This window comes from Neopelma chrysocephalum, unplaced genomic scaffold (assembly GCF_003984885.1).
Source record: "Neopelma chrysocephalum unplaced genomic scaffold, ASM398488v2 Primary Assembly neopelma1_59, whole genome shotgun sequence".
NCBI lineage: Eukaryota > Metazoa > Chordata > Aves > Passeriformes > Pipridae > Neopelma > Neopelma chrysocephalum.
The window spans coordinates 14,503,496-14,647,674 of NW_020897714.1; the positions used below are offsets into that span (position 1 = coordinate 14,503,496).

A 144,179-nucleotide genomic window follows, 5' to 3' on the forward strand; every position below is an offset into this window, starting at 1 on the left:
GGAGGTATGGGTTTTGAACATCACTTTCCAGCCTGAGCTCTAGTCTTCCAAAGTGAATTCCTTGCACCGGACTTTGCACCATTTTCAGTTCAGAGCTGGGTTCTTACATGGTTTCAGGTGTTCAGCTGCCGTAAGAATATTCAGGAAACTCTCTCAAATGCTAGCAAATTAATGTTTGTTTAAATGGAAGACAATTTGATTATATATTATTTTTTTATATGTATATATCCCTAAAACCATACATACCTCTGACGTCTGGCAGTTGACCTGCTAGGGTTCATTTTCTGTGTGCCTTGTGGAAATTGGAGACACATTTTTAATGCATTGTGTGGGGCCTTTCCACAGTGGTGACCTGGCTGCTTGGACTGTCTGCAGGCCCCAATGAGCCAGGGTAAACCAGAGCCAGGGGTCTGGAGTGAGAAATCAGGAGGATTTACTTCCTTTTGTTCAGTTTGGAGATAGCCAGATTCAAGCTTGAGCAGTGTGAGGAGGAGGCAGAGGAGAAATAGGAGTTGCAGCTGCTCCCGGGGCAGCAGGACATGCTGCAGGGAGAGTCATTGGGCACTCCTTGAGTTGGCAGTGAGAGCAGTTGCTGTTCCACCCAACTAGATAGAAATACACCCAGAGAAGCCCTGCTACAGGCATGTGGGTAGGTAATGCTGGGAGCTGGTGGTCCCATGTTCCTACTGCTCACTATGGGAGGACTGCCTGCAAGGACAGAGGCTGGAGTTTTCTGGCGCTTCTCTACATCATATGAATTATTCAAAGAGAAGAAAGAAACCGTAACCAGTTCTGCAACAGCAGAGCCAGTTTTGCTCCAGCTAAGCAAAACTTTCTCTGCTCCTAAGTATGTTCTCTCTCCTCTCTCTCTCTCTCTCTCCTCTCTCTCTCCTCTCTTCTTTCCCTCTCTTCTCTGCTCCTGATTTGTAGGAGTAAAGGATTTCAGTGAAAGCTACCTGCCTGCCTCACATAACCATGAGGAAGTGTATTTTCCAACATCCCCTTCCTCAAAGTGGAGCTGGGACAATCCAGATATTTGGTATTTGTATTGTGGAGACATCTAAAACCCAGAGACTGAGGGCCTGTGCAAGGAGCCAGGAGAGGAATGGATGGGTAGATGTATAGTCCTTGCACGGCTTTGGCTCATATTTACATCCCATTCAATCCTACTCGCTCAGTTCAAACATCCAAATGAGGAGTTTGTAAGTGAAAACAACTCAGATATGGTTTATTTCTCTGGAGGAATCACTTTCTTGCTTTCTTTTTTTCTTTTCTCTATCTGTAGAGTTTGGATAGACCAAGCTCTGAACAGAAGTTATGGGGAAAGTGAGGCACTGTGCCTGGAAGGATAATGACAGTGTAGGTCAGGAGGAGGATTACCAGAACCATGGCAGCTTGCTTAGGGACACCAGGTGGCTAGAGGCAGAACAGGAGCTGGAGTTTGTGGTTGGGCAGCAGCCTGCCCATCTGCCCTCCACATGGCAACTCTCAGCTGGGGACTTCCAGGGGAAACCAATTCTTATCCTGCTGGTGGCCTGATGAGGCACTGGTGAGTTCTTATTTTAACTTTGCTCGGGAGAGTAAGGTAATATGCCAAACACAAAGCTCTCCCTTTTTCTAACAACCTGTGAGGTTTCTGCCTTCCCTGTCACCCAAAGAACAGGGAAGGGCTGACAGGGAAGGGAGTATATGAAATAGTTTGGTGGTTTGGTTTTGGGGATTTGAGGTTTTTTTTGTCGGTTGGTGGTGTTTCGGATTTTTTTGTTTGTTTGTTTTTTGGTGTTTTTTGGGTTGGTTGGTTGGTTTGGTTTGGTTTTGGTTGATTGTTTTGTTTTTTGGGGTTTTTTTATTCTTTACTTGTTGTCTATAACCCACATCCAATAACTGAAGCCTTACCAAAAGCAGAAATTCTTCATTTGACTCCAGCCAATGTGCAGGCACGATGAGCATACTGGTGGGCTGCATTTCCACGCAAGTTTTCATTAAGTACTTTCTACCATGCTAGGAGAAGCATTGCCATCATGAAGTCACATGGAGTTGGACTGGTTCACCTCTTTGAGCCACGCTGTGTTTCAAAAATGTAATGGATTTAATTTATAGCCAGAATTCCATTGCTTATTCAAACAGATTTGCACCAATGCACCTCTGCATCTATCTGCCCAAGGGCCCAGCAACATCAATAATAAATGACCAGGCTGGGGAAGGCAAGTTTGGGTTCAAACCAGCAGGTGCATTGGGATAAGGGGGCTCCCCAGGGTGGGGAGTACACCATGAATGGGAACTGTAGCTTGCAATAATTCCCTCCCTGCAGAAAGGACTCATAAATGTTTAATAACCTTCTGGCCCTTGCCATAGATGAGGTCTTATTAATGAACTGGAGTGGCTTGAGGACAGGTATTGTGTCCGTTACTATAGCACCACCTTGCACAGGATCTCAGCATGAAAGAGGCAGGGGAGGGAGGGAAGGAGAGAGGGAGGGATGCACCGAGGATGAGCCCCAGCCAGCCAGCCTGAAGTTCGCCTGTGGAGCAGGCAGCTCATCCTGCCCAGGGACACTGGCCCTCAGCAGCACCTCCAGCTCCCCAGCTGCAGCCCCCGGACGAACTGACCCCGTACAGGTACCGAGTGTGCACAGATGCACAGCCGAGCTGCTGCAAGTGCAACGCCGAGTCCCTGAGTGCTTCTGAGGGGGCTTCGCTCCAGAGCTTTGCCCTTCTGGATTTGGAAGATCTGGTTTGATTTTTTTTTTTTTTTCTTCCATGCTCCTTTCTTGAGCAACTGGTTAGTATTGCAGAGGTCACCAAGGGGACCTGTGGAGGCTCCTGACTCTGGCATCAGGAAATATGACAGCAGAAGTGAATGCTTGTTGACATAAGGGATTTACTGAAGAAGAAAGACAAAATGCCTTTCAAAGGGCTCGGTTCACTGAAAGAAAGATTTTTTAACCCAGGAAAGGAAGAGGTGAAGAACACCATTAGTGACTCGCTGGGGAATCTGAGAAGGTAAAATCCAACAGAAAATTCCCAGATGGGTCCATTGCTTCAATCTATTAAGCAAAATGCAGTATAGAAAAACGTATAAACATGAAACAGAATTTAGAGTTGTAAAATTAATATCTGAGTTTAGAGGGTGAGACACCTTACTGTAAGACAGAAGATGTAGAAGGAGCACTGTTACAACAGCATATGACTATAGATCATAGAATATTTATATTAAACAAAAAAAAGGTGAAAATAAGTTATGAAATAGTGTTGTAATATTACAATGAGCTTGAAAAACTGTTTAATTAAAAACTTTTAAATAATTGCATATGAATAATTCTGTGGTTTAGCATGCATGAGAAAAAGTAATGATTTAATGGGAATTAACACTCCCAAATAATGCCACTCCTGAATGGCATCTTGACTTAATGTTCCTAAATTACAGGGTTTGGGGTTTTTTAAATCTTGTTCTGAGTCAGTGAGAGAAAATAGATTAAATAGAGATGTGTATGTGTGTGTTTACTGAGACTAGCAAAAGAGAAAAAGGAGAAGCAGCTGTTTGCTAGTAAAAAGATAGAAAAGATTAAAGATTTTCATCTTAATCTGACAGTTTTATGAAACAAGAAATGGAGGATTTTTATTTTTAGATAGATGAAAATCTGAGGTAACAAATGACCAGTTTCATAAAGGGAAAGAGATTTCTCATTTAAATGGAAGATTATTTCTCTTAGTAATGGCCACTGACAACACTTATTTAATCAATAAATGTGAACCAGAGGGTTCAGTGGCGTTTCTTGCATGCTTGATGTTAAGTGTTTTAAATCTTTGTGTGAATCAGGACAACATTTTAACTGAAGGTGTTTCTAGTGACTGAATTGAATTTGCTTTCATATCCATCCCTTTATCTTCTTTTAGGAATGATGTTTTGATTCAAGATACAGTTCTTGGCACATATAAACATGCCTCTGATAACAAGAAAATGTGTAATAATTTACATATACTATGCTGCAGAACATATATGCAAGAGAATAAGAATGCACACTTTTAAGAAATGCGTAATAAGAACCGGTAGATTGCCAGTTGCTCTACTTCTGTATTATGTGAACAAAGTATTTGTGTTTTACACAGTTTCTACTTAACTTTTTTTTTTTCATTTACGGTGTTACAGATGAAGTCTGACGTTTTGCTTTTTTACCTTTACAATACTCTACAGTAATTCCAGGGAATCAGTTTTTCTTTAAGAACATTAGATTAAGTCACCTACTCAATGATAAATTTTCTTTGCTGTGGACTCTGCTGGCTAAATTTGACCAAAACCATGTAGTGTTTCTATCTAATGAGTATGTGATGTGGCAGTACACTGAGTTCACTATAAATTATCCAGGTTACTCTCCTGTTGTAACCACGTATCAAGGATATCATGCTGGTTTCCTACACAATTGATAAGTACTGGCATACAACTTCAGCAATACTGCTACTGAATCAAATTAAATAAAATACCAGTTGAGATACAAGACAGTTTGTAAACTTAATTATTTTCTGTTTTAAACATACATATCCTAGTGCCTTCCTTAGATTTATTAGCCAGTGGAGGAAATAATCCAAACTATAAAGTCTTTTTTACTATGTTTGCAGTCAGGTCTAAGTAATAATCGCTGCAACTTTAGCAGTCTTGAAGGAAATATGCAGTCATATCTGAAGGTTTCTGTAAACAAATGAAACAGGCATGATTTTAACTTGAACTCCATTCTATACAGCTTAGTCTACAAATGAGAGCATACACTTGTGTTTTTACATGGTGGTGCCTATACAAATGTATCAGCCGCAACCTTGACTTTGCTCTTTATCCAATCCAATTTGCTTTAATTTGGTGTAAATCAGCAAAGAATTTGGTTTCTCTTCTATCATTTGATAGATGATGAATTATATTAATGCGTATTCTTGATTAGGCCGTGCGGTGTGATTTCACTGGCTGCAGTGCATTGATGTGGGGTCAAAACTAGCAAAGTGGATAGAAAAATACTTTTTAGCTTTGGTAAATATGACTATTCTATGTCTTCCCACCACATTTCCTCTTTCTTGCAAACAACAGAGCAGCCTCAGAAGCTGGTACCTGGCAAGAGCGGCTGCCAGACACCGGCTGCTGCATAATGATTGTCCGCAGTCGAGCTCAAGTGCTAAAGCACAGGCAGCATAAAGTGACTCACTGGCCTCCTCACAGGTGTGTAACAACCTCAAATTATTTTGTGAGTGCTGCAAAATAAGTCTGTTCACAGGAGGTGACTTTAGGGTGTCTGGATCCTGGAAGGGAGCAGGGGGGACTGAACTGGGAGACTCAAGAGGCATTCTTTCTTTAGGCCTTTGGCAGCAGTTTCATTTTGTGAGGTCTTAGAAGATGTTCTAGAAAATGTTTTAAGTCTTTTGTATAAAATATTTTTAACGCAAAAAAATTTTTTTGTGTTGATTAAGTATACACAGTGAGGCAGCAAAAAAAAAAAAAAAAAATTAGAGGATTCAAGGCTTGGGTGGATGAATATCAGAGCTGTGGCTCTGTAAACCTTATGTTCCCCAGAAAAGAAATCCTTTCATGCAGAGCTTCTTGGCAGGCACAAACACTTTGGTCCTTCTGTGAACTTAGTGCAGTCAAAGAAAAAGTCATGAACTGAAGTAAAATCTTAGGCTCTCCCTGCTTAAGGATTTCAGGAGTCTTGGACCAGCTAAAGGCAACTGTGGGGTTACTGATGAAGCGGGAAGTGACTAAGTGGGTATACAACTAAATAATATCACTTTTGATGTGAAAAGTCATATAGGCCATGTCACACGGCTGCTGTATGAAGTCTGGGCCCTGATAGGTGTAGCTCTGGCTGCTGCAGATGTCGCTTGGTGAATTAACCTAAATTACTAAAAGCTGCAACTTGAAGGTGAATGATACACCCTTGCATCAGGCAAGGCTTCTCTGGCTGCACCGGACTCTCAAATTTTCCCTTTGCATACAAGTAGAGAGAGAGTTTAGTGCCTTCCAGACCACTGTGAGCACAATGTGGGGTGTCCAGATTTAGCTGATTTATGAGCTGTGTGAGGTTTCTTGTGCAACAGGGTTAGAGAAAGGGCACAATGCACACGTGCAGTGCTGCAGCACCCAAAGGGCATCCATCCCTTCAGCGCAGTGAGACTGCACTGAGGAGAAACTGCAAGGTTGCCCTGCAGCCTGGGAGATGCAGTCCCTCGGTGTTTGAGACATGCCATGAGTTTCATGGAAATACTAGGCAGAAACCAGCAAGAGAGGTCCCGTGGACTAAGTTAAGAGAGTTTGCCTGTCTGTACTGGGTTTTGGTACCAATTCCCAGGATTTAGTATGAAAAATTATCACCTGGGCAAATCCCTGAAGAGTAAATAAGGCCTCAGAAGTTTGTATCTGCTTTTGAATAAATGATATTTTTCAGTAATCAGTGTATAGGTTTCTGAAGTTATGCAGGGATCATCCTAATTACTGGATTTGTAGATGTGAGGTTTGAGTATTGTGTAGGATGGTGCTCCAGCTGCCTGTGAAAGACTACAATATCTGATGAAATCCATTCTCGAGTCTGTTTTAACACATGGCAAATATTAACATTTGCCTGTTTTTGTATAATTGATGAAGTTTTAATCCAATTAAATTAAATTGTATGATTCTAATCTACCTACTTTATCAATTGAATAAAGAACCAACTCCTAGGCTACAAATCCCGTAAATACAGGTTGCCAAATGTTAATGAGCTCTAGGGATTTTATTACTGATAAGAATTTTTGAAATGCCTTTAATTCTTTCAAAATTCTGTATATGCCAGAGTAGCCATTCAATAAAGAAAAGAAATGTTGCATACAGTAATTATGATATTTGGGCACACAACATGGATGCAGATATCTTCAAATGGCTTAGCTCTACTTACTTGCCAAGTATTATATGTTTGAAGAAAAAGGGAAAAACCTACATCTAAGGAGCGAACATTTCCTGTGCAGCACAGTGCTCTTCTGCAAGAGGCAGGTAATTATAGGACAGCACTGGTCCTGAAGCAGTATTCTTCTAAATCACTGGTGAAAGTTTTCAGTGACACTACCAAAATATATGGATCAATTGGAAGATATATTTTTCATCTTTTCGTGGAGTTGCCATATCTTCATTATATACCTGTTCAATACAATAAAACCAAAAGCTGGGTCAGACACTGGCTCTGTGAGTGTCTGCACTGCTCTAATGCCTGTGTTTTTGGAGTGCTATTGCAAAATAGTTTTCTCCAAAACAAACCTGCTATAGAGGGTTTAGCATTAATCTTTGGGGGTATAAAATATATTGTATAGATTTGGTATCATGGATCAGTGCTCAACTTGCTTCCATTTATTAGTCAAATACAACAGCAAAGCAGTTAGTTTTCCTGTAAAGACAATATTGGTCCATAGTGTTAGTCTTAGCTCACCACTTTTAGCAGTGAATTTGGAGCAGAAGGATGTTTTCATGCCTATCTGAATTGACAGCCAGCAGAAAATGTCCAGTTCAGAACAGATGTTTTGTCTTTGCATGATGTGTCTATTCTTTGCCAGCTGCCCAAAATAATGAACCAATTAAAATCTAACATCTCTCTTATAAGTAGAGCCCAGTAAAGATACAAATATTTAAAAATTGTGCTTTGATTTTATTCAATCAAAATCTTAGATTATTTTAGAGGAAGACAACTAATTTATTTCTTTCAGTTTGTTAATAACACTTTTGAGATGACAGCAGCTCTAAAAAATATTTATTCAATTGTCTTTTCACTTCCAGAGGTCTTTATTTTTGATATTTCATTCTGTTTACATCTACATATATTAACCCATAGAGCATGTAATATATGGTGTCTTCTTTTTTAAAGTGCCTGACTGCATTACTCTCTGTACTCTCATTTCACTAACAAATGCTGTTTCCCTGCCAGTGAATCATAAGTTCTCAATCACCCTCAATAACACCACAGCAATATCATGTTTCCTGTGTTATCTTGCATTAATGCAAAGTCTGCTCCAGCCTGACCATGAGCTAATGATTACTTTGCAGTGAGCACTGGTTTGAGAAAGGGATCAAATCAAATAATTCTGGGAGTTCCCTTTTGACCCCAAACACTGGGATTCTAGTGTTTCTTGAAAATGTGAGCTGACAGCCTGTAACATGCTTTTTTTCTTTTTGCTAAGACTAAGGCTGAAGTAATGAGTTTATGATATGTAAAAAGGAATAATGTAGCAAATGATGCACCAGTTAGCTCTAAAGCCTAAAAATTATGAGATTTTTAAGTGGAACTTTATATTGGAAAGATATATTTAGGTCCACAAGAAGCTCCCCGGGAAGCTATACTTACCACCTATATTTGCAAACCCTTTAGTACAGAGTACTAACTATTAGATTATGGGTATTTAACCAACCCAAAAAACCCAACCAGCTACTGTGTAGATAAGTCAGGTGTAACCCATCCATGTATGGTCTGTCAATATTTCTTTATAGTCTATTTTTATATAGAAAAGCAAAGTGCCTTAGATTTAAAGTGCACTCAACCGGATGTGTGAAAGAAGGAAGTAAGTTATTCCTTATCAGAAAAGAGTGAATGAAATAATTTCCTCATCTTATATGGGAAGCTGGGCTTCCTTTAGATTAACTAACTGTTCCTATTTTTACAGTACTCCAGGTAACTTCATGGCAGGCACGAAAGGAGCTGGATTCCGAGCTCACTTCTTCAAAGTGGTGCCAAAACTGAAAGGCTTTGTAAAGTAGCTACTGATCAAGGCCTCCCTTAGTAAACACTTAATATTAAGGTGGTGGATAGTGTTTAGTGGGCTAGTCATGTATTCATGGCCAGTCATGTCCTTAAGAGTTTCAGCATGTCAGAAAACCCATATCCTGCATTTAAAACAAATGCTTGGAAAGTTAATGTTAGGAAAAGAATTATCTAGCTCTGATCTGGGAGAGTGTGTTCAGTTCTTTCGGACCTCATTTTTCTACTAGAGATTTTCCCCAGTCCCTGCAGCATGATGTTAATAACCCTAATCAGACTGGGAGACCAAATTAATTTTTAGTTGCACTATCATGCAATTCCAAATTCCGTGGAAATGCCATTTTTTTTAATGTTAATCTCTCAGCTACATTGCTTGTAGGACTAGTAAAGGCTGGGTATGCAAAGCTGGAGGAGCTGCACTCCTACATTAGCAACTGGCGGGCAACCTCTCACAGGCTGATATAGCTGGGTGCCATTTGCTCCTATTCCAAGTAAATGGGGGAGCTTCCATCCCTGGCACCTTCCTTCCCAGTTCCTCCCAGCTGCAGTTGCCACACCAAATTTGATCCCAGACAAAACCGTTTCAGCCTCCACTGCTGAGAAATGGTGAATCAACAACCCAGAAAGTCCCTGTCTTCCTTCAGATCTTGTTTAACAGCGAGTGTTTTACGCAAAGGGCAATATGTTCAACAATAGGAGTTGCACTGATTCACTGTACAGTGGCCTAAGTCCTTATGGTGAGAGCGATGTTTAAGAGAAGGGGGAAAATGTGGCTTCAAATCGCTTTGGGAAGAGAAAGTCTGGGCCTGTCTCTTCTACATCTTAAGTGGAAGCTCTGATACCAGAGACTTTTTTCCTCTGCAGTACAGCCTTGATTTTTGTCTCACAGGAGAAAACAAATTCTGAGGTGTTTTGGGCTGAGCAAAACAATTATTTGTGTTGTACTTACCCTTTTCTTGAAATCTACTGGCACCTCTTATTAGTAGATCTAATTAGAAATTATGGTTAATTTTGTCATATGTATACTTGCCTAAGAACTGGTGGAATTCATCACAACAGACCTCCATTTAGTTCTCATAGTTATGCTCATGCATAGCCTGTGAACATTTTTGCAGCTAGCTGTCTGGCTAGATGGTTCAGATTTACAAATTTCAGAGGTCATTCATGGAGAAGTGCAATCTCGGGTAGCCTTTCACAGCCTGCCCAGCACTAACTCATCATACCACCAAGGGACAAGTGCCTCACGAGGAGATGAGTTAGCAGGTGACTGGAGCACGTAACTGTCAATCCACATTTTACTGAACAAATTTTACTGAGACAATAAAGCATCTTCAATTTTTCTTTCTTCATCCATTTAGGAAAATCGACGGCATCAATGTAGAGGAGGATCACATTGAGCTGACAGAAGAGGGGCGGCCCGTGCAGATAAGCACCCGCAAGCCAGCGCTGTGTGAATGCTATTGCTGTGGGCTGCCCAAGCGCTACATCATCGCCATAATGAGCGGTCTGGGCTTTTGCATCTCCTTCGGAATTAGGTGCAACTTGGGTGTTGCCATTGTGGAAATGGTGAACAACAGCACTGTTTATGTCAATGGGAAACCAGAGCTGCAGGTGAGAAAGCATCTTTCTTTCACTCTTCCAAGCAGATCTTGCTGCAAAATCATTGAAGTGCCACATAGCGAAGTAGTGTGTATATGCATATCAAAAATCTGAGGGAGGGAGACACGAGTCTCGATTTGCACAGATGTGAAAGTACTTAATTCCTATTTATGTGATGAAGTCACATTAAAAATCTGTAAAATCATAGAATCATAGAATCAACTGGGTTGGAAGGGACCTCTGAGGTCATCAAGTCCAACCCTTGATCCACTACCGCCGTGGTTACTAGACCATGGCACTAGGTGCCACATCCAGTCTCATCTTAAAAACCTCCAGGGACGGAGAATCCACCACTTCCCTGGGCAGCCCATTCCAATGCCTGAGTACCCTCTCTGTACAGAATTTCTTCCTAATATCTAACCTAAACCTCCCCTGGCACAGCTTAAGACCATGCCCTCTTGTCCTACTGATAGCTGCCTGGAAGAAGAGACCAACCCCCACCTGGCTACAACCTCCTTTCAGGGAGTTGTAGAGAGTGATGAGGTCTCCCCTGAGCCTCCTCTTCTCCAGGCTAAACAGCCCCAACTCCCTCAGCCGCTCCTCACAGGACTTGTGCTCAAGTCCCTTCACCAGCCTCGTTGCTCTTCTCTGGACCTGCTCCAGCACCTCAATATCCTTCCTGAACAGAGGTGCCCAAAACTGGACGCAGTACTTCAGGTGTGGCCTCACCAGCACTGAGTACAGGGGAAGAATCACTGCCCTGGTCCTGCTGACCACACTGTTCCTGATACAGGCCAGGATGCCATTGGCAATGAGGCATTGGATTATCAACAGTGTGGACTGCTGCCTAGAGGTGATTCAGAGCTAGGTACCAAGCTATTTTCAAATTTGCAGTAGATGGCATATGGTCCACAGCAGATGCTTACATACCTTTATCAATGCACCCAAGGAACTGCATGTTCAATCCATACCTTAGTTTTGCCTGTCCTGCCTTGGTATATGGCTGTGAAGTCATGAGTCTCCTAATGGACTTTATAAACTTGAATCTTTACATTTGCTCTACTTGCTGACTTATTTTTTGATGTCTTTTTAATATTTTTGTCCTAACAAATTCACAGGAATATTGACTCTTGAATGACATGCTGTGCAATTATTCATCAGCTTTTCTCCCAGATATTTTAACTTTTGGTAAAGAAAAGTTCAGAAGGCACCTATAGTAAATTACCTAAGTTAAAGGTACGCCATGACTCATGATGATAGGAGCTTTTGATCTGCAAAGATCAGAGATGATGCTTATGATTCTAGGACTCGGGTTTAAATGAATCTTCCTTCCCTTCCCACATTATGCCACGACCAGTGTTTTACTCTCTCCTTCCTAGCTATCAAACAGAGTATTTCTAATCAGACTCAATAAACCCCCAAAAGATTAACCAAAGTGAATGAAGAATTTCTTAGTGGGGAGCAGCTCTGCGGAAAGGGACCTAGGGGTCCTGGTAGACAACAAGACCGATGTGAGAGGACAGGGTACTGCTGTGGTAATGAAAACCAACGGAATGCTGGGTTGCATCAGCAAGATCATCACCAGCATAGATAAAGAAGCCATTATCCCACTCTACTCAGTACTTGCCAGGCCACACCTGGAATACTGTGTTCAGTTTTGGTCCTCCCTGCACAAAATAGATGTAGACAGGCTGGAGAACATCCAGAGAAGGGCCACAAAGATTAATAAAGGACTGGGAAGCCTGCCATGTGAGGAAAGGCTGAGGGGGCTGGGCTTGGTCACCTTGAGAAAAGAAGGCATAGAGGAGGCCTTATCATCACACTCCAGTATTTATTATTGTGTTTCTTTTGCCAAGAAAGAACAAAACAGACAGTCCTTGAGATCCACCTTCCAACCTGGTATTCCATGGTTCTATGATCCTAGTTCTTCCTCAGCTGCAATTTCCTCTGACCAGCTCCTGCTTAGACTTGCTGCTTGATTTGTATTTATTCTTTATAATCCCTGCTCCCTGTGATCCTGCTGGGATTTCACAGTTCTATACTTAACCCTGAGGCAAGAGAAAGGATGTGCCTGCATAGGCTGGGAGGCTCAGAAGAGGTATTTTCAGGAAATTGGGATAAATTCCTTTCACAAGTCTAAACTTATACTATTTGGGCATGAGCATCTCCTGAATCAGAAACTTTTTCAATGTCACATGGTCTTTCTGCCTTCAGAAATTAACACTACCTAGAAACTCATCTGGAAATCACCAGCAGAAAATTAGGTATTTATACAGAAGTGTAACTCAACACAGGAAAGTGGGTCTCTTGTCAAAATGCATGTTGATGAGGAGGGAAAACATTTAGCCCTCTGTAAACATGTCTGGCTAATTAACGCCATCTTTCTCTCTGCAGGTCAAACAATGAGCTGTTTTTTAGTTTGTTTGTTTGGGAGAAAAAAGCACCTTACTGGGAAAAACTGTTCTTTTTACACACAGAATGTAATACCCAAAATGAGATGTTAAGGTTTATTACTATAGTTGTCATTTCTCTGTGGTATTTTAGTGACAGTTTTAATCCTGAATCCAAAGGACATTTGTGCTGCTTCCTCAGATCATACTTAGCCACCTTTCCCTGCCATGTGATTAGCATGAAAATGATCATGAAGCAAAACACAGTTTTTTACTGCTTGAAAAGAGTTCTTCAGAACTGAGGGCTCATTGAGAAAAACTTGACACTGACCTTACAATAGTGTGTTTATACTGAGCCAGGCCCTTTCTGACCTCAGAGAATGGAGGGCAGTAAGGGCACCTTGGATCCACCTTCCTTTTCTTCACTTGCTCTATGTTTTGCCCTGGGATTTGGCTATCCCTCTTCTGAACAAGGTATGTCAAACAAGGTCATCAGAAAACAGGGAAATCCTTATTCAGGAAGAGCTTTGAGAAGACTGAAACTGCTTAGTATTCAAAGATGAGGAAAGTGCTTCTCTTGGCTGCAGGCATTTTTGTCTAGGAACCACCTATGACCAGCCTATGGGTGGCCTTTTGCATCCAAATCCAGCCCTACAACTGGCATCACTTTTAATAAAAAATAAACTAGTCAGTAGCTAGTGTTACCTAGTTTTATTTTCAGATTTCCTTGTCTTCAGGTCTTATGCCCTTCACCCCCCACCTTCTCTGCTCCCATGCCACTTAGTGCTGATTGTGGATGGTCAGAGTTTGGCCTGACAGGGAGAACCATGGATAAGTCTGACCAGGAGTTGAGTCCAAAGAACTTAAGCAACCTTGATAATCTTGGGAAAATAGATTGAAATCTAGCGATAACATCAGGCTGGAAATAAGGAAGGGTTTGTATGGATTATTGGACTACAGGTCCAGTGATGAGTCACTGACACACAGGGATAATGGTCTGACTCACATTCCCAATACAATCAGTCCACCAGAACAATTGCTCAAGATCACCAGTGTTGGATATACTCTCAATCTCCTGCTCTGATTTGCCATAGGAATATGACTGGAGTCACCAGGAAAGGCAAGTCATCCCAAGGTTGAGAGATTCTGTGACAACAAGGTGTTGGAGCACAAGGCAGGTCACTAGAGGGAAAGAAGTGAATAAGAACAAGCTGGGGAGCTTATGTGCCAGAACAGTGGAAAACATGAATTACCAGTTTGCAGCACCTGGTCATTGTTATTTTCATCTTAAAAGCAAGGATAGTGAATGGCACTATAATACCTAGTGAAGCACCATTGAAAGGCTTCACGTCCTTCTTATAACTCTGAGCAGGCTCAAAAGCAAAGGTTTCAGGATGAAGTAGCCCAGGGGGAAGCAGTGGCAAGTGGCAAAGATGAAGGTCCAATGAACCCTTTCCCCCTCTTATCCACTCAACTGAAAGCTAAGAAAAAAAGCATCAATCTCACATGGAAATCAGATATCCTTCTGCCTTAACTGGGGGTTTCAAGCTCAGCAACCCTAAGCAGCTAGTGTAAAGAGGCTGCCTTTATTTGGAGGATGGTGTGACTTCCATGTGACTTCCAAACAATAGTTATCTTTCAGTGAGTATGCTTCATTTTACAGCATTTTTCCCATTTCCTTTAAAGACAGCCCAATTCAACTGGGATCCAGAGACCGTGGGACTCATTCATGGCTCTTTTTTCTGGGGTTACATTGTGACACAAATTCCAGGAGGCTTCATTGCAAACAAACTGGCTGCTAACAGGTAAGAAAAAAATAAGCAAAAGAATTAAGCTTTAGAGCCTGATGACTGTTTTACAATTCTGTTTAAATGATGATTAGCAAAATAGTGAATTAGTGTGTTTCAGAAATGCACATTTGAAACTGAACATGCAGTATTTATGCCTATAATTAAAAATGGAACTCAATTTCCATTATAAGTCTATTGGTGATTCTTCCAATTTAACTGGTTCATCTCAAATATTTATACATTTCTTCTCTAAACAATAATGCTTTCTGGAGAGTGTTAGGAAAATCACACAATGGTTGTAGCATTAGTCTTTCAGAAATTGTCTTAGTGCCTTTTAGCTCGACTTAACACCAAACAAGAATTGTCCAACAAAATCTGACCTTTCTGCTTTAAAAATTCCATGTGGACTGAAGCTAGGCATGAAGGAATTGCAGAGCTATTTATGTTCTGAAGCCACAAATCTATCCTAGTGCACACAAACCTCCTGGATATGGCTGGATCCAGTACTGGCTGTAATTAGGATTACACAGAACTTGTAATAGAGCCTCATGATTTCTGTTTGGTGACCTTTGAGCATCTATACAGATTTCTTTTACGATCAATGTGTTTGTCAGCTGCTTTTATTTTATTTTATTTAAATTCAACTGCTTTAGAAAATGTGAGTAAGAAAAGTGGTTAATTTTGTCAACAGTAAATTTGCGTTTGGGCTTTACTTCAAAAAGTCTTAAGAACTTGGAACATGATCTCTCAGAAGAAAGAGGGAGGTTGTCTGAAGACAGCTGGTTATGAACGAGCTCATGAGATGTGCATGTTCAGGGCATTTGGGATTTTTAGATTAAAAAACCAAAATGATTAGTACTAATTTCATTCTCTGCAAACAAGATGTGATTTAGCTAAAAACACTGTCAGAATTGGAAAAGTCTTTAGCACCATTTATATATTGTTTTTCCCCAAATGAGTCCTTTGCTCTGCATTCTGCAAAGAGCTATAGGGGTTACAAAACTGTCTGGATGTTCTTCCCACCAGATATCCTTGCAGAAATTACTCCAGAATAGAGTCATCCCATAGAATTGCCCAAACTGTTCAGTCCCAAATCCCCTCTGTCCATAACCAAAAGTTACTCAGAGTTCAGTTTGCACCGTTTCTTCAACACTGTTAGCATCCTCAATTATTAATTTCTCTACCATATAACAGTGCCTAAGCAGAGTGTTTTTCCATCTGACAAATAAGACAAACAAATTAGCTAAGCTTAATAATTTCCCCAGCCTTTCTAGTCTTGCCACCAGCTTTTGCAGCAGAAGGACTTTAAAACACAGATGTGCACACTGTGGTTGAATAATTCAGCATATTATTTGTTTGGCTTTTGTTTCCTTAATTTACTTGCAAACAGTAAAATCAACCATGTTTAGACTGTAATTTAATGTATTCTGTCAGCAGACTACTTCCTTAAGTGCATGTTTCCAACTCAGTCTAATGCTCCACTACAATATTACATTATAGATTTGACTGTTAGAACTGGATTTAGGAGTAGAATTTGCTGAGGAACAAAAATAGCTCAAAAGCTGAGCTCGAAGAGAATTTCTACTTGCAGTAATAGGATTCACAGGTCTGGCTAAGTCCATGTTTTCCTTTATTCCTTGTTTACCCAACCAATTTCAGCTTAGGTAGATTCACTAGTGGTGCCAAGTTGTTGTTTCAGAGGGGTTATTTGCTAAGACACAGGATAGGAAACCAGTAGTTCTGGGGCCGGTGAACCCACCATCCCTAGAAAGACAAATGCTGTCTTTTGTCTCATCTGTACTCTGGAATTGAGACTCTATCCTACTACTGACCTTGCAGACTTAGGCAAAGGTTCTTTTGCCATCTGTTTAAACTGTGCAACCCTGAATATACATGGACGCCTCCACCCCAGGCAATTCTCTATTGCACATAATTATCTGTAATAATGTAGGATTCAAATGGATCTCAGAATATCTGAAAATATTGAGTGCTTTATGGTTTTGCAGCAAAACCATCTAACACTATATAATTTGCTCTATGCATTCATCCAAATTTATGTAAGTCAGCATTCCATCAAAAAGTTCATGAATCACTTAGTGACACCATCCCTTTGACTTGCTGCTTATCCTCAAAGATGTGACTAAATGTAATTTTATCATTGTTTGGTGTATACATGAAAGACAAGGCACCTCTTGATATTGGTGTTTAGTAAGAGCACCCTGCTGGGCAGAGGAGTCTGTTGCTGAAGAAGTCTGTTTTGATCCCAAAGAGGTCTGAGGATCATGGTAGTCAGGAGAGAAGAATATGTTAATGAAGTGAAAAGAAACTGGAATATTTTTGGTCAAGGTGGAGACCAACTTCTTTGGGACAAATGGCAGTGAACTGCTGAAAAGGTGCTGCCTCTTTGTGGAAACAATACTCAGCCTTTTATATAGTAGCAGAAGAGTGACTGGTTCTGACTCAGTATAAATGATGCATTTATAACCCAGGCATATTAACAGCTGGTGTTAAAAGAAGTAGCAGAGTTCGGAAACTCAGTCTTCAGAGCTACCTGTTTGGATAATTAAACACATTCTCTTTCTCGGAGTTTATTCTTTCACATGTGTATTAATTTACATGATTTGCTGTAGTTCCATGAGTCAACAGCATTATGATAACAGACCTGATATTTCTATTAGTGGTAAGAAAGCAAGGTGCAAAAGTCTTTTCTTCACTGATCATAATAGATAAGTAATACTTATTTCTCAGTTAAATGTTTACTTGGCTTTGAAAGCAATCTTCTCAATGTCAAGATATGACTGGCCTTTTTATTCTAGTTCATATTTTCAGATTGGTTTCTATATAGTTCCCTTGTCACTTCTCTCTGCCAGCCCACTCAGCCTCTTTGCTATCGTGCTCATCTGTTTAGTGCTTTCTTGTCACTGAGATAATGAGTTGGTTTTGTCAATAGGTGTAGAGAATTTAGATAAAACAATATTGATCTCTGACTGTAGATTCCTCACACTATAATACTACCGGTAATCCTACAGCAAATACTAAGACCAGAAAAAAAAATGAAATCACGTGTATTTCCTGTGAATAAGTTTTCAAAAAGAGACTGAAAGGCAAACAATTGAAATCCTTATTAAAAAAAAAAAGGGGGAATTGAAACAAAAAGTTTTAAAAATTTTAAATATTTTGAAGTGGAAAATGATAAAGAGTTATCCATAATAATATTTGTTTATGTCTTTGCCAGAAAAAATCAAAATGGAGAGAAATACTGCTGTTGTGCAAACCACAAGATTTCTGATCAAATATCTGTCTAATACGATTCATGTAACAGAAGGAAGCTTAACTTGTCTTCCTGAAATGCCACACACATAACAAGACAATTCAAAGCTTATTAAATGTCACTGAATTTGAGTTGTTTGAAAAACAAACATGAATTACAGTTCACAAACAGCAGCATGCTGGTAGCTAATATGAGTGTTGCTAGGAATTGAGGGCCCTGAACAAAAGAGGCTGCTTTATTCCCAGGGTGTCACCTTGAGTCTTGGAGCAAGGCAGGGCAGCTTTGGGTTGATGTCCCATGTCCTTGTGCTGTGGTCTGCAGGGCCACCAACTGCTGCAACTTTCTAGCTGCAGAATAAAAGGTCTCCCATACAAAGGCTGTCCACAGGGAGCCAGGCATGGCTGCTTGCAATTGCAGACAACACAAAGAAGACAGTAAACTACTGAAGATTGGTAGTAATCCATTCAATTTAAATGGTGCTTGGCAATTGTGGAGAACTCTGACTGCCAGTTCTGATATTTTTCAGTGCTGTAACAGGATCTCAGAGGGGATCCTCATGTATATCAACTTCCACAGATGCCGTAGTAATGAACTCCTAATGTTCAGAGCATTCATGACACAGCTATTGAATGAACCCCATTCATTGCACAGAAAGGAAACTTGAGGCTTCACTCAGCCAGATGTGAAGATATGTGAAATCTAATCAAGCAAGTACAGCTCATTCCTACTAATGGTAGTCATTTCAGTGATGGTTCCAGCTGGTTTTTCCCAGCCTCTTTCTTGGTTTCCAATGATTTTTTTCATGGTGCAGCAGTCTCATTTTTCAAATGAACTTCCCAGATGTCCTTTCTGGGCACAAGCTGAGAACCCAGGGATACTCTTCCCTTGCATTGCAGCATCAGTGCCTGGCAAACCCAGAGCCTGTGCCATACTGAAACGACTGCCTTGTAGTCCAGCTGTCTTCCATGTCTAGTGTCACTGTTGTTTATTATTGACACTGGGTACTAAGTGTGCACCACTCTTCAGTTAAATACGGGAAAGCCCATGTTCGTGTCAGGAAAAGCTCCCACAGACTGTGGTGAGTGCAGCAGACACAGCTTTGAGTGCTACCCTGGGGACCTCTGTGTAGCCTGCACTTTCAGGACTGCTGCTTGCATTCATTACCATTACACAGAGGTTTCTGCTGCCTGTTTCTCTAACAGGTGCTAACCTTTGGGAGGCTGCAAATGATTTCCCAAAGGTGCTGAGCCCCAGGTACATTTAGATCCTCAATTGACTTAATACCCAGCTGCAGCAAGTGCTCTTCCCAAGCAGGGTAACAAAATGTTTATATCAGAGTTTTCCCAGAATTTGTCTTGTAGAAATGTCCCTTCTATGTCATAGTCATAAAGAACATTTGTAGCTGTTATTTAGAGAAGTGATGTTGGAAAGGAATTGATCTTAAGCAGCCCTGTTACCCATTCTAGCAGCAGCAAGTGGAACTAACCAGCACACTCCCATGTTCACAGAGGCACTTAAACCAGGCCTTACCTAATTTAAGCTAAATCCTCTTGTTATAACAGAATTTAACTACTACCTGGGATAGCAATACTTCTCTCAAGTCAGGATTCATATAAACAGTACCTCAAGGCCTCCATTACCTACATCCATATCTAATCCTCTTGATACAAATAGAAGTCCAGCACCTTTGTTTAAGCATGTACAAAAATCTGTTCCGTTCAGAGAAGAAAATGTATAGACCACCTGAGTATTTATCCGCTTTTGACAATAAGGGGGCTTTACACGTATTTGGGTTTTGAGATGGTGGCAAGTGTAATTGTCTCTGCAACTGTAACTGAAAACAGTGTCACTTCTGAAAAATAGACAATAATTGTATTCCCTTTCATGGTACTTTTCTCCACAGGGTATTTGGAGCAGCTATCTTTCTAACATCTACACTGAACATGATCATCCCTTCTGCAGCAAGAGTGCATTATGGCTGTGTGATGTTTGTAAGGATTCTTCAAGGTCTGGTGGAGGTAGGAGCACTCACCATTTTGGTCCTTTCAAACATAGTTTGTTTTTTAAGATTTGGTTCTAAAACATTGTAAGATCTTTTTGATCAAGCTTTCTGATCAATCTACAGTTTAACTTGTTACTTATTTTTAGATGATAACTTTTTAATCATGCTGATTTATACTTTTAAGTTTACTTACAAGTAAAGAAAAAATTATGTTTCTGGTGCAGCAGTTCGAGCTATTTTAGTTTACTTGTGTCATCCACTGTGTATACTAACCAGCATTTTTACCTCAGAATGTATGTATTACAATTGAAGTAAAAAGTAATCAAGATCGGTTTGACATCTTCATACCCAAACAATTGAGCTCTTCCAAACTTAACTAACCCTTCCTACATCATTCCGTGATGACAAACAGCTAGACAGTATGGATAGTATAAGCAACTACAATACCCTCAGGCACATGGTGTAACTCTTGGGAATGGTCCTGTGCAGGACCAGGAGTTGGACTTGATGATCCTTGTGGGTCCCTTCCAACTCAGCATATTCTGTGATTCTGTAATACTTTAAGTGGAATGCAGTGAAAGCAAATCATATGATGTGTGAAATGTCTGCCAGGGCGTCACCTACCCAGCCTGCCATGGGATGTGGAGTAAGTGGGCTCCGCCACTGGAGAGGAGCAGGTTGGCTACCACATCATTCTGTGGTAAGTTGATAGTTTATGTGGTTTATGTAAGTACATATTCCTATTGGATTTATTTTATTAATTTCATTATTTGAAAGAGAAATACAAACCCTCTGCCCTTTGCTACAATTGACTTGTACTCTAAGCTCAGGAACCTGAGTCCTTTTTGTTTAATATGTCACCATTTTATCATTTGAAGCCAACACTTGTAATGGCTCTCATAGTAAACTAAAATGGGTCTAAAGGTGTCACATGAAAGAAATTACACTGTATTTTTTTATCTGCTCCATCCTTAGTGATTCCGTTTATTATACATACTGAATGGATGCTCCTAAACAAACACATACTCAGAAATTATCTTAAAGGGCTTTAGGCTGGCTTCTCAATATACTGCAGTGGAGATGATGTAACTTCTCGCCAGTAGCCGTTCTGCTTCATTCTGAGTTATGATCAAACACGTACTTTGGCCTTTTCTCTGAGTCCCTTTCCAATGCTGACAGCTGAAGATGAATGTCTGTAGGAGAAAATGTTCAATAGAAAATGTAAAAATCATAGAAAAAAGTCCATCAGCGGTGGAGTTATAAGGCTAGGGAAAATATAGCACTAAAATATGAGATAATGGATAAAAGGAGGAGTGAAGCAAGAGGAAAAATCCCATGTTTGTATATTATGGGAATTTTATTTTTATTACAGATTACTTCAGGATTTAGTGATTATTTAGGTGTTTCCATTTTCTGCGGAAGAATAGATCAAAAGAAAAGTCTCTCCACACTCAGAGCTCTCTCCTTGAAACCCTAGCACTGGATATAGAAAGATCCATCCTTCAGCTCAACACCAATTTTAGTGGCTACAGATCACTGAGTCTTGCACTTGAAAGGTGCATAGGAACAGTGGAAAAATTAGGAAACCCCATATTAACCAGGTTCCTGGTTTCTCTATCTACATTCCGGCCTGGGGCTTTTCTATTGCTGTAGGAAAAATGAATTACATGGAGATGAGGAGAAGGATCACTGTGAACCATTGCAGAGGAATATTTGTTAATGAGTAGATCATTAACAAGTGTTTATTAATGAAGTATGTAATACTCTCAAAACCACAAGTATCTCATTTCCTAGAATAATTCAAAGCAACACTCTTCACATGTGAAGCCACTGGCACTGTCTTGCACTGAAACCTGCTGTCCAGATTGCACTTAAATACTCATCTCTTTCTACAAGTCACTTGGAAATATATTTCTCTATTCTTATATATTTCCCAATCAGAAACCTTGGCACAGACCACATTTTTATCCTTTCTTTTCCCATCAATATTTGCCTATTTATTCCAACTGTTTGTTTATGCCTCTGATATGAACTAAACATGGCTACACAGACTCAGGTTTGGTTTGAACACTCTCTCCACCGCTAGCCCTCGCGTAGTCGTGGATCTAGAGCCATGACAAGAGCCTCCCTGAATATCTGCAATCATCAGGATTCCCTGGCACCAAGGAAGACTTCCAAAACTTGGGTCATTAGCTTCTCCAAAACTCACCTCATATACCATGGAGTTAGGTGAGATTTCCCACTCGAGTGCATACGTATAGCTTATGCCTCTGTGATGGTTTGTAATCAATCTTGGATTTGCAGATCCTATTTACCTACAGGGCACAACCCTTCTAACTGCAAAAGGAGACTGGTGATCTCACACCAACAAGGGTCAGTCCTTCCCACCACCCCAAGCAAATTTTGGAGCTTCCATTCAATTCTCCACATTCATAAAAAATCAGCCAAAAATGTCCCTCTGGTTCTTCCCCCATGAACACCTGTCTGGATCATCTGTTCTGAAAGCTAGGCACACCTATCATGACTGATATGTTTTACTAATCCATTTTCTCCTCAGGGTCTTATGCAGGTGCGGTGGTCGCCATGCCACTGGCAGGTGTGCTGGTACAGTATATAGGATGGTCATCTGTCTTCTACATTTATGGTGAGTTGCTTAACATGAAGAACCTCTGCCACTAGACTGGTATTGCCATCTGTTTACTTAAACCTGTCTAATAAGTATGGATCAAAGTTGTCTTGATGAATGAAGAGGTTGCAAATGGGTATTCCAATTTATTCTCTAGTTATTGCAGATTCTGAGAGCTTTCATTTTGCAATCATCTGTTACAAAAGGTTGTAAAATTGTCATGACCAGGCTACAGCCCATGGTCACCCAGTGACAGGGCTGGATGCAGTTGCAAAGGTTCCTCTGTAGCACAAACACTTGTGTGGTATCTGCCCCAGATGCACACTAACAGCGAACACCACAGCATATGCTGCTGAGGGGGAGCCCAATGCCTCTGAAAACTTCTGCCCCGAGAAATCTTCCCCATGCTGCCCATCTTCAATAAAGCAATGCCACCTCTACAAAGTTATGCCACTACACAGGTATGGCCTTGTTGCTGATCTGTGGTGCCTCATTCTTCCCCCCTCCAGTATGTGATAGAGCTGGTTCCAACCTAGCCTTGCATATAAGCAACCCAGTTAAGACAGGTTTTCTCTGTTTTCTCTGGAGATACAGGACACACCACACGATTTGCCAACACCATCTGATTGTGAAATCCCTTTATGCAGATTTTGATCATGTTATGGCCTGTCTGCTTTTTTCCTTTCCCAGGTTCTACACAGAGCTTTCCTTCTGCCTTTTCTCTGCCCTGTGCATAACATGTAATACAAGCAACAAAATGCTCAAATGCTTTGCCAGCGGGCATACAATATACACAGAGTTAGTTACAGTACTTTCTTACTTCCCTGGGCATAATTTCTGTGCGGGTTTGGTTTAACTGGCACTTAAAACAAATTTCAAGACTTGCAAATACTGAAGTGTAGCTTTATTGGCTTTTAAAATCAAGCTTTGCTATTCTGGCCTCTGCAGGAATGTTTGGGGTTGTTTGGTACATATTCTGGTTGCTTCATGCCTATGAGAGTCCTGCTGCACATCCAACAATAACCAACGAAGAAAGAATATATATAGAAACAAGTATAGGAGAAGGAGCTAGCCTGGCTAATGCAAGTGTAAGTAAAAAAAAAAGGCCTTTCTTGTTATAATTTGTGAGCACTTTGCACAAGATGAGCATAAGACTGGATGGATACTGTTAGCTGCATAAGAGTGGCAGAACTAGTTTCTGTTGATGTTTAAGGGCTTTTACTTTTATGAAAATTACAGGATCAGGTTCATGCAGCTGGAGAGGATGAGTACAGCAAGAGGAAAACACATAATGCTGTTTAAGCCCATGGCTTATAGAGCTTCCCTGACCTAGGGAGGGAAGGGATGGAGTGCGAGGGAAAACAACACATTCCGGTCTCCTGCTCTTGAGTAACTGTCATGCTTGTTCTAAAAACCATTAATGGATTTAACTAAACAAGAAACCTGGCTGCAGATGTTAATTTATCCATCTGCCTTTTGATCTCCTATTAAGAATCATTGCAAATCTGAAAGTTTAAGGACAGGTTTTCTGCCCTGCTCACTCTCACAGCAGCTCAGGTCCTTCCTTAAGGCTCCTTATCCTCTCTCTGAGAAGATCCTGGAAGATCTTGGAAACTTTGAGCTAAAATCTATTTTGCCATCAAACTTCTCTCCATTCCCTTAGGTAACTTATTTTTGCTAATAGTAAAAACCAAAGGTGTTTCTTGTTAAACTGTTCTTTCTTGGCTTTTAGTCTTGAACATTTTAGAACAAAGTAACTCCAAGCTTTTTCCTCTACATATTTTGGGTAATAACCTTGCTGAGAGTGTAAAATACCAGGCTCTGCTTTTGAGCATGCTCCTGAGATTTGGCTGAAGTCAATCAGGTCTTGGCTGGAAACACATATCCTTTTTCCAGATCATGGATTTTCCTTGCTGTATGGTGGTTTTAAAGCAAAGGACACCTTCATGTGTTCACACACAACTGCAGGCATGTGGCTGCCTGTAAAACACAGCTAACATTTTTTTTAAGAAAGGAGAATGTCAATGCATGTTGCCATAGCTACATATTTCACCTTATGATTTGAATTCTATTACAAATGAATAGGTCTCTGAAGTGTGTTTTATTCCTCTTGTATGGAGTACTGGAGCATAAATAAAAATTGAAAATGCCAAAATCAAGTTACAGAAATTAAATTCTCTACCACAAGCTTTTTTTTCTGAACTAAATTAATTAATTTGAAGCAGGTAGCTGCCTGTTGCTGTGCTACTGATGTCTCTCAGCTTGGATAATGCTCTTTTCACACTCCTTTCAGAAGAAAGTGTCAAACTGCATCATGCCAAAAGGTGGGGAATGACACAAGGTTTTCTCTAGTTTTTTTTTATTCTATTACTGATTCTGTTATCCCAATAGCAGGATTCCAGAAGACCTCATGTAATTTCGGTAAGCAGGGCAATAGTAGTGCAGTATTCGTCTTAAAAATCTTAACTATTCTAAGAAAATTTCTCTACCTGTTTTTTGCCATTAATTCAAGAGGTATATTTCACTTGCATTCTAAGTGATCTGCAATGTAAGTTGCATGCAATGTTCTGGATAGGCTTGATAATAAAAAAAACACTGGTCCTTTATTCTGCCTCTGTCTACTCAATTTTTGTGGCTTGTTTCCCTAGAAATTTAGTACTCCCTGGAAGAGATTTTTCACTTCAATGCCAGTTTACGCAATCATTGTGGCAAACTTCTGCAGAAGCTGGACCTTCTATTTGCTCCTTATAAGTCAGCCTGCTTACTTTGAAGAAGTCTTTGGATTTGCAATAAGCAAGGTAAATGTCTGGGATGAAGCGGTGACCTTCAGACCTCACCCTAGGAGATGCACCAGGGGAGGCTCAGGTTGAAAATCAGGAAGAATTCTGAACCACCTGAAAGGATGGTTAAGCATTGGAATGAGCTGCCCAGGGAGGAGGTGGAATCATCACCCTTGGAAGTGTTCAACAAATGAATGGACGTGGCACTTAAAACATAGAACTATGGTTTAGTTGGCATGGTGATGTTTGGTCAAAAGCTGGACTCGATTATCTTGGAGGTCTTTTCCAACCATAATGTTTCTATGATTCTATGCAGAGTATTTGAGGAGAAATCAGATAATTCCGGTAGATTCTTCCCAGAATTTTTTACCACCACCATTTCATTAAAATCACTATTGTTACAGTCCCTTTTCAAAACATGAATGAGGAATTCAGAATAATTGTTTCAGAAAAGTTTTCCCTTTTAAAAAAACATTCCTTTAACAAACCTACTTGCTATATGGTAATTATTTTCAAGCAACTCTATGGCTGATAATGATAACAAAGGTCATAATTATTTGTGCGTTCTGGGAGCACAGTGTGTCCAAGTTACAACATGGTAACTTGGATGACACCCTGAATGGCCAAGTACAACATACAGATGAAGGTCACAGATACAAGAAAAATTAGATTTGTTTATTCTGAACTGCTTTGCATTAATGCTGGAGTTGCACCCCCTCTGTACCTCACTAATTTAAAACCGACATAAAACTGACTGACTGTCAATGTAGTGAGGTTGTGCATTCTAGAAAGTAAACTCAAACTTATCACTAAATTACTGCTTCAAGGAAAGGCTTCTAGCAGATGTCATGCTGATCACTAAAATTCAGTAGCCTGGGGGACGTACTGGGTCTGATCCTGTTTGACATCTTCATTAATGATCTGGATGACGGGGCAGAGTGTGCCCTCAGCAAGTCTGCAGATGACATAAAACTAGGAGGAGTGTCTGATAGGTTATAAGGTTGTGCTGCCATACAGAGGAACCTTGGCAGACTGGGGAAATGGGCTGACAGGAACCTCATGAAGTATAATAAGGGAAAGTGCAAAATCCTGCACCTGGGGAGAAACAATTCCATGCTGGGATCTGCCCAGCTGAAAAGCAGCTTAGCAGAAAAGGACCTGGGAGTCCTGCTGGACACCAGGTTGGATATGAGCCAGCAGTGTCCCCTCGCAGTAAAGACTAATGCTATCCTGGCCTGCATTATGGAAAGGTCAGCAGGAAAAGGGAGGTGATCTTTACCCTCTACACAGCACTGGTGAGGCCACACCTGAAGTACTGTGTCCGGTTCTGAGCTCCCCAGTACAAGAGAGACATGGACATACTGGAGAAAATTCAATGAAGGGCCATGAAGATGATTAAAGAATGGGAACATTTCTCCTATGAAGAAAGGCTGAGAGAGCTGGGACTATTTAGCCTGGAGAAGAAAAGGCTCGGCAGGATTCTTATCATTATGTGAAAATATCTGAAGGGACAGCGTAAAGAAGATGAAACCAGGCTCTTTCAGTAGTGCCTAGTCACAGGTCAAGAGGCAATGGGCACAAACTGAAACATGGGAGTTTCCCTCAACATCAGGAAACACTTTTATACTATGAGGGTGACAACACTGGCACAGGTTACCCAGAGAAGTTGTGGAATCTCCATCCTTGGAGACATTCAGAAGCTGTCTGGACACATTCCTAGGCAACCTTCTCTAGGTGATCCTACTTAAGCAGAGGGATTGAAGATGATGACCCCCTGGGGCTTCTTCCAACCTCAACCACTCTGTGATTCTGGATGCTATGGAAATCTAAAGAAGATGAACATCAGTTTGTAGGCTGTAATCCCACAAGAATAAAAGTGCATGCATACCTTTACACATATGCTTATTTAATAATTTGTAAAATTATTAAATTATTGCCAGGTTTTATGCTGCACTGTCTTCAGTCCATATACAATGTGCAGGCGTTTCCTTCCTTTACACAGTGGCAGGTGGTGGGGATAGACTTTTTATTCAGAAAGGAGCTCCTTGAGAACCTGAATAACAAAAGTATATAAAAGCAGTTGAAAACCAGGATAGAGCACTCCAATAACAGGACACATAAGACAGGACTTTGTGATGTCTACAATAGAGTTTGATATAAATAGTCTTCTAACCAACTCTGTAGAGCAGCCATGGAAGACTAGGTATATTGATGATGTTTCTAAGGGGAGATTCTCACCTGTGCTCTGGTTTCTCCTCCTGGGCTGTAAGGAGATGTTTCTTCCATTACCCAACTTTGAGCATCAGATAAATTAGAGCAGTTTTCTTGTGCTCCTTTGTTGGTTACTGGAGAGAGGAAAAACTCCATCAGAGCATCCGCATCAGACTTTTTAGATAGAGTTCTCTTTTTAATCTTTATTATAGCTTGTGTCTCTTCCATTGCCTCTTGAATATGTATAAATATGCACAAATATGTAGCACTCTTTCTACTGTCAGGAAATAAATAGGAACAGAGGAAAACCCTACCTGCCCTTCTCTCCTTCAGGGAGGGATGGAGGGAGGAAGGCAGGAAGAGGGGAAGGAAGGAACCAGGTTAGTCCCAAAGAAAAGAAGGAAAGTGCCCAGGCTCTTTCTACTTCACTGGTGCCTTAGGCACTGGTCAACCATGCTGTGGTTCATATACTGCCCTTACTGAGAAGGTCTGGAAGGAAAACTTCTATTAACTGGACAAAAGTTTGCTGGAGTCTCTCAAGCTCCCAGAAATCCCTAAAGATGGGATAAAGTAGCTTAAGGTCACACAGGTATTAGCTGCAGTTCCTGTTGGACCTGCCTGAAAACCTCCCCCACAAGAATCTAAGATAAAAAAGTGTCCAATGGTGGTAAGGTGGAAAGAGGTGAAGGAAAGTTATGGTTCCTAATTTCTTCCCCCTAAGTCTTGAAGGAGGATGTGACCAGTAAGCAGTCATTTGTCTAATTGCAGGTTGGCCTTTTGTCAGCAGTTCCTCACATGGTCATGACAATCATCGTACCCATCGGAGGGCAGCTAGCTGACTTCCTACGGAGCAGGAAAATCTTAACCACCACCACTGTAAGGAAGGTCATGAACTGTGGAGGTACTATTGGATTCTGAAAATATGATATTTCAATTGTATGCTACAAATATAATAGTTAATTCATGTTTAATTTTAACAAAACAATTTATTCAAGATTGCATTTACAGCTGGTTAATCTGAAACATTAAATGGAGAGCTGATGTCTCATGGCATAAATCCTTATTCATATGAACATGCTTTTAAAAACGGAGGAGGCAAAAAGTCTGGTTAATAATTGAAAGGGCAATAGAGTAGTATGGTCAAATAGGCCTCATACTGCAAACTCATACAGAAAAAGTTAACCCTGTACCATGGTGCTGGAGAGACCCTTTCCCAGTGGATACAGTCTTGTAATAACTGGCGATGTTCCCATTTGATACTTCCAGCAGAACTCATCAGCAAGTTTAAGCTGGAAGATTTGGGACAAAAAAAATTTGAAGGATGGACAGGTTCATTTTTACTCAGCACAAAGTAATTTGTTTCCAGTTCAGTCACTGAACTGCAAAATCAGTGGCATCTACCTGTAAGGTTGATACTAAATTAGAGAAAAGATTTCAAGCCAGATAGCCTGTGGTGCAGTTAGTTGTCCACTGCCAATTGCTGGCTTACATTATTTATAGATGGTAGGGGCTGCTAGAAACAGAGATGCCTGCAATCAGAGATACCACGCAACTTGCCATGCATCTTCACAAAGGATGCTCAAATTCATTGTATTTCCAGGGCATAATAATAGTGTCATTAAAAAAACAAACCAGAAGGATTGTACTGTTACATATTAGAAAATGTGAATTTGCAGTAAAGACTGGAAGTGTCCTGTGATGCCCAGGGACATCCTATGGTGTTGGTAGCACACTTTTATGTAAAACACTCTTTTGTTCCTTTTACCAAGAGCATCTTGCATCACTACAACCATGAGAAATTGAAGGCAAGTGTTTTTCTCCTTTGCCTATGATGGTTTTGTGTTTGTGAATTTTCTGCCCTTTGCACAGAATCACTTTCTCATTGTTTTCCTGTACTGTTCAGCGAATTAACTTCAGCAACCGTTTGGGTCATTTACACAGCAATGAATGAGGAGTAAAAAAACCCCATATTCTCAAACAATAAATATACAAATATTCTGCAAATCCACAAAGTTCCCAAGTATGTTTAAGAATAGCTATAAGATGCAAAAGAATTCTGCGTCATTTTAAGCTTCTAATCTGGATAGTCCTTATTAGTATCTCCATGACCAATAGAAATTTAAATGTAATTCATTCTCATGTGTTTCATTTGAAGGATTTGGGATGGAAGCAACCTTGCTTTTGGTGGTTGGTTACTCTCATACAAAAGGAGTGGCCATTTCCTTTCTTGTGTTAGCAGTAGGCTTCAGTGGCTTTGCCATTTCAGGTAAGAATTACTCTTATTCTTGGTTTTACTGTTCCTGATAAAAGTGATGTTATTATCCTTGCTGTTCTTGCTGTCATAATTTCTATTATTATGTTTGCACTTAATGTGGCTACTTATGGGTTGTTCCCTATTTCTTCCCATATCAGAAGTAATTTACTTCAGAATCTATAAAACATTTTGCACACAGAACATAAAACTTTGAGAGAACCTGCTTTTTATTGATTGCAGTTTACATCAGCGTTCTGCTATTTTCTAATATAATTTTACAGAGTCAGTTGCCATTTTCTTCTTGTTTAAACTGTATCCCTAAAAGGAGAAAGAGAGAGAGAGAGAGAAGGAAAGAATTACTCTGCAATGAATAGCTGCGCAAGGGCTATCAGTTGCAATTCTGCCCCAAGCCCTAGTGGCTGGTTTCTGCTTTCTAGGTCAGCCCTCTCTCTGTTGTGTCCTACAACCAGCGCTTCTCCAGAACAGCTGTTTCTAACACTTTCATGGGTTTCACCATTCTCAGGCTGTTTTGTAGCACCATCAGTATCATCATTCCTAAAAAACCCAAAACTTTCTGTTGTGAAAATGGAAGGACAACATCTTCTAAGAAGACTGCCAGGAAGATGGATCTATTGAACCAAATTATCCAGAAAAATAACTGCTGGTCTTCAGTTATTTCAGGATTATGCAGATGGGAAGTGGTTTTATAACTCAGTTATGAGATCGTTGCATAGCAGGTCATTTCTCTTAATCAATTTTTATTGCAGGATTTACCCAGTAGTTCACTTCTTACTGTATTTAATACCATGCACTTGGAATTCATCATCATTTCTTGTGATCAACCTTAGTTCATATGACTAATTTTCATTATCTAAGGCATGACAATGCTCTGAGTATTTAATATTTGATTTTTAGTATTTGTTTTTATTTCTTAAAAAACTATGTACCCAGAAGACACACTAGTAAGGGTAATTATATTTTTCCTACTGGTTTATATTCTGCTTTTTTATCATGTTGTTAAACTGCTACTTACAATACCAAAAAGCATGTGTTAAAAACCATTACTACCTAAGTAAAAAAGATAGAAGATATTTTACTAATATGAGGTATTGATTTCTTAATTAAAAATATTTTCTGGGAGCACTGTTTCAGGACGAGAAGATGTGAGGTACAGACACTTAAAACTTTAAATTATATACAACATGATCTCCAGAGGTGGGGGAAAAAGGGAGCTTTGAAAAAGAATAGAGTTGCAATGTCTTCCATATTTATCACCAAGAAAATACTATTCTTCTTTCCAATACATATAGTAGCGGGGTTCCTGCCTTTTTCAGGCTCCTTCAGCCAGAATGGCTGTAGAAAGCCCTGTGGGCCTGGTAGAGCAACGCTGCATAGCTGACCGTTTTCTCTCATTTTTTGTAGGATTCAATGTGAATCACTTGGACATAGCACCACGTTATGCCAGCATTCTGATGGGGATCTCCAACGGCGTGGGGACACTGTCGGGAATGGTGTGCCCACTCATTGTTGGTGCAATGACAAAACATAAGGTAACATTTCTCCATGTTTTCTAGGAGAAACATTGGGTAATGCAATGAAAGTTAAGACATTTCAAAGACTGCTGGGTATTCCATTTTATCATTGGTCTCTGTAGCTATTTTCTGTTGCTGTTTGTTTTAAACATTCACTTTTGTAATACCATGGTGACCTGATTCTTAGCTATTATAAACTACTTATCTGTGTAGGGAGATACTATTTTATACCCCTGAGGCTGAGTCTCTGCAATATCTTCAGACAACTATGCAATGCTTATAGGGCTTGGGAAACTCCTCTACAATGCATCCCTGGTAGGGTTCCTAAGCAATCATTGATCTACAATAAGATTAACTTAGTTGTTAGAGAAATCCCTGTATTTCTAACACCATGAATATTTCACATGCAAGAGAGAAACTTCAACATGAGAAAAAAACCCAAAGAAATCCAAGTTTTCTTATTTTAGCTGTTGTTAAGGGAAGAAAAAAAGTTCTTCACAGTGATTATTATAAATTGTTTTATCAGCAACATCAGAAATCAAACAGTGATCACAATCTTTGTTCACTATACGCTAATTCATGGTGTAATTCAGAGAGTAATATTTCTTTTTACTGGAAACTTAATGAGACCTGCACCATTCTTTCAGACCCGTGAAGAATGGCAGAACGTCTTTCTGATCGCAGCCCTGGTGCATTACAGTGGTGTGATATTCTACGCCATCTTTGCTTCTGGGGAGAAGCAGGAATGGGCTGACCCTGAAAACCTCAATGAAGAGAAATGTGGCATAATTGATCAGGACGAGCTGGCTGAAGAAACGGAGATGAACAATGAAACTTTTGTAAGTCCAAAGAAAATGTATGGTGCTACCAGTCAAAATAGTGAAGTACAGAGAAGGGAATGGAGGAAGCAAAAGCAAGTAACTCAAGACATGGAAGAACAGACTTCTTACCATTATGAAAATGGAAATTTTCAAGATTTGTCTTAATACTTGAAACTGTAAGATTTGTATAGCATCTACTCCCATGACTCCTGCTGCCTAGCCACCCCAAATCATCAGGTATCCATGTTTATTCTCTTATTCAATTATGTAACATCTGACCACTTGGCCAGATTCAAGGGGTGATAGTTCCCTCCTAATAGTGTGGAAGAGGGCTCATGGCAATGCAACTGGGAGAAGTGATACTAAATCCTCTCCCAACCATCGTATGCCCTTGGAAGTGTTTCTGTGCCCATTAGCTGACCAGTCAGTAGGGCTCCTGCCTGATGCAAGCTGTAAGACTGACTGCAGGAGCAAGGAGTTCCCTCGTCTTCTCAACTGAACAGAGAAAGGACAATTCATATCAGATGGATCCATGGTGATCTGAGTAATCACTGGGGCTCCAGTGGTGTGACAGTCTGCTGCGAGTGACCCTGCTTTACCTTTTTAGGATTCCTCTAGATTGACATTTGAACTGCTTATTCCATGTCAAAACACTAGCTCGTGCTAAAAGATCAGAGTAGAGGGAAAAGCAGATTTATAACAGTCAGCTGTAATAAATTACTAATGGTCACTCAACAAGAGGGAGTGGAATATGTAGCATAAGTGGCATAGGGTTGCTTCAATTGTTTGTACAAATTGATTGAAAATCTTCTTTATATGCGTAGCCCACAGAGTCTGGATAAGGCAATAAAATGGATACTTGTAAAATTTCACCCCCTGCAAAGATTTTGTGCTGGCATGAAATAATTTTGAATACAAAATCAACGTTAGTGATGCAATAATATTACTCCTTATGAAAGGAAATCTTAGTCCTGTTTGGACTAGGATTCTCACTCAATTCATTATTGTGAAGTAATTTAAATATATTTTTCTAGTATTATACTGATAGAGTTCCTGGTCTCAACACCAACAGTCCTCATTTAGGTGAATGAGCTTTCTTACAGGAGTAAAGTCTTTAGTTCTGGGTCTGTAACTTTTCAATGCCTCAGTCTTGTTTTTGCTACAAATGAAGCATTGTACCATTTGAGAGTTATGAGGGTACCTATGTCCAGAAGTAATTCTCTTCTGTATATGTTTGACAGTATAAAGTGGCTTTAGCCTTTTTCTACCATTTTTAGAATCAACCAGTGGAGTATGCTGTGTCATCTCAAACAGTTAGCTGCAGCTCAGAGACTCATTGTAACATCAAAACTCTTTTCAGAATGGATAATTTCAGTAAGCTGTGTTTTAATTTGTCTCTCATCATGACTATTGCCTCATTAAACTCAAGTGAAAGCTATGATGTCTAGCCTACACTGTGCTTTGTGATGTTTCAGTATTATTGTTCTCATGTACCATATATAGCCACTGTGATGCACACCAGTTTTGAATATTTCTCATAAGCATTTTTTTATTTTTTTGAAGTGCAATTGAATACCAGGAGTGAAATTACACTTGTGCATTAATTTGAATCCACAGATGATTTATCTTCCCTACAAATGTAATTAAAAAGGGAGACTGGGAAGTTAGTTGATTCTCTCTTTGTGCCTCTTGTTTCTTTTCTACCCAGCAAAATCCAATCTACAACTGTATATAAATAAGATGGAAAGTGAGTTGAATGAATGCATGCCAAATTTGACTTCAGTGAAGACTTTTTAGTTGGTATGAGCAAATAATTTAATGATGGGGTATTGTTACGGTACAGCTCAATCCTACTTTGACAAAAATGCAGTTTATTAATAAGCCACTTCAAAAAAATCTGTTAACTTTATTCTGTTAAAACAGAAAAGAATGTTTTTTTTTTCCAAAATTCTAAACTTTAGTTTAGACTAGAGTTGCTTATTTCACTACTGATATTCAGAGCAGGTATAAGAAAATATCTTATTTCTTGCAGCTTACAGTCAACATTTGGGGGTTTAATTGGCAGGAACTTGAGTCAAATATTTTCATCAGTCTATCTCGCAAGCTGGTCCAGCTACTGTCAAAATATTTTGCAATGCCTACCACAATTTACAAAGGAAAGAGGGCCATTGCATTACATATGTACCGAGCAAACAGATTCTTTCTCCCTCTCCAATGATGTGACACGCATATAGTTACTACAGGAACTCTTAATAGGGTAAACCATATTATGAAGGGATTTAATACAATAATCTGTGTAAGTATAATCTGACAGAGAGGAAAGAGAAGACAAGACAATGTACCATTCTAGAAACAGTAACATTTTCTCAGAAGCAGTATCATTTTCCCAGTAATGATAAAGGGTAACTTTCCTGTCTTGTTAAGAGGAAAAGAAAGGGATTGAGCGTTGTTGTTATGACAAAGAACTACAAACATCCCAACATTTTGGGAAATGGCCAACTGGCCCATGAGAGCTCAGTTGCCTCTCTGGTGAATGTAGCTCCTATTTCTTAGTGTTACAGATGCATCACAGCTGTCACAAGTGACAGTGAGCAGCCCAGTTTAGCAGGATCATTTTGTATCCACAAACAGACTGCACTGATTTAGTGCGGTGGAAGTTTGACTTCAGTGGACATCTGAGCATTATTTAGTACCCTGGAAAAAATGGTTTAAAAACCTTTGGACAAGCTTTTGCATTTAAAAAAACACAACACTTTCTTTGTTTTCTAAATTTAGCTTCTTCCAGAGACCTAGTATTAACTCTGACCAGTTGAAGTTACATGCATGGCACAGTGCTTTTCCTAGCACTCACATTCAGATGTTTGGGCTGCCTTTCTCACTTTCCTTTTCATCTGTTTAAATATTTCAGGTACATTGCATGAAGCATAAACAGCAGCACTGGTTGGAAACTAGTTTTCTTTCCTGGAAATCTCTGTTACTTAATCAACTCTTTGATTTACGCAGTGGTTTCCACAATCCTGTATGACCAAGAATACAGACAACTTATTGAGAACCAACCGACTTTGTAACTCCAGTTTTGCTGGATGTCTCTATCTGCAACATGCTCCAATAGCATTTTATTGTGGAATCTAAGAAAGTGCAGTCACTGAAGGTGTTTCTCCTAAAACTGACTTCTTAAAATATGTTTCAGCTTGGCACATTTAAAGAATCAGGAAAACAGCTGGCATATTCCAGCCTTGACTCCCAAAAAAGTCATGTCTCTAATGCCAGTGGATGTGAATAACTCAAAATATATTTTCTAAGGAAAAATAGTAGCTTGATTAAACTTCACTCATCACATTTTTTGCATATTTTTTGTCCCCACATCCAAAATAAGTTCCTCATATTTTCAACTATGACAGCGCTCATGCAACTCAGAGCTGGATTTGAAAATGGCTTTTGATTGGGAAAGGGAGCAAAATTTAGTTTATACTGGAATAGAGATCTTAAGCAAGCCAGAGAAAGAGTCAGCTCTCCATAATATGAAATAGTAAGATAGACCACAGAATATGAATTCAAGTTTGAGGAGAGAAAAAGCAGGACAGAAATGTGTTGTTCGGTGTTGTTATCTTTCTTAACAAAGAAAGCTGTAGCTTTTATTTCTTTGACAGCTTGTGTTTTTTAGGCATTACTAGCAGAAGTTCAATGATAATTAATACTGCTCTTATATTTATGTAAGAATTAATCAAAATGTTCTTTGTCATGAAAAAGGAAAAATTAATGATGGAAACAATAACAATTTACCTGAGTAGGAATTTCTTCAGGGAAATAATCACGTGGTACAAAAGAATGTACAGACTTTGGGGCAAAATATATAACAAGGGCATCCAGATGTTAACAAGGAGCCAGAAGGAGTCTCATGTGTAATATAACTAATTGAAAGCAAGAAGGTAAAAATGAATGCAAGGTCATGCAAAATGTGATATGGCTTCACATGTATGATTCCAGTTGACTCCTCTTGACAGATAGTTACAGAGATCTAAAAGTTCAGTCACTATTTTAAATAAAATTTAATTAAAAACCAGATTTGTTACCTTATTTTTCTTCCTATTTTCCATTAAAGACCTTAATTTTATAGTGGTATTTAATTATTCATATTTTAAGAAAGAGGAGTAAGTATTTCTTGTGGTTTGAAGAATAAGTAAAAAGAGAGAGCAAATTACAGCTACAAGGCAATGCAGAGGGAGGGCTGAGTTTGGATTAAGAAATCAGTTTTCAAATCCTGGAAACAGAACTTGGAGTCCTCTACATTTTTGAGTTAAAACCCTACAGGATGGGCCAAGATCTGATATCCTGAACCATCCTAGGGTTCAGGGAATTCACTCAGGTCTCATGTAAAACCTTAACTCTCATGAAATCAGGAATTAACAGAGATTAAAAACTTCTCATCCTTATGTCTTCCAAATGCTTATATTGGATTAGATAACACTGCTAGCAAGGTAACACTACTAATGCTACTGCAGCTCTATATGTACATGCAGAAGACAGTCTGGCAGGATTCTTTGTAAAAATGGTTTCAATTACTTAAATACTGGTATCAGTTATTTCTTATCTCCCATTTGATAACACTGCTTAGCTGTGACAGAAGAAGTTGTCCCTTTTTTGCCTCAACCATTTTTTGTTTTGGTGTTTATACTGCTTATCATTTTTACAGTTCTTCTGCATGCAAAATTACATAAGTAAAGAAAGAAATTAGTGTAAGAAATGTGTTTAAGATTGTACTTCTTCATGTTGAACTATCTGTAACATAAGAGCCACACATTTTTTCCACAGAAGCATATCATTGGGGTATTTTAAGTCTTGACTGTAATAAAAAGTTGACCCATTTAATTTGTTGTCCCTCCTCCCATGTCATCTCATCCCAGCCCCCCTCCCCAACCCAACCCACCCTATTCAATTAGTTTATTGGATATCTGCAGCAGCAGACTACATTTGTTTATGTATAACTGTATTTATCTGCTCAATAAAGTCAGTGCTCAGACACTTGCTGTACAAACTTTTGACAACTACTTCACTGCTTGTTTTAGGCTTAGTTCTACCCGTACGAAAAACTCAGAGCTCCTCTGAGCAGTTCATGGCCATTTTGTTAAATATATATCAGAAAAACACTGGAACTCATGAGAAATACATCTCCATTTGCTCAGTTATGGTTGCCCAGAGGTCTTTCACACATCATTGGAACACCAACCAGGAAGACAACAACTTTTGTAAACTAGGAAATATTTGAGTACCCCCAATAAAGATAGCTCTGCTCTCTGGAGATGGCAATCATCACCCTGTCAGGTGCTCTCTCTCTGCTGGGCATAGCTGGAATGAAGAGTGAGGGACTTAGTTGAAGAAACTTGCTGATACAGTGATTAAGATAAGGGGAATGGCATTTTTTAGGAGGGGACTTTGATCCCATCTGCTTGTTCCCTGCTCCCTCCCCAGTGTGTAATAAAATAAAGATGTCTGCATGTCCTGAGAGACCCAACTTATCACTTGACAGTGGTCAGTTCTGTAGTTTGTGCTGGTACAAATCTGCAGGGGGCTGGAAGGGGCTTCAGGGTCCCTGCTGATCCATGGTGGACAAGGGGAAGTCATACTACTCACATGAAACTCGAATTTAGATGTGAAAGAGATTAACGTTCAGGACAAACAAGTGAAGGGCAATCTATGTGAATGGATGTAATGTTACTCTTGTGGAATAACGATGCTGTGTGTAGCATGCTGGGACAACTGGGAGTACCCCAACGGATAGGTTTTCCCTCAACATGGGACTGAGATGGAATATCCTCTCTCCTGCACTGTTAACTTCCCATTTTCCAGTGCCCCATATTGGCTGCTAGTTTGCCTGTTACAATGCTTTTGACAGAGTGCAGAAAACAGTCACACCAGACCCTTATCTTTAACCTGTATTTTCTTGTTTCCACGTGTGGCTTCTCCTGACTCTTGCTAACTAATGGAATGGTGCACAAGACACCAGGGCAACACAGAGTCAAAAATAGCAAGGGTTTACTTCTTAGCATATTCCTTATTTTATTTTTATTTTATTTTATTTTATTTTTGCTAGAAAGAGCATTTTACATTTTGTGCCAAGGTTCCTGCTGGCAGCAGCAGCTGGAGCCACCAGTCCGTGGCAGGCAGCTGAAATGTTACCCTGGCTGGCCAAAGGTCAAGGCTGTGCTGGCCTGCCCTGCTCCCTCTGCACTGCCAGAGCACGCAGGGAACTGTCAGGCTTGTATAGGGCTGGAGGGCAAAGTTGCTGATGAAGCTGGGAGGGGAACTACAGTCAGGATCTCTGTCCCTTACCCTTGTTGGTTGGCGGGTTACACGAACTCTCAGACCATGAGAAATAGCTACTGTTTCCAGGTCATTTTCTGCATTCCTCATCCATATTTTTACTATTGCCAAACAACCACCTCTATTCCAATTTCATGAAAAGCTGTGAGCAGCTCAAAATGCCCCTTGTCAACTGGCATCTTCTGCTGTTATATTTACTTATGACAAGGACCAGTTCCACAGCTAATTCCTTCTCTCTCCTAAGCTGTATCCCTACCCCAGAGTCCTTCAGTGCTCCCAGTCCACCCCTCCTTCACTGCCCCTGAGCTATACCTTTGGCCCATACACCCCTCTGCACCTTGCCCTCTCTTTATTGCCCAGAGTGGTAGATGCTCCAGCCCTGGAAACACTCAAGATCAGCTTAGACAGGGCTCTGAGCAATCTGGTCTAGTTGATGTCCCTGCTGATAGCAAGGGAATTGGACTAGATTACCTTTAAAAGGTCCTTTCCAAGCCAAACTGTTATATGAATCTATGATTCTTGGGCAATTTAACGTCTTTCAGAGAAGATATAGTACTGACTCATGCCAGTTATTGGGAAAGACTTATCCAAAGTTTAACAAAAGAATCATCTCTTCAAAAAGGCACGTAGGAGAAGTTTGTTAACAGTTTTTTCTCTGGTTTGTGTCAATGGCTGGGATTGATTTCAGAGAACACGGGCATACATTAGTTTGAAAAAAATATCACAGGGTGTTTTCTTGAGCCATCAAATTACTGCAGCAGCTGAATGTCAGCAAGCCCTCAAGCCCAACACAATGCACATGCAGATTTCCTTATCAGGAATGGTTGGTACAAATCCTTCTAGGAAGAAAAGAATTTTCTTCAGTAATATTTTCATTAGTGGTTCCCACAAGAAACTATGAAATAACTAAGGATGAGCAACTAAAATCCACTAAACTAGTGTACAGTTTTAGTTTCCACACCTGGTGTGCTCCCCAAATCGGGAGTAGGCTTAATATTTTAATTTATTTAGTGATGTTACATTTTCTTCAGAGAGACAGATTTCTGTAGCTACTGTCTTAGTGAAAGATGCACAGGTTAATTTGCTTACTTCTCAGAGCTGCTTCTTCCCAGGTGGAGGACTTGAATTTCCCTTTGTTGAAGTTCATGAGATTCCTGACAGGCCATTTCTCCAACCTGTCAAGGACCCTCTGAATGGCAGCACAAGGAGCTGTTGCATCAATACTCTTGCCAGTTTTGCGTCATCTGCAAAGCTATTGTCCCATCATACAGATTATTAATGAATGTATGTTGGTCCCAGTATTCATCACTGGGATATACCACAAATTACTGCTTCTAGCTGGGCTTCACGCTGCTGATCCCAAACATTTGAGACAGTTTTGTGTGTTTCAAATCCAACTGACTGTGTATTTGTCTAGTATGAACTTTCCGATTTTGTCTACGAAGTTTCTATAGGAGACAGTGCTGAAAGTCTTGATAAAATCAAGCTCTCCCTTCACTGAGCCTGTCTTCTTGTCATAGAATTCTATCCGGTTTTTTGCCTCCTTCTTAAAGATAGGAGTGATATTTGCTTTTTGCCCAGTCATCAGAAACCTCTCCCAGTAGTTATGACCCTTCAAAGACAATTGAAAGTGGCCTCAGAGTGGTGCCAGCAGCTCCCTCAACACTCAGTATATTCTGGCAGGGCCCATAGACCTGTGCATGTCCAATCTGTATAGATAGCCCCTAAAATGCTTCTATTCCAAAGAGGGCAAGTCTCTCTTGTTCTGGACTTTTAAATGGGTTTCAGGTACCTGAAATTCCTGGAGGTTGCTCTTACCTGTGAAGACTGAGGCAAAGTTGGCATCGAACAACTTGGCTTTCTCTATGTATTTTGTCAGCCAGTCCCCTGTCCCATTCAGCAGCAATCCCAAATTTCCCCTAGTTTTCCTTCTGCTGCTGATACACCTATAAAAGTCTTTCTTGTTGCCCTTCACACCTCTTACCACATGCAATGAGGTGGGCTTTGCCTTTGCTATCATCATCTCTGCATGCTTTGCATGCTCTGTAGTCCCGCCGAATGATGTAACACTGCTTCTACTTGTGTGCTTCTTTTCTGTTTGATTTTAGTAAGAAACTCCTTGTTCATCCATATGGGCCATGTGATAATTTTGTTTCATTTCAGGCTCTCTCTAGGGCTATATTCCATGAGGTTTTTCCAAACAAGTCTGCTCTCCTGGTGCAGGGTTATGATCCTGCTTTTTGTCTTGTTTCTGCTTCTTCAGATCTTAAACATCCCTGTACCATTGTCACTGCAGCCAAAGCCATCCATGACCTTCATCCTCCCAAGCAGTTCTTCCTTGTTTCAATGAATCAGGCCCAGCAGAGCATATTTTCTCTTCTGTCTCTCAGTCAGTTCTTATCACATATAGTTAGCTATCAGTTATCACTTCCACACTTCAGGAACTACTTGGATTTCTCGTCCTTGCTCAGATATCTGCATCCAGCAGATATTGGGGTGGTTAAACTCCCTCATGAGAACCACGAGCTGCATATATGAGACTTCTTCCAGTTGCCTGAAGAAGATCTCATATACTTCTTCCTCTTCTGGCAATCTGTGGGAGACACCACAACACTGCCCTCATTGTTCTGCCTCTAATCCTCGTCTGGCTCAGACTCCATTCTTAGCTGGCTCAGACTCCATTCCAAGGCAGAGGTCCATACATACTTGCTGCTCTCAGATACAGGGCAATTTCATCTCCTTGCTGACCTATATCCACCCAAGACAGCACTCCAGTGACATGAGCTATCCCACAATGACTTCATGATCCCAAAGAGATCAGAGCCCTGTGAGGGACACAGACCTTTAATTCCTTTTATTTCCCCCCACCCCAAGCTGCATTGGGGATCAGCTAAGTTTTCAGCAGGAAGTTATATGAATATCCACTACCTAAAGGCAAAAAAAAGGAGACACATCAAATTTTAAATTAATTTCTAAAACTCTGGACTAGGAAGCAGATTGCTAAAATGCTGTTAAATTGTGATATTAAGTGGAGGGATCAAGGCAGATACAAGAAAACAGTGCTTTTCCACACCTCAGTTATTGCCTTGAAATAATTCAAGGTCAGGTGTAAAGGCAGTCAAGGTCTCATTTCATTTTAGCACTTGCTGATTGACAGTCCTATTAGAGAAATCATCATGTCTCTGCCCACTTTTACTGGCAATCTTAAAAAGCTGTGTCTGGGGAATTATGGATCAAGCTTTTCCACTTGAAGAAATGAGGAGCAGAATATTTACAGAACAGAGATTTATTACATTCAAGAAGCCTAAAGTATCTGGTTAATTACAGTTAAATTCCTGGAATAAACTGACAGTATTCCAAATAAGACTTTATCAGCTTCTTTGCAATACACTCTGTTTTACTGGCATGCCGTTCAAAGGTTTCTATTGCAACTCATATTTAGGAGAGTTGCATAAAACTTGATGCAGGAATGAGTGACAAAGGTTTTATTTATTTCATATTATTATCTGTTGACTTTTAAAGACCTAGGTACCAAGACAAGTTAAGCAAGAAGTCAATGATTAAACTGATAAAATGAGTATCAACTCTGCTAGTTTTAAAAGATATTTAGAAAGTAAGAAGGATTTAAAAAACCCAGTTCTCTGAGTTGTAAATAAATTGAAGTACTAAAATTTATCTGTTCTGCTTATTTAAAGTCTCTGATACTTATTTATTATCTTCTTTTTCAGTAATTTTTTTTAGTATAATCTTTAATGTTTGAGGAGAGGCATATCTTTGGTAAATTTCACTTTTAGATCAACTTTACAATACAGCTTGGTTATGCTTTGTCAAATTTTCCAAAAAGATTTAAGACGATGTTTCTTCAGAGGAAATATTTTTGAATATAGAGAGTATCATGCTATAGCAATGGCATAAAGGGCTTACATAATTTAAGGTTACAGTGCATCACCCACTTGAACAGCAGTTCTCTCACTGAAAAAATAGTAGTTCCCTTGCGTTTTTGAACTTCGAGTTACCTCACTTAGACTAAATTGAAAGTGGTAACAGGTAGGTATACCCTTCCTTGGCCTTCTCTGGAATGAACTGGTTGTAGAGAAAAAAAAATGCAGTTCAGGCTTTATGTACATTTCCAGGTTGATATCATATATTCAGGAGAAAAGTATTTCTGTTCTGAAAAACTAATGTTGCCACATGCATTATTTTTCTTCTCCTCTATCAATCTTTTATTTGGCAGGATGCATTTTTAGTGACTGCACATTAGGGAGACACAATCTGACATACAGAGTCATCTGCTGGTATCTTGGTAATTTTCATGCACACAGGAAGGAATTGCTTTTGTTGTGCTTGCATGAGGATCACTTTCAGGAAGTATACATTACGTGTTGAATGTAATCAGTTTAATGATATTAGAACAGCAGCAGTTGTATCTAATAATCACAGAAAATAATCTACCGGAAAAAGAATAGGGCATGACTTTTGCCCCTCAGTTGTCAGTGCCATTAATTTTATCATGTGTAGAGATTCTGTTTCTTTTGAGTAGAAATAGCAACACTTACACACAGACACTCATGTGTTTTGGCCAAAAAAAGGTACATATGCAGTTTGCTGCAGCTAAGAGTTAGCTGTAGTCCTCATGATAACCAGAACAGCAGCACCATAGTTTTCAATCATTGGTGCTGTCTTATTTTAATTTTTTGCTCAAATTTAAGAGATCAGAAACTGGAACTTTATTCTCCATGCTATATGGCAGCTGGTTTGTGTGGACTGGGGATGTTTTTGTTAAGCAATTCTTCTGTACATCAAAGAGGTTGGTAGGAGGGATCTTGATTCCTACTGGAACCCAGTTCTTTGCTGGTTCCTGACACACAAAACAGTTAACACCAGGGCTGATTGCTCAGTCCAGTCACTGCTCTGAAGAACTTCCTAGCTGGTATTTCTGTAACTATAACACCTTCCTTTTCATTTGCCACTGTGGTAATCAGTTTCTGTGTCCAAGAAATACAAATATGGGTAAAACTGGCTGGTGAAACACAGGAACTAATACCACAGGCTCTTGAAGATTTATTACACCACCAATTAGCAGCTGAGAAAGAGCCATCTCCAGTAGGAGCATGGCAGATTCTCTGGGTAGGCAAGTCCTTTGCTCATGGGAAATACAAGTTTTGGTGGAAGGCTTGTAAATTCAGAGTTATAGGCATGGTCCCCCAATAGCACTGATGCAATTTTGAGGAAAGCTAGAGGGAAAGGACAGAAATCTCTAATTTGGCTCTATATTTGTGAGGAGACAGTGCAGAGGGAGGGACAATGGCTTATGTTGCTGAGTGGGTGAACTGCCATGCTTCAAATTGTTTTTTTCCCTTTTCTACATAAATTGTCTTATCCTACACACCTATTTAGACAAACAGTGAAAGCCTAAAATTCATGGATATATAAGACTTCCTCATTCGTGAAGGTCTGGCAGGAGGGGTCACCAAAGACAAGAAACAGAATTAGACAGATTGCCCATGCATGAAATCTACTCTACCATTATTCTCTAGATAACTTGTTTTTGTTATATATTTTCTGTTTTGGGATGGGATGGGCAGATGAAATATATCAGCCAAGTGAGATTCGACATAAATGAGGTATCTGCCAACGCAAATGATTTGTATTTTGGGATATGACCTAATTTTGGACAAAAACAGTATTCAGATTAGATATTGATAAATAAAGCTTTGTTTCAGAGTGAGCCCAAGCTAATACTGCTACGAGATAAGTGACCTCTCCATTTCCTGATATGTGTTGTTTAAATTTAATAAACTTTATACTGCATTTAATTTCTTTCTTCTAAAAAGGGAAGTAATTTGTTTTCAGAATACAATGATGTAAACTGAAGATTAGGAAAGAAAGAATAATAAACTGATTTTTCTAAAATCTATTGTTCAGTATCCCCTTCACTTTCTCTTCAAACACCACACTTTTTCTTGGCTTTCAAATACCTTTTTCTCCTCAGTACCAACTGTTAGCAGGGTGGAAACAAAGAAGAAGATCCAACAGACCTGAGCCCTAGTCCATGAAAGTACTTTTCTGAGCTTGGCAGTATCTCAGTTATATTGAGGACCCAACATTATCTAATTTCCAACCCCTTTCATCTTTCCTTAGGTGGGTGGTGTCATGAGTACTCTTCAGCTGAACTAGTGGCACTGGCTTTTTAATATCTCAGTATTTTCAGTACAAGTTGGACATTGAGGGGCTAATCCTGCTGCTACTCCTCTTGCCTGCCACAAGTGATCGTAACTGTGCTCGTTGTTTGTCTAAATTCTGTTACGGAACAAGGAGGAGTCAAAAAAACCTTTGAGAACTGCTCTATATCAGGGCCTTGAGGCATTAATAGGCTTCAATAACTCTGATCAGCCTCATCTGGGGCCTCCCACATGCCTTGACTGTGGGTTGAGGGGTTATTTAAGATGGGCTATTTATGATCAAGCCTGGCCCTCTGCTCCTGGTTTGTGATGAGCTGGAAGTGTGCTTGGTGATGCTGTCTCATATCCTGGCTCGGGAGTGTATTTTTCTCTGGGTGGACTGCAGATGTTTGTCTGTAACCTACATTATCTCCAGTCCTGCTGCTGCCCTACCTCCTGGAAGGATCTTGTACTACGCTGCAAACAGTGTGTCTCCAGGGCTGCATCTAGCCCTACTTCTTCCTGCTACTCTTGGCTGATCCCTGGATGGCCCCTCATCCTGATTCCCCATGTTGCCTTCTCTAGGTCTGTTGCTATCTGCATGTTGACCCATCAGGTACTGTGGAGCTATCCTCAGCTCTGTTTTATCCCCTCATGGAATAGACCTGCTCCTGCTCCTGCTCGATGTACAAGTGTCTCCCTTGTAGAAGGAAGACGACAGCTTCCTGCATGATTCCTTGTAGCAGAACTTGATGTTCCACTTTCTCCCGGATGTGTAGGCAGATGTAATGAGCTTTCTATCAGCTGCTGAGTGTTTGATGTTTCCACTGTTCCCTTGGTGGTCACGGACTTCTTGAGGCAGGGTGGTTCCCTTTTCTCAAGAAAAGTCCCCTAGGCTTTTCTCTGGGTACCTGTTGGGGGTCTGGTACCTGCTCTGCAGCCCTCCCTCTCAATAAACAATGAGAGCGGTCATCTACCTGCAATGCTTCAAGGTATGGTAGAGCCTCCTCTAGAACAGTAAAGTATAGAACTGAGAGTTTAAAAGGTTAAGAGCGACTCCAGCTTGCCAGATACCATTAGCAGAGGCTCCTCCTGCACCTCCAATGGCTTACACTATCCATTTATATATGTCTAGACTACATTTCCTCTCCTATCCTGAAATAAATGATTTCTTGGTAGCTACTGAACTAGTCTTTTTAGGTATATTCCTTTTCTTTGCACCGAGACAAAAGTAGATGTTTAAAAGTTTGCAGAATGAATTTACTTAATGTGATTATTTTAACAATTAAAAAAACCATCTAAAATATTCTAATATTTATTTATTAATAATACCTCGTTTGTCACCTTTGACATTCAGTTTAAGAGACCCACTTATTAATGAAAGGACAGTGCTTTCATTTGCTGGAAAACATCAACATTCCTTAATAATTTTATCTCTCCAAATATTTATATAAATGAAGACTAACCCTTATTGAACTCAATCACTACCATACTGTAAAACATCAAAATGTCAAGAGAAAAAAATTTGTTAGAATAAAGTGTATATTTAGTCCAAGGCCTCTAGTAAAACTTCTTATCAGCTAATACTGTACCAGCATGTTTAACTTTAAGCTGTGATTCCTCTAGGAACTTTCAAATTTGTAAACTCTGGTGGGAAAGAGCATGTAATATCAGCATCTTAATTAAAATTTAAAATAATGAGAGAGAACTTACACATGGAATACCAGAACTTATTCTTAAAAAAACATTCTGAATTTCAGAAGTTGAAGTTGAAGTCAGTTGAAGTCAGCTAGAGGGACATAGACCAAGTTCCCCCCTACTGAAGCTTAGTATTTGATACTGCAGCTGATTCCACATATACTCAGCTCTCGTCTCGCACCCAGGTGGCTGTAAGATGGTATCTAGTTAATAACATATATGTTCTTGCTAGAGCACGTTAGGTAAAAATTAACTGCCTTCCATTAGGGAGGAATTCCCCCTCTTAGGAGAGATTGTGCTGTGGTCATTTTACCCTTCTTGACACTCTACTAAAAATATGTGAGTGACAGACTGCTGGATTTCATGGGGGCAAAACACAGGATTGTTGAATAAATTTTACGCTTTCCAGAAACCAAATAATCAGAGAGCAATTTATAATAAAGAGGTTCTGATTAAGGAAAGACTTATTGAATAAGCTAAATTAATCTTAAAAGTTTATGAAGTGGTATTTTCTAGGTAGACAGATTTCTAGGTCTGAATGTTATCTGTATACCTGGTTTTGTTGCTGAACATGTATTTACACTGATAATGGCATATACGTACTTTAGAACACATGCTCTTTATCAGACGCCGATATGATGTTACTATTGTTTACTGGTTTTAGGATGTTAAATTTCTGAAATTTAAAAAATTATAGCATGCAAGTGAACTCAAAAAAGATATTCCATTTATAAGTGACTGTATTTGAATCTTCTCTTTTTCTCTTCCCCCCCCTAATGCTATGTAGATTGTCTTTCCTAACACTACAAAAGATATATTTGATTTGCTCTAATTCCTTTCTCTTCAATTCTCATTTGTACATGAACCACAATAAATATGAACACCTGGCTTGAACAAGCCACATGTCGTTGCTACAGGCAACATCTCTTTTGATCATGTGGATTCTTTCTTTGCTGTTCCCAATAAAGTCTTGAAAGTATTGATTAGTGGACAAAGCACTACTTTGACACTTGCCTTTTTATTATTGTAAGGAAAGGAAAAATGTTTTCATGCAACAAATTTGTTGGTGAATAGGGGTATTAAATTCCATTTTTTTTGTGTTGAGCTCTTTGCTGTCAGACAAACAGCACCCAGACAGAGAAAAATGCTTTTTGGAAAAGAACCTTTATTGAAAGTTGGTCTCTAGGGACCTTAAATAGCAATGCTCTGTGCCACCAACTATCTCAGACCAATGTTGCAGGAAGCTGAAAGCTGAAAAAGAGATTTCAGAACTGCAGAACTAGTCAAGAGGCAGAAAGCTCCCTGAGACATATGTCATTTATTGGACTTGGCTCTGCTTCTACTTTTTCATTGGATAAGGGACAAAACCCATCATTGGCTTCAGAAATTATTTTTTTGGCATGTGTTTTCTAGGTACCACTGGAGTGGACATGTGTTGGAAAGTGTTAGATGGGATTTTGGCATGTTTGGACTTCTCCTGCCTCCTATGGGTAGGGTTGTTTTGGAAGAATTCTCCTATTTCAAAGTACTTTGGCAATTTTGCTAAGCATGAATTTGTCAAACAAAAATCTCTATGTTTACAGTAGTGAGATGGCTTTCAGAGAGTCAGAAATGAGAACTGCAAGAGCCTTAGTCTTAAATGTACTTACCATACACCCAGTGCCTGCTGGAATGAACTGTAGGCAAAAATCCCTGAAAACAGCACCCCCTTGGGAGTATTAGTGTCCAGTGACAGTCTTATGGCATCATTCTCCCACTGATCTCTTCAGAAACCTGTTATACCACAAGTGTTTGGATGGCTACCAGGCGAATGTGCAAGGGACAGGACACATAAAAAGACCCTTTATTAATTATATTTTCAAAAGAAGGATAGAGAATTTCCTTGATGTAAGTTTGAGGATGAATATATCTTTTATAAGTATTATTATTTTCTCTTAAAATGAGGCAAAGTGAGGGAATTTTACTCTGGGTAATCTCAGGACCAGCATCTCTCACCTTTCTCCTAGAGAGGACTGTGCTGCCCAATGTCTCTCTTTGCTCAAGTAGGAGGCACAGCCTGTGTTTCTGCCTGTTAAGTCTTGCTCAGACAGTGCAAGTATGTAAGGAAGGATGGAGACCATATACTGTGTGGCAGTCATGAACACACCATGAGTGATCCTGTCAGCTGTCACCTCTGGCTGAAATTTTTTCTCAGCACCACTGCCAGATCAACCCATCCCCACCGGATATGTTTAGCAATGCAAAACAGGGAATTATTACCCTTCCTATGTAGGTGAGATATTGAAACAGAACAGTCTCAATTAGCTCCACTTGACTTTTAATTCCTCTACTGGGTAAGTGGGAATATAGTAGCTCAAGGTCCCCTTTCTGTCAGTGGCAAGAGATCAGCATTTTCAGATGCAGTGCAGCCCACCCAGGTTGTGGTTAACTATCTACAGGTACCATTTTCTTCCCCTTGTGCACAAACGGTGCATGAGTCTAATAGATTTAAAGTTAAGGGCCTCACTTTCACATCCAAAACTTTATAGAATGAGCCCAAATCAAAATTATGCAGTCTGTTAGAGATTGTGGCAGATCCAGGAACTAAACTTTAATGCCCCTACATCCCTGTGATGCTGTAATTTATAGCCTGTTCTGCTTCAGCCCAGTGTAATGCTGAAGTGTACACTAGAAAGTGTAAAGAGTAACAGAATGACTTAGAAATCAAGATATGGTTCCAATCTTGGAATGACACCTTGGCTCTTTAGGTAGGAAAGGTAAGGAGGCTGAAAATGTCACAAAAATGTACATGTGCAAGAAAAGTGTTATAATCAGCAGCAAGGTACTGTCACCCCGCTATTTGAGTTAGCTTCCCCCCTCCACCCAATTAAAGTATTAAGGAGCATCTCAAATCTCTGTGCTGATGGTTGAGTTGGAACTCACATTTTAATACAGCCCTTGTTTGGAGAGTTTCGCAAAGAAAGAATTGTTAATGAGTAATCCTTGTCCATTAGGGCACTGAGCCAATGAGTCCAAGCTTTGATTCACTGTGTTATCACTACAGCCTTCTGCTAAACCTAAAAAGAAAACAAAACAAAAATGTTCCTGTGTGAGAACCATTAGGATACTGAACTAAGCACAGAACTGTCTTACATCCTGCCATCCGTAGTCTTCCAGAAAAAAACAGTAAGTAATAATTCCTTAAACTGATAGCTGTTGCTGTTGTGTAGTATAAAAGCAATTTTCTCACCTGACTTACTTAGTGGATGTTAATGGATTTTTGACCAGAAAAAATCATATTTTTAAAGCTTTAGTATTTCAATGAATAATAATATAAGGAGAAGTAGTTTCATGCAAAAAACTGTCTCAACAGCAGGAATTCCCCTTGGGAAAAATGGTAAGGTCATGAAAAATAATGACAGTGTTGAAATTTGTCTTTAGAAACCTGGCTTCTGTGTGTCACTGGAAAAGAAAGTGTAACTTTAATATTGAGTCTTTCCTGCAATCTATCTATTTAATTATGTGCATTAGCTTTAAAATTATACTTGTTAATTTTTGTATCGTTTTAGGAACAGACGGTGTTTTCAATGTGATTAATGGGCAGAGGACAATCCAGAAAGTGAATAGTTTCATGTAATTTTATTGTATTCTTATATTTGTTTCATGTAATTTTTTCTTTGACAATTTTGTGTAAAAGTTCCAGGTGCATCTTCCAAAGTCCAGGACTTTAGCTCTTATTTCACGTAATAGCACAAGGAAAAGGGTGTTTCAAATTTCAAGTGATTACTATTCGAATCCACTGCTAGTTTTTAAGAACACGTCATTTTATTCTGAGTGTTCCTGCTAGTTGTTTATCTTCGGACAACTATTACCATGGTGGAACACATTTGGCTTTTGTTATTTTTATTGCTATTGCTTGTGTTACAGAGAACCTAGAGATCCCAAAATAGATTGGGATTCCACTAGGCTAAATGGGAGTCCAAAAACAGTTAGGAATGGAGGGTTTGCAGTTTTATCAGTTGAGACATGAAAAAGATGCCAGAGAAAGGAAGACACAGAGAAATGGTCACCTCAGCAACAGTCAGAAGCTGGTCTCACTCTTTGAAGTTACTTGCCTGCCTACAGAAGTGCTATTGAAACTTCTCATAGAGTTTTAAATTCTACCTGTGGCTTAGATACTTGATTTTGCTTCTTAACTAAGCTGTAAGAATGCCCTATGGTTTTTTTTCTGTGTCCCGTGTCTCTTTGCTGCTCTGATTTTAAACTCCATATTAAGAAATCTAACAGAAAATTTCAGACAAACACAGTAACACCAGTCCTGCCTCTGGTTCTCAAACTTGCTTATACTGTTGCTTGCATTTTGCATCAGTTGCTATGTAGTTGCCTGTGGTGCCATGCTTGTCAAAATGACCTAACAGCAATACGCTAGAAACAGAAAGCATGAATCTTCCTAATGCTTTCATGTCTCTTTGATACACTTTAAAACAAACAAGTAAGTAAATAAAACAGCCTCTCAAATAACTGAGACACTGCCTTAAATATTCTACAAAAAGGCTATGAGGCCACATCAAAAGCCCGTGAACTAGATGGGAATCCATCTTCCCACTGATGTTAATGGTTTGGATTGGGCCATAGGTTATGATGTTACTGAAATTTCTCTTTGAGCAATAGGCAGTCAGATGTGTAAAGAATAGGACAATATTATGGGACAGATGGAAGAAACGTACCTCACTAATATTTGTGAAAAATTTTGCAAGTGCTTTGATTTACCTTCCTTTGCTGATTAACTGAAACAGTTTCAATCATTCTTCTGAAGGCAAACCACAATTAGACTGTCATAGAGCTTTTCTGATGATCAAACATAATTTTGTTACTTGAAAGGATGAGGCCATGATGCTTTATTTTCAGTGAGCTCTGTAGATTTAACTTTGATTACGTTACTAACAGACTTGGCTTTGTTTACACAGAAGCCAGGGAAAGCTTTACTATTGACCATAGCACAGGCAGTGCGCTGATAAGAATCCACAATAAATCCGAAACCTGCATCCCAATGCACATGTGTATACATATATATTTGTATACTCCAATAAACATATATCCTTAAGAAATCTGAATAAATGTGTACATATCCATACAGCGGAAAAACAAGCCCCATATATTATAATATACATGTCAATTTTCTCAATTAAACATAGAACATGTAAACATGCATTGATTGACTGTTCTGAAGTATGTTAAAGGTTACATGTAATAAAATTTTATGTAATTTGGATCTCTTAAAATGCAATTGATGACTATAATCTCAAGCAGTCGGGCATATATTTTACTTTATAATACTGATCCCTGTTTTTCTTTGCTGTATATTTTTGGCCTATGAAAATAATCTCTAAAGGTGGTGGAGTGAATAGGTTTATTTCAAAAGTTAAATAACATAATTATTTGGAAAAATAAAATTTCTGATTTATCCCATGCCTCTTATTTTTTCTTGAGGGGGCTCCTATTTTGGAGAGCACTACTGATTTCCTATGGAACTATTACCTTTATTACAGCTTTTACCTATCTGGTGTGGGGGTTTTTTGTTACATCTTAGCATGGAGTACCAGTCAGTCAAGTTGGCTAAGGTAGTCTAGATTCATCGTGATAGTAGTAGCTCCAAAGAAGTGGCTCATATAAGAAAGCAAGCATGATGTAGAAATACTTATGAATATTTATTCATACCAAAGATGCCTACAAATATCAAGAAGCTTTCCCGTATCATAGGGTTTGGTGAATAAAGAAATCTGAATTAAGATACTGGTTATTGATCCAGTTCATGTAGATTAACTTATTCTGGAAGCTAAAATGACATAGTTAACATATGCTCCCATATGTTAACATATGTAACCATATGTTAACATAACATATGATACCAGTCAAAAGAATGCCTCAACCCCTCCAGCTGTGGAAGGAATACTTCTGCCAAGAGCTTCCATGTATAGGTGCTGCACATGGACATCCTTTCTCACCCAGCCATGCTGGCAGCAATTTGGGTGCCTCTCTATATCTCCTGGGTGTGCCTATCCCACTGGCCAGACCAATGCCTCGGCTCCATGGGAGTTGCAGCCAGTTGGGACCACAGTTGTTTAACCTCAGAAAGAGTCCAGGAGGATGAGGCTGAGAAGAGGTTAAGGACAGAGTTCACATTGTGGAACCAGCTCTTTGGAAGGGAGTCCACCCCTAGGTCTGTGGTGCTTTGCAACATGGACCTATAGTGACCTAAGCTATTTCCCAGAATTGAAAAATGTGTAGGTAAGTGTTGTTTAAATGCTCTATACTGTGTACCTAGTTTAGGTCTGAAAGCTGGAAATCAGTATCTGCTGCTTTTAAATATCAGTGAAATTAATTGTATGGATTAATCTAATACAGGTTAGACAGCTCACAGCAGGCTGGACTCAGGAGCAAATAGAAGCAAAATCAGTATTTAATGAAGAGTTTGGTGTTCAGGGAAATTTCCAATAGCAAAGATACATGCAATGGAAAATGTATTTCCAGCCTTTTTAATGGTGATCATGTCTTGTGCCTTGCAGAAATCCTAAGGAGATAGGAATAGTTTTTTCCATGAAATCCTGTAAATGGTCTGCATCAGTGGAATATATTAAAGAAAATGAAGTATTAAAAAAGGTGGGAAGTGTAAAATCATCATGAACATTTAATTTGAACTGAATCCATACATACCAAAATTAAGGGTCTGAGGAGGAAATGTGAGGAGTAGTAACAGTGATGGAACATAATCATCATGTCCGGCTGTAGGGAGAGCAATTCCTGCAAGGAACTCTAAGGGTTGCACTCCCATGGGCTGTAAGGAAAATATTGAAGGGCTTGAACATGGGGAGAAGGTGGCAATGGCCTCTCTTCTCCAGCCTTCAACAAGAAAATCTGGATAAATACTCACAAGTCCTCTGAAAATGCCTCATTTTGATGTTTCTCTTGCTGGCCATTATAAAGGTCCGAACTGTGTTGCTGTCTTCTCCCATTCCAGAACACTTGTAATGGGCTGCAAGAGGAATCCCATCCCAAGGGCTTTTCATAGGCAGTTCATGAGAAAACTGTCAGGAATTGCAGGGCCTTTGCAGCCATGTGGGCAGCCCCACCTCTTGAGTCCAGCAGATACCTTCCCTAGCAAACGTGGTAGCAAGGCTGTAAAATGATTGGAAGTAAACATGGATCTACTGGGGTAGCTGGGCTGGTGGCCAAGCTCCATCCAAGATACTTTGAGATTTTTTGCTGTTGCAAAACTGTGTTTCTGTGCTAGATTTGAGACTATGTGTTTACGTATTGTTCGCCACAAGAACCCTATCTGGTCTGTGATACAAGTAGCTTTTGACGTCTCTGAGTAAACTGTTTAAATTATCTGTGGGCAGACATTTAAAATGCATCTGTCTAATTAGAGAGCCGCTGTTTATGTCAAGAAAGAACTTAATGAATCCTTAGGGACAAATCTGAATATAATTACAGAGTGTGCTTGCCAGTCTCATAAGCTACTTCCCAGCCTGCTCAGAACTTGGGCCTCCTGCAGCATTCACATTTTTGTCAGATGACTTCATTTCTGCTTGAGGAGCATGCTGAGCTCTCACTGGGAAACAGAGTTGGGCTATAACTTTCAAATGCCTTCAGTTAGTGGAAATGCACTCCCGGGGACAGTCCCACGGGAATAAAACCAAATAAATAATTAAGACAATAAAGCAAAACAGATTCGTGTCAACTTTATGCAAAATCCTCTTGGCATCTGTATAAGCTCTTGAGACATCTCGTTGTTGGAGCTGTATGTTCTCCTGTTGCTGATGGTCCTGCCTCAAATGTAATCTGGAGTTGCCCCACTCCATTCGCATGAACCAGACCTGGGCAAGGGAGCCTCTTGTGCACCTTCCTCCTGCATGCAGTGTTGCTCTAGCTCTAGCTTCTGCTAGAGTAGGGGCAATGACAGGTCTCTTGCCTCTATTTTAATAGCCTAGCATTTGGAATGGGATAAAGATGGCCTGGGTAGGGTGCTACTGTCAGCCTTAGTGGAAGAAAGCTGTTCCATCTGACCTACTAGGAAAATATGCCAGTGACTGAGCACAAGCATCTCCCAACCTCCCCAGGTGAGAGTTATACAGCTGCTTGAGACCACAGAGGGAGCGGATGGGTGAGCCTGGCTACCAGAGCAAGGCTTTGCTTTCTGTTTGCTACCATTTATCTTGTTCAGACAGTAATTACTGAAGGTAAAATAAAGAGGTGGTCACTGGAAATTAAAGTCAAGTTTCCTGGCTATGTTCTTCTGATCTAACCATAAAATTACACTTTTCCAGTAAGTGAAAGCAATGAAATGGTGAAAGAGTGATGAAAAAATAATTCAAACAATTGGTATTCTGTGGAAGGAGGACTGGGCAGCATGTTCTCAGTAGGTCATGCCAGTGCTTCAGTCTGTGAATATTTGAATAAATCTGAGCAAAAACTGATATTTGCTTAAAATGAATAGCAGAAGGATGGTAAATAAAATATGCCATGGCAAGGAAAAAACGAACAAGCTGAATGCAGTGTTTTATTTAAAGGCTGAATTAGATATTATAACTTCAAGCCAGTGTTTGTCAGAACAAATATTGAAACAACCTCTTGAATCCTGCCTTATATTAGGTACACAAAACCAAGTTTTAAATATTCTTTTTGCTTCATATGTTCTCAGGGTCTCCTTTCAACTTATTTTTTAATCAGCATATTCCTTCTGAACTGAAGAATAAATGGGATCTGAAATGAATTTAGTTGGACATCATCAGCTAGCCACTGCTGATGGATTTCCTCTTGCTGAAGGTCCTCATTTGTTTGGTAAGTCACCAAATTAGGTTGAAAAAGCAAGCTACCCTTTACTCAGGAACCTAGAAGAAAATGCACTGAAATTTCAAGTCAAGGACATGTGAGTCATGTGCCAACCTTCTTGAATCTTCAATACTTACAAAAGAAATAACAATGGATCTGTGGTGTTAACGTAATCCTACACACTATTGCTCTCATCACTGCTCATAGCAGAGCCTGTAGTTTGTTTTTGTAACACTCTTCTAATACTGAAAACCATTCAGTGAAGACAGACCTTTGTATGCAGGCTGGTTGTTATCTTCCTGCGAGTCATTTAAATCAAGCTGAGCAGATGTATTTCCAGTTAATTAGTAATAAAATTATCCTGCAATGTATTTACATTGCCATATTATGCAAATTTATGAAAGTAATTCCACCTAAATTAAAGTCTTTGTCTTATTAAGACTATTAAAAACTTATCCTATTAACTTCAGTGCACAAGAAAATTTATAAAACAGGTTGGGAAATTCTCCTTGCTCTGGTCCCACTGAATTTTTCAAGGCTACATATGGGTTTGTTACTGAATGAAAATTTCTTGGTCAATATTTTATAAGCATAGGGTAGCTGTCTTCTACTAAGAAAAGAAACCAGAGAGAATAATACATTTTTTAGCTTTTTGTTTGGCAGTAGACCGGGTCCTTCATTGACTAATGTGAAACACTGAGGGCCTCCCACATATTGTGAGATACGCAGAATGCTGCAACACTTCAGAAGTTTCCACAATTCTGCCTTTTTGGGTGCTGGAAAAATCAAAACATTCCAGTCTTATCTGTCTGAAACAAGAATAGTAGCTGGGGCATGGAAGGACTCTGACACACAGAGCCACTCCAGCTGCAGAGCTCTCAGAAGTCAGGAGCATCTCTCAAGTCAAACCACTTCCAGTCTCTGGCTCCATAAAGCTAAACTAAAGCACTATCACTAATGATAAGTAGAACCCATTCCATTATAGTGTGTAACTGCTTTTTATCCCTTTCTGTGTTGGGGTTGGGTGGGAGAAATATTTTGGAGTTGTTAAAAAAGTATAAGCAAAGAGCTAAAACACTTCCTCGCTACCTGTTAATTCTAGTCTCAGGGCCATGATATACAAGGAGGAGAATGATATTCAAATCTAGTCATCATTTAAAAACTCCCGAATAACTGAAATACTTCAGATTTTTATTAAGATTTACCCCCAGTATCTACTCTTTCAGTAATTATTTCATTATTTTTAAAGAGTAATGATCAGGTAGCTTGAAAATACAAGGAAAAATGTTAATGTGTAAAATACTTTCCATTCACAGGGAAATCTTACAAGTTGTGAGGCCTTCATAAGAGGGATTGTGTCACTCATTATAGATCTTCAGACCTTAGCAAAATGGAGATTTAATTCAAGCTGACATTTCTGTAAGAGAAACAAATAATGTATTAAGGGGTTGAATCAGGGGACCCATTAGGAAGGAGACACAGCACACCTGCTGTGTTTCATTTAAGCTGATTTTTGTTTAGTGGGGTGTCACTCTTATGTGGTGTCTTTTTTGCTTTTATAGCTGAAAAAAGCCTGTCAGAAATAATATGCAACTGAGTCCACAGAGAAAGTTACTCATTATGAAAATATGGTTCTTCTCTTTGAAAGACTTGTGGGAATTGGTTTTCCCTCTCAATTTTATATTTGTAAATTACTTACTTTTTTTTTTTTGACATTCAGTTTTGGCAGGAAGTGACTTGTGAACCCGAGGAAACAGGAACAAAGCTTTTCTTTTCAATGCCCCTTAGAATACAAAATTCTCAGGGCTTCTCACACATCATAGCTCACAACAAGTTGAAAATTGTTGGCTTACAAGCATTAGCCTTTATACAAACCAGTTTCCTTTTTTCAAAGACCCTTGGAAATGTGTTTTCTTTTCATCATGGTTCTCTCAGTCTATGGGGAGAGTGTCCTTAGACCTTCAAAAACAAATCTAATTGAATCTCCAAACATTAGCCCCAGGTTCAGGTCTTTTAAAAGAAACATCAATTGTGAGTTGCTTGTGCTGTAAGCCTCATCACCATGGAATTCCAGGGCACTTCTACATACCTAGCCTAGTTGCAGTAGGTTTCAGAAGAGCTTAAAATAAAAAAAGAAGGGTTTCCTACCTTTCAGTAGCTGGAAGTTGTATGTTGTCATTTTAACAGTGTATGTCTAAGGTAAAGTATCGCTGTATGTCTTTGGAGTCAGTGTGTTCTAACTATAGTTTTTCACTTCTGTAGTTATAAGTCCCTGGAAAAAAAGTCCAGAAATGCAAACGAGGAAGAATCTTTAACCTAGTAAAAGTTGTTCCCTTCCACCCTGTATTCCTGGAAAAATGCTTCTCTCTATCTAAATCCCTACTCAGGTGACTTAGAAACATCCCAGACCTCTTTACAGAAAATATATCTTTGAAGAAGTGGCCAAAACCAAATTCATAAAATGATACAATCTCTATAGTATCAACATGCAAAATCAACTTTATCTTTCTTGCAGCTTTGGTTTTCCCAGTGAGGGAAAGGGACTCTATGACAAGAAAACCCAGAGATGTGTGTCTCCATGGGACCTTTCTCACTGAGATTCTTCCCTTTCCCAGTGAAACTCTGTTTTTATTTCACAAGCCCCATTGGACTGAACAGGGCCAGCTCTGTGAAGACTGGTCTAGTTTCATACCCTGAACTAAGAGAAAGTGACACACCTACCAAATTGTATTTTTTAACCTCTGTACTTTAGGACTGAAATCCTGGTCTCCCTTAAAATCTTTGGGAGCTTTGTAGTTCACTTTAGAGCCACAACAGACGTAGACTGATCTGAACTTCTCCATTTTGCTCCAAATTTACTGGACACAACTGTGATCCAGAACATGGTGAGGTGCATTAGCAGAGCACTGTGACAAGCCTTGCTCTAAGGCTCGGCAATTCAGCTGGGACAGCAAGACTGTTGCAAAAAGCTATTTGATAACCTCTTTCAATTGCCTTTGAAACTTTTTCATATTAGGGACAATATGTGTTTTAAATACCTGCACCTCCATTACCTTATTTCTTCAAATGGTCATCACTTGCCCTTTATCACAAGGGACTGAATTAATTTTCAGACAACAAAAATCTCTCCTTCAAATCTTAAATGTGGAGGATAAGCCTATATATTTGTATGGCACCTGAATATACAACATTTGACTAAACTGTCATTTCTGTTATAAGTAGCACACCTCTAAAGTAATAGCTCCATTCTATTTTCTGTGAAAGCACCTTATATAGAAGTTATTAGTACGCAAGATATTAAGTGTGAAGCTTCAGATATCAGAAATAGAATTATTTCTAGGAACCTGAAGAGATAATTCAGTACTATTATACATTTTATTTGAATGAAGACCATTTTTTGACGGCCTGAAAATGTTTTCTTTTAACATGACATTAACAAGACAAGAAATGCCACCCTCATTACGTATGTCCCTCCTGAGAAAGAAATTTTTTGGGTGAATAAGCACTTTTAAAAGCTGTATTGGAATGGAGAAGGAAGAACAAGAAAAAAGATTACATGTAACAAAGGGGAAAAGAAAGCAATACATCTAAACTTCTCAATGAAAGAACAACCAAATGCCATTGAAAATTGTTGTAGGCATAGAACAGTGCCTAAGAGGAGCTTGAACAGCTGACTCCTTTTAGACAAATCTGCATTTATTCTAGTTATGCTTTTTTCTATTTTTCTTTTAAAGGTAGTAGGGTCAAGTGTCCAAACTAATTAAACAGCTTCAAGATCATAAGATATGTTAAATAACTACTTGTCTTTAACACCACCTGGCAGATGATGCAACATCTGGCTTCATCCCTGTAGAGAAGATAATTAGGCTCATAACTGACCCCCAAATCAAAAGGAAACAAGCCAACACAAATTAAAACAGAAAATCTTGTATGTATAATAATTATGAAAAGAGCAAAACCAAACAGAGTGGCAATCTGAGAAAAAAAAAAATTAATGAGAAGGACAGATTGCATGGGGCTTTGAGCAACTTGTTTAAGGGGAAAGTGTCCCTGCCCACTGCAGGGGATTTGGAACTAAATGATCTTTAAGGTCCCTTCCAACCCAAACCATTCTATCTTCTCATACAGACATGTCCATTATGGCCAAAGCACTTAGGCCTTTTTTTGAGAATGTAAAATTTCTGTACTTAACATCTGTTAATCCAGTCAGCTAAAACATGCTTCCTGTGCTATGGAAGTGGTTAATCTGACTTTACCGAATATTTATCAATAAAAATTTTGTTGTAACTAAAGCACAATAGGTACAAAATTACAAGGCTAGGCTACTTGAAGGCATCCCATCGAATGATAACCAAATTTTATCCAGGTAAATCCACACTGGGAATGGATATTGTTTCAGACATTTACAAACAAGTTTCTCTGTAATGAAGTTAATCAGTAAACTATATAACCTCTGGTCTGTGTTACTCCTTTCTAATCTTAAAGAAAGTTCTCACAGTAAAGAAGGCAACAGGATACAGACAGAGCAGAATTAAAAAGTTTTATTTATAGATAGTCTTTAGGAGGAAGAAAAAAGAAAAAGAGAGGGAGAGGAAGACTGGGCACCTTGAGGAGAGTATTTTACTTCAAGAAATGGTCAGATTGAACCCAGTCTGAGGTAGGATATTGCCGTGTTCTTGCTTGGATGTTTTTGCCATTTATTCTTGCACTCTTCCTTGAAATTGTAGAATGCTAGAAGGTTTTTTTTAAGCCAAAAGATTTTTAAAAGATGTGCAAATAATTTGTTTGGAATTAAATTGTTATTTTGTTAATGCCTATGCCATGGTTTCCGAATTACTTAATCCTGAATATTGTTATTTCTTTATGTTCCTTCATGAATATCGAAGGAGAGCCAGATGTTCATATTTTGAACCTGCCTAGAATTTTATTCTCTTCTATTAGCTTTATATTAGTGGAACAATAACTTTTACATTAACGATCTCGTAATTTCTGTAATAGTCTACATAAAACCACCTTTAGTCTATACATAACCTCAGTATAATTCTGCAAACTGAAAACTTTCTTTAGTTCCTACAAGGAAAATTACCTTTAGTTTCTACAAGTCAAATATTTTTTCAAGTTTTATGTAAAATATTCTGTGTAAACTTGTAAGTAACAAAAGCAAAACTCTTCAGTGAGTTTCATTTGACAGTGGAAAAATATTCGTAAGACAATTATCATATCCATGGGAAGGTTTTTAGTAAGCTTTCCATATATCTGTGAAATGTTTTCATTGAAAAACATCTATTTGCAAAACATAATCTAAAAGATCTGCAGCTGTAACATCACATTTGTGTGTGCATAAGCAGTCTTTCCTTAAAAATGTAATAGGTATGCTTCCAAAAAGAAAAACAGATAAATATTTCAAAATAACTAAGATCACACAAACATAAAATGTCGGTGTAGTCAGTGTGCTCATTTCTGATTTCAGTTTCACTGCTTGAACTACTGCGACTCCAATGATCTTACTGGACTGCTTATGCTTTAGTCACATGAGACAAGTCCATCACAGACTTCTACGAATGTGTATCTGGAGAAAAGCTTATGTACATTCCCCTTGGCAAGATAAGATTACTTTTCTTTTGTGATAAGAAACTATTTGGTCTAGATTCTGATGTACAGGTCTACAGGTATATCATGTTCAAGTCTACTTAAGACAAACCAAAAAAACCCCCTCAAAACTTTTAGCTAAAGTGGGGGAACCTCCATAGTTGCAACCTCATTCTCTTCAAAAATCATACCGGACTCTGACCACTTCCCAGAGTTTCAGCTGTTAAGTCTGTTTTACGTAAAACAAGACCATGTTCTCGCAGTCTCTCTCAACCCTGTTTCATTCTTCCTTTTCTTTTCCATTGCTCTGGGCATGGACTCAGTTCCGCTAACTTGTTTAACTATGTGACTGATACAGGAGGAAGAAGGTGATATAGGCTTTTTGGGTTTTATTTGCCCAGATTTAACTTCATGCATTAAGACTCGTATTTTTTTTTTCCTTTGGAAGCAGAGTAGAAATAATGATGGTGAAGATTTTTCTAAATACATATGTAACCCAAACAGTTCTACAGTGGTTTAAATAAACACCCAATCTTGTCTTAGGATGTGCTACAGTTCTTTAGCAGTCCTGAGTTTTTTAACCAGCCCTAAGATTTTTGATGTAGAAGGAATATTGACTTATCTTCTTGCTCTTTCAGAGGCCTAAGCAGTTCTGGATGCTGGTATACAGCTTTTGTCGAGTTTCCTGTGGATGGCATAAAGTTAAAAATCAACAATTTCTTTCATTTCATTTTAGGATTGTCCCACTTCCCTTTAGTGAACGCAATCAACTAAGCAATTTCCTAACTAGCAAATAACAGCTTAGGTTTCCATGGTGAACAAATTCCTTTCCAAACAGAGACTGAATGATTGCGTACCCCACAATTAACACCAGTTTTTGTACCTGAAGTACCTTGACTGGTCTTAATAAGCAGCAGTCTCAACAAAAAGTAAATGTAATTAAAAACCTACCACCCACTCCTCAAACCTATACCAGACATCAAAGCATTGTTGTCCTTGCTCTTTTTTTTGTCACCACTGTGGCTGGCAGGTATCAGTGACAGTTTGCATTTGATAGATGAAGGTGTAACTTCACTTCCAGGCTCTTTCATAGAGTCCCAGATGCCCTCTGTATGTCTATATTGTTTGTTTAAATGGCATAAACTTGGTTTTGGGGAGTGCCTTCTGTTACTCTGCTTCTGTCAGTATAGTACTTGGGGCCCTGGCCTCTTCTGGAGCAACTAAATGCAACTGTAGTTAAACTAATTGTTAGTAATATGTGGGACCATTATTCTCATTCAGTTTTTTGTCACATTTTTCCTGACATACATCTTGCTGCTTATTCTGGAACTGGAATCTCAACATTTGCTATTGGCAAAGATGTGCTGTGGGCAGGACAGTAACCCCACAAATCCAAAACACTTGCATGGCTTCTGCAGCATGTGAAAACAGAAGGGGCAGACGGCTGCAGACCAAGAGTGTGAGACCTTGAAAGTGAAAAAGTAGATGAAATTAAAAAGTTAGTTTCTGGCACTAACTGAAGTGAGACAAAGGAGAGGGAAGGATCCCCTGCTATAGATTTTAGTTATTTTTGTCATTGCAGATGTTCCCTCTTCCTAACTGTTATCATTTTTTCATTGTTTCTGATTCCTCAGAAGTGAAGGATATTTGCCCAGGACCAATTTTATGTCAGCAAAAATGTTTTTGGAATTCTTCTGAAGCAGTGTTAAGTGATGGTCACCAATGAATATTAATCTAAGATTTCCTTGTAAATACTGCTGTTGACTCAAATAAAAGTGGACTGGTCATCTTCCTGGAAATATGCACTATTTTTCTCAGACTCTCTTCTTGGAACTATTAAAGGAATGGAGACAGTGTTTTCATGAAACAGCAAGATGTGGCTCTCTCCAACAGAAAATATGAAGTAGTTTGCAAATAACTTTCAAATTCCACTTTTCAGATGTTTGACATGGGCTTGATTTTAACTACACCATCCAGGGACTGCTAGATGTTGTACCTGTAGTACAGAAAAAAAAAAAGCAGACTTGAGTTGTTTGCAATTTTACACATGAAATTTAATGAGCAAAGTTAAGGTGGTCTCCAGATATTGTGTTGATCCTTACAGGAAAGGTTGCCACTCCTTATACCACTACCAGGTCTGTTGTTGGCTCAGAGGTGACTAATGCTGGCTTAGAGGTGCTTCCTATGAGAACTGCACAACTGCACTGAATGGCACAGGCTTGTAGGGGCTGGGGCCCAGGCTGTAGAGGCTGGTTGGCCACTGGAAGCCGGATGGTGAGAAGGTTGCATTTCACCACTTATATCATATCAGGAATATCTTCCCTATTCCTTCATGGTAACCTCACTTCCATCTTTCAGACCCTCTTGAAGGTTTATTTCATGTTCTTAGCCTTCTAATTGAGTCTCACCCCTGTAATTTTTCCCTAGCGCTGTTTTTTTCTGTCATAATGTATTCATTCTGAATTAAAGAAGGATTAATATGATGTTCGAGTCTTGATCTAGCTTTCACCAATGCCATAGGATTTTTGGCATTTGTTGGGATTTCTTCTATTCTGCTATAAGACCTAACATGGGTTGCTAGTTTTCCTGAGGTGTGGATTGCTCTTTCTTGTAAATTGAACAATTATATGATTATCTGCACAATATCTTTCAAGATTTTTTTTGTATAAGTGCCAGTGCTGGACATTTTCACCCATGACAGAGGAGTGGCTGAGGATGACTAAGTTATTTTTAAAACATCTTGCAGTGTATTTGTGTAGCAAATCTGAGCTCAGATAATGCAGTCTTTATGTTTGTGCCTGGTTTTTTGAGGTAGATGTCTGGAAGTGGAAACTTCTCTAATAACTACAGTCTCACAGTAGTAATAGAGATTGGTTTTTTATTATTATTTTCCAGGTGTCCTTTCAGAACCAATGAGTTCTCCGGTACAAGAGGCAGATGTGTCACCTTATGCACAGTACAACAGTGTGCCATTTCCCCAAGTTCAGCCTCAGATTTCATCGTCGCCTTATTACCCCAACCTAGGCTTTTACCCTCCACAGCATGAGGAATGGTATTCCCCTGGGATGTACGAACTCAGGAGATTACCCTCAGAGACCTTTTTCACAAGGGAGACAGAGATAATGGATATCCCTGCAGCCAAAAAACCTAGACTGGGTCACTCTACGGGAAGAGTGAAAGGAGAAGAGCTCTGTGTGGTCTGCGGTGACAAAGCCTCTGGGTACCACTACAACGCCCTTACTTGTGAAGGATGCAAAGGTAGGATGAAATCAATTACAGAATGTGATTCAGCTAATAAGTACAGTGGTTTATGAGTATTTTTTTACTTTCTTGTTAATTTTATCCAAGTCATTAAGCATTTTAGAGATCTACATTTTGATATTTTGTACCCTATTCTGTATTTTCCCCAGGACAGATTGGCAGTGTCTTCCATCACTGTCTTGTGATTATACATCACAGTATGCCAGCCTATGGCTATTCAGCACCAATAGCTCTTGCTAAACTGAAAAACAACTTCTGTGGAGCCTAGCAGCCTGGCTCTACTGTCCACAGAGGCTGCTTACGTCATTCTCTGCCTGTGGAAGGAACCACACCCATGGAGGCCTCTGGGAGTTCAGTGGCAGGCTGCCCTAATAAATAGCTGTAAAACCAGCCCAGGTGCCTCCTGTAGTGTGCATTGAAAGGAAGTGAAAGCTGTCAGCCCCTGCTGCAGCCCCCACCTCCCAAAGGATATGATCGGTGTCTTCAGGTTTGTGAAATAAGAGGATTTCTAGTTCTAGACTTTCTCCTAGGGATGGTCGCTGTCTCCATGGAGAAAGCTTCTTCAGGAAGCAGGTGGTATTTGTAGGACAAATATCTTGCTTCTTAGAAGAACAGTATTCACATGTTGGTATCAGGATAAATGGGATATAGAAAATCATTGCCATTATTGGAAACATGATTGCCACATATTTTAGCAGAGAGGGAAAAAAAGGTTATTCCAACTATTAAACCTGAAGATGGTTATTCTGTGACAGGGCTGAGGTACAGAAAAATAGTGCCCCAGTTTTTCATTCTGTTCGGTGAATAAATATTTCATTATAATTTCTGTTCTATGGATAAAGGCTAAAGCATGGAAACTACTGAAGCACTAAAACATCTTAATGTGGAATTCACTGTCACAGACAGTAGACTTTGAACTAATTTTGGCCTTTTGCTTTATCTATCACAAAATCATTTGTGAGGAAACAACAGACCACACACAGTCAACCACTCTAAACATGAATACAGCCAAGGGTCACACATTTTATCTCAGAAATTCCAATAAATAAGAGATTTGTTTCTTTCAGCTGTCTGTGTGAATAGTCTCCAAGTCAAAAACTATGAATTAACTCATATGAATGCTGTCATTACAAATCAGATTAAACTCAGTTTTGATGTGAAGATTCCAAGTAGTGATACACTTATTCTGATAGTAAGCTATTCCTACTGTTTATTAACTTCATTATTAAATGTCTTAGCAACTTGTCAGACTTAAAATTACAGACTTTGAAATTTCTAAAGAATGTTTCTAGGAGAGAGATTAAAAATCACCTGGCAACTATCCAGACTAAAACCCATGCTGAAAGGAGATATGCACCCACCTCCCTACTGATTGTTTGAATCACTCTATGTAACCATAATTTTACTGCTTTATTGGGATAATCTATTTTATGTTTTTGTTCCGTTTCATGACTGCAACATCAATTACAAAGAATAGTACCCATGATCAAACACAGTAAAAGCTGAGTTATTTAAAGATAATGCATTCTATTTCTACAATAAACTTTAGAGGTGACTAAAGTACCAGCTGATTCAGTAAAATGATATGCTGAGGACAGTAATTCTGTTTGACAAAATGAAGCAGACACTATGTTTTCTAGACCTCTGATCATTCCTGTATATCTGTGGAATTTTTCACATGGATATACACTACCTTCAGAGCATGGAGACCAAAATTAGGCTTGGTACTTCAGTTGTGCTCTTCTCAGTGCAGTAGAAGAACTACCTCCCGTGTCTGTGTCTCACTCCCAAGTATGAGATTAGCCCTTCCTTTTGGCAACAAGACTGTTAATTCATGCTCCGTGTGTGTCCAAAATAACGTGCTGATCCCTTTCTGCTGGATTAGTGCTCACCTTGCACATCCCTGCTCCATTGATGCTGTGGATGCTCTTATTCAAAAGGAGAGGTTTTGCACATATTTTTATGGGATTCAATCCTCTGTGATGAATATGTAAAGTTATAAAAAAAAAAAAATTCTTTCCCGAGTAATGCATTCAGCAACACCTTCCATTCTTTTTGGTTTTCTTTCTTGGGCAGAAGGAACAATATTAAGATCTTATTTGTTGTGTCTCATGAGAATATTCATCTGAAGATATTGGCAGGAGCATACACTGCTATATATTTTTTAATACATTACCATCCATTGACAAACATGTATGAACTATTTAATTAATATTTTATATAACATCTGCAGTAGAAGGAACAATGCACTATATTTAAACCTGCTACTGTAAAGGCCGTCTCTGAGACAACTTATGCGGACAGGTATCAAAGACATTCTGGTATAGCCTCAGCCTGCATAGCGATATTGGATTTTAAGGGCCATTTCCAGATGTTACAGAACAAATTTGACATAATGTTGTGCTTGTTTAATAGAGCCACAGAATCAATTCTGCTGAAAGAAAAGGTCCCCATCTTTAAGGTCCCTTCCAACCCAAACTATGCTATAACTCTGTGAGGAGCTAGTTGTGCATTCCCTCATTGCAGGTTTGCATTATGAGTTTTTGCAGTATTCAAACCACTCCTGTGCTGCTTGATGTCTCTCACAACAGACCGAGAATTTTTCTTGCAAAGACGGGTCCCCGCTTTAATCTTCTCCTCGCTAACACCCACCATTGTGGGCAGAGGGAAGGAATGTCGAAAGAAGTCTTGATAGTCTGTCAGAGCAGAGCAGGTACTTTGTTAGCAATTGTGAACTTCAAAAACTTTTAAATTTAAAACCAATCAGGATGGCAAACAGAGATATTTCTAAAGCTTTCATTTATTTTTACAGTTGTCCTCTTTCAACTTTCATTATTTCCATAAGAAAAAATCGGCATCAGTAACACTAGAGCAGCTCTACCATAATTAATCATGTTCATGACTATCTAAGAGAACAAAGTGAATTCAGCATTTCCAGCCAACATAAGCTTTTTGTAATTTACCAAGATCAGATAAAAGTTAGACTGTGCCAGAAAAACCTTCAGCTTTTGGGGTTACTCACCCTTTGTTAGTTTAACATTTGCCATTTCTGACTTACTTTTAAATTGTAGTAAAACTCCACGTGTTATAGATAGTGACACGTAAAGTATTTCAAGCAGATTAAGTTCATTTTGAATTAATAGTGAATAATATGTATATAATTTTCATTCATACCAAAATTTAATTTCAAAATTAATTATGAAGAAATCTGTTCAACAAGATGATTTAAAAGTCACTTCACCATAAAACTGAAGCAAGAGCGGAGTTAAGACTACTTTTTGCCAAAGAAATTATTTCACTTTTCATTTCACATCATTTCACTTTTTCAAAACCTTTGTTTTCAAGAGAAAATATTTGACTGCTTGAATCTTTTTGCTTCCTAGCTTTTGTATCCATAATTTCGCATTCTTCTTTCACATTCTTGCATATCTTAAAAAATTCATTTACTAAAGGTCTTTTTCTTTGTTCCCCCATGAAGAAGCAAATGCACACCTTGTGGATAGGTTGAGTGATAAAGTCATCCATCAGTCTTATAATGTCATATTTGTGCAGAGCTTTTCAGCATTTACTACTAATTAATTTGTCATAAATTACAGGATTTAAAGTTAACAGAATTCATAAATGATATAAAGCAGATGCAGTTGCCTTTAACTGACAGTAAGAACCTACGGTTTAAATCCAGGCCTTTTTCTCCCTTCCTGACCAGTAAACGGTAATGTATTAAAACCATGTGAATGATGAATAAAAATAATGCCTGAGGCTGCTGGAGATTCTAAGTAATTTGCATTTCAAAAGAGACTGATGCCAGTCAACTGCATTTACTTGAAAAGCAGCCAATAAAATGGACAGCATGGAAAAGATTTCAAGCAAGAATTATTGCAGCTTCAGAGAAATGCCAGATTTTTTTTGACCAGGTAGTGGAATTGTTTTACTGGTTGCTACACATTGGTGCTTGGAAGAGATTATGCAATTATAAGAACATGGATCAAATTTGGGAAATTGTCATCTGACAATGGCAAAAATCATCATGTCATCTGTTATCTTGCTTAGATTCAGTGGGATGGTAACTTAGCTGTATGCATTCTGCAAATACACAGACAAATCCTTCAGATTCACATCTGAATTTTCTCTATGATTTGAATATGGGAGTTTGGGTCTTATCAAATGCCTTTTTTTAGTGCATCAAAGTGCCAGCCTGGAAAATGATGAGTTTATTGTGCCAGCCAGTGGTGATAAGAAAGCAAAAGATTTTGAATAGCTCTGGTTAACGTAAATTTACACAGGGCTCTAGTTTGAAGCGCACTATAAATCAGTGATGTGCCAGTAGAAGCTCCCATGAGTTTATTTAAAAAACCTGCCCTCATATGGAAAGAAAAACTGATTCTCTCTGTATCTGATGCTGAGTAGTCTCTGCTAAATGAAGGACAACATAAAAAAATTGTGATGGTACCGTGAGTCACGCTAAAAATTCAGGAAACATTGACAGCAAAGACTGCCTGTGCAGGTGGAATTAGGTGACAGCTTAACTCATCAAGTGGACAATATTTAGTGAATAAGGCTGGAACATCTTGTAAACAGGGGAGGAGGCCACATGTACAATAGGCGATACAACGCATATTCCTTATTAAACTTGAAGGTGGGTGAGCAGACCAGTATGTGGAGCTCCTATTGCTCCCAGGAACTGTGGGAAGGGTGATTAGGTACTCAACTCTTTCTGCATATCCTGTACCTTAAGAGACTTAACAGACTCATATTTTTTTTCACCAGCTATTTGTATGGTATCACCCTCCGACTCTGGTCCTGCTGCTCAGCCTGCTACTGGCGGGTTTCAGATTTGGGTCTGGATTTTCACAACATCCACAATTCTAGGACCTTAGTTGGGGTTAATGTCTAATGTTTGGCCCCATGATTTATTGTGTTAATTTATTAAATTATATGACTTTGATATTGTTGTCAACACAAATATCAAGAGGGCAGTCATTCAGACACTGAAAGAAACTTGTGGCAGAACATATGTCATTCAGAAAATCCAGTGCAGATGGAGGTGCTCTTCAACTTGATGACTTTGCTTCTTTGAGCATTTTGTTTCATCTATGTCACTGCTGTGTTGTGCAGGATTCTTCAGAAGAAGTATCACAAAAAATGCAGTATACAAGTGTAAAAATGGAGGCAACTGTGAGATGGACATGTACATGAGAAGAAAATGCCAGGAGTGCCGTCTAAGGAAATGCAAGCAAATGGGCATGTTGGCTGAATGTATGTATACAGGTATTTGCATTATATAGTTGGAGTGTGCATCAAATACTGTATTTGCTTAATTACTCTGGTTTTAATAATTAGGGTATAAAATATGTCATTTGGCAGCTGGAAGATGTATTAAAGATGATGCCATGCCTCTGTATCAAATCCTGTTGAAAAAGACAAATGCACTTAAAAGCAATGGGATTTTGTTAGCAGTCAGGGATGCAAGGGTGTAGGAGCTGAGCAAATGGTGAAGGAAGGGCTATCCTGCACGAGATGACAGCTACACGTCTGCTTGAGTGGGAAGGAAAAGCAGTCAGGGTAAACAAGTCTCCTCACTCTAGGGAGACTTCCCAGGAGTGAGGAGTTTGCAGTGTTGGGGAAATCAGAGCAGGAAAGTCCTGGTGCTTTTATTTCCTGCTCTTTCTGGGGCTCTCCCTGTCAAATTCTTGCTAGCCAAGTCCAAATTTTGGCATACAAACAATGCCATTTTCAAAAAAAGAGCAGGAATGTTGCTAGTAGGAAGTTTCTGTGGGCTTGCCAAGTGTATGTTCCCAGACCTCACCCAGCAATCAGGAAAAGGCTGCTAAGGGCTAGCCCTTTTTTATAGTCTCATTAGCTTTTCTTATGGCACTATAGATTTTCCTGCCTTGTATATAGGCACATAGGTAGAACTCTCTCCAGAAATGAACCTGATGGATTTTAATAATGTTTCATATTAAAGTAAATACTCTATTCAGACAAACAGTTTATAAACTTCATCGAGCTTCAAACTGGATAACAGAGAATGACAGGGATATTTGAGTGCAACTTTGAACACGTTTAAAGCTCCTTTTTGAGTTACTGCACTATTTTTCCAAGCTTGCTCCTGAAAACAATCTGTATACATCTGCTATTCTGCCTTCCATGAATAGGACTACAATTTATTTTTCTTGATGGGTCCAATCACTTTAGCATACACATATGTGTGAAACCAATTTAGGTTCATACAGGAAATTAATCTACTTGGAATTTTTAATATATTTCTATCCTCTAATCTGATCAGAAGATGTTATATTAACTGTTGGTTGTGTGAGAAACAATAAGCTTCATCAATATTTGGAAGGCGTTGCCAGCATAATGTAATTAATCTTTCATTCTGCAAATTGAACAGGCTGCAAAGATCCTGAGATATGACATATTCTCGAGCAATAAATAAATATGTGAGCACACAACACCGTGATGACAGAACTCGATGTGTCCTGCAGTGTCAGAGGAAAATAAGTCCCCTGTAGACCTAATCCATTGTTCCAAAATGTTGAGGGTTCGAAATAGCTTGACTCACTCAGCGCGACAAAAGAAACAACCCATTGCTGAAAAAACCAGGTCAGCGTAAATAATACTGATGGGGACCACATGAAACTTTTATATTGGTCTATCATTTTCACAAACTGGCATATGTGAAATAAAAGCCAGTGAGTGCCACTGCCATCTGACTCTCTTTCTGCAATGGAAACGTGGGGTATCTCGTGTTGCTCATGACTTAACCATAAGCGTGCTCTAATGCACTGCAATGAGGATGTTTGGCAAGGCAGTATTTAATGGCTTTTAAGCAGGAGTGTGCTGTATAATTGCTTTTAGTTCAAGGCAATACAGGACAGTACAACATGTAACTTCTAGTAGTACAGAGCATTTATGTGAAAAAATATGACTAGGAAATAAAAGGTTACCTTGAACTTTGTTTCAGTTGCGCATTTTGTAGGATTGTAATTGCAGGTTCTGTGGGTTCTTTTTTCCCTCTGAACAAGGAGGTAGAGTATTATAAATATTTATGGCACGGCTACTCAACAATCCTACTCCTGCCCTCTGTACACAAAGTACAGACAGACTAAAATTACTACCCATCAATTTCAGTAGTTTGCTGTTATTTTGGTCTAAACTGCAAATATTTGGGTGAAATGTCTAACTAGTGAAGACTCTGGTTCTGCAACTCTTCCTGGAATTTAATACCCATTGAAACCTAGATACCTCTGAGGTAAAAAGTAAAGTCCTGTCTCACACATGAGTTTTTCAACTGACTTAAATGGAGCCAGAATAAGATGCCAAGGTAATACTCAGTAGCAGGAAGCATGAGAAAAATTTGTCTTAATGCTTAAGGTAAATGTAGAGCTAATTTTCCCTAAGAAGGCAGTAGACCAGACCCTAAGCTGGTGGAAAAAAGCACAAGCCCATTAATACTACCAAAGGATGCACTGAATAATTTAGAAAAAGAAATCTATGGTGCTGTGTGGCACCACAAATTACATGGCTCAATACCAATTATTATCTCCATCGTTCCTATTCCTTCCTTTCAAGGTATTATTTGCAGGTCTTATTTTAATCATGTAAATTTCCTCTTCTCTCAGCAGTTCAGGTAGCTTATTTTATATAGGGCTTAAACAGGAAATTAAAAACATTCACAACGAAATTCACTCTTTACATGGTATCTTCCTCCACATCATATACTCACTGAATGAGCTTATTTTCCTGCTCTGCATTTTCAAAGATGAAGAATGGGAAGAATACTTGAAAGAAGCAAAGAAGGAAAGAAAGAAAGAAAGAAAGTCCGTCCCATGCTGATGGGTTTATTTTTAGATGAATACTTCGCTGTTTACTTGTTCATTTGTGCTTTCTGACTGTTTTCCACAGATTGTGTAGGGTACCTATTGTCCCTTTTGTTAGCACAAGCAAATTGATAATTTTTATGACATCCACTCAAGGATGCTCCCTGGTTCAAGGTACTGAAATGAAGTCTAGAAAAAACAAACAAACAAACAAAAAACCCCTCCAAACCACAAGTGCAAAAATCTTTTCATTACGGCAAGAGAAACTCTGTAATAAAGCCAGGGTTTTATACAGTCCTCTAATACAATGAAAAGCAAAATAGCAAGACCAGCTGGTGAAGTTTTAAATAAATACATTTTAAAGGTACATTTGCCAGACTGAATTATTTCTTAGTCTTCATATTTAGCTGTTGGTTTATCTGTATAGTGACACAATAGTGGCTAAAGCCCTGGATCCACTCTTCTTAGTGGGCTTTCTGTCTGAAGATTCTGCACAACAGATATAATATTGCTTAAATATTATTGAAAATATCCAGTGCCCTTTGTGTAAAAACAGATGCACCTGGATTACCGTTTTGGATCAGATGAGGAGCAGATGAGGAGCACACTTTTGATGACGGTCTTCCAATTGCTCCTATTTTATTGCACTTTGGTTCTGGTCCTGGAGCACAGGAAGAGATTTTTTTTGGATAAAACTAAACCAAAGGCATAATCCAGCACACTTCCTTCACTAACGGGTGTTCTGTCTGTAAGAATAGATTAAAGCTGGTGCAAAGCAAGACCCCTGACATGCTCACTGTGTGGATGCTGGGTCACCATAAACAACTATTTTGCTCTGCAGATGAGCTCCATCTGGGCTAGACTACTCATTAGTGTGTACACAGCATGACTCATTAGACTAAAGATAATGACACATTCAGGAAATGATCTGCACAGGTAAGCGGGTTTGTTGGTGTAAAGGGCATTCACAGGTATGCTTATGTACCTATTCAGTGCCTGAGGCATATATAAATCAAATTGCTTTGTGTTGGATTATGTGTTCTAGGTCTGTTAACCGAGATACAGTGCAAGTCAAAAAGGCTCCGGAAAAATGTGAAGCAGCCCCCAGATCAGACAGTCAATGAAGATAATGACAGCCATGATGTGAAACAAGTAACATCTACAACTAAAATATATAGGGTAAGAGAATTCTTGTAATAGTTTGTACAGTACTGGTGGTTTTTGTTAAATGTGTCTAGTATAGTGAAAATAGAGTATTGCAAACTCTCTGGAGCTGTCTCTATTAGTTAAAACTCGATCCTCCATCAAGCCAAGGAAGTACCTTGAGTAGAGAAGTGATTCTGATACTTTCAGTCAAAACTCTATATATGCTGTAGAAATCCATACAGTATTTTTTCTGTGATACATGTCAGGCATATATCACATAGGTGATGTGTGATAATAAAGCTTGAACATACCTAGTTATTTGCTAAACATTTCCTTATTTCTAATAATTAACTACACAAACCCATGCAGTTTAAAAGCATTGTACACCTCTCTTCTGTACACTTCTATAAAAATCTCAGTGACAAGCAAACCTCTTATCTGCTTGGTCTTCAAGTGTGAAAAATAGAGGTATGGCTTTTGCCTAAAGCAAGAGATATTACATCATTTCTATGACTGCATTTCATGATGGGCTCTTTTTTTTTTTTCTTTTTGCCAGTATAGGAGAAAGTAGAGTTTACCCCAGAACAGCAGAACCTTCTTGATTATATCATGGATTCATACAGTAAACAACAAATACCACAGGAGGTGTCAAAAAAACTAGTAAGTATATTGGTGAATTCATTTTGAAATGGGAATAATGAAGCTGAGGATTACATGGCAAAAAATATTTGTAGTCAGCATAAATAGGTGTAGTAAGTAGTAGAGTGAACTATGGGTAAAAGCTTACAGTTTAAGTATGCTGCAAGTGGGGCAGAATCTCTCCCATTCAGTCAACAGTTAGACCACATCTTTATCAAACTTAAATGTTAAGAAAAACTTTAAACTCTAGAATAACACATTTATGCTCAAATCTGACCTTTGTTGATTGGAGCTTTGTTTTTTGCCTTGTCAGTATAGGCAGTGATTTTAGTTTGACTTGTTGTCGAGCTTCCTTTCTATGAAGACACCAGCCTGGGAGCTTGAAAATATTTAATTTTTTTTAACACAAATTCCAACATTTTCCAAGTTTTGATTTTTGTTTAATCCTCTCCTCTTTCTTTTTCCTCTATACCCTCTAGAAATTCCATTTTCCTTTAAGAACTCCCAGCTTTCATGGTAGGATGGGAAAAGGCTGGGAAACAGGGAGAAGAGGAAAAAAGAGTTTTAAAGAGATACATTTTTTTAATAAAACTGTAATGTTCAGTCTTAAAACAAACAAACAAACAAAAACAAACAAAACCAACCCAAACAAACTTAAGACGAAAACTACTGTAGAAAATAATTTCCTAAGCCAACAGCTTCGAAAACTAGAACAAAGACACTTGCAGGGGAAGGGTTGAATAAGCCTTAACTAACTTATGGAACTTATTTCTGTGGGAGACTGAAGAGGTCAAAAAAGAAAAAATTGTCAAAAGAAATAGACAAATTCATTCATAGCAAGGCCTTTGTTTAAATATGATGATAGCCATAAAAATTCTAGATCAGTAAGTGCCTAAATCATTGCCAGACATGACACTGAAAATAATACATATTCCAGAGAAAAAGACACACTGTCTACTTCTTTTACTTCTTACATGGCCTTCCAAAATACTTGGTTTTGACAACCACTGGAGACAAATTACAGTGTTAGGTGGAACTCTTGCCTGGTCCCGTCTAATAGTTCTTATATTTTATGTTCTTAAATGTGAAATGTCAGTGAAAATTAACAGATTTTTTTTGATTTCTAACAGTTAAACGAGGAATTCAGTGCTGAAGGAAATTTTCTGATTTTAACAGAAATGGCTACCAGTCATGTGCAGGTTCTTGTGGAATTCACTAAAAAACTACCAGGTATATCCAACATGTTGGGGTAAATTTTGTTATTGCAAAGTTAAAATGTCTTTCAGTTGCCATTTGGCAATTGTGCATATTTTTAACAGCATATGAAAATTCCTCCTCCTCCTCCACATTGTTCAGACACCGTCTAAAGAAAAGGTGCTTTGTGCTCAGAAGAATAATATGCTGAATAATTCAAACTCTGCCATTTGTAGCATGAGATGTAGCACTCTTTACCTACTGAAAAACAAAATGCTCAGAGAAGGGATTGTGTCTCTAGAGAGACACATAATTATTATATATATATAATATGTACATTATATATTTATAATTATTTTCATATATTGCTGCAATCTAATTACTGCTAACACTTGCCAAACTCTGCTTTCTGCTCTTTGCTGCCTTTCTAGCAATGCCTCTAGGTCGTAACATCCACTGAATTGTGAGTCACACACAAAAAGTTTGTGGCCCCAATATTTATGGTCCTTGCACAGTGTGTTATTGACAAGTACTGAAAATCTGAGTTTATCACTAGTATTTTTTAACTTCCAAGTTGATGTTACCTCAGTACTGAACACTGGACATGGTAGAGATTCCCTTTAATTAAGGAAGGCGCATTTTAACACCTAGCTGTACAAAACCAAGATTTTCCTGCTCCTTCCTCCATGTCTCACAGGCTTGCTTTAAAGCCTGGTACTGCAGTTGTAACTGTATTTTTTTAATGTTAACTGGAATACAGGCTTGTAGGAAATGAAGAAGGGAGGAGATTTGTAATTGAAAGAGAAATCGATATTTAAAACACAGCAGGAAGCTTCTATGTGAAATAGTATATTAGTCCAAAGGCAAGGTGAAATGTTTAAAATTAGATGCTTCAAGTGCTGATTTTTGCCATCAGAGCATGGAAAGGTCTGAAAGCAGCATGGTAGTGGGAAAGCCATATAGAGAGCTCTGGTGGAAACATGAAAGAAGATATTAGGGAGCAGGATAAGGCTAGGCAAAATTCTGCTGGTTATGCTACACCACTAGACTTTGCTTATCATGTTCCTCTAAAAGTACCATGAACACTGAAACATGTAATCCTCATACAATTTGGTGAAGTTCAAATATGTGCCATTTTCTGGAATCTGGGTTTGAGTTTACGCAGCACTTGGCAACCCTACTGACACCAACATCAAGGTTATGCAGATGAGTGGCACCTCACGTGCAAGAATTTCAGGACAGAAAGAAGCGAGAACTTTCACCGTTGCTGCCTGACTTATCTCCAATGTCTCCACAGGCTTCCAAACTCTTGATCATGAAGACCAGATTGCTTTGCTGAAGGGCTCAGCAGTAGAAGCCATGTTCCTCCGTTCAGCTGAGATCTTCAGTAGGAAACTTCCTACAGGACATACTGTCCTTTTAGAAGAAAGAATTCGCAATAGTGGTGAGTATGTTGCTTAATGAGGAATAAACAAACCACACCATTACACTTCTCTGTTAGTATTTGGCCCTTGGAAAGCTAGTAAAATTATTTATTAGCACTGAAACAGATTTACCTGAATGTTGTTCTTTATGTTAACTAGAACAAACCTAACTCAGCCTTGAGTCTAAAGCTCAAAAGGTAAAGATTTCTTTATAAATACGTTGCAAGTATTATGAATAATGCTGTATGAAATAAATGCAGTGCATATCTCCAATCATAGACATGAAAGAACAGTGAAGAAGAAATATTACTATTACAAATTTTTCACATAAAGTGTGCTTTCAAAAGCAATCATTGTAAGAAGGAAAGAAAAAGTGATTTTAGGATGTTACTGGAGATGACTGAAGGGAACCACCTATTCTTAGGGTAGGTTTGGTAAAATTAAATGACACTGCAAAAGGTGCATAGAAGAATTATAAACATGGCATGTTCTTAGTGTGTTTTCTGCTTCTTAAAGTCCATCAAAGGCTCAGTGACTCTGATAAATTCCACTGGTTTTAGACATAAACCTTAATAATCATGAAAAGCCAAATGGTTCTAGATATTGCTTATTCCTTAAAGCAGGCAAAGTAGCGTTTTGTCTTATTATGGATTCTTTGTGCTCCACTGATGCAATACTGAATGTTTTCCATTTTTCTGTATTGACCAGCAAGCTTTATCTAAACCTCAGCTACCCGTCATTGAAAATTCAAATCACAGAATACAGAATATGCCAACAATTCTGAATCAGAGTCAGCTTATAGATTCTGGCTTCTGACTTCCCGTTTTAAGAGTCAGAAAGAGAAGAGACAGAAGAACACGTAAACTCAATACTAGTCATGGAAATGGGTTTGAACTCAGTTCTGAAACTCTTAATCAGAAAGTACTACTGACGTATGCAAAATTAAGCCAATACTTATATATTTGAAACACTGAAAAGGAGTTAGGAAATTTGATAATAATTCATTTGTTGCAGTATGTATTTATTTTGGCTTAGCACACTTATTTATAGGTTAATATTTAGTAGTTTTTCATATTTCTTTCATTTTGATTGATTGTAAGAGAGTACTGTTTGATGGACTGGAAATGATGACTTCCAGAGTGATATGAATAGCTTCTTGTCCAGGTTCTGCAGGCAGATAAGTATGTTAAGAAGGCCAGATGTATTTCCTGGAAACTGTATTGAGTGTATCCGAATCTCTTCATTAAGAGATTTTTCTATTGGTTTATAACCTAAATTTTTGATAAAAATAGGTCTTAGAGAAATTAATCCATACGGCTACATGATTACTGAAAACTTCTCTAATCTATACAGTGAGTATCATCCTTCTTGTTCAAGGTATCCACTGTTGATAAAAAAAACAGAAGCAGAGGAAATACTTAATCTAGACCATTATATAAGCCATTATGTCATATCAATAATTTTTCCTTAGTCGTAATTTTAAAATATTCTGTTAATTCTCTGCAACTACTGAATCCAGATAAGATGCAATATTAATTTTTGCAAGTTTGTATTAGACTTAATGATAACGCCTCACAACACTGCTAGCTGGAATATTACATTGCATTCTGCATTAGTATTATTTACTTGTCATGAAGCAGATTTGAAAAATAGCATTTTGTGTAGGAGAAAATTTCAAGACAAGTAACCATGTCAAATGTGGTATTGTTTACTCCAAAGAAAGATTTCCTGCAATTCTTTTTTTCTGGGGGTAAAAAAACCTCCAAGGTAAATTAAAAATGGATTCTGGATCAGACCAAAAACCCAGGCTGAATAGTTCCCAAGAAATGAAACACATAACTTTTTTAATGTGTATATACACGCATATGTTTCTTTTTGCCCTTGGAAAAGGCTTTCTAAAACATCTTCCCTGAAACCAGGCTCAAGTTGGAGACATAAGAGGAAATACTGCTAGAATTTCTCACTCCCTATCTTACAGAAGGGAGGGAGACATTCTCCAGCTCACTGCTGGAGATTATTATCCAGCTTACTGCTGCTGACTGCATTCTTTCCTTCTATTAAAAGGCAGAATAGAGAACAAAGTACCCTTTTCCATATATTTTATTTCTCCACTCTGTGCAAATTCAAGCCTACTTAAAAGGATTTTCCTTGGCTGCATTTAATGGGGCTGTGACTGTAAACAACAAAAGTAGCTTGTAAATCTTTGCATTTGTAGCACTGTTAACTTAATTGCTGTACTAAACCTATTTAAATAAATAAAACTTAAAAATAGTTTTAAAATACCTACTACTGAAATAGCTTAATTTTGTGGCTTAAATCCTTGTCGTTTTCAGGTGTTGCAAGTTTAAATAAAATGAAAGAAAAGCATTCAAATTCTTCTGTTATCGTTGTTTACACACATGGCTTTCAAAAACATTAAGTATTATATATTAAAAATATTAAATATGCATGTCATAAGACTCAACATCAGGACTCTGAGTTGAATAGTAACCTGTACCAAATGTGACATCAGGGTAGAAATGTAAGCAGTCTTTTCTGGCCTTAACCAGTAAGGACAAACACTACTAAAAGTTGCAGCTGGCCATTATGTTATATACTGGTCCAAGAGATAAGACTGCCAGAAGAGATTAAACACCTTTTTTTACAAACACCTCGCTGAAAAAAAAAAAAAAAGACTAAATGCAGCAAAGTGAAACTTACAAAGAAAATAGAGAGCAGCAGAAGAAATTCAGTGATGGTTGAATGAGAGTTTAAAAACTAAGTTTATGGGTGAAAAATGGAAAAACAGTATCAAGATTATTCATGGCTCCTAGTGAGATCCTAAACACTGTCACACCAGCAGCCACAAAATATTGCTATTAGTCAGAACTTCTGTCTGCATACTTTTAAGTGCAGACAAATGCCTAAATACCACATAAGTCCTGTTGTCAAGCCTTGATGCTTCTATCCATAAAATCAGGGAGGGTGGTGGTGATCCTGCCTAAAAGTCACAAGCTGTCCAGATATCTGTCACCTGCCACCAAGTCCACTTTGAAGCTGCTCTCTTGTATTAATATTTATGCCTTCCCCAGTTTGATTGTATGGAATGGTTTGTTGGTTTTTTTCTGATATAGAAGTCAGAGATTTGGTGGTGATGACCTTTGAGCATTATCAGCGTTTATTTTCATTCTCATGGTGATGAGGTGTATTTTTATTTCTTAGCTTGTGCATATTGCTCAAGTCCTGTTGCATCTCAGAGACTGTGCCCTGATGGTGTTTCTCCATAAGGTGTTACGGAAATTATTACATGAGCTGCTCCTGCGACTGAAATCTTCTCCTACTCACCCTAATGTTGAGACTTTATGAGAAATACAGACATTTTATTTAATATTATTGAGAATTTGTGCCATTTATCATAGTAGATGCTTCATTATGCATACACCACATTGTGACTGACTCTTTCTGTGAAAGGCTGACATCCTAGTAATTTAATGCTTAGATTTTTTTTCTGTTATTTTGAAAGTAAATTCTCCCCATTATTGAGCAGTACAGTATTGTTAAAAAACAGTGCTGAGATACTGAATTATTTTCTCAGTGAGCATTTGTAGTTTGTTTTCCTAAGGATACCAACTTTCAGTGGTCATGAATAGACATGGATTTTTATTTCAGCATTTTATTCTACAGAGCTGTTCTATGAATTTGAGTATTGGGAAATAAGATACTATCTGATATTAACAGAAATGGAAGAATTTGGACACAAATTTTAGGTTGGCAGCAGGACAACTGACATTATGAAATACACTGTTGTCTTCCTGAATGGCTTACAGGTGTTGAAGTACAGTCCGATCCAAGGAAAAAAAAATTAACCACTGGCAAGAGGCCACCTTTTGCTATTGAATGGGGGATACAAGGTTCCCATTAATTTGGACAAGAGATTCCTGCAACCAAAGGGCAAAATTTGCTATCAGAACCATGGAGAGCTAATCACTTCCATTGTCTTTGGCTTTTATCATTTGGTTATTGGCACTGAGTAATGGTGGTGTTTCAAACCCCCATTGTACTGGGCTTTGTGCAGAGAAACAAAATGAAATTATCTTCACTGATGAGTCCAAAGTGTCTAACCCTTGAAACAGTCATGTGCATCCTCATGGAAAGACACACCATTCTGTGACTCGACTCAAAACTGGTACACTGCCTAAAACATTTAGAAATTAGGACCACTTTAAATTGCAGAATATCGGAAGGAGCTTTTCTGTTTGCATACCTTTCCTGCGCAATCTACCACGTTGAGTTAGCCAGTGCTATGTTCCTGAATTACAAATAAAGTCGCTGAAAGTATTTAAATTATATCTGCAGAGTAGATTTATACCCATGAAAACAAGAAGAGATCTCAGGGACTCAGTCTCTTTTCTTCTGTGTAAGCATGCTTCTCCAGGCCAAAAACTTATTTAGACTCTACCTACAAAGATGAGCTCAAGGCAGTGCAGATGTTGCTGCTCTGTGCCAGACCCAATTTGTCTCCTGACTGCAAGCACTCAGGCTACTGCCAAAGGATGGTATGTGACAATGTCATTTGCACCCTCCTTGCAGGTTTAGTTGGGTTTTTTTCTAACTAAGGTTTCTTTGCTTGCAATACTGAGTTCACAGAAGTCTTATGGATTGCTTTAAAGGAGGTGGAGTTTTGCTATCGTGATTCTGAGTTCTCCTTGACACATGCTAACTTCTCATTTAAGTTAGCCATTTAATCCCTACAAGATGGTGATAGACAGAAGAGAGGTCATGTGCACTGCTCCAATGTGTCTTCTCTACTGGCTAGATTTTCCCCTATTCGGCATCAATGGGGTGAATTTGGTCAGTGTTTAAAGGGCCTCTGATACGTTTGAATAGCTCAGAAGGGAGAGCTCATAAGCAGCATGGAAAGTAGTTCTGGTAGATAAAATACTGTGCAAGATAAAATGTAAGTTTGCAAGTAATTAAAATATTTTATTTGCATAAAGCAGCTACTAATATACCCTTGGTTTCATATCCACTGCCACCTCCATGTTTATCAAGAAAAAATCTCTTTATCTATATTAATAACACAGTGCTAGTTACTGTTAATTAGTACTTACTATCAAGCTGTCTTCTTGCAATAGATTAATTATTCAGTTTTATCAAACAGACAAGATAGGAGTGAGAATACTGTTTCAAAAAGCTGGCAATACTGACTTGGTATCACACTAAAACCACCTACTCCAGGATTACATTAACCAGATAATTATTTATGGCCTGAAACTGCAAACCTTATGCAAGCATCAGTCATCTTACCTTTATAGAGAAAACATAGCAACAAAATTCTAAAAAAGGCAGGGTCTCAAGCAACATTGTGTCTTAACCTACAAATGGGGATGAAATTACTCAAATAAGGGGTGATCAATGAATAATGCTCATGGGTTTAAATCTGCTCTAATTTAATGCTGCAAGGCTGTACTCAGTAAAGCTCATAATTCTGATTGACTACACTTGAGTTTATGGCCAGTCATGCATTAACATAGAGAAATCAATCAAATGATCTGCAATATCTTCTGCAAACGATTGATTGGGGCTGGTAGTCAAGTAGAAAGCTATGCAATTCAGAATGATGCCCAAGGACCCGTGAAGGAGAAGCATGTTCTTATTGCCATAATGCTGCATGGAACAAAGTTTTGAAACCTTTTTGAAATAAGCATGAGGAAGGAGGCACTATTAGCACTGACCAGGAAGCTCTGCCTGCCTGACACAGCATAGTGCAGGGCTCTTGGCTGATCTGAATAAAGAGGGTTAGACAGAACTAACTTTTCTATTCTTATTGAGGCCAGAAATATAACTATATTTATTTGATTTTTTTCTCACTTTTGGGGTATAAGTTCTAACAATGGCATTGGGAAAGTCATGTAATTTATTTCTTCTCTAGTGTTTCCCATTACAAGTGCCAAATCGCCTTTAATTCTTGTTCTGATAATCTGAAGTGACAACATATTGTACAGTAGCTAAGAAAAAGAAAGTAAGAACTACAAACATCTGTTTCCTGTGTTTCCTGCTTTTTTTTTTCTTTCTATTGGAGCTTATTAAATCCAAACTGAAGCATTTTCAATCACATTAGAAAACAGCCCCCTCTTGTGATGGAAGAGCAATTTGCGTAATGTGCAAACAAGATGATGAAGTAGTAACAGGGATACCACAGCACAGATGGGATGATGGCAAAACTAGTAGCTAATAAAAAATTCCATTATCCTAGTCTCAAAGTTGTTCATTTTGCATGGTTTTGTTAATAATTGTGATATATATCAGTTTAAAGATTTCAGCATTCTGTTCTCTTTAGTAAAAGTCAAAAGGTAAATCAGTTGCATTGCCAAAACACCCCTTTTTATTCCCTTTCATCTCTTCTGTTTTGTTTTATTTCTCTGTTTGGAGTACAGTAATGCAGAGAAGTTCTCTGCCATAATTTCACTTGTTTCCACATCTATACTCATTTTTTGCTTCACTCATCCATACTTTAGTTTCTTAGTGTTAGCTTATAAGCTTTATGAGACAGGGATTGTTTTACTACATGCTTATGCAGTGTTTGGACCACTGAGGACCTGAATTAATTATTCCTCACTTTGTTCCCCAGCATCATTTTCACCCAACTTCTGCTATATCAACAGCAAGACTTCAAGAGTTTGTGGTCAGCAAAACAATAAATAAATTCATCCAGCTGAAAGCTAACCTGACTTTCAAAAAAAAAAAAAAAAAGGAGAGAGAAAAAAAGAATCAAATTATGAATACGAGAAACAAATGATGAGAGTCTTAGTCACAGTCTACTTCCTCCCATTTCTTGTCTGCTGCCAAAACAATTGTGCCCAGCTGCACATTACCTTGCACAGAGACTTCTAAAAGACTTCTCTGTTTCTAGTTTCATGCAAACTTTAAGACTTTGGTGTGCCATAGGTATGTGTTACTTATATATTGTAAGGAACTTTAGTGTTTAAAACCACCCAGGAGAGAGACAGGTAGTTCCCCAAAAGTTAGCAATAATGAGTGTTCAAAATTTGAAATAGTTAATGCTGATGACTAACAACATAATCCTCGCAGAACATTAAAATCTCTGACTATTGTTTGCTCTGTAAAAAGCTCCAGCTGTGTTACTAACTTCTACAGGACGAGCTGACCTGCATCATATATATCTGCTTAATTAACTTGGACTCAGTAGTGTTGAACTCGTTACAAAACCAAGATTTGTGGCTTTTAATCTGAAGTGAATACAGGTTGCTCATGTCATGTGTTTAAACACATGACTCAGCCATGAAATAAACCACACCCTGCAAGACCATTCTTTCACTGTTGGGAGACATAACTATTCCACTGGATGAAGTAAATTCATTGTCACAGCAAAATGTGACTGTTTCATGGTTAAGTCAAGTGACTTCATGTTTCCTTTGTTTGAGTTCCACCTGGTGAGTTTCATTTTGACTTTCCCCTATTGGAGGCACTCCAAACGTCACCAGTCCTGGACTTCAGCTTTGTGTTGCACTGAGCACTCAAAACTGCATTATTTCATGTGGTTTCCACACCAAGTTATAAAGGCTTCTCCTAGAACAGCTCAAAAATAAGAGCAAAAGTACAAGAGATCCTATGGCACTCATCTATGGCAACAGAGGAGGTTTCCTTTCAGCCAAGGAAGGCCAAAAGGCTTTTGCTGCAGAACCACTGGTTTGGACATCTACACTTCATCAGTGCCACCATTTCAGAGTTGCAAGCAGCTGCTGTCAATAGTCTAGTGTCTGCTCTGAGTGACTCACACATCATTTAAAAAAAATATAATTTTGATGTCACAGGACCTACTTCTCTTTTACACCAAAGAGCAGAATGGAGTACATCTGTAATTTAAGGCTAAGTAAGAACATTGTGACCTGATGACAAAGTCAGTAAGAGGAAGCCCCATTGACATGCCGCAGTTTGGTAACCCCAAAGGAGTTTGCTGATGGTGAGAGAATTGCATAATCCCATGCTTAAATTTGGCTGGATTTTAGTTATTTATGGTTCTATATTTTATAATACACTATTTTATGCTTTAAAGTAGTAGTAGTTGCAGGCAAGTTGATCTTGGACTACAGATAATCCTAGAGCTAACTAAAGTTTCATGCTATGTAGAAGGAGTAATTAAGTGTCTCTGCGGAGACGACTGAAGCAACAGCCTGAGGCAGTTAGCTGTAGAGTTGGGCTAGAGTTAAAGCATATGCCCTGAGAGAATTCCACATTACTAATGCAGAGACAGGGAAAATGGGGACTGCTTCAAAAAGAGGAGGCAGCTAGAATATTAGCAGACAACGAGGAAACCATGTATGAAACTTGTCCTGAAGAGCCAGATGGACATACCTGTAGAGGAAAATGAATTATTTGAAAGACTTTGAAACCATGCAAAAAGGAATTACCAGTACTTGCCCATGTCTAGTCTGCTCTGGAAAACAAAGATGTGCTCACACTTTTGTAACTGTCTTGCATCAGGCCTGATTTGTGTAGTAAATTTCTCCCACCAAGACAATAATTATGAAATATAAAATAATTGCTATATAGCAATAAATTGGATTGTTTCAATAATGAAGAAACACTATAACTTTTTTCCCTCCCACAGGTATTTCAGATGAATTCATAACTCCCATGTTTAATTTTTATAAAAGCATTGGAGAGCTGAAGATGACACAGGAAGAATATGCACTGCTCACAGCCATAGTTATCCTGTCTCCAGGTAACTTCCTATCCGGAATTAAATATTTGTGATTCTGGGAAGAAAGCATGCAGAGTGTGACCTTACATTCTACATAGATTGAGCGTACGTGCTTATTCAGTATATTTAGTTGTTAAACCAGAAAACAAGTACACAAATCTGAACACCAAATGTCCTGCTACATCATTTGGTTTTGCACACAAGGAAAAGAGTGGTTAAATACTCTGCTTAAAAAAATTACTGGTATCTCTTCACTGCTTAGCACAACAGGCTTCTTCCTTCAGAAAATCCCATATGGTTACATGCTCATCACTACCGACAATTGTGGAATGTCACATTTTTTAGAGGAAAATTGGGAAATCCTATAACTTAGAATAGAATAAAGCAATGAAGGTCTTCATCCTTTGTTGGACAAACACCAGATGCCAAGAGCAAAAGGACAGTAGCAAGTTGCCCTCTTGGCTATTAAATTGTTGAAAACAGACCTTTTGGAAGTATTGGCACAATAGCATCTCAGCCCTCATTACAGGCTTTGCCATGAAATCTAATTCTTTGACAACAAAAAGCTAACCATCCCTACCTACAAAATATAGAGAAATTGTATAGTGCATCAAACAAACTGACTATCACAGGAATGGGAGAAGAGAAGCCTGGTGCTTCAGGGTAAAAGACGGACAATGAGGTTTCCAAATCAGGTTTCATGGAAGATGGGAAGGTGAAGCATTTCTATCATTCTTTGAATCAGTGTGTGTCAGGAAATTATTTTACATTGAAAATTTCAGTGGCAAATCCCCATCCTCCTCTTTTCCTCCCTCTCCAAGTACCCAAACACATACTTCCATATGAACAAAATAAAAAGACAAGTATTTTCTAATAAAGAAATTTCATCTGAGGATGAAGATGTTTGATTTTGCCCTGGTGACCTGCTTGTACCCTCTCTGTACTGGCCAAATTTTCTAGGAGTACTACACCTCCAAAGACTTATGCTGCGTTGCTCAGTTGTTGCAATGCATCACAAGACATACTCTGGTGCAGAACCACATGGGGATATGATGATAAAACTCCAGTGAAACATTGCAGAGTTAAAACACTTTGGTTTTTGAGAAAGTTAAAAGTTTTCCCTAGCCAGAAGTGGGAAGTTTACATGAAAACCCTAATGTAAAAATACAATGTTAAGCATTTTTATTTCCTCTTAATTTGAAAATAAATATTCTTGATAGGTGTGAACATCAGTGGCCAGTGTAAATATTTGAATATTTTTATATTATCAGTGTAAATAATTGCAATGTATCATAGTATGTATTTGCTAATTACTTCTTTCCTTTTAAAACCATAACCAGATCGACAATATATAAAGGATAGAGATTCTGTGGAAAGGCTTCAAGAACCACTGCTGGATATTCTACAAAAATTCTGCAAACTTCACCACCCAGACAACCCTCAACACTTTGCATGTCTTCTGGGTCGTCTCACAGAATTACGGACATTTAACCATCATCACGCAGAGATGCTGATGTCATGGAGAGTGAATGATCACAAATTCACACCTCTTCTCTGTGAGATCTGGGATGTGCAGTGATGGATACTTTTTTATTTTAGGAGAAATATCTTTTTAAAGGACCACATAACATTTACTTTCATAGAAAAGTATCCCACAGTGCATTGTATTTTCTTTAATGCATTTTTATAGAAACATGACATGGGTTCATAAAAGTCATTTTGTTCACTATGCACAGAATATTGTATAGCTACCAGATCTTCACATGTGAGTATAACTTTTTCTGTATTTATACTGTCTGATCAGAAAGAGCCCACCAGCTCCTCAGAGGAACAGTTAATTCCTTTTGTGACTAAGCTGATTGGAGTTACAGTTCCTCTAGAGAAATGGGGAAATGCAAGTTTCCATTCATATTTTTTCATTGCAGTGGGTTTTTTTGTGCTTTGCCTCTGTTAAAAAATATATTCCAGATATTTACAGTAATAAACCATATGAAATGGTTAATGCCATAGTCATTTGCTGTTCAGCTGTGAAATGTGTTCACATAAGGTGTGCAAGATGTTATTTCTTCACAAGAAGAAACACTATGAAATAGAGAAAAGTCACACAAAAGCAAACCCCCTTTTCATGATATAACATGTAACTTCATTTGCATTACTACTTCAAAGTAAAAATTATATAGTATCTGTACTTCGTGAAAGTGTGTCACAGGTTATTTTGCTTTATGACTTCGGCTGTTGGTGCTTAATGGCTCTGAAAAATACCATCAGCAACATCCCTGGAACACGCGAACGTGTCTGGATGGTGTGCGAGGCTTCCTGACGCCAACAGGGGCTGCAGGCAGGGTGGTAGTTTCTTTGTGCCCAGGTCAGCGCCCAGGGCCCTGAGCTCGGACGGCTCATCAGCAGCGGTGAGCCGAGCCCCGCGCTGCCGGCGGTGCGAGCAGCGCGCCGGAAGGCTCGGGGAGCAGAACGCCGGCTGCCAAAGGGCCTCTTCGGCTCTCGGCTACTCTGGGGGCAGGTGGCCGGCTCCCTGCTGCCACCCCGATGGCCGAGCCCACCGCCGCGGTCCCCGGGCAGCAGCGCTGTCACTGCGGGCCGTGTCCCCGTCAGCGAGCGCGGAGCGCTGGCGCCGGGACAGGTGGGCCGGGCGCGGCCCCGCCCCCAGGCGCTGATTGGCGCTTTCGAAAGGAGCGGCCGGCGCGGCGCGGGCGGGCGGGGCCGTCCCGGTGTGCGAGGCCGGCAGCGCGGCGGGGCTGGTGAGTACAGGCAAGGCATGGGACGGGACCGGACCGGATAGCATAGCATAGGATAGCGTGGAAGGTACGGAGCGCCTGAGCGGCGGCGGGTCCGGCTTGGGGGCCGTGGTGCCGTGGCAGGGTCCCGCTCGCGTCCGTGCCTCGGGCGCGCAGCTCCGGAACGGCGGCGCTCGGTGAGTCCCGCTTGTCTGTAGGGGCAGCGCTGGAAACTCGCTGAGCTTGTCGGGGACCCCGAGCAGCGCGGACAGAGCCCGGTGTTGGGCTGAGCCAAGTCACCCGTCCAGGGGAAGCAGCTCCCATCCAGTGTCTCCGGCATGGGTGTCGGAAGGGAAAGCGCCGCGAAACTTACCTTGGGGAAGGGAGAGGGGAGAGTTTTTGCATAACAGCCTTCAAACCAGTCTCTCCTGTGCCCCATACAGGCGTTTCAGGATGCAGTGCTGTTTCTGTAGGGAAGTTTGCCCCAGTGCTCTTGGCTAGAACACTCATTCGTATTGCTTAATAAGCCGAAAAGCGTCTGGCTCCTCTCTTTGCCCAAAAGCTGGCCATGTTCCAGAGATGCTGTGTGTCACCTTTGGCATAGTATCAGATCAAGCCATGGCAAAAAGTACATGTATTCTTTTAGGATCTATAAGGCATAACTGGCCTATGCATTTGAAATTGTACTGGGTGGATCTTTCATAATAAGACAGGATTTTATATTTAAGTCATAATAAACTCCTCCTGACTCACCAGCCAGCAGCCTGCTGTATGGGCATCGAGCAGTGATCCCCTCCAATGTTTCTTTGCTGGCAGAAGTGTGGGGTGGAAATGGGAGAGAGAAGAGCCTGTGAAGGCGAGTGAAGAGCTGGGGTAGTGCACCTTGTGTTAATGAGCCTCTCCCCAGACTGGATGCTCCTGTGGTAAAGGAGCCGTCTGCATGTCTCCTGTGGAGATGCCAGCTGTTGAGATTAAGTACTCCTCCCTGATTTCAAGTGGGTTTCTCTGCTTTGACAGATGTATCCAAGGCCTTTGTTGCCATTTGGAAGGAGAGAGTGTGCTCACTGCATGCTCACTCACGTCATGGAGAGGTGCAGAAAGGCAGTCCCTGAGGAGAGCAATCAGCGTGCATGAATGTAAGGAGCTGGTTGCCACCTTAAAGCCCATCACCTTGGACTGACTAGTCTGGTTCTTTCTCTTTCATGGCTCTAAGGCCTCCCCAGGGAAGCAGAGCTCCTGCTGACTCAGTAGTGCAACAAAAAGTCTCTGTAATTGCTATAGTGAGGAGGGAGTAATGCTCCACTCAATGGATCTCTTGTGCCTACCTCTTTTCTTCTGCATGTAAGGATATGTGTACCAAATAAAATCTTGAATATCCTGTAGTAGGTTTCAACAGATACTGAAATGACAGCTTCTTTCATTTCGGTGTGTTTAAAAACATGGGTTTCAGTAGGTACTGTCAAGACTAATCTACAGTTTCCAGCTGCTCTGGGTTAGTCTGTTGTGACTGCCTTGGGTGTTGATGGAATAGAAGATGATGTGTTATATATCTTAAATATAGGGTGAAGATGTAAAAGTGTTTCTACCCAATTTTTTTTAATGAGCCTGTTAACCCAAGGCATTTTAATGAGCCTGTGAATCCCTTTAGGTTCCACTTCAGCTAGGTCAATGGCTGCTTCATCAATGTTAGAGCTACCTATGGAGTTGTGGATTTTTTTGTTTCTTTCTTTCTTTGTAAACTGTGCAGTCAAGTAAAATGGGACTCTGTTCATCTTGTGCTACAGAATGGGTTGTAATTAGTGTAGCATGTCTTCTTGGGTTGGGCACCAGTGAATGATCTATAAATCCTGATACAACTGATACTAAACAGGCTATCTCATGTAGCATCTAAGAGCATGTGTTTAGCACCCTGAAGTATTTGCATAAAGTGCTTTAGTATTTGCTGACTTTGCTGTTTCTCAAATTCCCTGAGGGCAAAGTGCCAGGCATCCTTTTGGAGAGCAGAGACAGACTGTGGTCTTGCAAGGCTGTGTGGGTCATGTCCAGGGTGTGTCTGCACCCCTTTTCCTAAGAAATGTTTGTCCCTCTGCCCCACATGTCAATAGATAGGAGTGTTTTTCTCATCTCTCTTAGCTAATATTGATCCATAGCTCTAGTCCTTCACTGGAGGTTTGTCAGTCTGCCAGCTGAAGGCAGTGTTTGCCTTTCCCAATATATCATTTGGGGCTGACCACCCATCTCACAGTAAATCAGTGTCGCTGTGTTGATCCAGGTGTAAGGTGTGGCTAGGTGACACTTCTCTTACCCTTCCATCCTAGAGCCATTAGCAGCAGAAGTAGAGAGCTTTCCGGTGTTTTCCTGTTTTAAGGGGTGAAGCAGGGAGGGAAAAATGGGAGGAAAAACATCACCAGAAAGAGTGTTTTCTGCCCAGAAAAAGTAAGAGGAAGAGAAAGAATTATTAAAAGCATTGTTTCTGCTGTGATGAGCTTATTCAGTCTTTTGTCCCAAGGGACCTTGGGGATATCAGCTGGCATGGGAATGGCATTGCCTGAAGTTATGTGGGGGACATATTACAGTGTATTTTCATTCTGAGGTCTTCTCTTACACAAACTGTGATCCCTGAACACCAAATTCCTGTTGAATGAAGGCCAGCTGATAAAACTGGCATGTGTAGAAAATGATACAGTTCTAGCTGGAACTGCCAGATTTCAGTATCAAATACTTACTTCATTATGTACAGCTTTTTGGTGCAGGGAACCCAACCGGTTTTAGAAGAAGTCAGACTTGGTTATGACTCTGCCTGGTACTGCAGCATTCACCTCACCAGAGCACCTTCTGCACCTTTGCAGGCTGACTACTTGAAGGTGGCAGACGTCTGGGTCTTCTCATCCTATGCCTCTCCCAGTAAGTGGTAAGCCTATATTAATCCATATTCTCTGCAATCTCAGAGCTGAACTGTTTGAGATCTGAAAATGGGTAATTGTTGCTATATTACCTTTTCAACTCAAAATTTGTGCAGAGTAGTCTTTATCATCAGAGGGTTTTTTTGTTAAGTGTTATTCAGATGCCCTGATAATAGGTGAAGCCGTTTCACTTTCTAGGGAACCCTTTGGCATATGGGTTTACAAAATAACTTGTTTTAGAAGAACAGGCCCTTGAAGTTCAAGTGCCGCAGTTTTCCTCAATCTCCTCTTTTTTCCTTCCTTTTTTTTTTTTTTGTAAGACTAGCTTTTGTTAGGCATGCCACAAAACTGCAGATGCTGAGAATTCTTGTGATAGCTGCTGTGTGAATATTTTGCTTTGTTCGTGTTTTGAGTTCTCCCTGTGAATTAGGCTGCCTTTTGTTTTCCCTTGGCAGTTAATATGCTGGAGCTCTTGTTAGCCTATATGAAGCTCCTTATTTTAATGAGACCAACATCTCTACTGGCTGGTCTGCTGTTGTTTTATTTATTTTTTTAATCAATGAAGCCTCTTACTGAGCTTCTCTTGGGACAATAGCTTTCTTATGCCAAAGGAAAATGTATTCCTGTGGACAAAGCTCTGGGAAACATAACATGCTCATTAGTAATGCTTGGTACATACCCTGCCCTTCCCTTGTTCATTCATAGAAGGAAAAATGACATCAAGGAGAGGATGTCTTTTTTTTTTTTTCTTTCCCTAGAAATAAAAGAAAGGGGAAAGATACCAATTGGAGTGTCTCTGATAAAGTCTGAGAAGTGCTATAGCAGTTGTGCTGCAGGGAAGTGGCTTCAGCCTGAAAACAAACTGGTTGCTTGTTTGCTAGTCAGAGAGGTAAGTTGTTTGAAATGGCTGACATGTGGTCTGATGTAGTGTGTGGGTTTAAGGCAGTGGGAGGAAAAAAGGGGAAGGAAATGACATTGTTCTGCGTTCTGTGTAGGATGAAGGGGGAGAATTTTTAGAAGAATTGTGTTTTCTGTGATGGGCTATTCAAGCCTTTTGTCATAGGAAGGCCAGGTTGTGCAGGACAAGAGAACAATACATCTACATACAAAGCTTAAACATCTGGGACAGGAGAGGAAAGTTACTTATTTTCAAAGGAAAACAGATGAGTTAAAAACATCTGATAATGTCTTCAGTCTGATTTTCAGTTTAATCAGTAAGATGCTTTATTGCAGCTATTAAGTAACAGAGCAAGAAAGTTGTCTTTTAACTGGCTGCAAGACACAGATAGGTAGTTTTTGATGTTGTAATGCCCCCCAGTACCACTGTGGAGAATTATGATGGAGAAATACCTTCTGGTACGTGTGTATCTAGCGAACCTGGTAATGCTGCACATTTCTAGACCTGGAGCTTCCATGGAGAAACTTACTAATCCTCAGCCCAGTGTAGAGCTTGTGCCGGATTTTCCCGTGGTTAAAAGCATTTCTGGAAAATACTGTGTTGGCTTCAGGAGAGAAAGTGTTGACTAGGTTGCCTCTAAAACTTTCCTTAAGGTTTGTTTTGCCAGGGAATTGTCCTGATAACTATATTGGTGCAATAGTTTGCAGCATTCTGTTGAAAACTTAAGTGTATGCATGCTGCCTGGGAAGTCACAATCCCAATAGAATTTAATAAAAACTTTGATTTCTCTCATGTGTCTGTATAACAACTAGGTGATCTTTAAGGTCCCTTTCAACCCCCACCATTCTATGATTCTGTAAGAAAAAAATCTTATTCTTCAAAATTATTTTCTTGCTTTAAGATTTTCATAATCTTCAGAGTATTTAATGTAAAGTTAGGATGCATATATCTGCCTACACATAGATACAAGATATGCTTGTGATAACTCAGAAGAAAAAGATGTTGTTAAATCCAAGAGTGGTTTAAAGTATTTGTATTACACTTTGGCAAAATAAATGCCATACAGCTCCTTGAAATCATGCCTACTTTGGAGTAGTGTTAATGCATATAAAGGCAGTTGCTACTTTGTGCTGTAATAACTGTCCCTTTATTTCAGGGCAGAGAACTGAAGTTGACTGGATCAAAACCTTAGTCACTAAGATACTTCTCTCTTTCCCCTTCCTTTCCCGATTAGACTTGTTCTTATTTTTCCAAAACAGTACTGGTGAGTTTTTCTTGGGATTTTCACGAAAGCAGGAAAAACTGTATTAAAAATCTCTTCTCTTTTCCCAGAGAGAGAAACTAATGTAAATGCAGGTGACCATGCAGAATGCAGTTCAGGTAAATGTCTTTTGAAGTGTTTCAATCCTGTATACATGTATATTTTTTTTCAATGCAAAGATCTACCCTGAAGCAGATGAAATACTAGACTCCCCAGAGTTAACTTTAATTAAAAAAAAAATTATAATTTTCCATTTTACAAGTGGAGTAATGTGACAAAATGGATAACCTACTGTTACTATCAGGTGACCCTTTCACTTCTTAGTGCTGTTACCTAAGAAGGTTTTGAAGTCAGAGGCTGAGATTATTGGAACACTTGCTGGGTGATTAAAAGTGTTTTTTAAAACCTTATAGTTTTTAAAACCTTATATATTTAAAACATTCTAGTTAATCACTTAAGTATAAATAAATAAATGTATTTTTTACACACACTGAACTGAAGGAAAGTAGTTAAGAGTACCAGAAGGACTCTGTCTTTGGGAATTTTGTACACAAAATTTCAGTGTGGTCCTTTTCTTGAAATGTAAGTTACCTGTCATTTTGAAAATATGCAGTCCTGAAGAGAAATGCTAAGGATTCATGTTCAATAAATGTGTTATGTTCTTGTATGTGAACATATTTCGTCTTTTAATGTCATAATTTTTAATGATTTAAGCACAAAATGCCCTGAAATGTTTGATCAGAGAAATGAGTAGTCTGTAGTAAATTATATGATAACTTCAGATTTTAAGACTTAAAATGTGCTGAGAAAAAAAAACCACCCACACATTTAATGCATGTTTTCTTTATTCAATATTCAAGAAAGTATGTAATTTTAAATCTGAAGAAGTCAAGAGAATGAATGTAGTAGTATTTTGACACAGGAGTTACTAATGATAGCTTCACCATCCAATTGGTATTGTGTTGGTTTGGTGTATCTGTCCGAAGGGACCACTTTGAATAATAGTTCTTCAGCGTTGTTCAGAACCATGACTCTTTGTCATCTGACTGCAAGTATTAGAGCTTTCTGTCTTCAGCTTACTGAAATCCTCTGCAGGTGTGGTTTGGAGATGACCTTCCCTTAAGTCCCCGAAGTCCTCTGACTCCCAGACACGGGCCGGGTTTGGCAGATGTGTGCCTGTATGACCAATGGATATCTGTGCGGCATGAAGCAACTTTGGTGCCTATGCAAGAAGATCTGTCCATTTGGCTGTCTGGCTTGCTGGGTGAGGTTAAAAATAAATCACTGTCTAATGAACTTCAAAGAACTTTACAATATTCTAGTCAATGGTGACATTTAATATCTATACTACTATTAAGATGTGGTGTATTTGAGTCTGAATGGCTGGGAGAATTGCATTAAAATGCATGCTTTGATTTCAGATTTTATTAGCTGCCACCTCTTAGAGGGAGGATAATTAATAATTCTAATTTATATTTCTGAATTTTGTTAGTCTAATTAAAATGTAATTAAATAGATATTTGATTTTAGTTTACTTATATATTTCCACTAATTTTCAGTCTTTAACACTGGAACGCTGTTTGGGTTGCCTCTAAGTTCATATGAAACTTCTTCACCTTCTGTAGAGTAACTCTAATACTGACCTTCTTTTTTGTTTTTTTTTAAGGAATGGAAGTCAAAGCAGAACAACTGCTAGAAGAACTTGATAATGGGGTATTACTCTGCCAGTTGGTTGGTGTTCTTCAAAACACAATTGAAAAATGTTGTAGCTCAAATAACTTAAGGGTGAGTAATATCATGACTTTTAAAATACATATATAAACTCTCCAGTTGTAGGTAGTTAAGTAAGTAGTTGTCATTAAAAGGAAAACTGATGAGGGAGGCTTCCCAAAGTAATGCTCTGTACCCTCTGTATCTAGAAACTGATTAACCAAGTGTGTTTTTGTAGATGGATAAACTGGCCTCATGCAACAAATTACTTCTTGCTTTGTTAATCAAATCCTAAGGTCCTTGGTTGGTCTTTAGTTTGATTTCAGTAGAAGTCTTGCCTGAGGAAGATTTAATCCAGTTCTGGAGTTTGTTTTCTGACATCAGTGTGGGTTGATAATGAGATATATGTTGGCACTTGGTAGTATGTTTTATGGCTGTACTCTAGTGTACAGGTCAGCCATAAAAATATCCAAACTGATGTACCTGAAGATGGGCTTCAGTGTTTTTGTTGGGAATCAATGCTCAGTTGAAATGTGAATCTCAAGCAACTCTCTATATTTGATGTACAAAGTCATGTAAAACTGGTCAAGGTAACATTTGTTGAATGTACAAGTATCCTGTATAGCTACAGCAACGCTTGGATTTGTTTAACAGTAGATTACCAGCTAAATTGCCCTGGAGGACAGGAGGAACTCTTTCACCATATCCAGACCATTTTTTTAATGTTTAACTTTTACTGGTTTTACTAGTTTTTACTAGTAAAACAATGGTTTTAAGTAATGGATATTTACCAGTTAGCAGTATAATTACTAATATTAGAATTATTATTAATTGTGGGGTACAAGACAGCAGATTTAAGATGCCAAACAGTATTTATACAAGAGCTATAAGGATGTTGTAAACCCTAGAATTATAGCATCTTTTAGGTTGGAAAAGACCTTTAAGATCAGCAAGTCCAACTGCTAACCTAACACTGCCCAGTCCACCATGAAACCATGTCCCTAAGTGCCACATCTCTTAAATACCTCCAGGGTTGGTGACTCAACCGCTTCCCTGGGCAGCCTGTCCCAGTGCTTCCTTATTCTATCTACAAGAAATATGCAAGTTATCCACAATATTAGTGATTCCTGTGGTTCTGTTTCTAAACACAACAATGCATTTCCACACTTGTATGGATTTCACTGTGTAAGCCATTGTCCATTAGATCCCCAGCAAATCCTTAGGGCTTTTTAAGGAGGATGAAATGTACAACTTGTGTATCGTTTCGAAGGCACCAATTTAAAAACAAGTAAGTACTGAATTGCTTTAAAGGAAACTGCTCCTTGCTCCCTTATGATTCCTTTCACTTTCTAGAACAGGCTCTAAAATGTTGAAATCTGTCAGCTAAGTGTAGTTAGTTGATTTAACGTTCTCTTGTTGTGCTTATTCTGCTGCTGTGAGCTTGAGCTTGGGAAAGGGGAATAATTATCCAGACCTGTGAAACCACCAGTAAGACTTCTACCTCAGCACATGGGGAAATGAGGAAGCAACTGTATGGACAGCTTTGGGAGAGGCTGCAGAGCTAAGGATTTTTCACTCAGTGACTGTTCACAGTGATAAGATAGAATGCCTTCTATATTAGTGTAGCTTTTTTGATAGAGTACATGGTGGGTGGAACACAGAATAGTTACAACTGTTTCTGTATTCTGAATTTAGGGTGTATTTTCATTTGCAACTATGCTTTGAAATCTGTTGGCAATGTTGATGTGCACAATGTACTTTTTGTTTTCTTTCCTTGCCAGAATTTTCCTATGAGAAAAGTTCCATGTAAGAAGGATGCTCCATCAGGATCTTTTTTTGCCAGAGATAATACAGCCAACTTTCTTAACTGGTGTAGGGCCATTGGAGTTGAGGAGACTTATCTATTTGAATCTGAAGGTTTAGGTAAATCTATCTTTTTGTAAGATTTACTTCGCTCTGTATGTGGATAACTGCCTGGTCGGGGAGATCCCTTGTGTGTAGTCTTTTGAACCTTTTCTCTTGACTGTTCCTGTCTTGTGCAAGCTACTAATGCTTTTTTTTTAATTTTAAGGCAGTGTCCAAATAAAAGCCTTGAAAAATCAGTTCAGTGACTGCTCTAACTTGCACGATGCTTTTCCAAACTTGCTGTGTGGGATGAAGCAGGGGCTGACAGCTGTGCAACAAACTTGCGTGTTGTCCTTCAGTAAAAAGAACCACTGAGAAACAGAGGAGAAAATTGTGGTTTTGCTTTCCCTGTGTGGGAAGACAACAGGGCCATGGAGTCAACTCACAATGAGATCCTTTATTTGGTATTAGAGCTCATTCTTGTTGAAGGAATCCCTCAGAATCATGCATTCATAATGGCTAAATTTGATAACTACATTAAGGCGTTGTGCCTGAAGTGGCAACAGTCTGTTAGCAATTAACATTTACTTCAGCACCTACTTGATGTGCCCCTAAACCATTTGTGTTTTCCCATCCAATAAGAGAGTTATAAAACTAAATATTGCCAACTATATGTATGCCTGCCCCAGTGCACAGTTGGTCCCTTATAACAAACAGCTTTTAGACTGATACTTACAGATGAAATAATTTTTTTTTAACTGCTAATTAAGAGGAACTATACTTCTATCACATGGTAAATGAAGAAATGCTCTTCTACCAGCTATTATGTCAGTAAAAATTAATTAATCCAAAACTTTCTGTGGCAAGCCAATATTTTTTTGTTTGTTTGTTGGGTTTTTTTGTTAATTTTTTTTAAATAAACAAAATATCTGCCTGTCAGCAGAATAGTAAAAAAAATTGAAAAGTACCTTTGTTTTCAGTAATCAAATGAATTTGTCACAATATTCACTGGATTTTCTCAAAGTCTTTGTGCCATTTAATGCCATTTACACGCTCATTGGACTGCCAGTGCCTTCTCCACTGGATAAGTCATCTTTTAAAATAGTTGAGAAAACACCATCATTTGCATCTGTCTTATTCTGATTAACTAGTCTAGTGAGTGTACCTTTTTTCAGTGCCATGAAAAACAGATGAGTAGAACTGAGCTGTAAGAAAATTAGTTTTAATAATTTTTTTTAGTTCCTTGTATGAATTGTATTGCTTAAACATCTTAGGTCCTGTAAGTGGATGGGTAACTGGAACCTGTTTAGCCTTCCTGAGATAAGCAGACAGGATTTCCTGGTGCTGTGGCTTTCACTCATAGCGAATAAGTGTTTTGAAGTCTGATTGTAACTCCTGACACAAGCTTGCTTTATGGCATAAATATCTTCTGTGAGCCTTTTTGGCAGTTGAAATGAGCAGACTTGCTTCCTTGATGAAACATTCTTTCCACTGATGTTTTCCATCAGACCTTCAAGCCATTCTTTATAAATGAAGTAGGAGAAGGATAATTTAACAGTTGTCTTTTTCCCATCAGATACATATGGCAACACCTCCTGAAAGTGTAGATGACTATGAAGGAAATAAATTAAGAGGGTCTTGAGACAGCAGAAAGGAAGAGTAGACATCATGGGATGCCCTTTGACATCAAGCCAAAATAAGTATCTTGATTTCTGCTAGGGGTATATTTGGATTTTTCTCTTTTGGATTCAGGCAAATTAAAACATTTCTGGCAAACACACACAGAGAAAAGATATTAGATGACCTCTAGTAACTTTTAAATTATGGCTGTGTCAACTTTCTATTCTAGATTTGTCCTTCATAATCAGACCTTTTAAAAAGCAGACTTACAAACTGGAGTAGGTGATGTAAACAAGGGAATCTGACTTCATACTCAGCTTATACTTTAGGAAACACTTCAGCATTATTTAAATCAAAGCAATTTTAAATATCAAATTGAACATCAGAAAGATGTCAGATTTCATCTGTAAATGTAGAGCAGGCTCAGGTTTCTCTTCAGAGGGAATTTCCAGTTTCTACTGAGTATTGTAACTACATGGTGTGAAGAAAGTCAGACTTGTTCATATAAATGTTCTACAACTTATCTGGTTTCTTATACTTGATGGTAGTGGAGGAAAGAATGGTGCTGTGTGTAGATTGAGGCAAGTTGAATGACCTTTCTCCCAGTCTTTGGTTTTTGAGTTTTTAGGCAGTATTCCCACTTAGTTAAGAAAGCACAGGGATCGTCTGTTTTCTAAAGCATTTATACAACTGTTCTTAGAATATGTTGAAAGAATCTCAGTTTTGAGGCTTGTATGGGGACAGAGGAGGAAGTAGTTGCTTGTGCGTGAGGTTTTAAACTATTTTCTTTCTCTGTTCCTGGCCTTGTTTCCTTTTGCTTTTTCTTGCACACCTAAAGATGGAACTTTCAAGAAACCAAAACAGACATTGTTTTCCTTCTGCCTCTTCCATTCTTCAGTGCAACAGTAGAAATAATTGAATGTTTCCATTTCAAAATTCTTAAGAAAACCCAGACTTGCCACCGTCGTATTCACATTGCTTAGCTATCACTCTTGCATCTCATTCTTCAGCTCTCCAGATCATCATTTAGTGTGCCTACATGATCAAGTGCATGTAGCTGCTAGAGCTGCTCTGAATTGAGGGGTGTGAAGCAGCCTCTGCTTTGGGCACTAGCTGAGTTACTATGGGCAAGTCTTTGAGAAGCAAAGCCTTGTGCAAAACTGTGCTACTAACATATCTGAAAGTGTGTTGCTGCTTCTCTGTGATCACAGCTAGTGTCTCATGTTTGAATCTGAGCGTTTGTATTTTAAACCAGCATTGTTCTCACCTCCTTCTTATGCTCAGGGCTTTTGACTACCCTTTTCAGATACAGCCTCACAAAGATACCAAATTCTGAAGAAAACCTCTTGGTGGATGGGGCAGGAGGTTTGGGCTGCTTGGGAGGGGATAAAATGATGAGGGTGTAGAATGGGGTACAGGAGCTGCCACTGACAAAGTGGTATCTTCTAGTGGAAGTGGATGAACCTGCCATATGGATGGACCCTGCTGGCACCTGGAACATTTGAAGTGATAAGAAAAAAGATCTGTTGCTAACTGAGATGGTAACAGTCACACAGATTCTTCTTTCACAGCCAAGGGACTAAACCACTTAGGCTGACTGGCTGTGTAGCCAACCACTTGGTCCTTCACAGTATATCCTCCTATGGATGTTAACCTACAGAGTGCCTGTGCCTGTCTGTGTCTGTATGCATGAGCATGAATAGATTGGTATATTTTCCTATTTGCAGTTGTTAAATGCTTTTCATCTTTAAGACTATAATAATGTATTTGGGGGTAGGGAAAGCTCTCAGATCTCTTTCTTTCCTGTTCTCATCAAGAAAGAAGATCATAAAACCAAATAAAACATAATTCTCCTAGAAGGAAGAGTTTGATTTCAGGAATGCCAAGATGCATTTAAAGACTTTATGAAATAGAAAATTAGAGTTGGAAAGCATATAGTGCTTTGTCAATGATAATGTAAGTTGCCCCTGGGTAAAATGGGAAATTTGTGGGCATCTATACATCATCTTCTCTTCTCTGTACCTAATTGCATAGGCCTTGCTGCAATAAATATGAACTGTAACTCCTCTTTATTCTCTTCCCTTTTAGTTTTGCACAAGGATCCAAGACAAGTATATCTTTGTCTGTTGGAAATTGGACGCATTGTATCCAAGTACGTGATCTGCACATAATCTTAACAAGAAATTGAAGAATACATCCTATTAAGTAAAAGCTAAGACAAAGTTAAGACAATCTGTGGTCATTAAGTGCAATGCAGTGGATGTTAATTCCTCACAAAAAGTAATAAGTGGCTTTTCTAGGACCATCATATAATATGAATATTTTTTCAGATAATTATCAGACCTTTTCAGGGAGAGGCACTGTTCCATGCTGCCTTTTATAGTTGAGTGTTTAAGTTATACATTCAGCTTATAGATATGTGTACCTCTTGGAAGAACTCACTGAACATTAAAGATTATTTTAAGGGGTATAATTTTTCATCTTTTTGGCAGGTTCTCTACATTTAAACTTTTGATTTATTTCTAGTGCAGAGCTGGAAGCTTTAAGATAGTTTATCTAAATTGGTTGTGACCTAAATGATGTAATTTTGACAGTATTTTTACTTCATTCTCTGGTAACACCAAGGCTACCTTAGGGAAGACTTCTGCTAAAAACTCAGACCTGCTCCTTCTCTTTGGATTATCAAGACAGTTATCCCTCTGACTGATTTTAATGCTGTGCCATGTCAGCCAAACCACTTAGAATTTTGCAAATTTGTTAATATCAGTTTCTTTTTGTTTTCTTTAGTAAATTAGCAATTAAACTCTCTACTTTGATATTTGAGGTATGGAGTTGAACCTCCTGTACTTGTAAAACTAGAGAAGGAAATTGAGCTAGAAGAAACCCTTCTGATGACCTCTGGGCCACCATCACCTATTAGCACAGCAAAGTCATGTTGTCACCATGGAGAGCTACACGAGGCAGTAAGTACTACTTACTTAGTGGGATACGGGCTTTAAATCAAGCTCTTAAGTTTCATACTTGTATGATCTGGCTCAGTAAGCATTGGCTGGTTTTCATCTAATATGTTAGCCTCTTTAAACAGAAAACAGAAGTGTATGCACCTCTTTTTATAATTATTTGTTTGTTTTTGTTTTGTAAAGAAAATGCTGTTCTATATGTTTTGGAGTAAATGCCTTGGTGCATATAACCCACCTTGAGTTCCTTTCCCCTGCTCCCTTTTCATTGCTTCTTTGAGTATAAGAAATAATTTCATTCAATTTTTCTGGTATGTCAATATCCTATGAGTGCAATGAATGCTTCTCTTCAATTTGATGTTTTCCTAAAACTTTATCAAATGTTAAAGTAGGCTTTGATGAAACTCACAACAGCTTGTGAATTGGTCCAAAAGAAATTATGAGTAATTTTCCTATTTGCTTAAAAATGCATGTTAAGTCTTTAAAATTCATTTGTTTTAAAGGTCCTCTGTGTAGTAATGTAAAAATTCTGTTTCTTTGGGAACGTCAGCCACTAAGTCCTTGCTCTCTCTCTCAAAACTTCACTGTTTTTTCTTCTTGGCAATAGTCTTGACCTTCCAGTTTATTACATTTCTAAATGGCTCTAAAAGATGCATCTTCTCTAACCTGGCACATATTTGGGGACTACCTTTCTCCTTTTTTCAGTGGTTTTCTTCTTGGTTGTCTCACAGAAGATTAACTTAGCCTAACAGAAATTTAGGGAGAATGGTGAAGTAGCTCTGGGCCAGGTGTAGCAATGGCTTTGGTCACAAGAGAGACCCAGGCATTTGTTTCAATTTCTAGAGACCATAACAGTGTCTTTACAGGGTCGTGGTTAGAAATGAGGCTACTATGCATAGAAGTATAGACTTGTCTTAATACCAGAAGTGGAAATAACAGAAAACTGAAGAAATCATAAAAATTGGATTAGAACAACTCAAAATATTTGTGTGTGCATACAATTTGTTCTTTCTTTTAATTTTTTTATTCTACATTTTGTATCTTTATGTAGCTGAGATTTTCTTGTGAAGGAATAGAATTCTAGTATTTTCTTATATTATGGGCTGAAGATATTGGTATCTTTTCTTGTATTCAGTGTTTCAACAGACTATTAAACATGTACTTCTTTCAAAATACTAACAAATACTTTCAATTTTAATAACTAGGTAAAACATATAGCAGAAGATCCTCCCTGCAGTTGTTCCCATCGGTTTTCAATTGAATACTTATCAGAGGGACGTTATAGACTGGGAGATAAAATACTCTTCATAAGAGTAAGTAGTTTTTCAGAACTCCAACTTATATTTCTACTGGGGAGAGAAATGCTTTTAAATAGAATACCTCATTTTTATGGTGTTGTTTTAGAATCACAGAATTATTTGGGTTGGGACAACTTGCCATTTAATCACCTATTCAAAGTAGGTGTAGTTACTTTGATCTTACAACTATTCATTTTACAATCACACTAAACAAAGTTAATGCTTTTCTGTGGTGTTTTTAAAATTTCAACAATTATTTGCAATATAAATAAGGAAATGTCATGGAATATCCTGAGAATGTTGATTGTTCAAAACCTTGACTCTTGGAGTTTATAATTTTCAGGATAGTTGAGTACTCTCTTCAGCAGTCATGAGGTTGTGTTACAGGGGCATCTATAATTTGAACAAAACCTGTATCCAAAACTCTAAATACTAAATGAAGATGCTTACAGAATGGTTAAAATGTCTTCTGTAAAGATACTTCCATTATTTGCAGATGTGTAATGACTGTCTCTACAGGAGAAACTATCTAATAAAATAATTGGGAAACACAAACCTTGTTTATCACATAATTTCTCTGTTTTAAAATGTTTCTCTGAAAGAAAGGAGGTGCTATTTTTAGTTAATTTCAATAGATGGTAATGTAAGATGAAGACCTAATGCTGCATAAAACAAGATGGAAATTTCTCTTGTCCTTCTATTCCCAACCCCTCTTCCTCCATTCTCAGATGCTACATGGCAAGCATGTGATGGTACGTGTTGGTGGAGGCTGGGACACTCTTCAAGGTTTTCTGCTCAAATATGATCCATGCCGAGTGCTTCAGTTTGCAACTCTGGAACAAAAAATCCTGGCGTTTCAGAAAGGGGTCACCAGTGACAGTATCCCTAACTCATCAGCTAGGAATCAGGAGCCTCCTGTTATGAATCCAATGTCAGCTGTCAATATGTTTCAAAAGCAGCCGTCAAAAGTCACTACTCCTGTTTTAGCTGTTGGGGCTGGTGCCAAGAAGGCTTTATCTAAACATCCTCAGTCCCCTGCCCTGGCATCACCAAGAGTGCCAGTGCCCCCATCTTCCACAGCCAAGTCATCAACAGTCAGGTCCAAATTACAAGGGTCTTCAGCGACAGGTGTGCAGTCTCCTTTCAAAACACTAGCTGGCACCTCAAAGAAACTGGAGTCTCCTGCATGCAGCTCACCAGCTTCTGCTCCTTCGCAGCCTGTAAGCAAAAGTTCTTCATGTACAGGATCAAGAACAGCTCTAGTTCCCTCCGAAACAGTGCGCAAACGTATTTGGTCCCCCGATGCTCCCAAGGTGAAATTTGTCCCGCCTCAGGGCTCCACAGCACCAGCACTCCATCCTACCCTCTCATCCTCTAAAAAACAACCGTCTCATTTGTCTGAGACAGCTGAAATGATGGCTTCAAAACAGAAGCGTGTCCCTGCTAAATGCAAACCTGTATCTATCACTAAAACCAAAGCAAATTCAGTCGCTCCAAGGGCTGCTCGGCCACCTGTGACAAATCTGCCTGCTGTTGCCAAGTTTGCACATTCTCAGCAGCTCCTTGCAAAACCTCCTTCTGAAAATGCTATTCAGATCTCGGGAGCTGCATCTCAGAATCCTCAGAAAGCCCTACGAACAGCTTCTGACCTGGCAAGGAATTTGAAAAGTGCATCGGTCCTCTCTGCTTCTGCACCTTCTCTTGCAGTTAGCAAAGCCTCAAAGTCACCACCTTCACTGATACCTACAAGCAAACACATATCATCAGCTGTCAGTAAGCGGCCAAATATCAGTAATCCCCCTCTGGTTGGGCCCTCTTTATCCAAACCTCCTGAACGTACCCCCTTATCTGTTGTACGACTTCCTCAAACTTCTGCCAAAGTGGCAGTGACCAAAAAATCAGCACAGCCTTCCACAAAAGGTCAGCCTTCAGCCAAAAACTTGCAAACAAACAAAAGCCTGGCCCCAGCAGCCAAGAAGCCTCTCTCGAAGGAACAGTCATGTAACAAAGGAACACCTGGTGTGTCAAAAGTTCCTCTTATGAAGAGCAGGCAAGATGATCACTATTTTGTTATGACAGGGAGTAAAAAGCCCAGAAAGTAAACTTATTTTGTTCAAAATAAGTTTATGAAACACTGAGGACAAGGAAAAAATGTTAAATAACACTACATTTAACATGAAATATTAGGTATAACCTACATTTTGCTGCATAACTTACTGTAAGAACTGTGTTTATTTTGCGGTTAGGAACTTCTATTTGGATATATTTAGAAGTGAGCTTGCTTGCTGTGTAGCACTGTGGAATAGAAAATATTCCTAACCTGCTGTAAGAAAGGTGGGTGTGCTGGTTTAAAAGTAAACTGGAGGTAGAAGTGAACGCAACTCAAGAGAGTTTACAAATCAGAGTTACAATTTCCTAAAAAGAGGTTACAATAAATTAAATGATACAGAGAAAACTGGTTTTCACCCCCCACAAACAGATATATAACCCTGGGACAAGAACAGAACAGTGTTTAGTGGCCCCTGTGCTGATCACTACGTGGCCCCCCTGGGTGTAAAGTAAGAGGAAAAGAAAACCTGTTAGTCCAGATGATGGTGGCAGTTCTGTTGAAGTAATGAGCACAGTCTTGTCGAGAGTGGCAGTGGCAGTCCTGTTGGAGTTCTGGTCTTCTGGATCCAACAAGTGGTACCAGAAGTCCCAAAACCCGAAGTTTATATATGCTCAAGTTCAGGTGGTAATGCGCAGTTCCTCCCCCAGGGTGGGGAGTTTCACAGTGGGTGTTTTAACTCTGTGAGTCATGGGATATTTTTGGAGTCTTTGATTTTTGGAGTCTGTGTTGCAGCTGCCTATTATGCCAGTCCAGTATGGCCCATTAGCAGAGGTGACTCCTCAGGCTGGGTGTGAAGGTGTTAATGCCTTTCCGAAGGGGAGTTATCACAGCTGAGTCATTGGTGTGAAAACAAAAGAACACTTCACAGCCTTGCAGGGTTTCTTTAACACCCAGCTTGTAGCCTGAGGTATCAGGTGTGCCCTGGGCAGCTGCTGCAAACGGTCCGTTATTAACAGTCCATCACAAATGACATAGAGGGTGTAGAATACACAGTTTTGGTTATACCCACATAGTGATAAACTGGTTCCAGCCCCTGTACCTAGGACAGTGGGAGAGAGGAAAGGGGAGCTAAGGCTGCTGTTTTGCTGCTGCTCATTTTCAGTGGAGCGAAGTCTGCCCAAGAAACATCTACCCAGGGCGGAGCCTGAGTGACTCTGGTGGTTCTGGCATGTCTGCATCAAGGCCCATGGCAAGCAGTAGAGCTGTGCTCTACTGTAACATTTCTAATACCTCAAACAAAACAATGATTTTTAGTTCACTGGTGTCCCACAATCCAAATTTGGGTCACCTGCATGTATTAGAAAGAAAGAAATCTCTATTGTGTTTAGATTTTACAGATGTTGTTATCAGTGTTCACTGTGCCCCCCATATGCCTTCTTCAGCTCTCTTGGAAGTGGAGCTTTCTCGGTCTGTGTTAAATTGGACATGGAAAATCATGGCCTTGATTGCTTGCTCTCATTGTGCCTTAGTCTCTCAAATTTATAAAAGATCTCTTCAGTGAGCAATACTACCTTTAAAATCAAGGGCAGATAAATTTGCTTAGTCCATGCTCTAATCTGACTATAAGTGAGCCCAGGCTTTCCTAGAAAGCTCTTGCTGCATTAAGATATGCTCCTGAGTTCCTGGGAGGACACTTTCCCCTGGGCTGGAGCCCTACACCAGCTGCTGCTCCTGAGTTGCAGCCCCAAAGCAGCTCCAGCTGCAGCAACACTGAGCTGCGAGTACTGACCTGCGCTGGCAGAGTCTTACTGCTCTGCAGGAATGGCCTTTGCATGTAACACTGAATCATTAAATACTTTTCTCAGTGCTACAGGTTCATTTTTGTAGGCACTCTTAGTCTGCGGTGGCCTTTTTTGTTTTATTTATGGAGACCTTCTTACTGACTCCTCTCTATTACTCTCTGGAGGTGAGAAGTAGTTTCCCTGAGGGGTACTGCCTGTAAACCTCTTAAAATGCCAGAAAGCTATGCATTCTTTACATTCTCAACTCTGAAGGCTTTCAGTGTGTTAAGCGTCTGTGGTGCTCAGGACCTTTACCCTTAACAGAAGGGAGCTTCATGGTAGATCAAAAACTACTGTCTTTGGGAGTAGCGCTGTTTGGGTTTTTTTGGTTTTAATGAACAGTCATTCCTGCAAACACTGAGAAGCAGTGAAGGTCTGTGAAGAGACACTGCTGACTTCCACAGATCATCACTTCTCCTCTCCATTCCCAGTCTATTTATGGGCAGGAGCAGGTGTGACTGCTAGATTGACTCCTGGATGGTCAGACAGGGAAGTTTCCTAAAAAGGAGAACAACAGTTTCTGCTGTTATGAGGTTTATTGGTTTTGGTTTGTTTTTTCTTTTCCCTGGAACTACAGTAAGCAAGCATCATGAACTGAGTTCTCATGCGTCATGGCAAAGTCATTGAGCTGCCTTTCTGAGCACCTTGTTAGCTTTTTAAATTTTATTTATGATTCTATTTATGCATATCTACTGTATCATACTGCTTACAACCTGCTGGGAGTAAACAGTAAAAACCAATATGCAAATTGTAGGAGGAAAACAGATCACTTTTGATAATGTGGACACAAGTCCCACAAGCTCACATACAAAGTTGTATGTTTGGGAAGGCCTTAGGCTTACTTATTTTATGAGTACACTGGTCAAAGCCACTACTGCAAATGTTAAGAAAAGTATTGACTGTAGTGGATTGCTGTCAGGTTTGATAAATTTCGCACATGGTTTTATATGCTAAAAGCATTTTACAGTAGATGACTTGCTTTTGATTTTTAGACATACAAATAGTGAGTTACATGTGATATATCTCATGCAGATTAATAGCTGAATTGTTGGGGTTTCTTTCTAAGTCTGGCTGAGATGGAGTTAACTTTCTTCATAGCATCCCATATGGTGCTGTGTTTTAGATTTGTGGCTAAACCAATGTTGATAACACACCAATGTTGCTGAACAGCACTTGCCAGGGTCAAGTCTTTCTTTTTTCTCCTCTGCCCCCCACTGAGTAGACTGGGAGTGGGCAAGAGATTGGGAGTGACACAGCTGTGACAGCCAACCCAAGCTGGCCAAAGGGCTATTCCATATCATATATCATCACCTCAACAATAAAAACAAGGAAGAGGTGGAGAAAGAAGGGGGAGCAGGGTGGGTGGCTTTCAAGGTGGCTGTTTGCCAACTGGCTTGTCATCAATCTCCACGTGGGAGGTAGTGAGGGATTGCCTTTGCATCACTTGGTGGTTTATTTTTTTATATCTTTCCTTCACTTATTAAAGTGTCTTTATCTCAGCAAGTGAGTTTTGCTTTTGCTGCTCTTCTCTCCCTCATCTTGCTGTGGATGGAAGAGAGGTAAGGGGAGCAGCAGCTGCATAGGTGCTTGGCTGCTGGCTGAGGTCAACCCACTATACTTTTTGAACCATTTACAAGGGTTTTAGTAGCAATTTAAACACTGAGACTCTTGGATATCAGTGTAAAGCAATTTCAACATCTACCTTTTTGAACTACAGAGAAAATGAAGCAGATAGCTTCATCTTTGTGATCTATTATTTTATGTAATAGATTGATTGTTATGGTTCAAAATGAAACAAAAAGCATAAGCTTTTACAGCTGAAACTTTTTTCAGCTAATCTAAAGATCATTCCCCTGTTACATATGGATAGACTTGGTTTGATTTTATTATAGAAATAGTGTATTTGAGCATGGTCCAACTTCTGTGAATATTCTAGTCTCCACCTGTATCGTCATATTCTAACTGAAAGTGTCATGTAACATGAGGTGAACCAAGAATAAGGTGTAACAAAGTACCTCCTAATGGAAATACATACCCTTTTTGCAAAGTTTATATTGCCAAATAGCAAGTCTAATCTTCAGCTTGTGCTACTTTTTGTGAGCGAAAGATAATTTGGAGCAAGAATCTGACTGAATTCTCCATGTCATATCGATGTCCTTCTGTATGAGTACTTATTTTGAATAAACATACACTGCACCTTTTTAGGTGCACACATGTTTTTAGTCCTCATGTCTTTTTGTGGGAAGGGAAAGAGAATGTATTTCAGAAGGCTTATGTTTTCTCTCTACCACCACATAAAGAGTATCTCAGGCTGTGATAAAGACATAAATAGCTGCATCAAATCCATTGCTTTGTTTGGAGTTCAAGACCTTTTTATTCTGATCCTGTTTTCAATATGACTAATTGTGTAGAAGGGGCTTTCTGTTCGTCCTTAGCTGACAGAAAGCCTGAGTATTTTCAGATATACCTCTGAGAGTTTCATTATTTGCAGCTCTACTTGAAATATAAAGCACTTGTGTGCTAATATTTTCCATGCTTACATCTTGTCAGCAAACTTTAGACCCATCTCTGTGTCTGTCGCTATCAATAACATAAACCTAATTAGTTTTTTTGAGAAGAGAATTGGATCTTCTCACTGGAGCCACCTAATGAACTTTTTTTCCCCTTCCCTATTTTGTTTTTTAAAAATCTTTTAATATCTGCATTTCTCTGCCTGTTCCAGTGTCTTCAGTTCCTGCCAGTCCGATGCTGGTGCCTGATCATGTAGATATACTTATGCTTCCACTTCAGCTTTGTCTAGCCACATTCTTGTGGCATCTACCATACTTGTTCCTACAGGACCAAGTTCTGCAGAGATGTTAGTTGCAGCTTTCTTTTAAGACATGATGTTTCAGTTGACCAATAAAATACAAAGACAATACAAGACTGTCTCAGGTAAGTGTCCTAACCCTTACCTATATATACTAACCATAAAACCCACACATATATATATCTGATAAAATTCAAGGCAGTTTTCCATGTAAAACTTTGAGCAGTCATAGCTTTGAACAGCAAACTCTACAGCTTCTTCTCTATTTCCCTACAGGGAAACTGAAATCTGTTTGTTAGATGAGCGAGAGCTATGGGGCCATCTGGTGTCTATGAGTTTTATAGAGGCTACTCTGGCAATGTAAACCCTTTAACTTCTCTTGAAGTCCACAGGCAAAACTTTTCTCTTTGATTCCAATGAAACCTTTTAGCTGGCAAAATCCAGACTTGGCATGCAATAAATAAAGCAAGAAATGTTTAATTTTGTAAGACCCTTTCATTTCAGGCAAATACATTTGTGAAAACCTTCTTTTCATTATTTTTTTTTTTAAGAGCCAAGATTGAAGATCTCTTCCTTACTAAAACTTTAAAAAAATGAATTGTGTGAAATGTAAATAAGCTCAACACTTTTGTACATTTCAGATATCTTAATAAAAAATAAAACATTAAAATATTTGAGTTGAGATCTGCTCACAGTACAGGTCTAGCTAGCCAGTAATCCCCACTAACTCATACACAAACTTGCAGGTGTATCAGCTGGTGGGAATGGCAGAAGCAGATGGCTTTCTAGTTGGGGAGGGGTACTGATGTCTAAATCAAAGCTATTACAGCACTTTATGTGAAGTATTATGTTCCAGATGGAAGAAAAAACAGGATGGGAGCAGCTGTCCATTTCTCCAAGGAATGTAGCTAGGCAGAAAATATTGACAGATTAGTTGTGCTAAGAGTTTTTAGGAGGTAGGATTGCAGCACAGAACTTTGATATAAAATCAGTCTTTAGTGCTGAATCAGAAAGTACTGTGCAAAGCTGAGGTCCTACTAAACAAAGACAAAGTTGCATGCTTCCGCAAAAAAAGACCATGCTTGGATATTCACGTAGGAAAAGTAGAATACATTAGTCTTTGTCAAAGTACTCACACATGGCACCTCATAAGAACCATATTAAGGTCAGTTACATCCATCTTTACAGTGTTAAAGATAAGCTTTACCTGTCTTGCATTTGAAAATAAAAGTAGTTGTTGAAATTCAGTTTCAGAATCTTATAGTTTGCTGATCTTTTATATAATCATCATTATTATTTACTCTTCTGAAGCATGGCTGCTGTAACAAAAGGTACCTTGTACTGGAACTTATATTCCCCCATATTCCCAGAAGAGCAGAAATAATTGCCGTGGTGTGTCATGGTGATGAACAGTATGCTTCTTCACAGGTTTTTTGTTTTTGATTTTTGCTGAGTACAGTGCTCTATAGAAACCTGTGAAACAAAACCATAATAAATTACTTTTATTGTGTACACACTGCAGCATTGACCCTTGCAGTACCTTGACGTTATTTATTGCTGCATTCAAAGAGCAGCAGAATAAGTTTATTTAAAAATCAAACGTGCTCTGGGTCTATATTCCTGGAATTAAGCTCCCATATAATACATCAGATTTGGGAGATTTTTGTGAGTACACAGTTGTATAGTCTGGATTTTAGAACACCCTTAACTGTATAGGAAATTCAGCTGGTCAAATTACTTACAAAATATATACATGAAGAAGCATTTTTTGTGATCTATGTGAAAAAGACCATAGGAACATCTATGCTAGTCTATGTATGCATTTGATTGTTTAAAGAAAAGTATTGAGAAGTTTCTTTGTGATTTCCTGCTTAAAAATCCACAAGTTTCCTCCAAGACTTGGGTCCTTAAGTCACAGTCCATTTACATTGGAATGTAAAAGTAACATATTAGGACTGTGAAGTCAAACATTTACAGTTTAGAAAAAAATATAATTCAGATGGTAAGTGCAACTGTTTCATTAGCATGCATGGAGTATCTGGAGTACTGTGTCCAGTTCTGGGGCCTCAACAAAGGACATGGACCCATTGGAATGAGGCCAGAGGAGGGCCATGAACATAATAAGTGTACTGGAGCAGCCTTTTAGTACCTAAAGAGGGCCTTCAGGACAGCTGAGGAGGGACTTTTAGAAGGGCATATAGTGTTAGGACAAGGGGCAATGGCTTTAAACTTAAAGAGAGTAGGTTTAGATTAGATATTAGAAAGAAATTCTTCACTATGAGGGTGGTGAGGCACTGGAACGGATTGCCCAGAGAATTTGTGGATGCCCCATCCCTGGAAGTGTTTAAGGCCAGGTTGGAATGGGCTTTGAGCAACCTGGTCTAGTGGAAGGCTTCCCTGCCTGTGGCAGGAGGGTTAGAACTAGGTGATTTTTAAGATCTCTTCTAACCCAAACCATTCTATGATTCTATAATTTTGACATACACTTCCACTATAAACTACAATTTCATCAGGATGCTGTTTCACTCATCCTGTGGAAGAGACAGCTCTGACTGCATAAGCAGCTGTTCAGTATTGGGGATTCTCACTGTACCGCAGTGGGTGTCCCCCTGCCTTATTTTCTACCCTGTGCTGAAGGCAGTGATTCATTGTCATGAGTATTTCCAGGATCTCATCACCAGCACCTGAGTGTCTCTTGAGGTATAAAGTCAAACAGGCTTATCTCCTTAAACTGAAGGAAAGTCAAGCCTGAAAGTCACTGAGATTAAAGCACCCACTCAGTTGAGTTAATTAACTAGACTTACACTTCACTGTTTAAAGTAGTTAGTGAGATACAGGACTTTGAAATTTCAAGTGACTTTACTTACAACTGGGAGAGCTTAGCAGCACTGCAAATTTGACTAATGGGTTTAAGTCAGCCACTCATAATGAGAAATTGAAGTAGCCCTTTGTGAAAGGGTGGGCTTATTTCATTTGTCTGGTATCATGCAGGGAAGGACAAAGGAAAAAAAGGAAGAATATATAAATCTTGTTCCTAGAGACAGAAATTATTTGCCTGAAGCAAGAGATGAGAAAATAATCAATCCAGCTTTCCTGTATTACCTTCTGTGTTCATCTCCATCTATCACTCCCAAGGAAGCAGAACCAGTCATCAGGAAGTTACAGCTCATCTCATCTTAAATGCGTGTAAGGGTTCTAAGTTCAGGAGCTACAAGCAATTCTGAGCAATTTAGTTTTATTATTTCCTAAGCTTATGTTTGACTCCAATATTATTTGACAGTTTTGTATGTTGCTCTGTAGAATGAAACCCGCAGTATCTCTATTCCACAAGCTCTGGATCAACTGGAAGTATCATTGAACTAGATGATTGGTATGGGTTCATTCCAACTTAGCTATTCTACTCTGTATGTTACTGGCATAAGCTCCTGTTGAAATCAAGCAAAAGTATTCTTGTGCTTGTGAAAGATTAAGCTAGATTCAGACAGCATTTGAGTTATTCAGATGGGTTTGGGCTATAAGAGAATGGTACAGTTCCTGTGGCAAAGGTAAAAGAAAGGAAATAATTAAGAAAAAGCAACTGCATACAACGCACAGAGAATGCTTTATTATTAACCTTTTTTATTATTATTATTTATCTTCTTAGTCAGTGATTACTAGCTTGATCAACAAACTTCTCGTGAACATTCTAGTGTAAATGGGTACTGAAGAACTGTAATTTGCAAGAGAATATTGGTCTTGCTGAGACTATGCACAGAGGCATTGCATGATTGGTTTTCCAAGAACTGTGTTCAAGAATGTTTTATAAAGCCTTAAAAAAAAAGTCATGTAAACTTATTTTAGGTCTGTTACTGCTTGCCCCTCTCAATAAGGCAATTATATTAATCAGTCATGAAGTCACACCTATGGTCTCAAAAAGCTTTGTTGAAATTCTGAAACAACATTGTTCAGACCTTGTCTCTTCACTCCTAGAACACCAGTCCCAGCGTACAACCACTTCAGCCATATACTTTGCTCTGCTCCCTGATACAGGCAACATTGTTGCACTTGGAAGATTAAAAAGCTATGTCTACATCTCAAAAACCAAAAAGAAGAGAGATTTTGAACAAGAACAATCTCATTACTAGGTGACTGCCAATGGGTTGGATAATAGGGATGTTGCCTTAGGGGTGCTGGATGACTGAGTAAGGTTTCTGTAAAGCCAAGTTTGTAGGTGAGCTCATGCCTGTTCTCAGCTCAGTTTTTACTTCTCTGGGAATAATCTTCTTTGGAAAACACTCATCACCAAATGTTCTAGTAGGTAATGAATTATGGTAGTGTTTGACTTAGCTTGCCTTTCACTTGACACACATCTAAACACGAAGGAGTTTTTAAAAACAAAGTAGAAAACTGGGGTTTGGAAAATATTGCAGTGTCTGTAAAAACAAATGAAGCGGTGTTGTGGCAAGAAAGCATTTGGTTTTAGCTGAACAAGTACTGCTCTCTGTAAAATCTGATTCTGCATAGACAGTCTAATAAAAATTCAAGGGCACGTGCTGTTACACTGCCTGAGTTTTTACAGATTTCTGCAGTTCATGAAGTATAAAACAAACATGAGATGTAATGATGTCTCTCAATGTGAGGTCAACCCAGTGTTTTAATTAAAGATGGATATGTAGTGGTGTTTTGTTAGGCTCTTTGGAAGCAAGGCTCAGGTGCTCTGTCTTCATGCTTTATTCCTATACACCAGGAAATCTGCTGCTGTGCTCAGCCACTGGGATCCTTTCATGCCTAAAGCTAAGCTCAAGAAGTTGCAAAAATGTACCTTAGTAAGCAATCTCCTAAAATGCAGTGAAAACCTAATGCTTGTCATTCAATTCAACAGGTTCAAGTCAGTAATAACAAATGAGACTGTTGAGCTGAAAGCAGCTGTTTTATGTACCCGTTCTTTTGCTTATAATCCTAGAATAAGAACTAGAAAACAATCCTTTGATTTATTTTTTTTTAAACAATGGGAACTGCCTAAGGTTCAGTAATTTAGGGCTAAAAGATGCAATAATAGGACAGAAATACATGTTTTGGGATAGAAGTAAAAACATTAGGAGTCTGTGTGTGGGTATGAGCTGAGGTCAGGAGAGGGTTCATAAAAGCAGAGAAATCATTCAGATTTGTCTGAAATTTCCAGCAAGACTACGTTACCCAGTGACAACAAAAACCAAGGTGCTCTGTTTGCTATCTATGAAATTGTTCATTTAATCTGATAAACCAGGGTGGTACCTTATGGAGCTCACTACATTCAAATGATGCTCCTCTCACAGAGGAGCAAGATTGCTCTACACTCAAATGTCAGTCTGCAATTGTGAAACAGACATACCTGAGCTTTCTGGGCCTTTGGAGGCAACAGAGACTAGTAGGAGCTTGTGAAGATCTGTGTGTAGTCTGTGCAAGACAGGAAATTGGTAAAAGTTGCTGAGTTGAGGAGAGGACCAGTTCTACTCTGAGCAATGGGAAGGCTTTATTCAGTCTGTTTTGCTCACAGGAAAAAGAGGTCTCTCTTTAAAGGCTTAACTTGTACTTCAGTCTCTTGTATCTTCTATGAGGAAACCTCACTGCAATTCAAAGCCCTTCTGTGCCTCTGAGTGCACACACTTTCAACCAAAGGTGAGATCTATGGTGCCAAGGCTCTTGGGACAGGACCCATTTGGTGAATGATGATGTTAGGTTATATATTTCAGGCAGCTGGCACTCTGCATCTAACTCTTCACTCCTGTTGACTGAATGCTTGAATTGGGAAGATACATTCATAACTTGCATCTAATATGCAGTGAAATTTTCCAAATAGATTGTGATTGATGTTCTCAATTATTTCTTGTCAAGGTCTATAGCAAACCCTGTGTTATCCATTTGTCAGCACTTGCAACAAGGCTGTTTTCTGAACAAAATTCTCCTTTTTCTAGATAAGAAAATTTAGTTAAACAGAGAGGACTGACTGAATTTCATGCTGCTGTGAAGTCTGATCTTTTGTTTTCCACTTCCATACTAAAAAGTAGGGCTTTTAGGATTTACTTAACTTTTATTCAGCTAGAATATCGCAATTACTGATGGGAAGAGAAGCTGTTAAACTTGTGCATTTTGGTACTGTTTGGTGTCAAAGCATTTAAAGATTTCTTCCTGTATAGGCTGCTGAATGCAGCAAGCCAGTCTCTTCTTGAACTACTTGTCTTATTATTAAAATGCCAATAAGTTTTACTGATACATATATTTTTAAAATTAATAGAAATATCTTAAACATTTATAACCCACTACTGGGAAAGAGGATAACTAATAACTCCTCATCTTAAGTCATCTAGGTTCCAGACTTTCTGGTCAGAAGTCTGACCTTCTGTACCTTGGCCTTAATTGAATGCATTCATGGCTAGGCTTCGCGAATGAAGATTTGGGAAGGGCTCTACCCACGCTTCTTGCAAGCGGGTTGGTGGCTAAAAAGGCCAATACAAGAGAGGCAAGTCCGGTTGCAAAAGACACAGCAGAAAGACTCCTTAGATGGTATATTCTGCAAGGCTCAATTCTTTCTGCATTGTCTTTTCTCCTCAAGAGTGATCCTGCGCGCCTTCTCAAAAGCATCAGCAGCGTTATAGATGGTCTGTCTCCAGGCCTCCCGATTAGAGGCCAGAGTAGACCAGTTATGGTGATCAATATGCCCAAGGCTGAGTTGTTGCTTCAGGGAGTCCTTGTATCTTTTCTTCGGAGCTCCTCTCTTGCGGCAGCCGGAGGCAAGTTCACCATAGAGCAGGATCTTAGGGAGGCGGTGGTCCTTCATCCTGGAGATGTGCCCTGCCCATCGCAGTTGCGTTCTCAGTAGCATGGCCTCGATACTTGTGATTGCTGCCTGTTCAAGAACTGATGTATTGGTCACATAATCTGACCAGTGGATGTTCAGGATTGTACGGAGGCAGCGTTGATGGAAGCGTTCTAGGAGACGCAGGTGGTGGCGGTAGATGACCCATGATTTGGAACCATATAAAAGAGTAGACAGCACTATGGCTCTGTAAACACTGATCTTGGTACTTTTCTTCAAGTGTTTATTACGCCAAACTCTTTTATGGAGTTTTCCAAAAGCACTATATGCCTTCCCTAACCTGTTATCTATCTCCCCGTCAATCTTACCATCTGAGGAAATGAGGCTGCCTAAGTAATTAAACTGTTGGACTGATTTGAGTTCTGACTGGCTGATGGTGATGTGGGGATGATGGAAGACTTCCTGAGGTGCAGGTTGATGGAGAACTTCTGTCTTCTTTAAGCTGACTTCCAGCCCAAAGAGCTCAGCAGCATCTGCAAAGCAGGATGTTAAACGCTGCAGGGCTGCTTCTGTGTGGGCAACAAGGGCAGCGTCATCAGCATAAAGCAGCTCCCGGACAAGATGGTTTAGGGTCTTGGTGTGGGCCTTCAGTCGCCTTAGGTTGAATAGGCTTCCATCAGTACGATATCGAACGTAGATACCGTCCTGATCATCGAGGTCTGCCGTGGCCCTTTGGAGCATCATGCTGAAAAAGACTGTGAATAAGGTAGGAGCGAGAACGCAGCCTTGTTTCACACCATTCTTTATTAGAAAGGGCTCAGAAATTGTGTTGCCATATCTGACTTGGCCGTGCTGATCCTCATGAAGTGAGATGATCATTTTAAGGAACTTGGGGGGACAACCTAAATGTTCCAAAATCTGCCAAAGACCTTTTCTGCTCACAGTATCGAAAGCCTTGGTGAGGTCGACAAAGGTTACAAAGAGACCTTTGTTCTGTTCTCTACACTTCTCTTGCAGTTGTCTGAGAGCAAATATCATGTCTGTGGTGCTCCTGTTGGCTCTGAAGCCACACTGACTTTCAGGTAGAATTTCTTCTGCTATAGCGGGTATTAGTCTGTTCAGGAGTATTCTTGCCAAGATTTTGCCAGCAATGGAGAGCAGAGTAATACCACGGTAATTTGAGCAGTCTGATTTAGTACCTTTCTTCTTATACAAGGTGATGATGACTGCATCACGAAGGTCTGTATAATTGAATGCACCTAGCAAATATATGCCACATAAGAACATGAACAAGAAAGAATTACAATAAAATTAGCAGAATACTTTTTCATGTTAAATGCTTAAAAAAGCCATTGAACTACAAGTGGAATAATGATCAGACAAAGAAAGAGCTGTGTTCCTCCCTGGGATCTAGCAAAATGCCTGGTTCTGTACATGGCACTATAGGTCAGTGAGGGGAGAAGTTCTTGGGAGGAAGAAGTCAGAGAATAATTCCCACTGCCTGCAGTGCTGGAAACTTAAGTGGACTTTAGCTCCAGCATAGGAAGGGGGTAAATGGCTTTTAGAGACTCTCTTCAGCAGTGATTTTGCCATCTTGGTGAAATATGAAAGATGTGAGTAAGAATAATTCCATTAGGCTATGCATTAAGCATTTTCAGGGAAGATGTTTGTAATTATTGTTCCCTTGAGCTTTTTCTGCAGTGGGCATTTTAAATGAAGTTGCACTCCCTAGTGTAAATGTAAATTATTGTTGTAAATTAAATCTGTTTTCCATGCAGTATGCTCAAATTCTCCCCAGTCACTCTATTATTATATGTCTATAGCAGTGATTTACAGTGCTCCTACCAGATCTTATGTAGCTAAACAGATAATCCTAAAAAAAAATCCATCCTGTCAACCACACCACTGATGAAGTGGACATCCATAAGTCTGCTTTATTGCACTAACATGAAAAAGCTCAACAAGGGCTCTCAATCAAGCTGAAGTCATCTGACAGATAATCAGTCTGAGGTAATCAGCTGAAGACCAAGGCTTTTGTTACTGACGCAGATCCTTCTGTATGGAAGCAGAGAAAAAATTTTTCTTGCCATTTTCTTTTAGAGATTTCCAAAACTGATATTTACACTCCTTCCACAGGAAGCAGTCTCAAAATCCTTAGGTAAGAAGACAAGGAAATCTTTTGCAGTTTCTGAACCCTTTGGCTGTTCTGGCTCTCCCAGGTGTTCTACCCACTGCTCTGCAATGAGACCTTGTCCTTAATACCTTATTATTTTTGCCTTAAGCTGTATCGAAACAGTGTGAACTCCGTCATCTGCCTATGATTTGCACTCTGTCCTGATTTTAATGCATCCCTTGAGTAGAGGACAAGCTGTGATGATGGAGGCTAGTACTGCTCTTTCCCACAGAATTGGAAAAAGCACTTGTGGAACCGCCTCTCTAGAATAAAAAGTGCTTATTGAATCCAGAAAAAAATGGAAGAAGACTGAATGAAAAAATGGATACATGGGGTCATTGTTTACGCTTCATGTCTTCAGGACACTAATTTAGCCAGCTAAATTAGGTAGCTACTTCTCTTGTGCTGTATCTCTACTTAATAGAGACAGCATAAAGCTCTTATCAAGAATGATTCACAGACCAGAGTTTTAATCTTACTACAAATTACTCCAGTCAATCTTTCTCCCTTCACTTATTAGGGAAAATTATGAAGACTGGCCACCTAATGCAGCTAACTGAAGCTAGGCAGTGAGAATATGCCCTTTTGCTGTACAACATGTGGTCTGCTGTGTCTTTTCTGTGTTTGAATGCAAAACTCCATCCTTGGATGTGCATGTGTAGTCCTTATACGAACCAAAGGAAATTACTCACATGTCAGCAAGTGTAATATGAGTACACATTGCACATAATATTTTTATGTATGCACAATAATAATATTTTTAAATTTCTGAGCTATATACATAAATGGGACTTAGATCTTTAGCAGAGGAAATGTAAACTGCTGCATTTATTTTCTACCTAAAGTTCATACGAATTTCAGTTCTTTAGATGTGAATTAATAATGGCCATGGGAAATCTGGCTCACCTTTGAGAGCATATCTCCAAATGAGAGACAGCTAAAGGGTAATTGCCTTTCCACAAAGGAGAAAGGATAGTGTGATTGCTAAGATAGAAAATAATTTAGTCATTTCAAATCCCTGTTAATACAACATGCTTCTTGTATCTGGTTAGGTGTTAGCCAGTCTATCAGCTAACACCAATATTTGAAAGCTGGACAAGGAGTTAAGCTGAAAAGCTTGAATTGGGGCACATACAGACAGTGAAAAGCTAAAAGCTGCTTTTCTGCTTAATCCAAACTTTGAAAAAATCCCATGTATGCACTTTCAGTTTTATGCTGTGTGTGAATGTCAAATTTGCTTAGCTGGAACAGAATTTCTTGAAAGTAATTATTGTTATCCCATTTGGCTAAATATATCTATGAACACACCAGAAATATGCAAGACTAAAAAATGCTTATATAGACTTAAAAGTTTTGCAGTTTTTTGGGGGTTTTTGTTTGTTTGTTTGGATTTTTATTTATTTATTTAAAAACTGGTACTCTTGGTCTGCTTTTGTAAATTTTGTTGTCATGCTAGCTATATGTCATCTATTCCCAAAATGTATTTTTTCAGTGGAAAAAAATGCAAGGTTTATTCAGAACAAATTATTTCAAAGAAGGAAACTAGGTTTGGGAATGAGATGTCTCAATCCCTTAACTGCCTACAAGGGTCAGAGAATATAGAGAACCTTTTTCAGAGCATGTAGCCCTCAGAGGTATTTCAGGTCAGTTTGTAAGCAAGCAGAGCAGGCAGCAAGGCAAGTTCTGATGTCAGGCTTGGTCCTGTCTCTCTTCTACCTTCCTTATCTGCATTGCAGAGAATCAGCCTCCTGGGACAAACAGAGCAGGTACTACAACTAGGGGAGTTTTACCCCAGGGATAAGAACTGTCCTGCTTTTTCTGTTCCAGCTGCGACCAGATGTAACAGGTCCTCCCCAGCATGTTGAAGCCTTTCAGAAGGCTAATCTTTTACAGTGGGATGGTCTGGGAATGGGTTTTAGAAGTTTCCAGAAAGTTATGAGCTGGGCACCCACAGCTGCACTTAAGGTTTCGGAGGAAAGCGTCAGTGTGTGTGACTCAGGTGGCCACAATCTCCCTCCTGTGGCATCAGTGAAGGAGAGAAGCTGGCTGGGTCCTGACCTTCACTGAACATCAGGCCCAGATAATCTGTTGGGCTTTCTGCCTCCTGCTCCAAACAAAGGTAGGTGAGGTGGGAGAGCATCTCGGGTGGAAATGTAGCAGTGAAACTTATCACCCAAGTCTCTTGGACTCAGATTTGTTTTGTTATGATGTGTTCTGCGTGGGAGCTTTCCCCTCGTATAAATGCTTCTTATTAATGTAAAATCTTTTGTGCAGATGCTTTTGGCCCATCCTGCAGCAACTTCATGTCTCCAAGTGAGATACCTGTGTCTGGTTATCCTTTACCAGCATGGCTCAGGGAGGGTTTTGCAGCAAGAAGCAGTTAGGTGAATAAATATGTGCATGTTGTTGCCTTCTTCTGTGCCCCCCTCCCTAAGGGAGTTCAGTTCCCTATGGAGCATCCTAGCTAGAGCAGCACCATGTGAAGGGATAGTGGCTCCTGCTTCACCTCAGCTGCAGGAGAGGACAGGTGTGCCTGATTGTGAAGATGAGGATTAGCTAGAGAAGTGGAAGACAAGAGGAGAGGAGAGGAGAGGAAAGGAAAGGAGGGAGGGAGGGAGGAGAAAAAAAAAAAACCAACTTAAATGGCAAGACTGCACTTATACCATGTGGCCAGCATGTGCCATACAGGCTTCAGGAGGCAGTAGGAGCACAGGTGAGAAGCTCTGGCTGGGCAGCAGCAGAGAGAAGCATCGTAGCAGGATGGGGGATTCCAGGACACGAGCAAAAAGGAGAGGTCTGGAGGTACAACAGACAGTCTGCTGTCACTCTGCAGCAAACTCAGCCTGGAGCCCAGGTAGGGCAAATGCATGGACCATGCACAGTATATATTATTTTTTTATCTCTCTTAGTTTTGGCTTATTATGTTATGAAGCAGAGGCAGGAGTTTACTCAGTTATGTGGTTGCTGTATAGCATTAGTGCATTTGTGGGGTAAGAGGAATATTAGGGGATTGTTTTGGGGTATTACTGCTTCAAGAGGCTACACAAAATTTTAGGTTTTCAGGGAGAAAATGTGACGTGGTGGTGTCTGTGAGAGAACAAGCCTGGGGGCAAGCTAGCAAAGAAAAAACTCAGAGACGGAAATCAACCACTTCTGAGAAAACTGCAGAGACAAAGGGAAACATGTCTAACAGTCAAGCAAGTGCATAAGAAGTGGTTATCTGATAGGAAAACCTGGGGGACCAGGGGAGCCAGGCTTGTATCCATTTTCAAGATTTAATATTTACTTCTCAGGGCATTGTGTCTGAAAAGCTCTGAGGGACTATCAAGCCCCTTTCAGTCCTCCTCATTGGGAGAAATGATTCCAGGATATACAATTTAATTTAATTTCTATATTGCTAATAAAGGGCTCAAGTGCTTGGTTTTCTGCAAAGTGTAGCTAAATCTAAACACTTGGGAATAGCATTAAGCTTGCAGCAGGAACATTGTCTGTGAATTCGTAGGTGTCCCCATGTTTCCAACCCCAAATTCTATTAGGCTGCTAAACAGCCTCCTTCAGCACATCTCAGGGAATCCTTTTCCCTGCCTTGATGTTAAAAACTTGTGATGAGAGCTAGATACTGCTTTCCTTTGCTGTTATAGTTTTGAAATTTTGGCACAACTTAAAAGATATGTAATGTCTGCAGAAGTTTCTTTTTTGGATTTTTTTTTCTTCTGTTTCAGCTACTGGTTTGCTGTCAGTTGGAAAAGCAGGCAGAAACAGCCTGTGCATGGATCATGCAGTCAAGTGTATCTATCTGTACTGATCCGTGGTGTTGCATTTACCTTGAATGATATGACTTTGAACTCTGATAACTTTTTAAGTGGCTTTTGCTGCTTTTTTTCCCTCTTATTTCTTTTTTATTAGTGAAAAATCTTCATAGACCTTTCTTCCACCTTCAAAAAAAAAAAGCTTTCTGCAAGCAAAACTGTTATAGCTTTGCAATTTTAGAATTCAAAACTACTGCATTCACTTATACACACAATTTTGTGCTTTTATGAGTATGCGTATATATATCCATTTTTATATCTAGGTACACTTATATGTATCACTGATATATACACGTTTCCATGTGTGTTACTTTAATCAGACATTTATTTTAATGTGGCTACAAAAAGTGGTTATGGTGAAAGCTGCTGCTAACCAATGTGACTAATGAGATTAAACAAGGTCAAAAACTTACAAAGCTTGTCTTCACTCAAGAGTTCTGGGTAGTTCTATTTATGAACTTTTTATATTCTAGCTTAGTTTTTCAGTATGAGAGTCTGTATGGTATATGCTTACAGCTGCAGCATATGCTCTCTTGCAGATAAAAGTGAAAATTAAGCTGATGGTTTTAGTATAGGCAAAATGGCCTTGCAGTGGTGAACAGATAAATAAAACAACTAATAGTCTCTTTGATGTGATGTATCTGGTTGTTGTTTGTGGTTTTTTTCTCAGAAATTATCAATTCCATGTACTTGAAAATGAGTTTATGGAATGACTTGCTATTGGTAAAAGTGAAAATCAATGTTTACAGGAAACTATACTAGACAAAGGAGTAACTACAATCATATTTTAAAAATCTGAACATAAAGTGCTTATGGATTTTTCATGACTATATTGACAGTTAAAAACAGCCATAAATTTCATATCCTCTGTACACAGATACATTTTAATGCTCCCATTTTCCTGAGCATTCATAATAAAGCAGTCAGGCACTATGGGATAACAAAAGTCTTTAGTTAGTGTGTATCTGTATACAAGTAAACCTAAATTACCACTAGGAAAGATGAGTAAAACCTGTGTCCTTTTAGGTGTAGCCAGGCAAAGTTATGTGTGGCTAGCTCCATTGTCAGTATTATTGATGGGCTCAAATGTGTTGAATGTCTGCAAAAGCAATATAAAATATATTGACAGATAGCTCCCTAGAAAATCCATCAATTTTCTGTTTCAAAAAAAGCATAAGCCAAAGTTTTGTATAAAGAAGAGGATGAAAATAGGGAGGATGAGAACTTGTTTTTAAACATAATGTCTACTGCAATACTGGCTAGCACTGAACATTATTTTACAGCAGTTCGCTGAACTTTCTGCAATGCCACAAAGCACTTTCTCTGGATTGCACACACTTGAAATTCCTTGATGTATGGGTCTCTCTGCCTAGTGGGTAACTCAAATAGCTCTTGATGCACACACAGTTATTTAAAGAGATTTATTTCCTAACTCCTAGAGGTTCCTCTTCTGAGAGATCTGATGAAAAATTTCTATTCTTTTGTTCCCTTTTAAGGGATCTACATATAAAAAGCTGCTACTTTTCAGGTGCTTAGTCTGATACTTAGATACAGTAGGTAATGGAACTGTGATTAGAGCAACTGAAATTACTATTATGTTAGATACTGTCATATCGCTCTTGCAGAAGTTACGAGCCAGTCACCAGTTCCATTCAGGCATGCTGTACTGTTACGTAGTTTGTTTTCTGCAGAAGAATTAATTACATGATCATGTCTGAAGTCTGAGTTGTTCCATCGTATTTCAGTGCTTGCTTGATGCAGCAGCACTTGTAGTCTTGAGTGTTGCCATAATTGTCGGGGGAGGGGTTTAGTAAGACCATCACAGATTCGATTTGTCTGCATTTGAGAGTGCCATTTTGTGGACAGGACATTTTGTATTCAGACGCTCCCAGTCTTCTAAGTATCACAAACATGAGAGTTAAAAAATAAGATATTAATTGTAGGAGAGACATATAGAAGTCCCCTTATTTTGCAGTTATAGGTAATCAATACTCCAAGGGTGTTGTCTTTTTTTTCTTCTTCTGTATGTTGGGATAGGATGGTGGTAGGGCAGTAGAGGTAATATCATGTACAGGTACTTCTCCTCTACGGTCATGTGGTATAATTTCATAATAAGCCCTATTCTTTTGTATTACAATGTCATATACAGTCAAGCTTTTAGTAAGATGGAATATGAGTCTTCAGAAAGTGAATTTAAATAGTGCAAAATAAAGAGTAATTTGAAAAAATGTGATATAGATAGAAGAAATTCCAAAACACTGATTGGTGGATGAGAGAATTGCTGAAGATTATAACAGAAGAACAGAAAAGTGCATTGTGACAGTGGTGTGGCTGTACTCCCCAATTCCTGATTTCCACAGGGGTCTGAACCTTGTAGGGGTCAGAAAAATGGCAGCAAGTTGTTGATTAAAAAAAAAAAATCAACACTGATTTTTCAGTTGCACTGAGAAACCTTCAGGTTGTAATATATGAATGAGTTCCTGCAGAAATCCAGGTATAAGCAAGACCATAACAAATTGTAAATTCACATTGAAATTATGATATCTCATTCCATTCCAACAATTATGTTGTCTTGTTCAGTACAGGGAGAATGTGTACTGAAAATATACTTTTAGCATTTCATCAGCATTTAACATTACTGATAGTGGACCAAAATAAAATATGGCATTTTTTCCAAGGGACAGGCTAACTTAATGATCAAAGCACAAATTAATATGACCTTGTTATAGCTTCCTTTTCCAAAAGTATAAGCTGCTACAGTATGAGGGCACAGGTTTTAATTCCTGGTGTTTTTTGTCAGGTTCTGATGCTGTTGGACCCCTTACAATAGGACTGCTTCGATGGAAAAATCTATGTGTTTATGGGAACCCTCCTCTCCCTCTCACCTTCTCTGAAGATGCCCATGTTCCCGTATGTCAATGTTTTGCAACACAAAATGACTTCTCATATCCATTCTCCTGTCCAGCATCACTTTCTATCACGCCAGTGCCTTCTTACAACAGTAGCAGTCAAGAAACTTTGAGTCAAGATCCTGCAGGTAACCGATTATTTATTTTTTATGTGTTTGAGCTTTGTTTGATCAACAGTTTTCATGCTCATCATAAATGGCTGTTTCTGCTGCCGGACTGCTTTGGCTGCTCTTAAAAACGTATCAGACCACAGAAACATCATGGTTATTCCAAATAATCCTTATTCTAACAATTTCCCTCATGGTTCAAAAAGTATCAGAAACAAAGGTCATCATGTTCTTAGCAACAATAATAAAATTAGTGTATGTTTGCTTTAAAACTTGTAGACCAATTGTTTGATGAGGGTGAATCCATGGTAGCGTATGAAGGCATTTGAGGACAGTATTGTCTCTTCTATACCTGTCATAAAACTTTGCATGATGGAGGACACCTTGATATATCTGTATCCAAAATGCTACCAGCACCTGGCTAATCACAAAATAGGGTGTACAAGGAGCATCTGATTACCTTCATGGGAACACACTTTTGCTCCCACCATCTTAAAAGGCTTATATCTACCAGAAGTTATCGAGGCAGCAGCAGCATGCTGGTCACTGGTGATGTTCTTTCATACCAAGGTTTGGAGGTCTCTCAGGAGCTACAGGAAAGATGACAGCTGATGAAGAGTTGTGGTGTTTGGACAAATCACATGACCCACAGTCTGGTCCCATTTGTCTCTTGATGATGATAGGAAGTGGGTCACAAGCTCAGGGAAATTTTCTGGCTGGCAAATGATACTCTTTACATACTTCCTAACTGAAACTCTGGAAAATGATTTTGATTTCTGCTACCTATTTTGTGTTGCTAAGTGGCAGGAATTATCAAGGTTCTGCCTAAGTGCCGGGTAACAGAATGATATATATGGAGAGTGGGGTATTAGTGGATCCAGTATTGAAATGGGTAAGTGTGGAAAAGGGCTGGTCTAATTAACTGATTTAGTTCTTAAAATTGTAATAATTGCTGGCAACAGTGGCTGAATATAATTTGTAGTAAAAATGATAATCAAATATGTATATTAGTGTTGTTTGTATTACTGCTTTTTTCATTGTAAGCGTTGTAGTACAATTATGCAATTTAGTGTAACTGATGTAGACATTACTGCATGTTGCCAAAAACTAATGGGCCTGAAACTCTGTGGTGATGCTGAAATCCAGTCGAAACTGATTTCACCTTTTCCGGAACTTTCTGATTTAATCCTCTAACCTGACTGGATGTTCATGGCAGCTGAAAATCATCAGCTCCAGCACTTCAAGTACCAATTCTAATGCCTGATTTGATGGTGACATTTGCAAAGCAAGAGTGTTAGGGCAAATGCTGAACAATTCCAGCAAGGTTAAATGTTATGACTTTAATTTATCTTTTTTCTGCTTTCAATTAAGAGCTGTGTAAATCTGCACATCCTGCTTCAATGCAGTGGTCGTTCTATGAACTCTGTGACTATATTCTAGAAGCTTAATTTTCATCATGGTTTATATTACTATCTATTTCAATGATAGAAATACTGTACTACTGTGAGATACTTAATATTTTCCCCATATGAGGAGTGAAACCCCTGGTTTTAATTGTGAAGTTGTTTTGGGTCAGTAAGGTGGCAAGTGAGCACCTGTGAGGTTCACAGGCACCTGACACCCAGAGGCAATGTTGTGGAGAAGGGAAGAAAGGTTAATTTAAAATAAAATAAAATAGTAGTAGTATAATAAAACCATAATAAAACTTGATAAGGATCTGTTAGCACTGCAGAACAGTTTCCCAGTTATAAAATATGGATTAATATAACCAAAGATCCCGTTATGATATTATATTAGCAAGCCAAATACAAATACCCTAATTTAAGAAGCTACAAGGTCTTTGAAAAGTTCACACTGAGATGTTTATGAAAACATCATACTGGAAAGCAGCACAGCAGCACGGTGTCAGGTCATCATGGAAGCGATGTCCATTTCCAGCAGGGCTAGGCAGTCCTGGTTCAAAGTACAACTTCTAGCATAAGAAGGTACAATCTTCATCCTGATGAGTTAATATCCTAGTTTCTTATCCAATTAAAAAAAATATAATCCATGGGATTATTTTAAATCTAATTGTCTCCTGCACCAGAGTGAAGGGTTCTGCATATAACCAGGGTGAAGTGTTTTACCATGCATAGGGGTAGAAGCATGTTGTGTCAGCAGCTTCTCCATATGGCTGGATGTTGTGTCTGCAACATCAGTGATATTGCCTATCTGTGGGCCTTATTATAACACTTTGCATGCAAAGATTCCTCAAGTCTTTTTAACCCTTATAAGTTTTCAGGGACTGTCCTACCATGATTGAAAAGCTTTTTTGTAGCAAAGGGAACAGCTGTTCAGCAGCATCCAGTACGTCTGTGGAAGCTCAGGTAGGAGTACAGCGTCAGCTGAAATGGGGAAATTTTTTGAAAAGACAGAGGGTAACTTAGAGATAGATTAATGAGGTAGGGTGAATACCAAAGTTATATCCAAGCTCATTTACATTCAAGACTACTTGATCAGCTCATTTACGGGAACTTGAAATGCAGAAGAATACTGTATCACAGGCTTAATGCACTGGTTCTCTTTGAATTTACATCAAATTATCTATAACATTTTAATAACAAATTCTTTAAAAAACAAACTATGCTAAACTACCAATATATAATGCATACAATACAATTGTAGTTTCAGAAGAATTTTTTTCAAAAGAATTTTTTAACTACTGATGGTGGGAAAATTCTGACTGCTTCCTTCTGAGCAGGCCATGTTTGGGACCTTGTAATAAGCTGTGCTCAGCAATGTCTGAGCTGGATTTCAATGTTCAGAGCCATGAGATAGTGATGCAGAAACTAAGATATCGACCTAAAAAGCCTCTGTATTCTTATACACAGTATAAAAGAGATAAAGCTGCAGCTAATAGCTGGTTGTAGTGGGTGCTGTGCATCCTACTTGAAACATTAGTATCAATTTAGTGCTTTTGTTGCTTTGCAGTGTTCTGCAATGCTGCATAATTTACAGAGTAGTGTCAAATTTTGTCCTTGTATATGGGAGTATAATTGACATCAGAATTATCAATTTCATGTATTCTGGAAGGGAATTCTTCAATTTGTAATATTACTGGTGATTTGAAATAATTTTTTCTTGAGAGCATTGCTCTGGTTAATAAAAGCCAGGCTTCTGTTTAGAATGAGGCAAAACAGGAGGAGTCATTCTGTACTGATTTCCTAACCTGGTAATCTTGTGAGGGAGTACCAGAGAGGAACATCGATTTGGTAACTGTTTCATAACTACATATCAATTTTTAACTGAGTCATGAAAAGTTCCTGTTGATTAACTTTGTCTCTTCTTACAAGCATTATTGTTAATTACATTGAACACTATATTTCAGAATATCCAGAAGACTTAGCTAGACAACACCAGCTGGATTAAGATGAGTAGATTTTGCATTGGTAGAAATGAGTCAGGAGCTGAGCAACACCTGTCAATTTTGTGTCATCTGCAAATTTTAAAGAAATACAAAATACCATAATTCATTAAGATATTTGATTTAAAAAGACTTCTGCATCTTCTCGAAATGCATTCCCATTTTTCAATAATAATCTTAATCTTTTTTTTTTTCGACTACTTCTGACCTGAAATTAGTGCACCTTCTTCTAGACTGCATTTTTCTTGTTTGTTATTACAGGAACCTGTCCCCTTGTATGCTAGATCAGCTGTTTTGAAAGCAACTATATTGATTTGCCATGAATTGTTCCTGACAAATATGTCAACTCTTTGTTATAATCTTGTTTTCTTCAAGGTGCTTAAAGACAGCTTGATTTATTGCTTACTTACTAATTTGTCACCATCTCTTTTCAAATGTCGTTGTTTGGTTGACTGGACTGTAATTACCTGAAGTACTTTATTTGTCCTTCTTCATTGTTACAGCACCTTACGCCATCCTTACTTGGATAGAGTCTTCCCAAAAATATATTTTGCTTGCTAAATCCCATCAAGGCAACTGAAACATGAAGTAGGCAGCTATGTTACTTTCCTAGGTCTGTGCCTGGTCCATACTGTGTGAATGTATGGAATAGAGCTATTTCAGGAGAACTTGTACTTACAGCAGAGACAGGAAAAATGCAGGGGACTCAAGTCAGCTGAACCCTTCTCAGAGATGCATTTGGGCCTGTCTTATAGTTAGTCAGAAACACACACTGCTGGAGAAAAATAGCATTATGGTTGTAATACACAACTTTTGCAACCATAAGAAAATCTGAAGGAGTATTACAGCTTTATTCCTCAAATCTACTGGAAGTCTGGCTGCAGCTCGTATCCCTTCTTTTGTTTGCATAAATTCCTGTGATCTTTCCATTTTATTTTGTGTGTGCAATCACAGCATCAAATTTTTTCTCTTTTTTACTACATTGGAAGGTATTGCCACCTGCTGTGAATGCTGTATTTGATGCAGACAAAAACAAAATTTATTTTTACATATTTCTTAATTTGTATGTAAGTGTATATTTAAAAGGATTCTTTGATTCTGCAGCTTTCATACATTTTTTTGACAGAGCTGTCTTGTCTCATGCAGCTTTTAAGTCCTGTTTTAAATCACATAATAACAATAAAATCCTATATAAAGAAATGATTTGTGACATTGCCTACATTTTAGGGTGGTATAGAACTCCAGTTAAATGTATTTGAAAAGCGAGATGCAAAGGAAGTAGATCTAATCTTAACTGGATTCTGTAAAACGAACAATATTGGCCTTCCCAGAAAGCTATTAGTTCACCTGAAGAAAAATGAGATTTAGGAGAATTACAATGTGAATAAGGAGATGATTGAGAGGGACATAACAACAGTCTTGGGAGGGGGAGTACTAAACGGGAGGAAGATTAATAGTGAAGTTTTCCCAGTGCTGGTTTGGAAATACGGTTGATATTTTTATGGCTGACTTCTGCCTGGAAAGGAGGAGTGCATTGGTGAAATATGTTGATGAGTCTAAAGTGGGAGACATCATCACTGCAAAGGAGAATCTGAATGTCAGGGAGGAAGAAATGGATGGCTTTTGGGAACCGAATTGAGTAAAAGTGATGAAATACAATAGTGAAGGTTTTACTACTGTGCATAGCAGGATTTTTTTTCCTCCAATGAGCCAGGAGTCTTCAGCTGGAAACAGAGGTAGAGAAAGATAAAGGTAGACAGAGGTAGAGGAGGATAAATCCAGCTGCTAATCAAAAGTGTGCTGCAGCTGTGAAGAAAGCAAATGGAGGCTTGGGATACCTCAGGTGGAGTATTTGTTACCCTGGGAGAGGCTGAAGTTATTTACCTAAACTGTTTATTTTCAAAGAGGATAGAGATGTACTGGAACTTAAGTGGCAAAAAACTACCAGAACAATATCGGAGAGGAAAGTAAAAAAGCTTGCTGTGTTTAGACTAGCAAAACAAAAGTAATTTAAAGAAAGAAAAACCAAAACAGTAAGTTTCAGTTTCTGTTTGCTTAAAAATCTAACGTTTGTAAAGTTTGGGGAAACAGCTGGGTGTGAAGAACAGCCATCTAATCCATTCATTTATCCTGACTAGCAGGCTTCAGAGTATGAAGGAAACTGCTGAGGGACCCCAGGGATGCAACTGCTCATTATAGTGTTTAGAGTTTGTGTTCCAGTTACAAGTCTTAATATGGAGGGTTTATAAACTGCCCAACTCCTGCGGACTGTGTTCAAAAGTGAAAGCCACAAGATGGTGCTGACACTCCTTACTATGATCAAAAAGCATTATGAGAGAGTCAGCAGAAAATGCAGTGACCTGGATGTAACCAGACAAAATTTCCATGGAGTTCTGTATGTATTAACTTGCAAACAAGTAATAAAGTCAGTGGCTCACTTTGGTCTACAGTTTGTAGTTAAGAAGTGATTTTTAGTAAGAGGTCCTAACACACACTTAATATATTGGGGGTGAAAGAGGGAAAGGAAGGCAGAAAGAAGGGAATTAGAAAGGTGATGGTTATTGCTGAGGTTGTACCCCCTTTTGCTTGGCTTTCAGCTACAGAGGGATTGATGAAATTGTGAAATTGGGAAGTAGAAAGAAAACACATCTGTGTTGTATCTCACTAGAATCTTCACTTGAATTTCCATTTTTTTTAACTGCCGGGGCAAAATCTGCTGTGCCTACAGTGTTGCTGAGTGCTTATGCTTCTCTGTCTATTTTCTTTTTTTTGTGCACCAAGACAGGGACCATTTCGGGGAGTTTGTTTGGTATTCTCTGTACAGCATCTTAAAAGAGATAGACAGCCATAAACAACAGAAACCTAATAGTGAGCTCCTAGTGAGACTTATAAAGAAGAAAAATACTGTTTGAAAAATGTTACTTGGGATCTCTGAAGTCAACTGGACCTAAGAAACAATGCAGCCCAGTTGACAACTGCATAAACTTATCTCACTGCCCTGAGAACAGCCTGCCTTCCCCATTGTCCTGTCCTATCTGCTGGCAAAAGCGTCATGTCTCTGTTCATTCATCATTATGGCCATGAAGAGGAGAGGTTTATCCTTCTTAATTCTTTCATTCAGCCTCCAGTAGAATCTTCTAGTGTTGTGAATGGCAACATTCATTACTTTTCTCAAAATTAAGAGGTTTGTTACAGAATGCCTTTCTTCCAGTGCTGTGTCATCTTTTGCTCCTGAAATGCACTGTATGCATTTTTACCCTGAATAAAATCAGACTTAATGTGTTTAAGTTTAAACCTCAAATGGCTAAAAAGCATACTGCATTCAATAACTATGATAAATTAATGCTTTACAAAGAATGTCCTTGCTGAGTCTTGGGACAGAGAGTGCCTTTAAATCTATATTTCCAAACATCTAAATGCATGTACTTAATGAGTTTCAAGGCTCTGGCTACCAGTAGAATTGCTTTTATGATTCAGAGATGTGTAATATTGTTTACTCAAAATTCTGGCTTACATTAAGTGCACAGACTGTTCTAAAAAGCTCACGTTTAAAAGGAAGGAGAAAAAAAATTTTGAAACTTCTCTAGGCTTCTGACCTTATTGTAGGATCAAGTGTAGAAGCTGCTGAGCTGCCTGGTTCTGATCCAGCAAAGCAATGAAGTGCATGCTTAATTTTCAACTTGAGAGTTGTACCATAGAAATCAATTTATTTGCTTCTCTAATGGTTCTTACCACTTATGAGTGAGAAACCAAAATTTTCCTAAGCACAATGAGCTGGTAGTGTCTGTTATAATGTATTCAGAAATGCCAGCCAGCACTGATTGTGAAGGCATTTAACAAGGGCAATGCTGGCACATGCCTCCTGTAGTGTTGTATCAGTGTGCTTCAGCCTTGCCTTTAGAGAGCATCTTTAGAGCTGGAGGTGCATTTACTCTCCTGTGTTCTCTTTCTGCTAATTTTGAAACTAACTGCAAGGCCCGGTGTTTCTTTTTATCTACAATGTGGATATTTGCCCTTTCTGCTGATCTGAGGTTGGCGCATTATTGCACAAATTTAAACGGGAATCTGGTGCTATCACTCTTTGCTTATTGCTGGTGCTTTGTGTGAACATAAACTCAGGAGGGACTGTAGTACACAGTCTCTTCCTCAAATTGCCACTTAGCTAACACAGACTTGGATGTACGAGTTTTATTCTTCTTGGCTGTCTTATTCTTTCTTGAATACATTTCTGCAATGTCCATTGACAACAGTTGGGGCAATAAGAATTGTTTTGAATGTCAGGTTTCATGGAGACTCTTTCTCTGGGCAATATTTTGGTTTTGTATGCTAGTCACTTAATGCAGAAGAGGGTTAGGATGGAGTTCAGGTCAGTAATTGAAGACCTGCTTTTTAGCTAAGGATGTCTCTACAGCATTCCTCCAATTGCAGACTTCTAGTGATAGAGAGTCTTTTAGGCTTAGTGCAAGAAGGAAATGTTTAATTAAGTCTCTAAATCTAACAGGGGTTTACTGATGCTGTACAAAACAGCAATCTGTTTCACTCTCCTGCCAATGACAGACCTTTCACTGTGAACAATGTACCTATCTGGCATGTTTTATAACCAAAATACTAGTGTATAGTAAAAGATAAGCATCAAATTATTATTTATCTTCTTGTTAACATTACAGAATCAAAATAAGACATTTCCCAACTTTATTTCCAGAGAAATTAAGTGTCTAACAATGGAATTCTTTTTATTTTATTGCTCCTTGGAGAATATAGAACTGTTAAACCTTGAAGTGTTGTATCTGTAAGCAACTAATATATCCATGAGCAGGAAAAACTATTAAAAAAAGAACTTTCTAATAAATCTCCTTTTGACAGTCATGTTAAAGAGGGTAAACCAGAAAAAAAAAACAGCTAATATGTTTTCTTTATGGTTTTCCAACAATTTTTTAATGAGATGTTTCATTTTTATATGGATAAAGGAGTCTTTGTCCTTTGAAGGAGAAAGGACATCTCAAGAGTTTCAGATGACAGGCGGGAAGCGTTCACTTGTAGCACTGTAGTACAAGACTGAGACAGAGAGTGAGAGCTGTATAATTAAATGGAATGAACTATGCACAATAGCTCCACTAAAGGCCTTATTTATTTTCTTCCTCTGTCTTTAAAACCTTGTTTAATGTAGCCAAACTTTGTATCCCATCAGTCTCCTCACTGAAAGAAGGATGATCAAGTTCCAGAAAAAAAGCCTGGCATTACCAATTTGAAAAATGGAATCCTGTCTACTCTTTCATCTACCGTATTTCCTTCTTTTTGCTCACTTTTTCCTTGCATTTTTACATTTCTTCCTCTTTAGTCATTACATACCTCTGAAAATCTGTTCCTATTTTCATTCTCTTTCCTGCACAGCTTCCAACAGCAATCCTCTATTTCTATACGGGGTAAGCAGGGGGCTTATTTGGCTCTTGCTGATCTATTGTCCAGTAGACTCTCTGCTGTTTCGTGCTTGTGTCTGATCACTTTTAATATTACCATGGCCTGTATGTCTAGGCAATGTCTTTTTGTTGAGAAGACCAAATAGCATTTATTGTGAAGGGGAAAACTTGGGCAGAGCTCTGAAGTCTACTGAGATGCTCCTAGTTGAATCCTAATTACCATATTGCAAGAGCCTTCTTAATTCTGAGTTTTAGCTTGAAATTCAGGACTTCGTTTAAACTCTGTTGGAAATAATGGAAAGGCCCACCTGTGCTGCAGCATGAGGTAATTGAACCCAGGAGAAAATTTTATTCAAATATTGTATAATTTCTTTACACATATCTTGGAATAACCACTCTGCTGCCTCCTGTCAGTCCACTTGTTTACCTTTGTTATTCCTGTGCTTATAGGACAAGCCTTATTTTGCTATCATACAACTAATCCCCAGTGCTCTGTCTGTGCTTCCTTTTGTCTCTTGTTTTCTACCTCATTTTTTGCCCCTCTATCCTGGAAATAAAGCTGCAGAAATCCCCTGAGATGAGTACTTATTCCTTATGGTCTGCATGGGAAAAAAATAAATAATGCACATAACAGATACCACTCTGGGGTTCCAGAAGTAATTGCTGTTTTGCAAATGACAAGTTCTCAAAGCCCAGTCATCTTTCCACATCATGACTAAAAACAGCAAACACACCTCATGCACAAATGCCTACATACTTCTTTCTTATTCTTTTAAATGCTTCCCCTGCGTGCTTCTTTCTCCCTTGCCAAAAACACTGTTGTTCACATCCTTGAAAAACTTCAGCCTTTAAGATCAAAATATTGCAGAGTGAAAACATGTTATTGGAGATTAAGTTTGAGGGAGAAGGGAAAATGTTACTGCAGCTCTATGCATAAAGATAAGAAAGAATATGCTGCACCTCAAGCTTGCTGAAAACAGGCTTTTATTATTTTTTTCCCTAGGCAGATATTACACTGTGCCATTCTGTGGACAGTAGGCGAGGGAGAAAGAAACAGAAAGGTGGAGCCATTATCCAACTATTCTGCGTGGTCACAAGGGTAGTGTTTATTGAGTCAGGAGAAATCAGATCTCTCTAGATGATCTTCTAGTTAGCAGGTTAAACCAAGTATTTCTCTTCTGTTATTACTATGGCTGAGAGTTTAGAACCTGTATTAGTAAACATCTTCTGTTACACTAAAATAAAAGGCATCTTTGGCAGAAATTATGAGCAATTAAGCTGTAACATTAAAAATCTCTAACTGTATATTTTACTGGTTTGAGTTATATAATAGTCTTGAACTGAGACTGCAAGAGGGTGAGGATGAAATGAAATGAGTCATTGTTAAAAATAGGATGTGGGTTTGAATTAGATGTTGAGTGTGCTGGGCAGCTGAATAGAGGATGAAATTTGCAGTGAGAAATAGACTGTGTCTATACTATATAAATGTTGAATACTATGTAAACACGTAGTGATTAGGGTTTACTGGTGATTTTATCTAGTTACAATCTGGGCACTATGTGTATTCTTACAGCTGATACTGCAGGGACAAGAAAGGCATCTGACCAGTCCAGGGATAGGTGTTTCCTCCCGTGCAAGGAGATGAGACACACCATGTTTTAATCTTTCTTTATATTGAATATAATGAGCAGCAAGCAAGGAAATTATTGTATAAGCCAAGTGGAAATCACAAAATTAAAAAGCAGCTATTTTGGTATATATAGGAAATCATGAGCTCAACTTGGTTTTAAGTTATATCTAGTTAGAATGGAGTTTCTCTCAGGGCTAGGAGGATGCAAAGGTTCAGTTTATATGGCGAGGGAAGAAGCGATCACTTTTAATGTCAAAGACGGCAGAAATTATGACCTCTGGCTATTGCTGGGAACACAATACTTCACCAAGTGAACTAGAAGGCTTCTAGTCTCATCCAGCATGACAAATTTTAAGATATGTTCCTAAACAGTATAAAGATGGAGCATATTGAGCTTGAGCAGTGGTTTACCTCTTGTCACTGTAATCCATATGGCTTAAAAAAATTCTTTGATGAACATTTTCATCAAAGTAGAGTAGCTGCTAGTAACCATGGTGGATGGGTGAGCTTTAGATAAAAGGAAACATGCATTATGCTGGTGCTGTGTGGGGATCTAAGTCCTCTGCTTGGTTTAGATACTGTAGGGAAAAAAACTTTGCATTTCTCTGAGCTTACTTTCCATCCTAATTTTGGGGATGGGTGACATTAAAGAGCAAGGTCTTTAAAAAATAAAACCACCCAGCAGAGGATGTGCTGGTCACCATGGAAACCAGGCTTTTGATGAAGAGGTTGTATATCTGATAATACTTTGTACTGAGTTTTGATTACAATGAAGTTCCACGTTATTTTTCAAATTCTTCAGCATCCTCTTCTACTCTATAGTTTACTTTGTAGATGATAGGAGGAAACTGCAAACATATTTGCTTTTATAGTACAGGAAAATACTTGTTTCAGCAAAATAAGAACCCATTTAGCTAGTACATGAAAACAGAAGTGATGGCAAAGGAATTCAATGCTTAACAAACCTATGGACATGCATCAAGTTTAAAGGCCAATTGCTTCAAAGAATACATGGAAAATTCTGTGAATAAAGCAATGACTAAAACTGGACATTCGCAGAAATAATACCTCTGCGTTTGTAAACATCCAGACATTCAGCACAGTCTCATGATCTCAGTGAAGTTATTCCTGCACACTGTGGGCTCTTAGTCCAGAAACGCTTTCTTCATATATCTTCGCAACCCTGAATTTTGTGGTATGTTAGAAGTTTTTATTGAAAATATTAAAATTCTGTCAGTCAAGGATTTTTGGAGCTCAGGTATATGAATCAGGCAGTGAATATTTGAAAGCTGAACCAAAAGAACCTTTAATGACTGAATAAAGATGATTTTAAGCAAAAATCTGGGAATTGACTGATTTAAGCTTCAGTAAAACAACTTCTGAGGCACTTCAGAATAACATCCGATAAGGTTATCTTCATATAAATGAGAAATCTCATTTAATGGGCTTATGTATATAGGAGAACTGATACAGGACTGAGGTAGTTTCAGTGCATATTTTTGGGTACAGTCATTCTATTGTCTGCAGTTTCACGAGCACAGTGATACTGTTTTTGCATTATGAACACACTGTTCACTCTTATTTTGAGCAAATTATTAACTCAATATTAAAGTACAGTAAATCTACCTCTGAAAAAAAGTAAATGTAAATTTTCATGCACATAAACCTGACTGATAATATATATATTTCTCTTTAAATAAGAATTTTTTATTGTCAACTGCTATCAATAAATTCTTTACCAAAGTTTATTAAATTTATATATTATTATAGTTTCAATATAAAACTTTTTAGTGCATTATTTCCTGATCATGAGATAATATTGCTGATCAGAACTGCATCTACATTAACTATATCCTGTGGACTTTCAGTCTCATCTTCCTTTTTTAGCTGTGGAAAGTACTCTAAGATTTTGCTGTGTTATTCTTTTGAAGTTGACAGTGTCTGTTGAAGTTCTGTAGAATGACTTGCCTGAGTGACCTCTATCTCAAGAGTAATCAGACATGTTTTTACCTTTTATTGATCAAATCCTTCTTTTTAGCAGAAAACCATAGGACCTTGTTTTCTAATTCTTCAAAATATCTGTATGAGTCTCAAACATATACAAAGGAAAGTTTGGCTCAGAGAAAAAAAGCTTCATTTTTGATTTTAGGCATACTGCTTAAAATTCTCTTTGGCAACTGAGGATACTTGACATAGGTTGTTGAAAGGCTTAATAGATGTATTTTATTCTAAATATTGTTTTACACTGATTTAGGTTTCATTCTGAAACAACTTAAAGATGCATAACCCTTCAAGCATGTCTATTGTCTAGAAATTGCTTACATGCATGATTATTTGCAGGTTTGATATTTCATTTAAAAATATGATTATACTTGTTTCAATATTTCTATGATAAACATTGGACTATGCAGATCCTGTGTGTCTGTCTTTAAAAACATAAAAACATCCCTCCAGCTTTGTATGCAATAGTTAGCTTTACAAAAAGATTTGGTTTTTTGCATTTAAGGCACTTATTTTTGTGTTAAATTCATCCGTTTCTTTTAATCTCTTCCTTGCTTATACAAAGTAAAGATACTCTTGCTTTCTACAGTGCATTTGCTTACTAAACTTAGAATTTTCTATGATGGTGACAAATGCATTAATTTAATAAGCTGGGCTAATTTTCTATATTAATATGTCTTTATACAGAGCACCTTTGGGAAAAGTAAATAGTTAATCAGTGCAAATGTATTAGTAAACCAGTCTGAAAATACTAATATCTGATTACTAATGTTTACGTTATTTAAAGTTATTTGAATAGTTGTTTTTTCTTTTCTAACCAAATTAAAACATGGGCATATTTAAGGTCCAGACCTTACATTCAGTCCCCTGAAGAGGCCCTAAATTCTCTTAGACAAAAAAGTAATTAATCATAAATAATGCTGAGACTGTTATGGATGATCTAGCAAAATATTTTAGCTAATGTGTGGTTTTTTAGCATGTGTGTAGTACTTTTACTTCAGTGCTTCTTTTGTGTGCTTTAGGATTAATGTTCAAATGTTTTGATCAATTAGGTCTTGAATGCTCAGGATCTTGGTTGATACCCCTCCAGCGAAGGCATTTGGTTCTCTACACAAACAACCTCTGATTGCACCTTTGCCGGTTGTAAGGAAATTGTCAGTAGGAGACTTCTGGGAGGTTTTATTAATAAAAATTGTTTTGGCAGCTTAAGTAATGAAAGAGTTTAGTCTGTACTGAAATAAAAATGAAGTCCTTTACTGATATTACAACTTTTTGCCAAGAGCATGGACTTAACAGTCTCAATGCATTAATTTTGAAGAAACTTTGATGTTCTGCAGTAGTGTGTACCTGCAGAAACACCCACATGTATTTAAAATCTTGAAGTCTTCTGATGATTGACTTCCACTTGGAGACTTCAGAAAGCTTTTTCTTCTTCATTTTATTTTTTAAAACTGTCAGCTGAAAAACTCTGTTCTTGACTCCCTGTGTGTGAAAGGAGGTGTGCTGAGGAACTTAATCTGTACTAGAAGTACAAATTTATCTGAGTTGTGATTTGGCAGGAATGTGGAAGGTTTCTTTTCCATGCCAGACCTGTCTCCTATATTTTTATTCTGCAATGTGGTTGGTCCCTATGGAGAGTTGAAGCAGACTGAAAATGGAAATTTTTGTATGGTAAGCATTGATAAATACTCCTAGTGGTTTGTTACTTATGAAGAAGTGAGATGGTCCTGAAGGTATCGCAAGTACCTCAAAAGCTACCTAAGCTTGGAGAAATGTAGTAGAGAGCATGATGGCACTCTGTGATCAGAGGGGCTGCAGGGACAGGAGGGACCTCGCTCCTGTGCTTTCATATTCTGGAGTCTGGGGATAAAACTTGGAAAATGGTGGTTCCACTTTTGAGGAATGTGAAGCCAAGAGTGGCTTTGCTGCTAGTAAAGAAAGCAGATGAGAACAACAACAACAAAAAGTCAGGAAGCTGTGAATAAATGCAGGTATGGCAGCTGGAAGCCTCTGGTTGGGCAGGAGTTAGGTGATGTGGTGCAGCAACCCTCAGGATACCCGCAGGGCTCAGTTCTAGGGGGATACAGCTGCCTCATTTTTTCCCCCTTACAGCAAAAAAGGTGCATCAGGGAGTTCCAAGTGACAGCTCAGGGAATGTTCTGTCATCTTATAAAACAGGTTTTGGTTCTTTTGTTCTTCTCTGCAGCTTTGTCCTCAGAAACAAGCTTTTGGCTCTGACAGAATGAATTTGTACTGCTTTCACCTTTTCAATCTTGCTATTAAAAATGAATCCCAATAAAGCTGGCAAACTTAATGAATGTTACTCCTCCAATTAGAGTCCGTATGTATAGGCAGCCACTTGGGAGATGAAAAGGATGCCTTCTGCTAAGCTGCAAGGACAGTTTAAGGACTGGTATCATGAGAGGTCTAGTTACAGGGAGAAATCTTCCTATCTGACATAGACTAGTGTGTCCCCACAAGCAGAGGTTGTGGAAAATCAGCTCAAGCCTTCCTTGGCTGTCTCATGCCTTGTTTGAAAAAGGTGATGTAGAACCTGTAATGGCTTTGCTTCCATGCTGGAAGCTAGGAGGGTTTGACTTTTATGCTGAGGAGACACTTGTGCTGTTTTGGCACTGGCATTGTGGTCTCTTCAGCGGGATTTGTGGCTTGCGGCTCCTTTCTCGTCGGGAAAGCGCTGTTGCCTCAGGAGAGGCAGAGTGCCCATGGAGGCAGGCACAACAGGATGTACCATGCAGGAGGAGGAGCAGCAGCACTTTTTGAGGTGACCCAAGACTGGCACTGCTATGATGAAAGCTACAGGTTGATCCATGACAACCTCCTTCAGCTTACTCCCACACCTGCCCGGACAGAGATGGCAAAACCACGTCATTGGATGCAAGTGCCTGGAAGGGGCAGAAAGCTCAGCTCAACCAAAGGAGAGAATATTGACATTGGGTTTTGCCCATGGTGCTCACAGTGGTGATCTCCCAGTCACCTTCCTCACTGACCTGACTTGATGACAGAGTTGTTCTGTAATTGCTTTGGTCAAATACAGGTTGGGATCAGAAAACTGAGGTATTTCATCTAGTCAGGAATTTATCACCTGATCTAGCATCTCTGAAGGGGAAACCAGTGACAAATTGGAAGATACTGGAGAGCAAACCCATCTCAGTTTCTCCTAGTCTACTGTGTAGTGGCAGCAATCAGGACAGCATGTTCCCACATCATCTTGGGAATGTGTGAATGCGTAAATGTAAGTTGCTTTTCTGACTTTAACTGTGTGCTGTGTCTGCCTCCCTTTAAACTTAACAATGTGTTTTTCTGAGTCTATGGCTAAAAGACCAATGGAGAACCATTAGTTCTGCCTTATGGAAATTTAACAAAATCTTCCCTTCTGAGGCCCAGGCATTAAAGTGACCGAAATGTGAGGAAGGAAGGTGAAACAAAAAAAGAAAAAAGGGCTTTATACTAAAAGTTGGTATTAATAATTGGTTTGCTTTATTTTCTGCTTGTCATAAATTATTTCAGCCAGTTGATCAGTCTAATTTGGTATACCATATGTGTAGGTGAAAAATTATCTCTTTTCTGGCTTATCATTACTTCTTGCTGTACAGCTACTTGTGGCAATTATTTTTTCGTAAGTCCCTTCCTTCCTGGTGGTCTTTGTTTAGTGTGGAGATAGCCATTAATCCGAACAAACAAACAATTACTTCTTCCAGGGCCTCACTAGCACTCAGATCCAAAGCTCTTAAGTATAAAAATGAGAAAAAAAACCAGGAAACATTAGAAAATTTTTGTTCTGAATCTGTGGCTTTAGGAAGCATAGAGTGTGTCAAAAAGTCAATATGGAGACTAAGTTAGTTTTGAAGAGCCTTTCTCAGACTAAGACAGGAAAAAAGAACCAGAGCAAGTCTGGATACAAAACATATTCCTGCTTTCAGGGCTGTCTTCAAATGGTGTTTCACTTCAGATGATAGTAATATTTAAGCTGAAAAAATGTAAGTACAAATGGCAGTTAATACTTCCAAGTGTGCACTGGTCAGTCATCAGTCTGGTATTGGGGAAGCTGGGGTGGATCACAATAAGCAGAAAGTGTTTGTTTGCTTTGTATTTCCAGCCTCTCTTGCCCAATTATCTCCCATATTTTGCACAGGACATTGCCCTGCACAGCATGTGAATGGGGAGCTGCAGATGGAGCGTTGAGATATATCATTAGTGCCAGCTGGACACTGCTGCTTGCATGATGCTTTAGCAGCAGAGCAATCAGCACCTAACTCAGCAATCTTTCCACCCAGTCTTAGTTTCATGTAATAGCATCAGCTACCAAATCTTTAATTAACACAACAGCCTTTTCCACCACGGATATTCATGTTCCTTGCATCTTCTTTCCTCGAGCATGATTTATGTGGGTCTCAGGCAACTTGTTTAAGACCTTAAACGTTAGCTCCAGATATCAATATCAATTCTTTGTAGACAGTTACAGGAACAGGTTTGTTGGGTTACATGTGGATTTTCTTCCTGAATCTTTCTGTTGAACTGTGAACCGTGTAGAACTTTGTACTTTTCCTATCTTCCAGGGCTGGCACGTAAATGTGTAGGTGTTTTCCATGTTGCCAGCAAGTGCTGCTTTCTTTTCTTCACTACAAAGGAGAAAGCACTGTAGAGTGGGTGAAATATGTTTAAATTAAATATAACAGTAGTTAGAATGAAAATAATAAGAAAATAGTAAGTTATAAGTTCACCATTAGAAGTGATCTGGATGTGGGAGAGGGGGAAATGGGAACTAAAACAGTGAATACAGATGAAATTTAGTGAATGATCTTATTCAAGCAGAACTGTTGCAATGTCAGTGCCTTTTTGCTTTCAGACTGAGGTGTTTCATTTGCGAAATACTGATATTTCCCAAGACTTTGGTATTTTGGGTACTTTTTCCCATAGATTAAAATTTTAGTCATGTAAGAGATCTCTAAAAACTTGCTTAACTCATTCTGTGTGTCTAAGCAGCAGCTCTATGGTTAGATGCAGGAACTATTGTACCACACATTCGGCTTCTAGGTGCCCTGAGGTTATTAATTTCCCACCAGGCTACCAGTATAAGTGCTGAGGGTGGATGGCAGAGCATAGTGTTACACTAGAAACATCAAGGTCTCTCTTCCAAAAACATATTTTGAAAATTTGAAAAACAGTTTTCAAAAATACTTTTTTCCCAAATTATTTTTTTCCACATTAAAAAAAAAAAATCTATCTAAATTAATGGAGAAAAGAGGAAATCAATACAAGGTTTCATAGAGCAAGAATTAAATAAAGCACTTCTGTCTGCTTCAGTCAAAACAGCTTACACTGTCCCATAAAGATCCTTTACTTAAGTAAGCCTGAAGAACCTGTAAAAACATTGTAGAAAACTTTTCTCTCTTTCCTTACTGTAACTCTTCAGTTTACCTGCCAAATTGAAGAAACTGTTGTGTTGACATTTTTAGGCTTTTTCTACACTGGAGAATCAACGGTGGGATAAAAATATTGTGTATTTTAGTTCACAGGTTTTTATGTATCACTGTACTATAGACTGGGCTAGTCATTAGTAAATACACAAAAAATACTGAGTTCATCACAAATAGATATTATTTTATTTTATTTTTTCCATTGCATTATGTCCTAAGTGCCATGACATACGGTTTACTTCTTGGTGGGGACCAAGTTCTTTTGAGCTCTTTTTATAAGGTATTTTAAAAGGGGGATACAAGCTGCTATTAGAAGGTTGTTTTGAATTACTGTTGTCAGTGGCTGGCAGTATTTATGGATATGGCCTGGAGTGATGCATTTATATGTATAGTTTCAATTATATACACTACTTAAGGATTTTTCCTTTCATTTGCTCTTGCTTTTGGTATTATAGAGAACCAAGAGAATTATTAATGGTGACATTTCTAGAATTTCTTTTTCTTACAATTCTTTGAAATCCATGCAAAGTTAGAAAACTCAAATAAATCACGAGCCTTTGTAGTTAGTTTATTTCTGTTGCATTCATAACATTTAAAGGTTGAATAACCAAAAATGGTTCATGCTTCTGAATGAGCTGAAATAATGAACCAGGTAATTAGGTAGCAAGTTAATTTAAAAAATAGCTTCACTTTCTGGAAGAACGCTTAATAATCCTACTACTATTTCTAAGATGCACTTAAAATGTTTCTGTACAAGAAAAACTCCTGTAAACTTCAATAAAGGACTAGGTCATGGAGAACTCATCCCAGCCTTGGTAGGCGGGGTGGTATTTAAAAGGTCATCATTACATGGAGTCAATTTTCAGAGTTTGATTAGCCAACTTTTGAAACTTCTCAATATGAGGCCTTTTATGTAGGTCCTTGCTGAGAGAAAGAACCCAGTATAAAAATGTCTTCTTTTTTTAAGTCTGCCTGAAATACCAGTTAAAGAAATTCAGGCTCCTTGGTTATGATGTGTGTGTATATGTATGTATGTTCATCAGTGGACGCGATTATTTAGTGGTTATCATTAACAGTTTTGCTGTTGTTTATTTCTATTTGAGAGGTTTCTTGGGTTGATTGTTTTTGAAATTTGGTGGATTTTTTTAGAACTGTAGAGTAATTTAGGTTACAAGGCATCTTGAAATCACCTTGTCCAATCCCCCACTGAAAATAGGAACAGCCTAGATCCGTTTAGATTTTTGTTCTTTCAAATGAGATTCCTACTCTTTAATAAAGGAATGGTAAACCTCAAATCAGGAGTTAATAAAACACTTTGTCTCTTCACAGTGATCATGCATTCTTAATTATTACATTTTATTTTGAATGATTCTTTATCTAAACCTCTTAAAGGTGAGCAGTGAAGGTGCCAAGCTTTTACATGCTCTCTACTAGAGAGTAAGACTCTCTACTATTGTAAAAGCTCAGATGCTTGTCACATGTGCATGTGTGCACCTACATCTCCTAATTGATAATGTTTTGTTTGCTTCAACATGTCAGGGTGTCTGACCGTAAAGGACCTGCTCTCCAAATCTCAGTGGCCTGTTCATGGCATCTAATGATTTCTCCCATATCCCTGTACTACATTATGTTTTGCTTGCAAATCCTCTCACGATCTATTTTGCAAATTGTACTAGAAGTAGGGCTGGGTGGAGCTATGAAACAGTATTGCAGAATCGGCAGTGCACTTAGAAACAGGGCACAATTTACCAGGTGATTCTGTGTTGGGGCCATTCTGATAATCTACCCATG

The 144,179-nt window shown here is 38.8% G+C and overlaps 3 protein-coding genes across 17 annotated transcripts; all 3 read left to right on the forward strand.

The window, feature by feature from the left end:
- Positions 1–658: 658 nt before the first annotated feature.
- Positions 659–33,909, forward strand: SLC17A8 (solute carrier family 17 member 8). 2 transcript variants are annotated; one of them, XM_027679621.1, is made up of 12 exons: positions 659–847; positions 10,114–10,366; positions 14,431–14,549; positions 19,709–19,823; positions 20,420–20,507; positions 22,365–22,451; positions 23,382–23,521; positions 25,082–25,231; positions 28,193–28,325; positions 29,580–29,690; positions 31,101–31,228; positions 31,858–33,909. In XM_027679621.1, the coding sequence occupies exons 1-12, from the start codon at positions 678–680 to the stop codon at positions 32,194–32,196; spliced, it is 1,833 nt and encodes a 610-aa protein (XP_027535422.1). In that variant the 5' UTR covers positions 659–677; the 3' UTR covers positions 32,197–33,909. The 2 variants fall into 2 exon arrangements, with proteins under 2 accessions (XP_027535422.1, XP_027535423.1); XM_027679622.1 differs by lacking the exon at positions 659–847 and adding an exon at positions 2,595–3,002.
- Positions 33,910–41,982: 8,073 nt separating this feature from the next.
- On the forward strand, positions 41,983–86,801 carry NR1H4 (nuclear receptor subfamily 1 group H member 4). Of its 7 annotated transcripts, none has more exons than XM_027680155.1 (10): positions 41,983–42,000; positions 54,892–55,031; positions 63,507–63,869; positions 68,988–69,140; positions 72,741–72,874; positions 73,403–73,501; positions 74,611–74,710; positions 75,972–76,118; positions 84,710–84,823; positions 86,143–86,801. In XM_027680155.1, the coding sequence occupies exons 2-10, from the start codon at positions 54,947–54,949 to the stop codon at positions 86,379–86,381; spliced, it is 1,434 nt and encodes a 477-aa protein (XP_027535956.1). In that variant the 5' UTR covers positions 41,983–42,000; positions 54,892–54,946; the 3' UTR covers positions 86,382–86,801. The 7 variants fall into 7 exon arrangements, with proteins under 7 accessions (XP_027535956.1, XP_027535954.1, XP_027535958.1 ...); XM_027680153.1 differs by lacking the exon at positions 41,983–42,000 and adding an exon at positions 49,215–49,376; XM_027680157.1 differs by lacking the exon at positions 41,983–42,000 and adding an exon at positions 49,215–49,376 and having other exon boundaries at positions 68,988–69,128.
- Positions 86,802–87,552: 751 nt separating this feature from the next.
- On the forward strand, positions 87,553–104,588 carry GAS2L3 (growth arrest specific 2 like 3). Of its 8 annotated transcripts, none has more exons than XM_027679983.1 (12): positions 87,553–87,622; positions 88,552–88,670; positions 90,275–90,445; positions 91,196–91,326; positions 92,670–92,715; positions 93,692–93,860; positions 94,263–94,381; positions 96,088–96,229; positions 99,860–99,923; positions 100,596–100,734; positions 101,934–102,041; positions 102,755–104,588. In XM_027679983.1, exons 5-12 carry the CDS (start codon positions 92,686–92,688, stop codon positions 104,126–104,128), a joined length of 2,145 nt encoding a protein of 714 aa, XP_027535784.1. In that variant the 5' UTR covers positions 87,553–87,622; positions 88,552–88,670; positions 90,275–90,445; positions 91,196–91,326; positions 92,670–92,685; the 3' UTR covers positions 104,129–104,588. The 8 variants fall into 8 exon arrangements, with proteins under 8 accessions (XP_027535784.1, XP_027535788.1, XP_027535789.1 ...); XM_027679988.1 differs by having other exon boundaries at positions 87,574–87,731; positions 92,668–92,715; XM_027679990.1 differs by having other exon boundaries at positions 87,574–87,731; positions 90,275–90,438.
- The last annotated feature ends 39,591 nt before the right edge of the window (positions 104,589–144,179 follow it).

Bases quoted from the DNA above. Each gene is read 5' to 3' on its own strand.
- SLC17A8 (XM_027679621.1), top strand. From the start codon at position 678: ATGTTCCTACTGCTCACTATGGGAGGACTGCCTGCAAGGACAGAGGCT. The intron at 20,508-22,364 runs GTAAGTTGATAG...TTTTCTCCTCAG, and splicing joins GGCTACCACATCATTCTGTG to GGTCTTATGCAGGTGCGGTG. The intron at 22,452-23,381 runs GTGAGTTGCTTA...TGGCCTCTGCAG, and splicing joins ATCTGTCTTCTACATTTATG to GAATGTTTGGGGTTGTTTGG.
- NR1H4 (XM_027680155.1), top strand. From the start codon at position 54,947: ATGGGATCTGAAATGAATTTAGTTGGACATCATCAGCTAGCCACTGCT. The intron at 69,141-72,740 runs GTATTTGCATTA...TATGTGTTCTAG, and splicing joins GGCTGAATGTATGTATACAG to GTCTGTTAACCGAGATACAG. The intron at 72,875-73,402 runs GTAAGAGAATTC...TTGCCAGTATAG, and splicing joins CTACAACTAAAATATATAGG to GAGAAAGTAGAGTTTACCCC.
- GAS2L3 (XM_027679983.1), top strand. From the start codon at position 92,686: ATGCAGGTGACCATGCAGAATGCAGTTCAG. The intron at 99,924-100,595 runs GTACGTGATCTG...TTGATATTTGAG, and splicing joins ATTGGACGCATTGTATCCAA to GTATGGAGTTGAACCTCCTG. The intron at 100,735-101,933 runs GTAAGTACTACT...TTTAATAACTAG, and splicing joins ATGGAGAGCTACACGAGGCA to GTAAAACATATAGCAGAAGA.